The 125,846-nt window shown below is 48.4% G+C and overlaps 1 protein-coding gene across 1 annotated transcript; it reads left to right on the top strand.

Moving 5' to 3' along the window:
• Positions 1–4,313: 4,313 nt before the first annotated feature.
• Positions 4,314–76,275, top strand: GPATCH2L (G-patch domain containing 2 like; the record flags this gene model as incomplete). The annotated part of the gene is given in 4 exon segments (XM_029598389.1): positions 4,314–4,353; positions 12,554–12,639; positions 59,359–59,570; positions 75,477–76,275. Coding segments are annotated over 4 exon segments (484 nt in total), but the record flags the coding sequence as incomplete, so codon positions are not given.
• Between the last annotated feature and the right edge of the window lie 49,571 nt (positions 76,276–125,846).

The following is a 125,846-nucleotide window of genomic DNA, read 5'->3' as shown; positions in this document are numbered from 1 at the left end:
CCTCCCAGGAGACAGCCTTTCCAGAGAAGAGCATATTGACCATATGCAGCATACCGGCCGGTTCGATATCAAAACCAAACGAGGCAACAGAACCAGTCCTCCCAAAATAGAAGAGGTCGTCCTAGGCCACAGCGGCCCCAATCTCAACAACCGGCCGCCTCCAACAAGCCGGTGCAGTCTTTTTAACAACGACCACGCCACCATCAACAAAGGTATTCGCAGGAGGCATCCAGGTGCACATCCAACACTGGAAAGCCATCACCATGGATCAGTAGATACTGGACATAGTCTGCCTCGGCTACCGGATTACTTTTCCATCCCTACCTCCGCTCCCACACTTGAGGTCCAGAGGGACCAAATCCAACCTCTCTCTGTTGGAAAGGGAAGTCTTCCTCCTATTACAACAAAAGTCGATTCAACAACGTCCACCTTCACAACAGCATACAGGGTTCTACTCCCCTTACTTCCTCATACCCAAGAAGTCGGGGGATCTGCGTCCAAATCCTGGACCTCCGGGACCTCAAGAAATACATAGTCACAGACAAGTTCAAGATGATATCACTCAAAGCCATCTTACCTCTGATCCAACCCAATGCTTGGATGTGCTCTATAGACCTCAAGGATGCTTATACTCATATTCCAATGCACCCTTCCTCCTGGCAATACCTGTCTTTTCAAGTCAAACAGCCAACACTTCCAATACAAAGTACTCCCCTTTGGTCTCTCAACTGCACCTCGGGTGTTTACCAAGTGCATGGCAGTGGTGGTGGCGCATCTCAGACAGAAAGTTATCATGATATTCCCTTATCTCGACGATTGGCTGTTTGTGGCGTCAACCCCAACCACGTTACGCCAACACCTTCACAACATGATCACTTGCCTCAACCAATTGGGTCTAGTGGTCAGTTACCAAAAATCTCACCTACAGCTGTCCCAATGGCTTCAATTCATAGGAGCCTGCCTGGACACGGCCAAACACAGAGTTTTTCTGCCACAGGACAGACTGTCCACCATGCGTCAACTGTTTCGCCGTCTCCAGCTCACTCCATCTCCATCAGGTGTTAGCGGTCCTGGGACACATGGTGGCTTCAAGCCATGCAGTGTCCAATACACGTCTTCACATGAGGCAGATTCAGTGGGATCTCAAGAGGCAATGGAAACAGCATTCACAACCATAGACATTCAAAATATGCTTGACGGCGGCAATGACCCAGGAACTAGATTGGTGGTTACAGATTTCAACTCTCACCAAAGCCGCACCATTTGTCCTGCTCCCGCACAATGCGGTGCTCACAACAGATGCCTTCCGCAAGGGATGGGGAGCACATCTCAAGCAACTACAAACTCAAGGTCAATGGACCATATGAGAGCACGACCTACCAAATCAACTTCCTGGAAACTACGGGCAATAAGATACGCCCTTCGAACCTTTGTTTCTCACCTTCAGCGCCACAGAGTCATGGTATACACAGACAATCAAGTGGCCATGTTCTAAATCAACAAACAAGAATGGACGGGCTCCTGGATTCTGTGCAAAGAAGCCCTCACCATCTTCCAGTGGCCAACAGTCACTCAATTCTGTTACAGACCACTTATCTTCCCGGCATCGCCAACACTCAAGCGGACAGACTGAGTCGAGTGTTCCACCCACATGAATGGTCTCTCCATCACGAAGTGGCTGAAACCCTCTTCCACAGATGGGGGATACCCTCGATAGACCTCTTCACCACCGAATTCAACCGGAAGGTGGCTCGCTTTGCTCAGTGTGGCCCAGCCCATGCAGAGACGCTCAAGATGCTTTTTCTCCTACCCGGACAGAGCCACTAATGTATGCGTTTCCGCCGATTCCGCTTATCACTCGTACTCTACAAAAGTGCATGCAGGACGGGGCCCAACTAATCCTAGTGGCGCCCGCATGGCCACGCCAACCATGGTACACACACCTTCTGCAGTTATCAACAGATACACCGCTACAGCTATCTCAGCGGGAAGACCTCCTATCCCAGGAGCAGGGGACGCTTCTCCACCCGCTCCACTTGTCTCTGCATCTAACTGCTTGGAGGTTGAACGGGTCTTTTTTATCTGAGCAAGGATTCTCTATCACAGTCCAAGACGTAATGTTAGAATCTCGGAAACCATCTACCAGACGCAGTTATCAATTCAAATGGAAGAGGTATGCGACTTGGTGCGGATCCAAGGGCATAGACCCCCTCACCTGTGAACCGGGAAAGTTACTAGACTATCTGCACTCTTTATATGCCGCAGGTTTCGCTACTGCCTCAGTCAGAGTTCACCTAGTGCCATTGCGGCTTTCCACGACTGTATGAAGGTCAATCCATTTCACTACACCCATCCATGTCCAGATTCATTCGGGGTCTCACTCATCTACGCCCACTGGTCTCTAAGCCGCCAGTACTCTGGAATCTCAATCTGGTTCTAGAACAATTAATGTTACCACCTTTTGAGCCAATGGACTCTGCGCATATCAAATTCCTTACTTGGAAAGTAGTCTTTTTAACAGCGGTCACTTCAGCTTGATGAGTCAGTGAATTACAGGCACTAATTACACTATAGCCCGTACCTTCAATTTTACCACCATAAGGTTCTTTTACGTACTCATCCAATTTTCCTACTGAAAGTTATCTCCCAATTCCACCTCAATCAATCTATTGAACTCCCAACGTTTTGTCCAAGGCCACATCGTAACGAATGCGATGAATTGCTACACACCTTAGACTGTAAAAGAGCATTGGCTTACTATAAGCAACGAACCAACTCACAGACCAGACCTTCCCAGCTCTTCGTCTCTTTCAACCCCAATGCTCCGGGTCTTCCAGTAGCAAAATGTACAATTTCTAGTTGGATCACCCAATGTATACAATTCTGCTATGAAAAACAACAGTGTAAACTGTCTTCCCTACCCACGGCTCATCAAACACGTGTAGTGGCAACTTTCTTGGCCCATCTTCGACACGTGGTTCCACTGGACATTTGTAAAGCTGCCACGTTGGCCACTCTTCATACTTTCATTTCCCATTACTGTCTGGATCAACAGACCGCGGATGATGCCAATCTGGGAAGAATTATTCTACAAACATTGTCCACAGAGTAACAAAATCGACTGTCACTCACTTTCATCACACTTCAGGAAGATAAGAGACAATAATTTATTCATTCAGTGTGATGTAGAGCTTAGGACTCCCATGACAACATGGCTAATTCAGCCCTGCTATCGACGGGAAAAAGCAAGTTTGCTTACCGTAAACGGTGTTTCCGTAGATAGGATGAATTAGCCATGCTGACCCACCCACCTCCCTGAACAGTCGATTCCCGCCTTACGACCACGCTTGCTTAATCACAGACTGAGGAGAGTCTATTCCAGCGCGGGAACCCACGTGCAGGCTCAGAGCAAAGCTCTGACATCACTTTGAAGCTCCGCCTCCCGGGCCTGATTGACAGTTCCCATGATAGCATGGCTAATTCATACTGCTATCTACGGAACCCCATTTACAGTTAAGCAACTTGCTTTTATCTCATTCTGAGAGGCCCTTTTGGGGATGACATCACACAGTCTGAATGATTTTTATGACCTCATACAGTGGTGGTGATCTCATTCTGAGTGCCTGTGGATGACATCACACAGTTCTGAAGATTTTTTATGACCTCATGCAGTGGTGGTGATGGATGACATGACCTTTCTTCAGGCTATCGCTTTTTTAGTTCAAACTGTGCAGATGTTTAATGTCTGCTCTCTCTTTTTCTCCCCTTTCTCGTTTTCTTCTTTCCTTGGCTTTCTCTTTGTTCTGTCGTTCCTCTCTTCTCTTTATGTATTTCATTGATTTCTCTTCTTTTCATTTTTGTTTCCCATTTTTCCCTTCTCTGTCTCTCATTTTTTTAATCCTTGTTAACCTCGTCCACCTGTCCCTCACTCCTTCTCACCTCCAACCATGTTTTGGCTCCATGTTCCCTTCATCTGCTCTGTTTCTCTCCTCTCTGCCTGCTGGACCCTCACTCCCCACTGCCTTGTCCCTCATTATCTTTTGTCCTCTTTTCCTTCCATTTCCACTTTCTCCTCTGCTTTCCCTCATCTGCCCTATTTATTTCTCCTCTGTCCCTGACTCTCTGCTCTTCTGTTTCCTGTTCCTCCCATCTTTCCTGTCTTCTCTCCCTCCCCTCTCATTTCTGACTCTCTCTGCTCTTCTGTTTCCTGTTCCTCCCATCTTTCCTCCTTTTCCGTGTCCTGTTCTTCCCATTTCTCCCTGTTCTCTGTACCTCTCTGTACCTCTCTTCCCTTCCGTTTTTCTTCTCTCTAGTTTCTGGTTGCCATCGGCAGGGAGACGAGACTGGAGCCAGGTAAGTTGGCTTGTTCTCTCTCTGGTCTTTCCTCATGCAGAGATGTAGATTGCTGCTCCCCCTCACTGTGACTTCTCTCTCAGCCTGCCCCCTCCAATTACATTCAGAAACCTCTCTTGGCCTGACACTCTCGACATCTGTTGCCAGAGTAATGCACAAAGTAGGAACCGTACAGAAGACAAGTAAAGACGGTTCCCGGGCTCTGGTGCCGCTTTTAATAGAAAGATGTGCTGCACCTACACCTATTGCAAGCAAGGCAGCAGGAGAGTCAGGCCCCCCGCTCTCCCAGTGTTCCCAGGACCTCCTCCGTACACGAGATGTTTCAGTCCCCACATGCAGGGAGCTGTGAGCGTTCTTCTGTTCACTTTCAGAAACCCCACTCCTACCCCTGGAAAAGCCTTTGAAACTTACCCTCATAGCTGTGAACATTCTGGTTTTGCAAAACATTTTGAGCAGCTCTGGAGTGCCCCTTTTTTAATGCCTGAAAATCGCCAGTAAACACAGGAGGCCGTGTTATGCACACAGTGCCGCATGTTATACGGAAAGGCTTTGCTCAGCTCCCTGTACTGTGTCTGAGGTTGATTATTAGTATTAGGCTGTTTATTATGTATGTTCGCCTGTTACCCGCTAAGTTCAGTGGATTAGCGGGACATTTTGTAAAATAAATAAAATGCACCTGAGATGTACTCCAATGTGAGAAAAGGAGAGAAATAACCAGGCCGCTCCCAAGCCCTGGCGCCCTTGCTCAGCTTTCATTTCTGGCCCGCTGGCAGGTTCCCACAGATCTTCCTGCTGCTCTCGCCGCTGTCTCTCTTCTTTCCCCCTGGATTAGGCAGACTTTTTTTTTTTTACTGCTCCTCCTTTTGTGGGAAGTCTTGGATTTTCTCACTGAGCTTTGGGAAAGTAGCATCTGTGATCTCTTTGTATTTTGCACAGCACAGGAAGAAATGCACTGCTATTTCTATTTCTCCAGTGTTGCACTGCATACAGGGTCTGGATTCTTGAGGTTTCCAGTTCAGTTTCTAATGTGTGATCCGTTATTCTGTACGGGTGAGGGTATGCTGTGTTCTGCCTGTGTGACCATAGTGTGGTATTCTGTTAGCTTGTAGCTTCTGAGTCTTTTCTCTGTAGCAGTTAAAACTGCTTCTGTTTTCCCTCACAGGAGGTGCATTGAGGCTCTAGGGCATGATGTAATATTGTGTTGCTTTTTAATAGGTAGCATTGTTTCTGTTTGTGTTCTCAGAGTTAGTGCCGATCTGACACTGTTAGTTCCCTGTACGTACCCAGATCAGTCCAGACACCTGGGTTGTGACTCCGCACCAGCAGGTGGAGACAGAATAAAACTTGTCGGCTCCCTACATATAGTAAGGTGCCACCCACAGCCCCTCAGTCTTTCTCTGTCTCCAGCAGTTGGGGCAGGTCCACCCACAGTCTCTGGGATCCCTGGGGTTCGATTAGCTAGTCAGGGAATAGATAGAAAAAAAAAAAGAAAAACATAGGAAGATACAGAGGATTCTCTTTATTATAAAAAAAAAAACAAAAAACAAAGAAAGAAGAAGAAATTTGCCTGAAGCTCCGGTTGGAGGTGCCTCCCGGGGGGTTGCAGATCCTAAGGGGGTCATCCTCCCCTGGTAGAGGCCGCTGCTGGGGTCGAGGACCCGGCCCCTCTGGCAGCAGCGTTAGGGGGTGACACCGGGGAGCCCGGAGGCCTTCAGGACCGTGGACAGCGGATAAAGTAAAAAAAAAAAAAAAAAAAAAGGACGTTTATTTATTTTTCTGCGCCGGCTCTCTCTCTCTCTCCTCCCGCGCGACGGTGTGTTCAGGGGCGTTTTTCTTGTGTTTTCTCTGGTAGTTTAGTGCCGGCCGAGATGCCCGTGGGGTCTGCCTGCCGCGCGTGCGGCTCTGCGCGCACGCGAGTATCGCGGGACGGGATGTGCTCTGCCTGCCTCGCCGGAGGCGAGGGACCGTCCGGGGGCGATCGGGGGGGTTGGACCCGGGCGTCCCGTTCGCCGCCGCGCGTTACTTCAGCTCAGGAGGGAGGGCCGGATCCGTTCCCGCTTAGCGCGGGAACGGCGGCCATTTTGTCGACGGTCCACGAGGCGACTAGGAGGGCCTTGGATCATGGCGCCCTGCCTCCTCCTCTCTCTCCCTAGCTTCGGGCCTCGGCGGAGGCGCCTCAGGGTATCCCCGATTCGGCTGATTGGGGTTCGGAGGGGGGGCACTCTGACTCGGAAGAGTCTTTTTCGGAGGATTTTAGTTTTTTGTTAAAGAAACTAGCGAAGTATCAAAAGGAGCGGCGCAGGCACGGGAAGGTGCCAGGAGTGGCAGAGGGACGTTCTCGCTCCCGTAAGAGGCCGGCCCGCCCTAGGGACATATCGGTGCCCCCGAAGGACAAGCGTCCGGCGCGAGGAGCGCCCCAGGACGCGGATTCGGAGTTCACTTCCTCGGAGGAGGAGCGTTCAGTCTCGGGGGCGCCTGGAGGGCCCGAGGGGCCCGATGATCAAGGTCCAGCGCAGCCGGGCGCGGGCAAGGGCGCGCTGACGGGGGATGGGGACGACCCCAAGGTCGTCCGCCTCTTAAGAGGGAGGAGCTTTCCCCTCTCATTCCGGCGATCCTCGATGAAATTGGAGTGGAGGCCCCACCGGTGGAAACCCGCCAAGGGCCTAGGATGGATCCGGTGCTTCTGGGGCTCGCGGGCCCTACGGTGGCGTTCCCGTTCCATTTTTCTGCGTCCGACATTCTTTTCCGAGAATGGGACACCCCGGAGCTGGGCCTCAAGGTAAGTAAGGCCATGGATAAGCTGTATCCTCTGCCGGAGGATGCGTTGGAGCTCTTGCGGCTTCTCTGCGCGTGGATGCCGCCGTGTCGGCGGTCACCAAAAGGTCGACCATTCCTGTCACAGGCGCTACGGCGCTGCGGGATGTACAGGATCGGAAGCTGGAGGTGCAGCTCAAGAAAGTTTTCGAGGTGTCAGGGAGCCAGGGCAGCTATTTGCAGCAATTTTGCGTTGCGGGCTGGGCTCCGCTGGGCCCAGACCTTGCAAGCGAATGCGGGTCTCTCAGAAGGGGAGGCTGCTCAGGCGGACCTTCTGGAGGCGGTAATCGCTTACAGCGCTGATGCCATGCACGATTTGCTACGCACCTCGGCCCGGGCCATGGTGTCGGCGGTTTCAGCGCACCGTCTTCTCTGGCTCCGAAACTGGGCGGCGGACGGTACGTCTAAGGCTCATCTAGGCGCCTTGCCTTTTAAGGGAAAGTTGCTGTTTGGAAAGCAGCTGGATGATATCATGCAGTTCCTGAGTGAGAACAAGGCTTTTAAGCTACCGGAGGACAGGCCACGTCCTAGACCCAATTTCTCTGCACGGAACCGTTTTCGAAACCGTCGCCAGAGGCCGCAGAGGTCAGCTGGGGCAGGTCAATCCTTCAGAGGAGGCGCTGCCAGAGCTTTGACCTGGCCTCAGTCCTTTCGGGGGAAGAGATTCAACAGGTCAGGGGGATCCTCGGCGGGAGCCGGGACCAAGTCGGCCCAATGAGACGCAATTGGTTCGTTTCTCGGCGAGGGCTCAGGAGGCCGTGCCACTGGTGGGAGCGCGCCTCGAGCTTTTTACGAGGAATGGACCAAAATCACTTCGGACCAGTGGTGTTAGACGTGATAAGACACGGTTACGCGTTAGAATTTGCACGTCTCCCCTGGGACAAGTTTCTCGTCTCCCCCTGCAAGGCCGTAGCCAAAAAGGCCGCCGTACGGGCAACCCTCCAGCGTCTGGAGGCGCTGGGCGCCATCACTACCGTTCCGACGACGCAACGGGGCATGGGAAGGGTACTCCATTTATTTCGTGGTTCCAAAGGACGGAGCGTATCGTCCGATCCTCGATCTAAAGGGAGTAAACCGGTGCCTTCGTGTTCCCCGGTTCAAGATGGAAACAATTCGCTCGGTAGTGGCGGCAGTTCGCCCGGGCGAGTTCCTAGCGTCCCTGGATCTGACGGAGGCGTATCTCCATATAGGGATCCAGCCAGCCTATCATCAGTACCTGCGTTTTTGCATCCTGGGCAAGCATTTCCAGTTCAGGGCTCTTCCCTTCGGTCTAGCCACGGCTCCACGCACCTTCACCAAGGTTATGGTGGTGGTGGCTGCTCAGCTCCGACGGGAAGGGCTCTTCGTTCACCCTTACCTGGACGATTGGCTCATTCGGGCAAAATCCGAGATGGAGTGTCGACAAGCGGTGGCCAGGGTTCTGCAGCTCCTGCGGTCGCTTGGTTGGGTGGTCAATCTAGCCAAGAGTCACCTTCAGCCCACCCAGACGTTGGAATATCTGGGGGCCTTGTTCGACACCAAGGAGGCCACGGTATCCCTGACTCAGGACAGGGTCCTCAAGCTCCAGGGACAGGTGAGGCGTTTGCTAGCCCTACGATGCCCTTTGGTCCGCGATTACCTGATGGTCTTGGGTTCCATGGCGTCGACACTCGCCTTGGTGCCTTGGGCTTTTGCTCATCTGCGACCGTTACAATCAGCGTTACTTTCCCGCTGGAGGCCGGTCTCGGAGGAGTTCCTGCGCCCGTTGCCCCTCACGGACCGCGCCAGGGCCAGCCTGCAGTGGTGGCTCTGCCCCAACCATCTGACGTGCGGCGTTTCTCTGATCCTGCCCAACTGGACGGTGGTCACGACGGATGCCAGTCTCTCGGGTTGGGGAGCGGTCTGTGGGGGGGCGCTCGGTGCAGGGTCTGTGGTCAGCCCAGCAATCGCAGTGGTCCATCAATCGGTTGGAGACCAAGGCGGTGGCGCTGGCGTTGCAAGCTTTTCTGCCGTGGATACGGGGCCAGGCGGTACGAGTCCTGTCGGACAACGCCACCACGGTAGCCTATATCAACCGTCAAGGCGGGACAAGGAGTCAGCAAGTGGCGGAGGAAGTGGCTCAGTTGATGTGCTGGGCGGAACGGCACCTCAGCAGCATTGCGGCGTCACACATCGCCGGCGTCGACAACGTACAAGCGGACTTCCTCAGCCGGCACCGGCTGGATCCAGGGGAGTGGGAGCTCCCGGAGGTAGCATATCGTCTCATCTGTGCCAGGTGGGGTCAGCCACGTCTGGATCTGATGGCCACCGCGCAAAACGCAAAGGCTCCGAGGTTCTTCAGCCGTTTGAGGGAGCGGGGTGCGGAAGGGGTTGATGCACTCGTGCTTCCTTGACCCACGGACGTGCTGCTCTACGTGTTTCCCCCGTGGCCTCTGATAGGCAAGGTGCTCCGACGGATCGAGCTACATCCGGCGGCGGTGATATTGGTGGCGCCGGAGTGGCCACGACGTCCGTGGTTCGCGGATCTACTGCGGCTGGCGGTGGAATCTCCGCTCCGTTTGCGGGGCGACGCAACCATTCTGCGGCAAGGTCCCGTTTGTTTGGAGGACGCGGATCACTTCTGTCTCGCGGCTTGGCTTTTGAGAGGGCGCGCCTGAGATCCAAGGGGTACTCCGAGGCAGTGATCACCACGTTGTTGAGGGCTAGAAAACAGTCCACGTCTTTGACCTACATGAGGGTCTGGACGGTCTTTGAGGACTGGTGTAGTGCACACGAGGTGAACCCCATTCGGCCGGAGGTGCCGGAGATTCTCTCTTTCCTTCAAGAGGGACTCTCGAAGGGACTGTCCTGGAGTACCCTGAAGGTTCAAGTGGCGGCCCTTGGCTGCCTTCGTGGAGAAGGTCCGGGGAGTGTCCTTGGCGGGCCATCCAGATGTGACGCGGTTTCTGCGGGGGGCAAAGCATCTCCGTCCGCCGGTCCGGAATCCATGTCCCTCCTGGAACTTAAACTGCGTGCTTTCGGCTCTTTGTGGGTCGCCTTTTGAACCGGTCAAGCGTGCGACGTTGAAGGATTTAACATTGAAAACAGTGTTCTTGGTCGCTATTACGTCTGCGCGTCGGGTCTCGGAGTTACAAGCTCTTTCTTGTAGAGAACCGTTTTTGCGTTTTACAGAGACAGGTGTGTCTCTGCGGACTGTCCCCTCCTTTTTACCCAAGGTGGTGTCGTCCTTTCACTTAAATCAGTCAGTTGATCTTCCGGGGTTTTTGGCCATGGATCCTCAGGCCAGGGGATCGAGGGAACTGAGGAAACTTGATGTCCGTAGGATTCTACTTCGTTATCTGGAAGTTACGAATCCTTTCCGGGTTTCCGATCACTTGTTTGTCCTCTGGTCGGGGGCTCGTAGAGGATCGGCGGCTTCACGGGCCACGATTGCGCGTTGGCTCAAGGAGGCGATTGGTTCGGCGTATCTTTTGCAGGGCAAGTTGGCACCCAGGGAGCTTCGTGCCCATTCGACGCGGGCGCAGGCCACGTCTTGGGCCGAGGTTTCTAGTGTGTCCACACAGGAGATCTGCAGGGCGGCAACGTGGAAATCGTTGCACACTTTCACGAGACATTACAGGCTGGATGTCCAGGCGGCTGAGGCTCAGGGTTTTGGGGCGAGTGTTCTCCGAGCGGGACTCTCTGCTTCCCACCCTGGGTAAATTGGCTCTGGTACATCCCAGGTGTCCTGGACTGATCCGGGTACGTACAGGGAAAGGAAAATTAGTTCTTACCTGATAATTTTCGTTCCTGTAGTACCAAGGATCAGTCCAGGCTCCCGCCCGTCTGTGTCTTGTAGTTTAGGTCTGAAGAAAGAGTGAGAGTCTGCTTGGTTGCTTATTTGGCCATTGTAGTTTGCAGTTTGCACGTTGTGTTCATGGTTCTGAAGGTTTTCGGCTCCAGCTCAAGGGGCTGTTGTGAATTGGCCTCATGTTTGGGGTTTTTTTCTAGTTAGCTAGTTTTTGGCTTTATCTGGCTTTGACATTACGTGCGACTGAGGGGCTGTGGGTGGCACCTTACTATATGTAGGGAGCCGACAAGTTTTACTCTGTCTCCACCTGCTGGTGCGGAGTCACAACCCAGGTGTCTGGACTGATCCGTGGTACTACAGGAACGAAAATTATCAGGTAAGAACTAATTTTCCTTTTTCTGCATAGGTGCTGTGTGTTTTTTCCCAAGATTTTTGTGTTGTGTCACAGAGCACCTGAGTGGTGGAGGGAGTTTGTGTCACTGTTATTGAGAGGACACTTGCATTTTAAATATTTTTTTTCTGTATAATGAATAGTAAGGGTAAGCATCCTAGATCTGTTCTGCATTCATGATTGGGGGAGTTTCTGTGGATGTGGGGTGCAGGCTTTCTGCTGGACTTCTCTCCAGTTCTCTATACTTTGGGGTCCCAGACCTTGCTCCCATATAAGGCAATTGGTTGAATGATGTTATCAAAGAATTTAAATTGTTTTACTGGCGGTTGAAACTGGCCAGGGGATGCTTAATTGCACAGAAGACCCTTCCAGCTGTTTCTTGTAGAATATTTTGCAGTAAATTTAAAATTCGAGATGTACGGTGGCCTCACAGTGCAGCTCCCACAAACAGCGTCAGACCAGCATGTATGTATAATCTAGGATTATTTAGGTAAAATCTGGAGCGTTTTTGGCTCCCCTGTTCCTCTTTCTTTGGCTTTTCTCTGTGTTTGGCCCTCTCTTCACATGAACCCTGATGGTTCTCATCTGGCACCTGTTTTCTGCTCCCCTGAGCTGGGGCTGGGATTTTGGATTAGGGGCTCTTAGAGTGGTTTGTAGGCCCGGTTCCTGAAGGCAGATGCAGATAAGTATTGGCAGTGCTTGGTCAGGGTTGCAGGAGGTGAGAGTTCTGGAGGGAAGAGGGAATATTTATGTCCCACAGGCAGAGTCCTATAATGCAATGTGTAGGTTCCCTGTACGTACCCTGATCAGTCCAGACCGTGGGTTGAGCCTCCTGCCCAGCAGATGGAGACAGACCCAAACTGAAAGGATATCCTGTATCAGGAATCGGACCTATTTGTTTCCTATTGCAGATTAGGCTGGAGTGATACCTTTTTGATGGAGCACTCGATCAGTGGTGAGGTTGGGTGGGGGTTATTTCTTTGTACTTCTTTTGGTTTTAGCTGTATTATAATTGTTTAGTTGTAACCCTCCCTGGGTGACTTTCAGTAGTATCTGAGAAATATCAAAGTTACAAACAAAAAATAAATCCCAGTGATTGTCAAAATGTGGGTGAGGTAATGAAGGAAAAATCTGATGGAAATTGATGGAAGTGTAGGAAAGATATATCCCATTTGTTTCAATCTGCCTTTATCAGAGTAACTTTTTTCTTTTTTTCTTAAATACAGTTTAACCCTTTATCACCGCTGTACTCGCTGGATGTTCTTGCGGATTCTTCACATCGAAGGTGTTTTCCAGCACACTGCACAGCCAGGTAACCCACCTGTCTCCCCACACTGCACAATCCAATAATCCTCCTACACTCCACACTGCACAATCCAATAATCCTCCTACACTCACACTGCACAGCCAGATAACCCACCTGTCTCCCCTCACTGCACAATCCAATAATCCTCCTACACTCCACACTGCACAGCCAGGTAACCCACCTGTCTCCCCACACTGCACAATCCAATAATCCTCCTACACTCCACACTGCACAGCCAGGTAACCCACCTGTCTCCCCACACTGCACAATCCAATAATCCTCCTACACTCCACACTGCACAGCCAGGTAACCCACCTGTCTCCCCACACTGCACAATCCAATAATCCTCCTACACTCCACACTGCACAGCCAGGTAACCCACCTGTCCCCCTCATTCCTTATCCAATAACCCTCCTACACTCCACACTGCACAGCCAGGTAACCCACCTGTCTCCCCACACTGCACAATCCAATAACCCTCCTACACTCCACACTGCACAATCCAATAATCCTCCTACACTCCACACTGCACAGCCAGGTAAACCCACCTGTCTCCCCACACTGCACAATCCAATAATCCTCCTACACTCCACACTGCACAGCCAGGTAACCCACCTGTCTCCCCACACTGCACAATCCAATAACCCTCCTACACTCCACACTGCACAATCCAATAATCCTCCTACACTCCACACTGCACAGCCAGGTAACCCACCTGTCTCCCCACACTGCACAATCCAATAATCCTCCTACACTCCACACTGCACAGCCAGGTAACCCACCTGTCTCCCCACTCTGCACAATCCAATAATCCTCCTACACTCCACACTGCACAGCCAGGTAACCCACCTGTCTCCCCACACTGCACAATCCAATAACCCTCCTGCACTCCACACTGCACAGCCAGGTAACCCACCTGTCCCCCTCATTCCTTATCCAATAACCCTCCTGCACTCCACACTGCACAGCCAGGTAACCCACCTGTCCCCCTCATTCCTTATCCAATAACCCTCCTGCACTCCACACTGCACAGCCAGGTAACCCACCTGTCCCCCTCATTTGTAATCCAATAACCCTCCTGCACTCCACACTGCACAGCCAGGTAACCCACCTGTCCCCCCTCATTCCTTATCCAATAACCCTCCTGCACTCCACACTGCACAGCCAGGTAACCCACCTGTCCCCCTCATTCCTTATCCAATAACCCTCCTGCACTCCACACTGCACAGCCAGGTAACCCACCTGTCCCCCTCATTCCTTATCCAATAACCCTCCTGCACTCCACACTGCACAGCCAGGTAACCCACCTGTCCCCCTCATTCCTTATCCAATAACCCTTCTGCACTCCACACTGCACAGCCAGGTAACCCACCTGTCCCCCTCATTCCTTATCCAATAACCCTCCTGCACTCCACACTGCACAGCCAGGTAACCCACCTGTCCCCTCATTCCTTATCCAATAACCCTCCTGCACTCCACAGTGCACCGCCAGGTAACCCACCTGTCCCCTCATTTGTAATCCAATAACCCTCCTGCACTCCACACTGCACAGCCAGGTAACCCACCTGTCCCCCTCATTTGTAATCCAATAACACTCCTGCACTCCACACTGCACAGCCAGGTAACCCACCTGTCCCCTCATTTCTAATCCAATAACCCTCCTGCACTCCACACTGCACAGCCAGGTAACCCACCTGTCTCCCCACACTGCACAATCCAACACTGCACAGCCAGGTAACCCACCTGTTTCCACACACCACACAATCAGGTAACAACAAAGGAGCCCCTTTAAGTCCATTACTGATTTTCGTTTCTACCACCTGCTCTGGAAAGGTGTTCTCTAAGTCATGTTCCCCGTAAGATTGATGGATAATGCTCCTATTACAGTCTCTGTCCCATGTTACAACTCAGGGAAGAGCGTGGGAGACCCTTTCAGTTCAGGCTGCTACTTGTGTCTTTAGCTCCATGAGAAGGGTGACAGACCTCCTTATTCCAGGCTCCATGAGGAAGGTGGGGAGACCCTCAGGATCTGTCCTGTGTTGCTGCCTCTGTAAGGGTGGTGGGAGAGACCCTCTTGTTCCAGGCTGTGCCTCCTTGTGCTGGTTCCTGAGGCATGTAGGAGACCCTCTTATTCCAGTCCTCATTCTGTGTTGCTGGTTCTGTGAGGAGCGTGGGAGACTCTTATTCCAGGCACCGTCCCATTTTCTGGTTCTCCGAAAAGGGTTAATCCCCCATTATGCTAGGCTTTGTCAGGTGTCGCTGGCTTCTGAGGAGTCTGGGAGACCCTCTTATTCCAGGCTCTGTGCTGTGTTGTTGGCTCTGTGAGGCGGGTCAGTGATCCTCTTAGTCCAGGCGTATAAGGATGGCGGGAGACCCTCTTATTCCAGGCTCTGTGAGGAAAGTGGGAGACCCTTTCATTCCAGGCTTATAAGGATGGCAGGAGACCCTCTCATTCCAGGCTGTGTGAGGAAAGCGGGAGACTCTCTCATTCCAGGCTCTGTGAGGAAAGTGGGAGACCCTTTCATTCCAGGCTTATAAGGATGGCAGGAGACCCTCTCATTCCAGGCTGTGTGAGGAAAGCGGGAGACTCTCTCATTCCAGGCTTTGGGAGGAAGGTGGGAGACACACTCATTCCAGGCTTACAAGGATGGCAGGAGACCCTCTCATTCCAGGCTGTGTGAGGAAAGCGGGAGACCCTCTCATTCCAGGCTGTGGGAGGAAGGTGGGAGACACTCATTCCAAGCTTATAAGGATGGCAGGAGACCCTTTCATTCCAGGCTGTGTGAGGAAAGCGGGAGACCCTCTCATTCCAGGCTGTGGGAGGAAGGTGGGAGACACTCATTCCAAGCTTATAAGGATTTATTTATTTATTTATTTATTTTAAGTTTTTCTATACCGGCATTCGCGATGGGTATCGCATCATGTCGGTTTACAATTATCAAGTGAAAAGGTAACAAGAGGTCATAAATAACAATAAATAACATAAATTAAAAAGGTAGTAGTAATAGTAACAATATACAAGTGAAAGTTAAGGGTTGCAGTTACAATAAAACAAGGTAGTAATATAACTAGGAGTAGAGAAAAGAAGCAGGGGTATTTAACTAGATACATATGATACATATATGTATCATATCGTATCTTTGAGTTCTAAAAATTAATCTTATTTATATTTTCTTCCGCAACTGGACTACAATTTCTAAGTTCAAAATTCATTTTATCTTATTATTTATATTTGGCATGGTTAATATGTCACTATATCCAAGTTAAATATTTAAATTATATAGTTTATATTACATAATTTTATTAATTACCAGTAAAACTATTCTATATTATTTATTATCATTATGTTAAATTGTCATCCAGTTATAATGTTCTATATGTACCACTGTTCTATGTAAAGCCCCCTTATCTATGTTGGGCAGTTTATCGTTATATGTAAACCGGAGTGATTTATAGTCTCTATAAGAACCTCGGTATATAAAAATTAAAAATAAATAAATAAATAAATATATGCCTATCAATGCATTTGAGGTAATAACGAATTGCCCTAATGCTGTGGAGTTAGTGATTAGTCAAAGACTGATTAAGGTTCATTCCCTGTACGTACCTGGATCAGTCCAGACAGTGGGTTATGTCCCCAATCCAGCAGATGGAGTCAGCACAAGCTTTGAGGGGGCGTATCCATATATACTACTACCCCCTCTGCAGGAGTTCAGTATCTTCTGACTCCAGCAGATGCGAGTAGGGGAATCAGGCTTCCCCTCCTTTTCCTTCACTTTCTTGCTTGATTATGGCTTGTTGTTGTCTTTTTTCTGTGGATCAAGTTTGTATCAAGTTTGTATTAAGTTTAAAAAAAAAAAAAAAAAAAAAAAAAAGGCAGAGTTCTTTCAACTCCTGGGGAGTGGCTTATCTTCCTTGTCTCTTCTCTGCGGCCTTGCTGTTTATTTCTCGTTGCAGCCAGGGGTAAGTTTGTTTTTCCTTTGTAGTTTTTTCCTTTACAGCTCAGCCCCCGGTGCCCGCGAAAGCCGGTGGAGCCGGCCTCTTCGCTCTTTACTCCCTCAAGCCGCGGCCATTTTACAGCTCCTCATGGGCTGCTGAGCCATTTAGGGAAAGATGTCTGGGGCGGGTCGTGTGGCCAGGAAGGCCCCCCCCGCGGCACCCTCCTCTATTTTCAGACAGCGGGCAGTGCGGGCCGACCGGGCCCCCCCGCAGCGGCGCCTTTGTGCGCGTGGCCCCCCCCCCCCCCCCCCCCCCCCCCCCGTGGCTTTTTCTTTTCTCCTGCAGCGATCCCGATGCCGCGGCCGTCCCGCTGTGCGGCCTGCGGAGACCCGGGGTCCCGGATTTCCCGGGAGGGCATCTGTGCACGATGCCTTCCCGGGGGGGAAGGTACCTCACAGTCCCTGACTGATTTCTCTTTTTTGCCCGGGCGGTGCGGGCCGGCCACTCCGCCATTTTTGGCGGGAACGGCGGCCATTTTACATTCTGAGCGCCCTGAGGCGCAGGCCACGAGGGGGAACGGATCCCTGGAGGACTCTACCAGCGGGGGTGTTCCCCCGATTTTGGTGCAGGAACCAAGCACCCAGAGCCAGGGAGCAGGAACCACGCCGCCCCCGAAGCGCACCCGAGCAGGCCGGGGTTCTCTCCGGAGTTTATCCTGCTCATGCATACCGCTTATCTGCAGGGGCTGGAAGCACCTGTGGGACCCCCCCCCCCCTCCTAAGATCCCTCGGATGTCGCCCTCGACGCCGGCCCCCCCCCCGACCCTCCGGGAGTGGGGGGCCTCCCGCCTTCCTACCCGGGTCCGATCCACGCCCGCGGCAGTGGGGGCGGTGCCAGACCCAGCGGGACATGGACTTGACCTCCCGGACGGGGGACAAGGGGACGGCACACAGGAGGGGGATGATCCGCATACCCTACGCCTCTTCCAGAGGGAAGAGCTGGACGACCTCATCCCGCAGATCATCCAAGAATTAGATTTGGATCCGCCACCAGACCCGCCTGCCCCAGTAGCTCCCGCTGTCATCACTTCTTCAAGGAAGGGAGATCCTGTCCTGGCGGCACTCCGGCCGAGGGCTCGGGCTTTTCCCATTCATGACTCGTTTTTACAACTTCTCACCAGGGAATGGGACACCCCGGAGGCCTCCCTGAAGAGCAGCCGGGCTATGGAAAAGCTGTACCCGCTCCCCGAAGATTTTCTGGACCTCATCAAGGTCCCAAAGGTGGACTCCGCAGTGTCGGCGGTCACGAAGAGGACGACTATCCCAGTGACGGGAGGTGCGGCGTTGCGGGACACACAGGATCGTAAGTTGGAAGTTTTCCTTAAGCGGGTTTTCGAGGTCTCCGCTCTGGGTATGCGGGCGGTGATGTGCAGTTCGCTTGCCCAGCGGGCTAGTCTCCTTTGGGTGCAACAACTCCTCACGTCTCAGAACCTGCCGTCCGATGAGGCTGCCCAGGCAGATCGGCTAGAAGCCGCAGTGGCGTATGGGGCGGACGCCTCGTACGACCTTTTTCGGGTCCTCACAAGATCCATGGTTTCGGTAGTGGCAGCACGACGACTACTGTGGCTACGCAATTGGGCGTCTGATACGTCCTCTAAGTCCAGTCTGGGCTCTCTTCCCTTCAGGGGCAAGTTCCTCTTCGGGGAGGATTTGGACCAGATCATCAAGTCCCTGGGGGAGAACGCTGTTCATCGGCTGCCGGAGGATAGGTTTCGACCATCCAGAGCGTTTTCTTCTTCTCGGACCAGAGCCAGAGCGCAACGGCGCTACAGGGGCTACAGACAGACGGGCTCCCGGCCATCCGCCCCCAGGTCTCAGCCCTGGTTGCGCGCCTTCCGCGGGCATCGGCCCGCACGCACTACTCCCGGAACCGGGAACCCCTATACCAAGTCTTCACAATGATGCCAGTCTCGCCCACTCCCCTGTCCCCAGGATTGGGGACCGACTAACGTATTTCTAAGCGGAGTGGGCACGGATCACCTCGGACCAGTGGGTCCTGGATACCATAAAACACGGCTACGCATTGGAATTTGTCCGCCCCCCGCAGGGAAGGTTCATCTTTTCCCCCTGTGGCTCGGACCTCAAGAGAGGAGCGGTGCAGCTGACTCTGGACAGACTCCGGGAGATAGGCGCTACTGCGCCCGTGCCCTTCGGAGAGGTGGGCTCGGGCCACTATTCCATCTATTTCGTCGTACCAAAGAAGGACGGTTCCTTCCGGCCTATCCTAGTCCTCAAGGAAGTCAACAAATCCCTTCGAGTCGTTCGGTTCCGCATGGAAACGCTCCGGTCAGTGATTGCGGCGGTGCATCGGGGGGAGTTCCTCGCCTCCCTGGACTTAACGGAGGCCTACCTGCACATTCCCATCCGCCCGGACCACCACAGTTTCCTTCGTTTCAAAATTCTGGACCAGCATTTTCAGTTCACGGCTCTCGCGTTTGGATTGGCGCCGGCGCTGCACACCTTCACCAAGATCATGGTAGTTGTGGCGGCAGCTCTCCGGAAGGAGGGCATCCTGGTTCATCCTTATCTGGACGATTGGCTCCTCCGGGCGAAGTCATTCGATCATGGACCCTCAGCGGTGACTCGAGTAGTATGGTTTCTACATTCCCTGGGATGGGTAGTGAACTTCTCCAAGAGCTCCCTCATGCCCTCGCAACGCTTGGGGTTTTTTTGGGGGCAACTTTCGACACCCTACTGGGCAAAGTTTTTCTGCGCCAGGACAAAGCTCAATCCTTGCGGGATCACACACGACGGTTCTCTGCGTTACCAGAGCCCACCTCCTGGGACTACCTGCAACTCCTGGGAGTGATGGGGTCCACCATCGACCTTGTACCTTGGGCTTTCGCGCACCTCAGGACCTTACAGTGGGCGCTCTTCTCCCGTTGGAAACCAGTATTGCAGGACTATCAGATGATTCTCCCGCTCCCACAGAATGCCAGGGACAGTCTGGGCTGGTGGTTGGATCCGCCGAACCTGGCCCGTGGCATGTCCCTCGATCTGCCAAATTGGGTGGTGGTGACCACCTATGCCAGTCTAGCAGGCTGGGGTGCAGTCTGCGATCGAAGCGCCACGCAGGGGACGTGGTCCACGGTGGAGGCGAAGTGGTCAATCAACCGTCTGGAAACCAGAGCGGTCCGGCTAGCTCTGCGACATTTCCTCCCGCTTCTTCGGAACCGAGAAGTCAGAATCCTATCGGACAACGCTACCACCGTGGTCTACATCAACCGACAAGGAGGCACGCGCAGCCCGCAGGTCGCGCTCGAGGCGGCGCTGCTGATGCAATGGGCGGAGCGTCATCTCGTCCGGCTAGCGGCCTCGCACGTCGCCGGTGTGGACAACGTCCAGGCGGACTTCCTCAGTCGTCAACTGCTGGACCCGGAGAGTGGTCTCTCTCCGACAAAGCAATGCAACTTCTCGTCCATCGGTGGGGGGCCCCCCACTTGGATCTGATGGCGTCCGCTCTCAACTCCAAGGCTCCACGCTTCTTCAGTCGCCGGAGAGAGCGCGGAGGGAGTGGATGCCCTGGTCCTCCCGTGGCCGCCATATCTTTCTTTTCCACCATGGCCCCTGGTGGGCAGGATGCTCCGCAGAATAGAAAGCCATCAGGGGACCGTGGTTTTCGTCACCCCAGAATGGCCCAGGCGACCCTGGTTTGCGGACCTGCTACAGCTGGTGATCGACAGGCCAATCAGGCTGGGGCACCTCCCCCAGCTCCTACATCAGGGCCCGGTATTTTTCGAGCAGGCAGAATTCTTCTGTCTTGCAGCCTGGCTTTTGAGAGGCGCCGCCTCCGGCGTCGGGGCTACCTGGAGGCGGTAGTATCCACGCTATTGCGGGCACGAAAGACATCTGCCTATGTTCGAGTCTGGAAGGTGTTCGAGCTATGGTGTACCACCCAGGCCACGAGACCCGCTAAGGCTTCTGTTCCTCAGATCCTTCAGTTTCTACAGGCGGGGGTGGAAAAAGGGCTCACCTATAATTCACTACGGGTTCAGGTGGCCGCCCTTGGTTCGCTGTTGAGCGATGGGGGCTCTCTTCTACAGCATCCTGACATTGCTCGTTTTCTCAAGGGTGTCAAGCATATGCGTCCTTCGTTACGGGACCCTTGTCCCTCCTGGAGTCTTAACCTTGTGCTTTGCTCCCTGTCGGGACCACCGTTCGAGCCGCTGCGCAGCGCAACGATAAAGGATCTCACTCTCAAGACTGTATTTCTTGTGACCATCTGTTCCGCTCGACGCATCTCGGAGATGCAGGCTCTGTTGTGTAGAGAGCCCTATCTCCGTTTCTCCGACTCTGGAGTTTCGCTTCGCACCGTTCCCTCCTTCCTTCCGAAGGTGGTTTCTGCATTCCATGTGAACCAGACGGTGGAGTTGCTGTCCTTCTCTTCCTCAGAGCCGAAGTCTCTCCGTCTCTTGAATGTCAAGCGCACTCTGCGCCTCTATCTGGAGGCTACAAATGAGTTCCGAACCTCTGACCATCTCTTTGTACTCTGGGCCGGTCCTAAGAAGGGGTCTCAGGCCTCGAAGACTACCATTGCCAGATGGCTGAAGGCCGGCATTGCTGCTTCTTACATTGGGGCGGGTCGGACTCCCCCACCCGGAATCGTAGCGCATTCTACACGTTCTCAGGCGGCTTCCTGGGCGGAGGTTCGCTCGGTATCCTCGCAGGAAATTTGTAGGGCAGCCACCTGGAAATCGTTACACACGTTCTCGAGGCACTATCGTCTGCACCTCGCCTCTTCGGTCTCTGGACACTTTGGCGAGCAGGTTCTCCGAGCAGGCCTTGCAGGACCCCACCCGATTTAGGGAAGCTTGGGTACATCCCACTGTCTGGACTGATCCAGGTACGTACAGGGAAAAGAAAATTATTATTTACCTGCTAATTTTCGTTCCTGTAGTACCATGGATCAGTCCAGACGCCCACCGCGTTTGGGTTCTTGATCCTGCTCAGCTCTGCGCTGCTTCTTGCTCGCAGTGTTCTGTGTCTTCACAGTTGTTTCTTTTCGCTGTTTTTCACAGCTCCCTACAAGTTGGTAGGATGTTTGCAGTTACTTGTTGCGGTTACAATTGTTTTCATTATCTGTTTCCACAAACTTGATCCTTCGGGGGTTTCTACTCGGGCTTTGATATACTCGATACTGAACTCCTGCAGAGGGGGTAGTAGTATATATGGATACGCCCCCTCAAAGCTTGTGCTGACTCCATCTGCTGGATTGGGGACATAACCCACTGTCTGGACTGATCCATGGTACTACAGGAACGAAAATTAGCAGGTAAATAATAATTTTCTTGTTTAAGTCAGGAAATGCTTTCATAAAAAGCCATGTTTTGAGTCTTTTCCTGAAAGTGGGGAGGCAGGGTTCCTGTCGCAAATCTGGTGGGATGGAGTTCCACAGTGATGGTCCTGCGGTGGAGAAAGCCCTGTCTCTGGCTGTTATGTGTCGCATGGTTTTGGAATGTGGAATTTGTAAGGATTCTTTGTAGGACTCTCTGATTGGTCTATTGGAAGTTAATTTTTTGAGAGGAATTTGAAGGTTGAGCTGAGAGTGTTGATGTATGGTTTTGTAAATAATGGTTATGGACTTATAAATAATTCTGTAGTGAATTGGCAGCCAATGTAAGTCTTTGAGAATTGGTGATATGTGATCTCTTCTCCGGGTGTTTGTTAATATTCTTGCAGCCGTATTTTGAGCCATCTGAAGGGGTTTAGTGTGAGAAGAGGGAAGACCTAATAGTAGAGAGTTGCAGTAATCTAGTTTAGCGAATATTATTGATTGAAGAATTGATCTGTAGTCTTGAAAGTGAAACAGTGGTCTTATTCTTTTTAAGACTTGGAGTTTATAGAAACAGTCCTTAGTAGTTTGATTTATGAATGATTTAAGGTTTAGCTTATTATCAAAGATAGCTCCTAGGTTTCTTACTTGTGGGGTTTGTAAATTCGGTGGTGGATTTGTGTCTGTATTACTGTTTTCGGTGGAAATTAGGAGGAGTTCGCTTTTTGAAGAGTTTAGTATTAGATTTAGGTTGGAGAGGAGTCCGTCAATTTTTTGAAGACAAGAATCCCAGAATTCAAGAGTTTTAGTATAGGATTCTTTGATGGGGATGACTATCTGGACGTCATCTGCATATAGATAGTGTTTAAGGTTTAACTTGTTTAGAAGTTGGCAGAGAGGAAGCAGGTAGATATTAAAGAGCGTTGGTGAGAGGGAGGAGCCCTGTGGAACTCCTGAAGAGGAAGCGTAGTGCTGAGATTCTTTGTTGTGTAGTTTAACTTTGTATTTTCTGTTCCCTAAGTACGATTTGAACCACGATAGAGCTGTTCCTGTTATTCCAATATTTGCTAATTGAATTAGTAAGATGGAGTGGTTAACCATATCAAAGGCAGCTGAGAGGTCCAGGAGGATTAGCAAGTAAGCTTGACCTTTGTCCAGGCCCATGATAAGGTAGTCAGTCAGGGAGATTAGTAGTGATTCTGTACTTAAAGATTTCCTGAAACCATATTGGGTCGGGAACAGAATTTTATGTTCTTCGAGGTAGTCTGATAGTCTGGAGTTAACCAATTTTTCCATTACCTTGGCTATGAACGGGAGATTTGATATAGGACGGAAATTGGTGGGATCATTGGGGTTTAAGTTAGGTTTTTTTAAGAGCGGTTTGATGGATGCAATTTTCAGGTCGTCAGGATAGATTCCTTGTGCTAGTGAACAGTTAATGATGTCTGTCAGAGCGGTAGAGATGGTGTCTGGTATTAGCAGGAGAAGTCTGGATGGGATGTAGTCTGATGGGTGTGATGAGGGTTTCATTTTCTTCAATGCAGAGAGTATCTCTGATGTAGAGAGTAGTTCGAAGGATTGTAGAGAAGTGTCTTTGTTGTGATGGAAGTATAGGTTTGATGGATCTGAAGTATTGGGTCTCAGCTGTGTTATCAGGTTGGAGATTTTGTTGCTAAAGTAGAGGGCCAGTTCCTCAGCTTTTTCTTGTGCTAGGTTTGCCGGGATGTTAGGAGTAATGGTTTGTGTTAAGTTAGATACATAGGCAAATAGGGCTTTGGAATCGAAAATAATGTGGTGGATCTTCTGTGCAAAGAAGTCCCTTTTAGTTTTTAATGTGGCGTTTTTGTATTGGTGTAGAGCGAGTTTGTAAGCGGAGAGGGAGGTCGGTGTTGGTGATTTCCGCCATTTGCTTTCCTTCTGTCGGAGGGAGTGTTTGTGTTTTTGAAGTTCTTCGTTAAACCAAGGTTGTTTTTTGGAAGTGTTCTGTTTGAGTTTTTTTGTTGCCAGTGGACAGAGTTTGTTTGCTGCTGTTTCTGTTATCTTGTTCCAAGAGTGAAGGGCTGAGTTGGCTGAGGTGATGTCTATGAGTGGGAGTTCTGGGACCAGATGATTGTGTAATTCCTCTGATGTGCAGGATTTCCTGTATATAAATTCTGGAAGTGGGACACATTTTTTGCTTGTTTGTTCCAACGAAAAGGCTGAAGATATTAAAGTATGGTCTGACCAGGGGACTGGTTGGCATGTGGGTGGCGTTGAGTGAGATATGTTTGAGTTGACAAATATAAGGTCCAGGGTGTGGCCAGCTCTATGGGTAGGTTTGTTTATAATTTGTTTGAAGCCTAAAGCTGACATGGCGGTTAGGAAAGCTTCGCAATTGGTAGAGCGAATGGGGTCGTCGACGTGTAAGTTAAAATCACTTTAACTGGCAGGATGGCAGTTTAACTGGCAGTTTAACTGGCAGGATGGCAGATTAAGGATGGCAGGAGACCCTTTCATTCCAGGCTGTGGGAGGAAAGCGGGAGACCCTCTCATTCCAGGCTGTGGGAGGAAGGTGGGAGACACTCTCATTCCAGGCTTACAAGGATGGCGGGAGACCCTCTCATTCCAGGCTGTGGGAGGAAGGTGGGAGACTCTCTCAAGCTTACAAGGATGGCGGGAGACCCTCTCATTCCAGGCTTACAAGGATGGTTGGAGATCTTCTCATTTCAGGCTCTGTGCTGTGGTCTTGGCTCTGAGAGGAGGGTGGGAGACCCTCTCATTCTAGGCTGTGTGAGGAAAGCGGGAGACCCTCTCATTCTAGGCTACGGCAGGAAGGTGGGAGACCCTCTCATTCTAGGCTGTGGAAGGAAGGTGGGAGACCCTCTCATTCCAGGCTTATAAGGATGGCAGGAGACCCTCTCATTCCAGGCTGTGGGAGGAAAGCGGGAGAGTCTCTCATTCCAGGCTGTGGGAGGAAGGTGGGAGACCCTCTCATTCTAGGCTGTGGGAGGAAGGTGGGAGACCCTCTCATTCTAGGCTGTGGGAGGAAGGCGGGAGACACTCTCATTCCAGGCTTACAAGGATGGCAGGAGACCCTTTCATTCCAGGCTTACAAGGATGGCAGGAGACCCTTTCATTCCAGGCTGTGTAAGGATGGCAGGAGACCCTCTCATTCCAGGCTGTGTGAGGAAAGCGGGAGACCCTCTCATTCCAGGCTTACAAGGATGCCGGGAGACCTTCTCATTTCAGGCTCTGTGCTGTGGTCTTGGCTCTGAGAGGAGGGTGGGAGACCCTCTTCTTCCAGGCTGTGTGAGGAGGGTGGGAGACCCTCTCCTTCCAGGCTGTGGGAGGAGGGTGGGAGACCCTCTCATTCCAGGTTGTGTGAGGAGGGCGGGAGACCCTCTCATTCCAGGCTGTGTGAGGAAAGGCGGGAGACCCTCTCATTCCAGGCTGTTTGAGGAGGGTGGGAGACCCTCTCATTCCAGGCTGTGTGAGGATGGCGGGAGACCCCCTCATTCCAGGCTCTGTGCTGTGGTCTTGGCTCTGAGAGGAGGGTGGGAGACCCTCTCATTCCAGGCTTTGTGAGGAAGGTGGGAGACCCTCTCATTCCAGGCTGTTTGAGGATGGCGGGAAATCCTCTCATTCCAGGCTCTGTGCTGTAGTCGTGGCTGTGAGAGGAGAGTGGGAGACCCTCTCATTCCAGACTGTGAGAGGAAGGCGGGAGACCCTCTCATTTCAGGCACTGTGCTGTGGTCGTGGCTGTGAGAGGAGAGTGGGAGACCCTCTCATTCCAGGCTGTGGGAGGAAAGCGGGAGAGTCTCTCATTCCAGGCTTACAAGGATGGCAGGAGACTCTCTCATTCCAGGTTTATAAGGATGGCAGGAGACCCTCTCATTCCAGGCTGTGGGAGGAAGGTGGGAGACCCTCTCATTCCAAGCTTACAGGAAGGCGGGAGACCCTCTCATTCCAGGCTTACAAGGATGGCGGGTGACCTCATTTCAGGCTCTGTGCTGTGGTCTTGCCTCTGAGAGGAGGGTGGGAGACCCTCTCATTCCAGGCTGTGTGCGGAGGGTGGGAGGCCCTCATTCCAGGCTGTGTGAGGAAAGTGGGAGACCCCGTCATTCCAGGCTGTGGGAGACCCTCTTATTCCAGGCTGTGGGAGGAAGGTGGGAGACCCTCTCATTCCAGGCTTATAAGGATGGCAGGAGACCCTCTCATTCCAGGCTGTGGGACGAAAGCGGGAGAGTCTCTCATTCCAGGCTCTGTGCTGTGGTCTTGGCTGTGAGAGGAGAGTGGGAGACCCTCTCATTCCAGGCTGTGGGAGGAAAGCGGGAGAGTCTCTCATTCCAGGCTGTGGGAGACCCTCTCATTCCAGGCTGTGTGAGGATGGAAGGAGACCCTCTCATTACAGGCTCTGTGCTGTGGTCTTGGCTCTGAGAGGAGAGTGGGAGACCCTCTCATTCCAGCATGTGTGAGGAAGGCGGGAGCCCCTCTCATTCCAGGCTCTGTGCTGTGGTCTTGGCTCTGAGAGGAGGGTGGGAGACCCTCTCATTCCAGGCTGTGTGAGGAAAGCGGGAGAACCCCTCATTCCAGCCTGTGGGAGGAAGGTGGGAGAACCCCTCATTCCAGGCTGTGGGAGGAAGGTGGGAGACCCTCTCATTCCAGGCTTATAAGGATGGCAGGAGACCCCCTCATTCCAGGCTGTGGGGAGGAAGGCGGGAGACCCTCTCATTCCAGGTTTATAAGGATGGCAGGAGACCCTCTCATTCCAGGCTGTGGGAGGAAGGTGGGAGACCCTCTCATTCCAGGCTTACAAGGATGGCAGGAGACCCTCTCATTCCAGGTTTATAAGGATGGCAGGAGACCCTCTCATTCCAGGCTGTGTGAGGAAAGCGGGAGACCCTCTCATTCCAGGCTGTGTGAGGAAGGTGGGAGACCCTCTCATTCCAGGCTTACAAGGATGGCAGGAGACCCTCTCATTCCAGGCTTACAAGGATGGCAGGAGACCCTCTCATTCCAGGTTTATAAGGATGGCAGGAGACCCTCTCATTCCAGGCTGTGTGAGGAAAGCGGGAGACCCTCTCATTCCAGGCTGTGTGAGGAAGGCGGGAGACCCTCTCATTCCGGGCTCCATGCTGTGGTCTTGGCTCTGAGCGGAGGGTGGGAGACCCTCTCATTCCAGGCTGTGTGAGCAGCGTGGGAGACCCTCTCATTCCAGGCTGTGGGAGGAAAGCGGGAGAGTCTCTCATTCCAGGCTGTGTGAGGATGGAAGGAGACCCTCTCATTACAGGCTCTGTGCTGTGGTCTTGGCTCTGAGAGGAGGGTGGTAGACCCTCTCATTCCAGGCTGTGTGAGGAAGGCGGGAGACCCTCTCATTACAGGCTCTGTGCTGTGGTCTTGGCTCTGAGAGGAGAGTGGGAGACCCTCTCATGCCAGCATATGTGAGGAAGGCGGGAGACCCTCTCATTTCAGGCTCTGTGCTGTGGTCTTGGCTGTGAGAGGAGAGTGGGAGACCCTCTCATTCCAGGCTGTGGGAGGAAAGCGGGAAAGTCTCTCATTCCAGGCTGTGGGAGGAAGGTGGGAGACACTCTCATTCCAGGCTTACAAGGATGGCAGGAGACCCTCTCATTCCAGGTTTATAAGGATGGCAGGAGACCCTCTCATTCCACGCTGTATGAGGAAAGCGGGAGACTCTCATTCCAGGCTATGGGAGGAAGGTGGGAGACCCTCTCATTCCAGGCTTACAAGGATGGCGGGAGACCTTCTCATTTCAGGCTGTGTGAGGAGGGTGGGAGACCCTCTCATTCCAGACTGTGTGAGGAAAGCGGGAGAACCCCTCATTCCAGGCTGTGGGAGGAAGGTGGGAGACCCTCTCATTCCAGGCTTATAAGGATGGCAGGAGACCCCCTCATTCCAGGCTGTGGGAGGAAGGTGGGAGACCCTCTCATTCCAGGCTTATAAGGATGGCAGGAGACCCCCTCATTCCAGGCTGTGGGAGGAAGGTGGGAGACCCTCTCATTCCAGGTTTATAAGGATGGCAGGAGACCCTCTCATTCCAGGTTTATAAGGATGGCAGGAGACCCTCTCATTCCAGGCTGTGTGAGGAAAGCGGGAGACCCTCTCATTCCAGGCTGTGGGAGGAAGGTGGGAGACACTCTCATTCCAGGCTTACAAGGATGGCAGGAGACCCTCTCATTCCAGGCTGTGTGAGGAAAGCGGGAGACCCTCTCATTCCAGGCTGTGTGAGGAAGGTGGGAGACCCTCTCATTCCAAGCTTACAAGGATGGAGGGAGACCCTCTCATTCCAGGCTCTGTGCTGTGGTCTTGGCTCTGAGAGGAGTGTGGGAGACCCTCTCATTCCAGGCTTACAAGGTTGGCGGGAGACCCTCTCATTCCAGGCTGAGTGAGGAAGGTGGGAGACCCTCTCATTCCAAGCTCTGAGAGGAGGGTGGTTGACCCTCTCATTCCAGGCTGTGTGAGAAAGGCAGGAGACCTTCTTCTTCCAGGCTGTGTGAGGAGGGTGGGAGACCCTCTCATTCCAGGCTCTGTGGTGTGGTCTTGGCTCTGAGAGGAGGGTGGGAGACCCTCTCATTCCAGTCTCTGTGAGGATGGCGGGAGACCCTCTCATTCCAGGCTCTGTGAGGAGCGCGGGAGACCCTCTCATTCCAGGCTCTGTGCTGTGGTCTTGGCTCTGAGAGGAGGGTGGGAGACCCTCTCATTCCAGTCTCTGTGAGGATGGCGGGAGACCCTCTCATTCCAGGCTCTGTGAGGAGGGCGGGAGACCCTCTCATTCCAGGCTGTGTGAGGAGCGTGGGAGACCCTCTCATTCCAGGCTCTGTGCTGTGGTCTTGGCTCTGAGAGGATGGCGGGAGACACTTCCTTTTCTGGGCACTTGCATAGGGTTTTGTAGCCTGTTAGGAGCTTTGCTTTTAGTTAAGGGAAGAGTCTTTGTTCTTGGAAATGTCTGTCTCTGTAAAGTTGTTTTATTTTGGGATGAGAAGGCTGATGATTGTTTTATCACTGCCCTTCTGGGATCTCCGCTGTATTAATTTCCTCTCCTGCCTCCTGGCTGTTTATCCTGGAATTTTAATGGCCTGCTTGTCACTGTTGGTGGTGGAGAGACGGAGGTGCCCTGGGAGAAGACAGGCCTTTATTCTTTGCTGTAATTATTTTCCTTTAAGGGCATAATCAGTTGCTAATAATGCCGTTTCTGCCTGTACTGTCTTCTCCCAGGTTTTGCGAGCTGCTCGTGTGTGCCTGTCTGTCTGTCTCTCTCTCCGTGTGTGTACTGATGCCACCAAATCTCAGAGCAAAAGCCAGGAAGTGTTTTATAGACTTACCTTTACGAATGTTTCAAGTTAAGCAAAGATTAATGAATTAACTCATCCTCATACCATAAAGACATGGAGATTTGTACAATCAGAGACCCTTACGGTTTAGTACAAATTTTGCTGCAGTATCCAGATCCCAGCCACAAAGGTCTCTCATTCAGTAGTGTGGTGGCAAAGGGTCCTATGTCTATACGTGACATCGCTCTCCGGAGGTTCCCGTTGAGGTCAGCGTCCATGATTTGGGTAATGATGCTGGGTTAACAGAACAAGTGCTGGCTTTATGAAACAACCTCTTGCACAAGAGCCATGAGCACTACCTTCAGCCTCCGGCGTCAGGTCTCCCGCAGAATTATTCTCGTGCAAACTGCGAGCCAGATCCTCACTGTTCTACCTGAACATGCAGAGAGGAACCGACTTCCAGCTCCTGGACCACCATCATACGCCAAGCTGGGTTTATTTAGCAGCCACAAACATTTGCTTCTTAAATCTAGCAGGCTGTACAGTAAAGTACGGGCTCTCTCCGAACGTATAGAATAGTTCCAGCAGTAAAATCCCGACTCTCCCCGGGCCTGGTTCTACCATATGCAAGGCCACTAGCAGTTCCAGTCAGATGAAACAGTAACCGTGATACCCTGCTCTTAACCTGAGCTCAACACACGCACGGCTGTGAAGCACATTTAATGGGACATCTATTAGCCCTAGGCCTACTGTCCTACGCATTCTGGGCTAGGCAAACCAACAGATGATTACAGTGGAGTGTATTGTTCCAGTCCTTGCCTTGTATACAAGCAGGATAAGCAGTTTAGAGCCGATGGTGTAGGGCTCGTGCCTGGAATTCCCAGAGCTCTTCTAAGTGCTCTCTCTCCAGGGCCTTCAGGTGAGCCTCAGGCCGGAGCTGCAGCTTGATGTGCCACGATGAATTGCTCTCTCAGATTTTGTATGAACTTTGAAGTAATGTGTACTACTTCTCTTAAGATACTTCCACATCTGTCGTCATCTTGATGACTAATTCAATCCTCTCCAACTCAGATTGTGCTTCCACAGGTTGGTTAACCCTGCAGTAACCAAGATGAATAATTGGAACAGCCACTAATTACAGTTCTTACTTAATCACAGTAAAATCCATGCAGGATTTCTCAAATAAAGTTTCCAGATCCAAGGTTGCCTAACTGTGACTAAATTCGGAAGGAAACTATCTTGCAGACTTGTGTTTCAGGTTAAATCACAATTCAAGCCCAAACACTTCCCTCAGAGCAAACCCAGAAAAAGGTTCGTTCTCCACTTGCAGTGTTTTTCCCGAAAAAGTACCCCGTTCTACCAGTATAGGAGTGGAGGAGTAGAGGAGCAGGCTGCGAAGCACTGCTGCTCCTTGTGACCTTGGGCAGGTCACTTCAGGTAAAACTTAGCCCTGGATGCACTAAAGCCGCAGTGGTTCATCACAGGGGTGTTGCTGCGATAGTGGGGGCTCCCTTGCCTAAAATACATCGCAGCTCAGTGGTGCATTCTTTTGTCTTGCAGTCAAATCCCACGGGGCAAAAATATGCACATAGCGGCCCCAATGCGATGGCGATGGCGACCCCAATCTCAAGAAACCGACGAAAAAAAAAAAAATCCCAGCAAAGAGGAGAGGTTGAGTGTTAGGGACTCCGGCCTCCGGCCTCACCTTTACTTTTTTCCAAGAAGTGGTTTTATTTTATCATGACTGGCCACCTTAGTCGGCTGCGATAAAATATTTGCATATGATTGCCTATGCATGCCTTCTTTGCATGCATTTGCATTATTCATGCTTGCAAATTGCATGCAAAGTAGGCCATTTGTATTAGGGGAGAGACCCTAGGTGGGGAAAATGCAAAATATTGCCCTGATATGAGGCACATTAGAGCACTGCTGCTGCTTGGTGCATTTCCCAGTTAGATTGGAAGCCCTCTGGGGACAGGAAAATACCCACACTATGTCTATTCCGGTTTTAAGGGAGGTGCTCCGGTGAACATCTCCTCCCTTAGCCTCAACAATTCTCTGGCTCCCAGTCTCCCACTCGGTGACCTTTTCTCAGAGCTAAGGGGAAAGCAGAGTTGCTTACCTGTAACAGGTGACGTCATCGGGTGGAGCCCTGTCCAGAACTTTGATCTCTAGGATTCTAGAAATTTCCAACATGCCCTACTGAAGTTATCTCCCTGCCCCCTAGGCAGAGTCCCTCAAGTCATGAAATAGCTCACACATGGAGAAACTAACTCCCAAGGTAGGCGGGAGGGTTTCCTGAGGGCTACCATCCTGCTGTCCTTGGAGAACAGCTGTTACAGGTAAGCAACGCTGCTTTCTCCCAGGACAAGCAGGACGGCAGTCCTCACACATGGGTGAATCCCAAGTTATAGGCTGTCCGAGTAGGATAAAGCGGAAATCGACAGAGACCCTGGAGCTTGAAGCTATCGATGGACCTGGGGCGCCTTCAGGCAGAGGCTCTGCAGCTCCAACATGTCTCATCGATGCCCAAAGGAACCCATCGACCGTTCCCCTTGGCTCACCGATGTGAAGGAAACAAAACAGCACCGATGCCTTGGAAAGTACAATTTTTATTTTAAGGAATCCAGGTTGCAAGTAACAATGCCCGACTCCGGCTGCGTCAGGGGCTGTAAAGATAATTTAATATATAATAAATAAGTTAAGAAAATATAAAACATTACAAATAAAATAATTAAAAAAAATAAAGGTTATTAGTACTTCATAAATATCAATTGTTGTTATTGATTGTATAAAAAGCTTTTAGGAAAATATATAGAGACACAAAAATACCACAACAGAGGGAAAAGGAGGAGCATATCAAATATAAACAACAAGGACAGAGAAAACCCATTGAATTAATGATACTAAAAAGTCAAATAAAATGTATAAATATTACCTTTTCTATCCGGGTTATGCAAATGTCTTAAACCTTCACAATTGCACAGGGATGTCAGTGTCTGCTAAAAATAGGACAGACGTACAGATTGAATACTTAATTTATAATTCATAATTCCTCTTTAATAAGCAAGAGGATTATACATTTTCATATACACAGATAAAACAATATTTTTATTGATATAGGGAATGCTTTTTTTGATATAGGAAATGATTTTATGATCAAAGAAAAAATTCTTCAAAGTATGTATGTTTATATGTTTATGAGACGAAACAAGTAATTCCTGTATGCACCAATAATTTTGGTAGCAATGTGTATTAGATTTTATTATAATTATTAACTGCTATCAAATTTAATTTTAAGGTAACATCCATAAATTAAAACATTATAATAAATAAAATCATCTTGTAACCCTTTTTAATATATTCCCTTTGTTTTTTTTTTTTAAATTTTAAATTTACATTAAACATTTTCAATGTCTATTGGTATTTAATTGCACACCTAATAGATTTTATAAAGAAATAATATCAAGTAATTATATTCACCAATACAAGGTCTTAGGGGGTCATTTTCTACAGCTTTCGCACACAAAAAGTCCCTTTTCACGTGCGATAGCTAGATCGGGGCAGACGCGGTGAAGACATCGCTAATGGCGAAAAGCTAAGGCCCCTTATCGCCGCCAGTAACGCGCCCAATAGCTCCAGCTTTCACGGTGGCGCTGTCGGTTTGCGAAAGCCGGCAGCGATAACACCGCGGTGGTGCGATCACTGCCGGATTTCGCAGGCCCGCGCCCCTGATACCGTGCGATTTTAGAAAATGCAGGCCTCAGTGTACTCTTTAAACCTTATAGTCAATATGCCATTATGTACTTAAAATTGAAAAAATGCAATCTACAAAATCAATTCTTCTTTTTCAGAAAATTTAAAAATTATATGCGCGAAATTTTGAGTCAAATACACTGAACCATTTATTTTCAAACATATATTTAAATGTAAAGTCGCTCTCCTTCAAATCGCTGCAAGTTATAACTAATTCGAAAGTGTTAAATCCGCTATAAAAAATAACTAACCAATATCTTTTAATAACCTCACATAAGTTTGTTCGATGCTATCAACATATTACTTCAAAAATAGGCTTAAACAATTATTGAATTGAATAACCTTGTTCTAACTGAAACATAACTTTCCTTTTTTTTTATCGTTCTTTAATATTGCAAATATTGGATATTGGAGAACTCTGGCACCACACAAGTTCATTGCAAAATTAATAAAAGACCTATACGGGTTCTTAGGAGTAACAATAATATCTCAATACTCTGGCAGGCGTAACTTGCGCGCGCCAGCCAGCTGCCGGCGCATGATCCCCCTGGCACAGCCGCTGTGCCGGAGGCCTCGCTCCCGCTCCTGGACCGGCGCCCTGCCCCGCCCTGCCCCTTTTTCAAAGCACTGGGACATATGCGCCTGCCGGGGCTTGCGCACGTCACCGGACCTATGCAAAATAGACTCGGTGCGCGTAACCCCCCTGGGCTATTAAAATCTGCCCTAAATATATTATAAAATCAATAATATATCATCTTATTAAAATGAAAAAAGATTTTTAAGATTTTTCTAAAAGCCGGGGGGTTACAAAAAAATGTTTTTGGGTTATTCCTTTTTCGTCACATAAATATTAAAAATTACATTATCAAAAAATCATAAAAATACTGTAAAATCAATGTCCTGATGAAGTCCTACTGGAGCCATTGTGTTAAGTCTAAAAATGAATTTTTGCTCTGTTCTCAATAATATATTATCAAGGTTACCTCCTCTCCAAGTCAGTTTCGGTTTGTACAGCGCACAGAATGTCTAATCTTCAAACCTCTGATTCGCAAGCCCTGAGCGTTCCACCGTTGGTTTGCCCTCGATTCTTCTATTGATGGCACTTCTATGGTCTGCCAGCCTCTTGTGCAGTGCTCGCATTGTTTTCCCACTATACCTTTTATTACATAGGCATTTGGCAGCATAAATTACACTTTCACAATTTGTAAAATTACTCAATTTAAACAGAACACTGTGGCTTACAGCGCCACTTACAACAGAGCAAAACCGAGTCTGTCTTCATGTTTACATTGCACACCGAGCGCGATGCCCAGGTGCTCTAATATCTCGGCATCGCTTCTGCGGGAGCGCTGATGGAGCCAAAAAAATCTTTTACATTTCCTTCTCGTTTATTAGCAATAATAAGTCTGCTATTCTCCAAACATTTTACATTTTTAAGAATGTCCCAATGTTTATCCATGACCTTAATAATCTTATGTGACCCATGATTATAGTTTAAGGGGCAGACAGTTGCATCTGAATGCACTTTCTTTTTTAATGGTAGTAAATCTTTTCTATCTTGTCTCAAAGCCAATATTTATAGAATTTATTGGATCATGTTTTTGGAAGAATCTCTTTCCTTAAATACTTCATCCTTAGTACATAGCCGCCGTAGCTTTAAAAACTGGGGGCCGGATTTTCGAAAGGTTACGTGCGCCGGGACGCGTGGAAGTCTCGGGGCTTGCAAAAAGGGGCGGGGCCAGAGGCCTCCAACACAGCGGCCATTTGCTGCTATGCCGGGGATTGCGCTTCGGCAGTCGGCTGGCGCGCGCAACTTAATTCAGCCCCAGGGCTGAAGTAAGTTTTGAAATAAAAGAAAAACAAAGAAAAAGGTAAGGGGGGGGAGGGTGGGGGAGGTAGGGGAAGGGAAGGTGGGGTGGGCGGGTAGGGAACAGGGGAAGGCAGTGCGGCTCGGTGCGGGCTTGGCGCGCGCAAGGGTGCACCCCCTTACGCGCGCTGACCCTCGATTTTATAACGCGCGCATGTTATAAATCAGGCGTATGTGCGTGCCGGGTAGCACGCGCACACGTACGCCCTCGCGTACATCTGAAAATCTACCCCTGTGAATACGATAAATTGTTTTTCATAGACGAATATTCTAAAAACTTGTTAGTATCAGTTGGCTTTCTCTAACTATCCATACTACATTTATTATTGCCCAGTGTTATTAGCACGTCCAAGAATGGAATTTCTTTTTCTGAAAAGGACGTACTAAACTTCAAATTAGTATCTAATGTATTTAGCCAATCTAAAAAGTTGTTCATTTTTGTCTCCCTTCCATAGCATGAATATGTTCTCAATATACCTAGGGAAACCGTATAAGGTACACATGTTGGGTGATGTTTTACCACCCCCTCAACACTAGTGTAAACTATACATAGACCATGTGAGAGGTTACAGATCTTTATTATCAAAACTTTTCACCAAATCACATAAAACGTGTGTCATAAAACTCACTCATTCACACATTCACACCATTAAAATTGAACACGACAGTGAAGTTACAATCTCAAACAGATTTTTCAAAATACAACAGAGCATGTGTGTGTACACGTCCTGTGGCTTACAGCGCCACTTACAACAGAGCACGTGTGTGTATACATCCTGTGGCTTACAGCGCCACTTACAACAGAGCACGTGTGCGTACGCGTCCTGTGGCTTACAGCGCCACTTACAACAGAGCACGTGTGCGAACGCGTCCTGTGGCTTACAGCGCCACTTACAACAGAGCACGTGTGTGTGTACACGTCCTGTGGCTTACAGCGCCACTTACAACAGAGCACGTGTGTGTATACGTCCTGTGGCTTATAGCGCCACTTACAACGCTGTAAATGTTTCAGAACAATAGCATGATTATTTCACTGCACTCTCCTCTTTAACCATAACTCCCATACTATTGTATTAATCTTACATCATCAATATGCGGGTGCATCTGTTGTTTGAAGCTCATTAAGTTTTTTATTGTCTTCATTTTATCTTCTTCACTGTGAGCCTCTTCCTTCATAGAAACTAGAGACAGTGCTTCACCTTTAACCTCGGTATAACCCCTACAAGAGACCCTTGTTTGTCTGTTACCAGCTTCGTCAGGGGGATATTTACCATCTGGGAAAACAACCCATAAATTCTCACCTTAAACGTGAACCATATACCGTAAATATAAAGACTCACTATCCTTACAACTTTCTTACACTTACCAAACTTATATTCGAATTAATTACTTTAAACGGACCCTCCGCATTGTCCCAAAGAAACATAGAAATGATGGCAGAAGAAGACCAAATGGTCCATCAGTCTGCCCAGCAAGCTTTCACACTTATTTTTTGTTTTCATACTTTTCTGTTACTCTTGTCCCTTTAAATAACTTATTTGGTTCTATTTCCCTTCCACCCCCACCATAGTAGGTTAATCAATCTCTAATCTTTTCCAATGTTATGTATGTACTTCCAAATGGCACGGACAGAATCTCAATGAGTACTTAGCTTTCTCTCAGCCTTGTTTCACATGTGGATCCTGCAATAGCATATCCCAAGCAGAACCTGTAACGATAACTCATGACTTTACCAACCATAGCTATATATTATACTCTAATACACTCTCATCGTTGCACAATTACTTTCCCAATCCTACCAGACCCCAAGATGACAAAACTTACTTCTGTTTAATCCGTAAATCTCTTTCCAACTTCAATTCCTTGATGCTTCAGTGCCCGATGGATGGGCTGACAAAACCGCACTTCTCCACAAGTTGTTAGTATTTAAACTTACTCCCTTAACACACTTATAAATGATTTCTAATGCGGCCACCGCCCAAAAACCACGAGCAGCATCCTGGCTAACGCCTCAAGGCGCCCAAGACGTGCCACTGCACGTCGTACGTCAGACCATCTCCATACTATGTACATGTATGCCCAAAGCGTGCCACCGCATGTCAAACATCAATTCGCATCTATATTTATTTATTTATTTATTTAACACTTTTTCTATACCGACCTTCATGGTAGGAACCATATCAGGTCGGTTTACATCGAAAAGGGGAAACTATAACAGAAACCATAGTTACAACGGAAGGACAAAGTTACATTCAACAGGGGTAGTAAACTTGGAAGCAAAGACTGCTAGAAAGAAAGGTCTAAAGGAACATAGTGATTAGGATAATAACAACAGTTAAAGCGACGGAGTAGGGTCTTATTCCGAACATGAGGTTAGTATGGAGATCCATAGTTCAAAAAGGGTATTCGGTCGTCTAATGTGTGACTGAGAGATCTGAGAAGGCCTGGTGGAAAAGCCGGGTCTTGAGTTTTTTTCTAAATCTTATTAGGCAGGGTTCCAGTCTAAGGTCATATGGGATGTTGTTCCAGATAGCTGGGCCTGCTGTTGAAAAGGATCGATCTTGCATCAAACACACCCCATACATTGATACCTCCACTACTGCATGATTTTAATAGTGTGAATGTGTGAATGAGTGAGTTTGATGACACACTTTTTATGTGATTTGGTGAAAAGTTTTGATAATAAAGATTTGTCACCTCTCATATGGTCTATGTATAGTCAATATACCTAGGCCATATTATAATATTTTTAAATTTTCTATCTTGTTGCATTTTTTCTTCAAATTTGGCAACATATATAAATTCACTATGGAGGGAGCCATTGCGTATCCCATAGCTACTCTTTTTAATTGAATAAAAAAATCATTTTCAAATCTAAAGAAATTCTTTGTAAGGGCAATTTTTGCCAATTCCAAGATAAGCCAAGTTGGGATACGTTTGTATTGGTCACGTGTTTGCAAAATATCTTCAATAATGGCAAGTGCTTCAGGTTGTGGTATATTGGTATATAAAGATTCAATGTCTAAACAGACAAGTATGATGATATTCTCTTGTAAACTGGATTATTTAAAATAAAAATGTTACTTTCCAAGGCATCAGTCCTGTTTTGTTTCCTTCACATCTGTGGCTACGCTTGACCGATTTCCGATTTGTTTCTTTGGACCTTGACTCACCTATACATCCAAGGGCACCGTTTCTGTGAGCTTGATGGCGTCCCTCGCCAGCGGATATGGCTAACAATAGTCTCAACAGCAGCCCTAGCGCTCATTAGCACCAATGGTGCACAAAGCCAGGCAGGGCCTCTGATACTTCCAGATCCCAGCAGCTCAGGACCCTGGAGATAATCGGCATCCATGGTGCCCGATAACCATAGGCCAGTAATGAGACAGCACAATGCCCCTTGGTGCCCTATCTGGACACTGCAAAGGAGCCTCGAGGGCAAGGACCTCTGTGCCTGGATACCTCCAGGGTTAAGAACATAAGAACATGCCATACTGGGTTAGACCAAGGGTCCATCAAGCCCAGAATCCAGTTTCCAACAGAGACCAAACCAGGCCACAAGAACCTGGCAAGTACCCAAAAACTAAGTCTATTCCATGTTACCGTTGCTAGTAATAGCAGAGGCCATTTTCTAAGTCAACTTAATTTATAGCAGGTAATGGACTTCTCCTCCAAGAGCTTATCCAATCCTTTTCTAAACACAGCTATACTAACTGCACTAACCACATCCTCTGGCAACAAATTCCAGAGTTTAATAGTGTGTTGAGTGAAGAAGAACTTTCTCTGATTAGTTTTAAATGTGCCACATGCTAACTTCATGGGTTCCTTGAATAGATGGCAACCCCGGCGCTCAACATACTGGGTCAGACCAAAGGTCCATCAAGCCCAGCATCCTTTTTCCATCAGTGGCCAATCCAGGCTACAAGTACCTGGCAAGTCCCAAAATACTAAGTAGATCCCATGCTACTGATGCCAGTTATAGAAGTGGCTATTCTGTAAGACAACTTAATTAATAGCAGTTAATGGACTTCCCCAAGAACTTATCCAAACCTTTTTTAAACCCAGCTACACTAACTGCACTAACCACATCCACTGGCAACAAATTCCAGAGCTTAATTTTGCATTGAGTGAAAAATAATTTTCTCCAATTAGTTTTAAATGTGCTACTTGCTCACTTCACGGAGTGCCCCCTAGTCCTTCTATTATCTGAAAGATTAAATAACCAATTCACATTTACCCATTCTAGACCTCTCATGATTTTAAATACTCTATCATATCCCCCTTCAGCCATCTCTTCCCCAAGCTGACCCAGCCCTAACCTCTTTAGCTTTTTCCCATAGGGGAGCTGTTCCATCCCCTTTATCATTTTGGTCGCCCTTCTCTTTACCTTCTCTATCGCAACTATATCTTTTTTGAGATGCAGCAAGTTCACTGAAATCCCTGTCACCCGAGGGCTTCAGTGGCACTCGAGGGCTCTCAGGAGCCCTGGTGGTTGATGGCCTCAAGGGCTACCAGGGTGCTCAATGGTGATCCCAGTGCCTTGTCAAAGATGCTTGACGGTCGTTGAGAGTGACAATGAATGGCATCGCTGCCCAACATATCTGATTGCCTCCATGAAGGCTACACACCTTGATGGCATAAAGGGCAGCCATGGCATCGCGGCCATGCACCTTGACATCAAGGGTGGCCACACATCGAGGGGGATCATGGCTCTCAATGGCAGTCCTGGTCCCCGACGCTAGAGGTTGGTGTTGCTACTCTGCCACATTGATGCCGAAGGCCTACGGTATAGAAGGTCCAGCCAGTGAACTCAAAGCATGCATGGTGCTTGCTGACACATGTGGCTCTTACGGCATTGAGGGTGACCTGGCAACTTGACGGCATTGAGTGTGACCAAGGTGCTCAATGGCAGTCCTGGTCCTTGACGCGGTCCTGACATCGACGTGTCAGAGCATCAGTACAGTGGCCACAGATGTGTACAGGCAACTGATACTGGGCATAGCACTGAAGGTGCAGCAGCAAGCTGCTTGCTCAGGCTCCTGTTCACCCTCTCTCACGAGACTGAGGGGAGGCTACATCTTCTAGGGCTCTTGCCCGTGGAGATTAGTTCCTTTGAATGTAGGGAGGATGAGCTCTCCCCGCCTCAGGAACAATGTGGTCCTCGATCTCTGCACTGTCCGAACCTCCATTGATGCCGATCGATCAGTGAAACGACATGAAACTCTTGCCCGGTTAGAACTCAGGCGAGTCCCCAGGCTCAGCGACCTACACGGATCACCCACGGACTGCATTCTGTCAGTCCTGCCAGCACCTGACAAAGGTACAAAAACAGACAGAGGAAGGAGAGGACACAGATACTAAACTGCAGGTTCAGTATATTTAAGAAGGGACAGTATTAGACTCTGCCAGGCTGCACAACAGCTAAGGCCTGCCATACTGCTGGCAGGCAGAGGAAAAACAAGAAAGAGAAAATAAATAAAAGTAACATAAGGTAAAGGAAAGAAAACAGCTGCAGCTCTAGAAAAAAATCACTTGCAAAAACTGTGATGAGAGAGCAAAGCTGAACCCCATGACCACAAGGCTCTACAGAAAAAAAGAGAGACTGAAGGACCCTGCCTAGGGAGCAGGGTGATGTCAGCAGCTGCACATGCTCAGTAGGGCATGTTTGAAAGTTCTAGAATCTTTGAGATCAAAGTTCCAGGCCGGGCTCCATCCGATGATGTCTCCCATCATCTTGCTTGTCCTTGGAGAAAAACAGTTCTCTCTCTTTCTCAGTACTGCAAGGCCGCTAGGCCCTTGAAGTTTTCTACCTCCGCTTGGGAAGGAGCATTTCATAATTTGATTTCCATGCTTTCCTGCTCCTCTAGCAGCTCCACTTCAGGCTTCTGCTCTGTGACTGACTCTCCTACCTCTGTCCAAGGCCAGCTCTCTGCCAACTTCAGGTGCTCAGACAAATTAAAGGCACCTGGTGGCTGAACCCTCCTGCCCGCCCCCCCCCCCCCCCAGCCTGCCTCTCCCCAGTCAAGTGATCAGTCTCTACCTCCCTAGTCCTCATGAGAACTGAAGTTTCTAATTGAGGCCATTATGACCTAAGTTTATTCTTCAAAAGAGATTTTCTGCTTTTTCCTTCGCTTTCTAGAAAAGATCTGTGATGAGAACACTGGCTCCTCCTCACAGTAGTCTCCAGCGGTGTCTCCTTTGGGTGTCCCTCTAAAAGTAGCAGAGCCTCTCTTCTAAACATAAGGTAGTATGAACAGTCGTCCTTAGTATTATTCACGGTACAGTTGTAAGCATGCACCAACTGACTTGTTGGCTACACTATTGCTTGTGCCTAGCATCCAGAGTTCCCAACATATTCAACAATGTCCTACTGAATTTGTCAGGCTGAGGGTCTCTTTGTGTATGGTAAGGAGCAGTGTGAGAAAATCGCGGCTCTGGTCAGAGTGGATTCGACTTGGGATAAGTTTATGCACAAAATATTGGCTCCACAGCATTTTGGCAGCTGTTGTAGCCCTCTGACCCTTTGTTGGAAAACTTGGGCATATCTGTTAAATTGATCAGTTATCACCAGCATGTTAAGAAAGTCAATGCCCACCAGGCCCATTGGACCTTAGGGACGCAGCTCTCATGGGTAGTGGTTTTCCTCATAATATACGTCCCTCAAAGCTTGATGTATAGTTTGACCTCCCTTTCTGTAAAGAAATATTTCATTAGATTACTCCTGAGTCTCCCACTTTCATTCTCGTCCCATGAGCCTTGCTCCAGAGTCTCCTGTTGAAAGAGACTTGCCTACTGTGCGTTGATACCTCTGAGGTCTTTAATTGTCTCTGTCTTCTCCGCTATCTCGCCTTTCCTCTAGGGTATACATATTTAGATATTTAAGGCTCCTCCCCATCTGTTATACAGGGAAGACCACTGACCAATTTAGTAGCCTCCCTCTGGACCAACTCCATCCTGTTTATATCCCTTTGAAGGTGCAGCCTCCAGGTCCTCCTGTAATGTATCACAATCCACTTGTGATTTAACTACTCTGAATAATTTTGTATCATCCGCAAATTTGATAACCTCACTCGTCGTATTCCTTTCCAGATCATTTATAAATATATTGAAAAGCACTGGTCCAAGTACAGATCCCTGAGGCACTCCACTGTTTACCATTTTCCACTGAGAAAATTGACCATTTAATCCTACTCTCTGTTTCTTGTCTTTTAGCCAGTTTGTAATCCATGAAAGGACATTGCCTCCTATCCCATGACTTTTTAAGTTTCTTAGTAGCCTCTCATGAGAGACTTTGTCAAACGCCTTCTGAAAATCCAAATACACTACATCTACCGCTTCACCTTTATCCACATGTTTATTAACGCCTTCAAAAAATTGAAGCAGATTTGTTAGGCAAGACTTCCCTTGGGTAAATCCATGTTGACTGTTTTCCATTAAACCATGTCTTTCTATATGCTCTACGATTTTGATCTTGAGAATAGTTTCCACTATTTTTCCCGGCACTGAAGTCAGGCTCACTGGTCTATAGTTACCCGGATCGCCCCTGGTGCCTTTTTTAAATATTGGGGTTACACTGGCCACCCTCCAGTCTTCAGGTACAATGGATGATTTTAATGATAGGTTACAAATTTTAACTAATAGACCAGAAATTTCATTTTTGAGTTCCTTCAGTACCCTAGGATGCATACCATCCGGTCCAGGTGATTTGCCACTCTTTAGTTTGTCAATCTGGCCTACTACATGTCCCATGTTCACAGTGATTTTGTTCAGTTCATCTGACTTATCACCCCTGAAAACCATCTCTGGAACTGGTATCTCCCCAACATCCTCATTTGTAAACACAGAAGCAAAGAATTCATTTAGTCTTTCTGCAATGGCCTTATCTTCCCTAAGAGCCCCTTTAAACCCTTGGTCATCTAATGGTCCAACCGACTCCCTCACAGGTTTCTTGCTTTGGATATATTTTAAAAAGTTTTTATTATGAGATTTTGCCTCTATGGCCAACTTCATTTCAAATTCTCTCTTCGCCTGTCTTATCAATGTTTTACACTTAACTTGACAGTGCTTATGTTTTATCCTATTTTCTTCAGATGGATCCTTATTCCAGTTTTTGAAGGATGTTTTTTTGGCTAAAATAGCCTCTTTCACCTCACCTTTTAACCATGACGGTAATCGTTTTGCCTTCCTTCCACCTTTCTTAATGCGTGGAATACATATGGCCTACACCTCTAGGATTGTATTTTTAAACAATGTCCATGCCTGGTGAACACTTTTAACCTTTGTAGCTGCTCCTTTCAGTTTTTTTCCAACTATTTTCCTCATTTTATCAAAGTTTCCCTTTTGAAAGTTTAGTGTTAGAGCTGCAGATTTACTGTTACTGTTTGAGTGCTGGCAGTTAGTGTTTGAGTGTGGGGGAGTATATTGGAAACTCGCTTAAACTACCTTAAGGAGCCAGCCACAGAGATCTAGCTGGGTCTTCCTTAAGGATCAGCCCCTCAAGGGATTCTGGACCCAGGGAAAACCCCTTAAACCTAGCATAAGTTGTCATGGCCCAGAAGGGTTAGAGAGGCCCCAGGAATCAGGCAGGGACCAGGAGTATGTTAAGACTTGTTATGTATGATATGCGGTATTTTTAAGATCCCTGAACTTCAAGGTGAGCTGCCTAATTTGTTTGTTTTGCTTTGCACTGAGCTTTGTTAGCATCTCTAAAGGAACAGCCAGAATCTGCCTCCTTTTTCCTCTGGCTGTTTCCAAGCTGCTACTGCTCAGGTTACTGATTACTGATGGGTTTCTGAGGGCCAAGCTCACACCTAAAGCACTTTACAATAGGCCTAATACCATATAGGTTTCAAGTGTCTTGCTTTTCTGCGGGGTTTTCTGTTTGGCAACACAATAGTGCATATAAATATTGTACCCAGTATCTGTTGTAAGTGATGATTTTATCTCTGAAGACTGTACTTTTACATGTTATCGCTGTTGTTATGAATGCATCATTTTTAATTGTGTGTGGGGTGGGCTAAGGGGTTTGGGGGGATGCTTGCAAGTCTATAAGATTCATCCCTTGCCCTGGCCTGGAGAGAATGCTTCACCCACAGACACACACAGACACACACCACCCAGGGAAGGGTGGGAGGCAGGTGGCAGAGTTTCACCAGCTTCCTATCACTAGCACTTTATCTGCTCCTTCTCTGGGAACCCTGACCCCCCCTACTCCCCCCTTCCCCAGCATTTCAAATCAACAAAAGGGCTAGAGTCCAAGGGGGGGGGGGGGCATCATTTTCTGTGCCTCAAGCAGCAGATTGCCTTGAGCCGCTCCATTTCCCCAAAGCTGAGAGAAACTCCCAGACTTCCCAGAAAAGAATGAGCAGGAAAAACTCTGCATAATCCTGGGAGATGGAGGAGAAACAGAAACTGGGGCAGGAAATGAAACCTGAGCAGGGACACCACGGCGCAGTACCAGAACCTGGGAATTGGCCTTGTTCTTATGTTAATACTTGGAAATTGTAGTTTTTATCTTTAACCATCATTGCAAGGTGCCTGCCCCTACCTTGTAACTAATTTTTAAAGAGAGAGGATCTGGGTGCTGTCCCTTTAAGCAGCATGTACAGGCTGCCTGTACATCTTGTGGGGAGGTGAAGGGGTACAGCTGTCCTAGGAATGGCTCTTTTAACTCCCTGAACCAGACCCTCTTCAGGCCCTTGGAGCTCATTCTCAAAGAGAAACAACCTCAATAGGACAATTTTCAAAGCCTTACTGAGAGTAAATTGCAATCCTCTGCTCAGCAAAATGTGCATGTGGGCTTCCAGACCGAGCATCCTGTTAGCCAGGCTCTAAAGAGATGTGCCTGGAGCCATGTTTAGGAAAGGGAGGAAAACATATAGATCTGTAGTTTTGAAATGTGTGTGTGGCACTTTATCCCCACTCGGACCACCTGCACAAAATGTTTGCAGGCACCTCTGTCACACTAACTTTGTGCCTGCTAATTCAGGAACGTTTAGCACTCACCCTGTGCCTGCTAATTCAGGAACATTTAGCACTCACCCTGTGCCTGCTAATTCAGGAACGTTTAGCACTCACCCTGTGCCTGCTAATTCAGGAACATTTAGCACTCACCCTGTGCCTGCTAATTCAGGAACTTTTAGCACTCACCCTGTGCCTGCTAATTCAGGAACTTTTAGCACTCACCCTGTGCCTGCTAATTCAGGAACTTTTAGAACACTTACTCTGTGCTGCTAATTCAGGAACATTTAGCACTCACTCTGTGGTTGCTAATTCTGGAACATTTAGCACTCACCCTGTGCCTGCTAATTCAGGAACTTTTAGCACTCACCCTGTGCCTGCTAATTCAGGAACTTTTAGAACACTTACTCTGTGCTGCTAATTCAGGAACGTTTAGCACTCACCCTGTGCCTGCTAATTCAGGAACTTTTAGAACACTTACTCTGTGCTGCTAATTCAGGAACGTTTAGCACTCACCCTGTGCCTGCTAATTCAGGAACTTTTAGCATTCACCCTGTGCCTGCTAATTCAGGAACTTTTAGCACTCACGCTGTGCCTGCTAATTCAGGAACTTTTAGAACACTTACTCTGTGCTGCTAATTCAGGAACGTTTAGCACTCACCCTGTGCCTGCTAATTCAGGAACTTTTAGAACACTTACTCTGTGCTGCTAATTCAGGAACGTTTAGCACTCACCCTGTGCCTGCTAATTCAGGAACTTTTAGCATTCACCCTGTGCCTGCTAATTCAGGAACTTTTAGCACTCACCCTGTGCCTGCTAATTCAGGAACTTTTAGAACACTTACTCTGTGCTGCTAATTCAGGAACGTTTAGCACTCACTGTGTGGTTGCTAATTCTGGCACCTTCAGCACACTCACTCTGCGGCTGCTACTTCAAGCATTTTTTAGCATGCTCACTCTGGTTGCTAATTCAAGCACTTTTAGCACTCAGTCTGTGGCTGCTACTTCAGGCATTTTTAGCATGCTCACTCTGCACCTGTTAATTCAAGAACTTTTGGCACACACTCTGTAGCTGCTAATTCAGGCAGTTTTTAATACACTCACTGCTGGTGCTAATTCAGGCACGTTTTAGTACTCTCACTCTGCTGGTGCTAATTCAGGCACGTTTTAGTACTCTCACTCTGCTGGTGCTCATTCAGGTACATTTTAGTACACACACTCTGCTGGTGCTAATTCAGGCACGTTTTAGTACTCTCACTCTGCTGGTGTTAATTCAGGCACGTTTTAGTACTCTCACTCTGCTGGTGTTAATTCAGGCACGTTTTAGCACACACACTCTGCTGGTGCTAATTCAGGCACATTTTAGTACACTCACTCTGCTGGTGCTAATTCAGGCACATTTTAGTACACACACTCTGCTGGTGTTAATTCAGCTGCTTTTAGCATACTCACTCTGCTGGTGCTAATTCAGATACATGTAGCATACTCACTCAGTGCTAATTCAGGTGCTTTTAGCATGCTCATTCTGCTGGTGCTAATTCGGGCTCATTTTAGCACACTGCTGGTGCTAATTCAGGCACCTTTTAGTACACACACTGCTGGTGCTAATTCAGGTGCTTTTAGCATGCTCATTCTGCTGGTGCTGATTTGGGTACATTTTAGCACACACACTCAGCTGGTGCTAATTCAGGCACATTTTAGTACACTCATTCTGCTGGTGCTAATTCAGGTGCTTTTAGCATGCTCATTCTGCTGGTGCTGATTTGGGTACATTTTAGCACACACACTCAGCTGGTGCTAATTCAGGCACATTTTAGTACACTCAATCTGCTGGTGCTAATTTGAACATAAGAACATAAGAACATGCCATGCTGGGACAGACCAAGGGTCCATCAAGCCCAACATCCTGTTTCCAACAGAAGCCAAAAACCAGGCCACAAAAACCTGGCAATTACCCAAACACTAAGAAGATCCCATGCTACTGATGCAATTAATAGCAGTGGCTATTCCCTAAATATAATTCATTAATAGCCATTAATGGACTTCTCCTCCAAGAACTTATCCAAACCTTTTTTGAACCCAGCTACACTAACTGCACTAACCACATCCTCTGGCAACAAATTCCAGAGCTTTATTGTGCGTTGAGTGAAAAAGAATTTTCTCCGATTAGTCTTAAATGTGTTACTTGCTAACTTCATGGAATGCCCCCTAGTCCTTCTATTATCCGAAAGAGTAAATAACCGAGTCACATCTACTCGTTCAAGACCTCTCATGATCTTAAACACCTCTATCATATCCCCCCTCAGCTGTCTCTTCTCCAAGCTGAACAGCCCTAACCTCTTCAGCCTTTCCTCATAGGGGAGCTGTTCCATCCCCCTTATCATTTTGGTTGCCCTTCTCTGAACCTTCTCCATCGCAACTATATCTTTTTTGAGATGCGGCGACCAGAATTGTACACAGTATTCAAGGTGCGGTCTCACCATGGAGCGATACAGAGGCATTATGACATTTTCCATTTTATTCACCATTCCCTTCCTAATAATTCCTAACATTCTATTTGATTTTTTGACTTCAGCAGCACACTGCACCGACGATTTTAAAGTATTGTCCACTATGATGCCTAGATCTTTTTCCTGGGTGGTAGCTCCTAATATGGAACCTAACATCGTGTAACTACAGCAAGGGTTATTTTTCCCTATATGCAACACCCTGCACTTGTCCACATTAAATTTCATCTGCCATTTGGATGCCCAATCTTCCAGTCTTGCAAGGTCCTCCTGTAATGTATCACAGTCTGCCTGTGATTTAACCACTCTGAATAATTTGTATCATCCGCAAATTTGATAACCTCACTCGTTGTATTCCTTTCCAGATCATTTATATATATATTGAAAAGCACCGGTCCCAATACAGATCCCTGAGGTACTCCACTGTTTACCCTTTTCCACTGAGAATATTGACCATTTAATCCTACTCTCTGTTTCCTGTCTTTTAACCAGTTTGTAATCCACGAAAGGACATCGCCTCCTATCCCATGACTTTTTAGTTTTCGTAGAAGCCTCTCATGAGGGACTTTGTCAAACGCCTTCTGAAAATTTATTTATTTATTTATTTTATTTATTTAATTTTATATACCGGCAACCGTTTGCACATCGTGCCGGTTCACAAGTAACTTACAACAGAAAGTATATAGGCATAGCCTTTACAGAGAACGGTGTATAACGTAAAACGCAGTAACAGAACAAATAACTAAGTAACTGGGGAGGGATGAGGGGGGGGGGGTCGATACAAAGGGGGGGCAGGGGGAGGGTGCAAACAGATACATGGGGATAAAATGTGAATAGGGATTCGAGGAAGAAATATGTACAATGGTTATATACAGAAGTTGTACACTGGATATGTATACAGATGTTGTACACTGGTTATATACAGGAGATGTAGGAAACTTTAGAGGGGGAGGGGGTTGGGTGTAGGTTCTGAAAGGGGGGTGTTGGAGAGGAATGATGGTTGGGCTAGCGTGTTAGTTGGTGAAGATGATGAAGAATGGGGGTATGCTTGGAGGAAAAGCCAGGTTTTGAGTTTCTTCTTGAAAGTAGGTGTGGAGGTTTCGGTACGTAGATTGAGGCATAGAGTTCCAGAGGGAGGGGCCTGCAAGGGAAAGGGCTCTATTGGTGGTGGAAATGAGTCTAGTGGATTTTATGGAGGGAGGGATAAGGGTTCCACGGAGGGAAGCACGGGTGGGTCTTATGGAGGTATGAGGGAGGAAGGGTGGGTTTAGCCAGTTAGCCAAATATACTACATCTACCGGTTCACCTTTATCCACATGTTTATTAACCCCTTCAAAAAAATGAAGCAGATTTGTTAGGCAAGACTTCCCTTGGGTAAATCCATGTTGACTGTGTCCCATTAAATCATGTCTTTCTATATGCTCTACAACTTTGATCTTGAGAATAGTTTCCACTATTTTTCCCGGCACTGAAGTCAGGCTCACTGGTCTATAATTACCCGGATCGCCCCTGGAGCCTTTTTTAAATATTGGGGTTACATTGGCCACCCTCCAGTCTTCAGGTACAATGGATGATTTTAATGATAGGTTACAAATTTTAACTAATAGATCAGAAATTTCATTTTTTAGTTCCTTCAGAACCCTAGGATGCATACCATCCGGTCCAGGTGATTTGCTACTCTTTAGTTTGTCAATCTGGCCTACTACATCTTCCAGGTTCACAGTGATCCCGTTCAGTTCGTCTGAGTCATCACCCCTGAAAACCATCTCCGGAACTGGTATCTCCCCAACATCCTCATTAGTAAACACGGAGGCAAAGAATTCATTTAGTCTTTCTGCAATGGCCTTATCTTCCCTAAGAGCCCCTTTAACCCCTCTGTCATCTAATGGTAAACTGACTCCCTCACAGGTTTCTTGCTTTGTATATATTCAAAAAAGTTTTTATTATGAGTTTTTGCCTCTATGGCCAACTTCATTTCAAATTCTCTCTTCGCCTGTCTTTTAAATGTTTTACACTTAGCTTGACAATGCTTATGTTTTATCCTATTTTCTTCAGATGGATCTTTCTTCCAATTTTTGAAGGATGTTTTTTTGGCTAAAATAGCCTCTTTCACCTCACCTTTTAACCATGACGGTAATCGTTTTGCCTTCCTTCCACCTTTCTTAATGCGCGGAATACATATGGACTGTGCCTCTAGGATTGTATTTTTAAACACATTTTAGCACACTCTGCTGGTGCTAATTCAGGCACATTTTAGTACACATTCAGCTGGTGATAATTCAGCTGCTTTTAGCATGCTCACTGCTGGTGCTAATTCGGGCACATTTTAGTATACTCACTCTGCTGGTGCTAATTCAGATACATTTAGCATACTCACTCAGTGCTAATTCAGGTGCTTTTACCACATTCACTCTGCTGGTGCTAATTTAGGGACTTTATAGTATTGTCACTCTGCTGGTGCTAATTCAGGCACATTTTAGTACACACACTGCTGGTGCTAATTCAGGTACATTTTAGTACACACTGCTGGTGCTAATTCAGGTTCTTTTTAGTACACACACTCTGCTGGTGCTAATTCAGGCACATTTTAGTACACTCTGTGGCTGCTAATTTTCAAATGAAGACAATGCAGAGACTTTTTGTTTGAGAACTGGCGGTAGTGTTTGTGGGATAAAAGTGCCGGAGTACGGAGAAAACAATGCAAAATTGCCTCCAGGAGAACTAATCTCAGTGGTATTTACTCAGGTAGTTTGCATTTTATACCAATGTGTAGGGTCTGAGTCATTCATCCTGTAACAGGTTTAGTTTGGAAGTTGTAAATTTGCGGTTGTGAGTTGTAAATTATTAACCAATGTACACCACTGTTGTGGCTGCATTTCCACTAAAAGTTTGTGTTTTCTGAGATATATTGATCAGGGCTTTATGTCTGCCACGTGTTAGTCCCTGTTGCATTGACTGTTAATGTTGAACAGGGAATTTATCATAACTAATTCTCTTCTTTTCTTTAGATTGTAGCAAATGAGCTTTGTTTATGGTTTGCATTGAAGATTGTAAAGTCTGCCTTTTGATTGATCCAGGTAGAAGCTGAAAGCTGATTGCAAGCAGGCTGCTTTCTTCCAGCTTCTCCTTCTTCGGGGCACTGATTACAAGCACTGTCTGGCTCCTGGAAAGCTCCCTATGAATGTCATAGATGGCTGGGTTTGAAGGGCACTCAGTGACAAACTCTCAGCAGTGATGAGGAGCCCTGCACTTTCCGTGATGCATGCACCTTTTGCCATAGGGGAAGAGTGATGTTCCTTGCGGTATACAAAGGCCATGGATACTTCTGTATCCACAGACTTTGCAGCTCAGAGTTTTAAAGGGGAACCTCAGTAGGGGGTGGAGGAATCTCTCTTTGAAAGTAAACTTTCAGGTCCATCCACAGACCTGCAAACTAACCGCCCAGCTGAAAACTGCCCCCTGGATGCATCACTTTGTAGCACATGTAAAGGATGGTCCTGTCCAGAAAGCTTCCTGCATCTGAAGCGAGTCCAGAATCTCCTCTCCTTCTGCAGGTCACACCTAGCAGATTAAAATCTCCCTCCAGCAACCCATCTCTCTGCAACTCTGCTGCCTGTGCTGGAGGTCTGTGATTACAGGTGTAAATGGAAGAGCCATTTCCTCTTTTCAAGAAAACTCCCAGTGCCTCTCCCGTCCCTATGCCTCCTGCATAATATCTGCATTAATATTGTTATACAACACTGTTCAGCTGGCTCCTTGGCTTATCCAGAATACAGTTCAGCTTGGCTTAAGCAGGCCTGAGCTATTGCTTCTGGGAAGTATTGCACAATCAGGAAGCCGTCATCCTGGCATGAAGTCACATGGAGACTGAATCTCCCTTCTGCTGCCATTCTGAAATTTCAGAAGAATGCAGTTACATACTGATATGAGTTACAGGCCCTTTTCAGTTTAAACAATGGCTGATCTGTAAAAGTAAGAAGGAAGCATCATCGCGGGACCATCTTCCATTCATTCATCCACACCCAGCAACCTCCCTTCTCATTCTGCCAAGTCGCCTTTCATTCACACCCATGCACAGCTCCTTTGTAATACACTCGGTATCTTAGAGAAATTAGCCTTTACTGTATGAACATCGGCCCATCTCAAGGTCACTATCCAAGAGCAGCTGCGTTCTTCTGAGACCCTGCATGACACCTGAGCCAGTGAGAGAAGTGTGACGTGCTCCAGGGCATCCAGAACCAGAACTTGTCACTGGCGTCTCTCCCTTTTCTGCCACCTCTACCCTTCCTGAAGAGACTGTAGCCTGCTATGGGACTCATTGACCCGTGTGCTGGTCACAGCTACAATATCTGTGCCACCAGGGCTTGCAAATCTTGAATTTTAGTACTCTGACTAAGAGCATTTATGCTCAAAGCCTTTCAGATACTGTTCCTTCCCCCGTCTTCCCATTGTATATCCTCTTACCTGCTCCCCTTATTCTTCCTGCCGTGCACAGATAGCTTTGTGAGATTCTTACCTGTATGTGTTTCTCTGCTGACCTTGTTTGTTAGAGGTGACAGCCCAATTCAGAAAGCTTCTATCACCCCCCCCCCCCCTCATATCCTTAAAGAGGATTTAGTGCCATCAGTGAAGTTGCCATGAGCAGGAGGACAAGGCTGGTCACAGAAGAGAGAGTCCTGCAGGATCACCTGCACACAGAGCTTCCCACATGCAAGATTACAGGATAGAGCCTCTGCCCCACACGCAGCCTGTCGCATGCAGGTTTAAGAGGCTTGGGCTGCCAGCGACCTCCTCCTTGACCTTCCACAGCCACACACACTGCTGGTCAGGGGCAGATTCCAGGTAAAGATCAGCCCGGGGATTTTCCCCAAAACCAGCCCAGAAAATACCCCGTGGTCTGCCGATGCGGCTCTGTCGCAGCCTCGCTCGGCAGACCACGTGACCAGAGCGACCGGCCCACCAGGGGATGCCCGATCCCCCGATAGGCCAATCTGCCCCTGCTGCTGGTGCTTCTCAATGTCGTTTGTGTAGAAGATGCAGGAGCATCCTTAGGTCTCTACGATGCAACCTTGGGACCTGGTGAGGTAGAACTCCTTGTATTAGCCTAGTGACATTCCTAGTGATAACACACTTGTTTCTTCTCCAGCGACCTGGAGGAATTTCTTCACATTTTATCAACACTTCCTGTTCATACCCAGATTGGTCCAGACTCCTGGGGCTTGCTCCCTGCTAGCAGAGACAGAGGAAAAAGTTTCACTGACACGGCCATATAACCTAGTGTGCCACTTGCTGTCCCGCAGTATTTCTCTGGCTCCAGCAGATGGTAGAGGTATAAAACCTGCAGTCTGGAGTAAAAATAGAGAAAAGACTTTTCTTTGCAATGCAGCATTCCTCCCAGGGGTTGTTATGTCCTGGTGGGGTCATCCTCCCTGGTTTGAGATGGACGAGCAGGAGGTTGGTAACCCTTGAAAGAGGCTCAGTCCTAGTCTCTGTGGAGGTTGTACAGCCCGTGGTCCAGTTCCCTCACCCTACACGAGGGACCCTTGGATTTCCTGGGCAGCTCTGCATCTTCATGGACCTGGCTGGTTTAAGGAAAGTACCCTTATTGTTCTTTTGGGCCACTGAAGTTTAAACAAAAAAGATTATGGCTCGGGAGAGTGCAGGTATCGGCACGTAATAGAGGATGCGGTGGGCCTGATTGCCATCAGGGTCATTTTTATGAATTGCAGAGCCTGTCACCTCTTTTTGCCTGGGGATCCCGGGGCAGCAGAGGTAGTCAGCACGCCTTGTGGCTTCTAGTGCCACATGGCTGCAATGGTGCATGGCAAGAACTGCCGACCTGTGGAGAGTCATGTGTCCTGTGGAGAGTCATGTGTGTTCCTATCTAAGGCAGGCTTGGGCATGGGTTGCTTCTCCTGGTGGAAAGCACCTCGGATGAGCAGAACTCCAGCACTAAAGTTAGGCGTGCACCGAGTGTGTTGGAAACTGCTGTTGAGGCCTTTCCTGTCAGCGTGGGAAAAACAGCCATCTTAGCTTCAGTGGCAGCGGCATCAGGAGCTGCTGGGGGATTCCCCACCTCCATTGTCTCCTGCAGTTTCTGGACCTGATGAGGGGCAGGGAGCCTCTGACAGTGAGTTGGGATCTGTGAATGAGGATTCAGACGGGTCACCCGCCTTTTTGGCAGATTTTGTGCTCCTAATGCACAAGGCATATCGGGCAAAGAAGGCAGTGTGGGAGATTAACTCCCAGCCTCAGGAGTGGTCTACAAATAAGTCGCGACCAGTGAAGAGACCCATGCTTTCGAAGAGAAAGGGGTCTACAAGGATTGAAAGGAGTCTTGGGCTGTCAGCTTGACCAAGTAGCCCCAGAAGGGATACAGACAAATTGGAGGATTCTGATATTTCTGTGGATGATTCTCCAGGAGCAGGATCTGCTCTGGAGGCGTCAAAAACCTGAGGGCGGACCAGAGGAGGTGCTGGTGGCTGAAGGGGATAACTCCAAGCTGGTGCGGCTTTTTCACAAGGAGGAACTGTGGCCTGTGATTCTGCATGTCCTAAAGGAGCTAGGTATTAAGGTTATGCAGGAATAGTCTGACTAGGAAGGGGTGGACCCTGTTATGGATGGATTGAATGGGACACCCCTGAGCCCGGCCTGAAGGTTGATAGAGCAGTGGATAAGCTTTACCCATTGCCGGAAGAGATGCTTGAGATTTTGGCACTTCCGAAGGTAGATGCTTCTGTTTCGTCAGTAATCAAGAAGACCACCATTCTGGGCAGGGTCCGCTGCATTAAAAATGTGCAGGATCGTAAGTTGGAGGTACACCTCAAGAAGATTTTTGAGGTCTCAGCGTTGGGCATATGGGCTGCTGTTTGCAGTAGTTTTATGCAGGGAGCATGCTTTCGGTTGGGTCCAGCACTTACAGGCAAAGGAGTCTACATCAGCAGCTGCAACAAAACAGGCTGAGCGTCTGGAGGCAGCGGTAGCATATGTGGTAGATACCTTGTATGACCTAATCAGGACAATCTCCAGGATTATGTTGTCTGTGGTGTTGGCCAGGTGACTACTTTGGTTGAGAAATTGGTTGTCTGATGTGTGGTCCAAGTCTCAGCTAGGAGCTTTGCCGTTCAAGGGCAGGCTCTTGTTTGGGGATAACTTGAAGCAGCTGGTGAAACATGTAGGAGAGTCCAAAGGACATAAACTGCCGGAAGACTAGCCAAAAGGGGGCAAGAGTTCCTTTCCCAGTCATTTGCGATTTCGGGATAATAAGTGATTTCAGAAGAATAGGAAGGGCTCTTTGGAGCTTCAGAGACAAGGTTTGGGCAGAGCCAGTCCTTTCGGGGTGGGTGGAAGCCATCCCAAGACAACCTTGGTCAAGATACTGGGGTCCAAATCCTCAAAATGAGGTGAAATCAGTCCACTCTTCTTTCTGGCCTTCAGGAGTCTATTAGTTCTCTTTTAAGAGGAGTGGACCAGAATTACAACATACAAGTGGATCCTAAGTGTGATAAGAGACGGCTACGAGTTAGAATTTGCTCGACCAATATGAGAAACCTACATTATCTCCCCTTGTGCTCCCCACGCCAAGTAGGTGGCAGTTTGGGGGACAGTGGACCGTTTGCAGAGTCTAAGGGCTATAGTACCGGTTCCTTGAGAGGAACAGAGTACAGGAAGATATTCCGTTTATTTCGTGGTACCAGAAAAGGAGGGAATGTTCTGGCCGACTTTAGATTTGAAAAAGGTAAATGCAGCACTCAAAGTTCCCCAGTTCCGTATGGAGACTCTGTGGTCAGTCATACTGGCAGTATGGAAGGGAGAGTTCCTGGCATCCCTAGATTTGACAGAGGCATTTCTGCATATAGCAATCAGGCCAAAGCACCAGCGGTTCCTGCAGTTCATGATCCTGGGGGAACACTTTCAATTTTGTGCCCTTCTTTTCGGATTGGCGATGGTGCCATGTACGTTTACCAATGTGATGGTAGTAGTGGCGGCAGTGCTCAAGAAGAAAGGAGTGTTAGTGCATCCGGATCTCGATGACTGGCTTTTCGTGCAAAGTTGGTGGACCTCTATCGTCCGTCAGTGCTGCAGGTTTTGGTCCAGCTAAGGTCTCTGTGCTGGATAGTGAATCTAACCCTGGAATACCTAGGGGCTTGTTTTGACACCCAGGTGGGGAAGGTATTTCTCAGAGAGGAGAGGATGCTAATGTTGTTGGGTCAAGTTTGTTGCCTGTTGGGACATTCGATGCCCGGAGTCTGGGACTATTTACAGGTCCTGGGTTCTATGGCATCGATGTTAGAGCTGGTCCTAAGGGTGTTTGCTCATATGCTGCCTCTTCAGAGAGTACTTCTCTCCCATTGGAATCTGTTGTCAGAGCAGTTTCATCTTCTGCTTCCTCTCAAAGGGGAGTCCAGGTACAGTCTTTCATGGTGGCTTATTCAGGCCAGTCTAACTCGTGAGGTGGGGTTAGAGGTCCCGAACTGGGTGATAGTGACCACCGATGCCAGTCTTTCCGGATGGGGAGCAGTGTGTTAAGGTCATTCGGCTCAGGACCAATGGTCAAAAGAAGAGGCTTCATGGTCTATCAATCAGTTAGAGATGAGAGCAGTGTATTTTCCATTGCTTGCCTTTCTGCTGCAATTATGCGATTGTCCGGTGCGTTTTCTAATGGACAATGCAACAACGGTGGCTACATCAACTGACAGGAAGGAACCAAGAGCTGAGCAGTACCTCAGGAGGTCCAGGTGTTGGTTTGCTAGGCGGAACAGCGCTGGTCATGCCTGGCGGTGTATCACATCACAACTGGGGTGGACAATATTCAGGCGTATTTTCTCAATCAGCAATAGCTGGACCCTGGAGAGTGGGAGCTGTCAGAGGCGGCGATGCGCCTCATTCAGATCAGATGGGGAATTTCCCTACATGGACTTGATGGCGTGACAGAACATCAAGGTGCCTCGTTTTTACAGTCGCAGGTGAGAACAAGGGGTGGAAGGGATCGATGCCTTGGGGCTACCCTGGCCTTGGGGAATTCTTTATGTGTTTCCTCCATTGCCACAAGTGGGCAAGGTGGTACGGCAGATAGAAAAATATCCAGGCAAGGTGATTTTGGTGGCTCTAGAGTGGCCATGTAGACCATGGTTCACAGACCTGGTCAATATGTCGGAAGATGGGCTGTTAAGATTCGGGGCTGCTTCTTCGCTTTGATCCAATATTTTCAGATCAGGCGACTCACTACTGTCTCGTGGCTTGGGTTTTGAGAGGAAATGTCTGAGATGGAAGGGTTATTTTGAGGATGTTATCACCACCTTGCTGCAGGCCTGAAGACTATCCACTTCCTTGGCCTAAGTGAGGATTTGAAGGGTTTTCGAGTTCTGGTGTACCGATCAGGCAGTGCAGCCTACTCATGTTTTGGTTTTACACATTTTGACTTTCCTATAGAGAGGGTTGGTGAAAGGACTAGCTTTTAACTCCCTTCGCGTGCAGTTGGCGACTTTGGGCTGTCTTTAGGGTAAAGTGCAGGGAGTGGCCCTGGCCGCGCATCCAGATGTGGTTCCCTTTTTTGGGGGGGCAATACATTTGCATCTGCTGGTGCACAAAATGTGTCCGTTTTGGAATTTTAATTTGGTTCTCAGGGGGGATGTGTGCAGCTCCATTTGAACCGCTGAAGATGGTGACTATAAAGGATTTAACCCTTAAGGTAGTTTTCCTGGTGCAATTTGTTCAGCCATTAGGATTTCAAAACTTCAGGCGTTGACGTGTAGAGATACTTTTCTACAGATTTCGGAGTCTGGGGCCTTATTGCATATGGTTGTTTCTGCATTCCATCTTAGTCAGTCAGTGGAACTTCCAGCCTTTCCGAATTTGAATTCATCTGAGCTTCACGCAAAGGAAATTTGGGTGTTGGACATACAGAGTGTGCTGCTGAGGTATTTTAAGATTACTAATGGTATCCAGATGTCAGATCTCCTCTTTCTGCTTTGGAGTGGCTCAAAGAAGGTGTCCAAGGTTACAATTGTGCTTTGGCTGAAAGAAGCTATAAGGTCGGCCAGTGCCAGATGGGCTTAGGGCTCACTCCACAAGCTCATAGGTGACCTCCTGGGCCAAATGTCAGCAGGTGTCTCTGCAGGAGATTTATTGGATAGCTAGTTAGAAGTAGTTGCACACTTTCACCAGGCATTATCAGTTGGACATCTGGGCTCCGGATTCCATGGGCTTTGGTGAGAGTGCTCTGTGAGCGGGACTATCAAGATCCCACCCTGTTTAGGGGAGCTTGGATACATTCCAGAAGTCTGGACTGATCTGGGGTATGAACAGGAAAGGAAAATTGGTTCTTACCTACTAATTTCCATTCCTGAAATACCACGGATCAGACCAGAGCCCCAACCGATTAAGAAGTCTACTCGTGTTGGCAGTATATAAATGAAGCAGAGTTGTTGAAGGATTTGATGGTGTTCTCCCTTGTTTTGGGAAAAGGATTTCCCATTTTTGAGGCTTCACCTCACTTCTGCTTGTTGAGGGGGTTTTGGGGTCATAGTTTAATGTTTGGTTATTATTATTTTGGCTTGGGTACAAGTCAATACTAAGGGACTGCAGGTGGCACACTGGGTTATGTACAGTGTCAGTGAAACATTTTTCTCTGTCTCCATCTGCTGGTAGGGAGGCAAAACCCAGGAGTCTGGACTGATCTGTGGTATTCCTGTAACGAACATTAGTAGGTAAGAATCAATTTTCCTATATGACCTCAGGGACATATTTAATGGTTTGAAGGAAAGAAGTTGAGTGTATTGAGAGGGAGCTATAATAAGATATACCATATTGGGTCAGACAAAGGTCCATTGATCAAAACATCCTGTCTGTGAAGGTGACTAGTTCAGGTCAGAAGTACCCAGCAGATGCCAAAAAGATCTATTTCTTGTTGCTTACTCCCAAGAGTAAGCGCTGGCTTTCCCAAGTCTACCTGACCAGTAATGTGTTAATGGAAGTTTTCTCCAGGAACTTGTCCAGATCTCTTTTAAACCCACCATGCCAGTCACCTTGACCATGTCCTCTGGCAACAGATTCCACCACTTGTTAGTGCGCTGAGTGATAAAGCACTTTCTACGATCTGTTATAAATTTGCAGGTAGTGTCTTGTTTCGTATTATTTGAAAGGGTAAATAACCCTCCTTTATTCATGGTTTTATAAACTTCTCTCATGTCCGCTCTCGGCTGTCTCTTTTCCAAGCTGAAGAGCCCTAATCTGTTTAGCCTGTCATCCTAAGGAGAGCCGTTTTATTCCCTTTATTATTTTTGTTGCCTTTCTCTGTATTTTGTCTAATTCCTCTGTCTTTTGGGGATGGAACGAGCAGAATTGCACACAGTACTCAAGGAACAGGCACACCATGGCTCGCTACAGAGGCAATATGATACTCTCTGGTTTATTCTTTATTCCTTTACAAAGAATTCCTGAGCAAAGAATTGTGATTGCCGTGCTAGCCCACTTGGATATGTGGAATGGAGTTATCATCTACAACTTGTTTCTTCACTCTTAATTCCAAATAAATTGCTAATAGTCTTTGCTTTTTTGACCAGCACTGCACACTGATCCTGAGTGGTGACTCCTAATATGGAACCCAGCATCGTATACCTGTAGCTGGGATTATTTATCCATACGTCCATTACTTAGCACTTGTTGACTTTAAATTTCATCTGCCGTTTAGAAGCCCAGTCTCTTAGGGAATGTCTCCAAATGGACACTTAGGCCAGGGTATGCTGGCAATGATCTCACGCTCTTAGATTTACTGGGGGCACATGGGCTGCAACTGAGAGAATAGTGGAAGAGGCTGATCCGCTGAGTGTTGTCCTTGTTGGGAATCCCATGTAAAATTGCACATTTAATGGCTATGTTGCCTCTCCAGAGCTGGTGAGTCTGATTGGCTCTAATTCCCTTCATGGTGTCAGGAAGGAAAAGATCTGACAGAGCTAGTTTCTTACTCTGGCTCAGGAGAGAAATATGAGAATGAATATCTTTTACCTATCAGGATGGTATACAAAATATTCAGAATTACCTACACTTACACTGTGAATGTCTTTATTAGTTTAACATTTTTCCCTTCTCTTTTGCAGGCAAGTAAACGTGCATCTAGCACTCCCCTGCTCAAGGGATATCAAGAGGAAACGCAAGCCTGCAGCCTCCGGCACAGCTGGCTCCTCGCTGGTCGGCCCGGTCTCCTGCACAGCCAGTTCCTCAATGACCAGTCCAGCCTCTGCCATAACCAACTCCTCACAGGCCAGTTCGGTCTCTGCCAGCCCAGCCTCCAACACAGCCAGCTTTTCAGGTAATGGAAATCCATTCTAAGTCCTGCTCTGAACTGTCGCTGGGGTGATTCTTGGAGCGCATGGTCCTGGCAAGGAATTCCCACTACTATACCCACTCTTATTGTCTTTTTTTTCTTTAATACTGGAACTCACTTTAGGTACTTCCTGCTTCTGTATAGTAAAATAGAAATGCAACAGTGTCAACAGATAACCAACTAGTCTGTCTTCTACCTTGTTCTCACAACCCCTGCTTGAAGGGGTTGTCTCTCAACTCCCTCAAGGTCCAAGTTGCAGCACTGGCCTGTTTCAGGTCCGAAGTAGACGGTATCAGACTATCATCTCATCCTGATGTGTCTCGTTTCCTGAAAGGAGTTAAACATCTCCGACCACCACTAAAATGGCCAGTGCCTTTATGGAACCTCAACCTAATACTAGACTTCCAACAAGCGGCCTGTCGCTACGTCTCTTGACCTTAAAGACAGCTTTTTTGATCGCAATATGCTCAGCTCAGTGCATCTCCGAACTTCAAGCACTATCCTGTCGGGAACTGTTCCTCAGGTTCAACCCGGGCACCATACAGCTGCGTATGGTACCATCCTTCCTACCGAAAGTGGTTTCCCAGTTCCATATGAACCAGACCATATCCTTACCATCACCAGATGAGCACAAGGATTCTGAAGACTCACGCCTCCTTCGCCACCTGAATGTCGGCAGAATCCTAGTCCGATACCTGAAAAGATCGGAACCATTGCGCAAAACTGATCACCTGTTCATTCTTCACAGTGGGAAGAAACAAGGGGAAGTGGCATCGCAGGCGACCATAGCCTACTGGATCAAAGAAGTAATTAATGCGGCCTACGTCGAGGCAGGAAAACCATTACCTCTAGGTCATGGCGCATTCTACAAGGGCCCAGGCAGTCTCCTGGGCTGAAACCAAGCTGCTTTCATCAGCCGAGATCTGTCGGGCGGCGACATGGTCCTCCCTACACACCTTCTTCAGGTTTTACTGTCTGGATGTTCAGGCCAGGGAGGATACAGCCTTCGCAAGGGCAGCACTAAGTGGGTCACGGGCAGCCTCCCACCTGGTAGGGAGTAGCTTTTGTACATCCCATTGGTCCTGAGTCCATCTGTCTACACTAAGGAAAACGAAATGATCAGGTAAGTAATTGGAGTTTTGCGCTTCAGATGCATGAATTTTAAGTGTTACTTTGCAGTGAAGCCTGGAGCACGGTTTCTAAACTCTTGATCATTCTCTCTCTCTTTTTTTTTTTTTTCTACAAGCCATCGTTCAGTTTTTTCCAAAGCTGCCAGTGTATCTGTTCTGAATATTTGTCTTGTAAGTTATTCTGATCCTGTTTGCCAGACGTACATTACAGAAGCTTGACCGTGTGTAGAATATTGCTCATTTTCCAAGTCTTTGGATCTCCACCATCCCAACCCCCATCAGCGTGCCCCCTCCCCCCTCAAGCCCTACGAGGACCTTCCTAGCTCACAGTCTTCGCCGCTCTTTGCCACTTGCCTTGCATCTGGAAGAAGACCTTGCTAAATGTAGAAAATTGCATGTTCTTTGCCTTTTCATTGAGCAGGGATTGTATTATTGATTTTCTGCACTTATCAGTATTTGCTTTGGTTTTGTTATGGGTCATGATTTGTTTTTTAATCATTTTATTCTGCGTTTTCAGTGATTTTAGCTCCCCTGTGTGTACAGTCTTAGATTGGCAAGTTGTATTTATTTATGATTGATTTATTCTGTATTTTTAATTATGTACTTTTGACTTCATCTTCTATTATTTTTCTTTTAATTATCTTATTGACACTCTGTTTTAAAGCATTTTTATTGTACATCGCTTTGATTGTCAAAATTAAGAAAGTGAATAAACTAAATTAAACTCCAACTTACCCCGTGAGTCCTAACACCCCTTGCCGAGGTCTCCTTGGTCTTGCTGGACAATACTTGGCCACCACCTGCTGGGTCTGGTGGGTCAGCAGATTTATTCCGCCTTTCAGCCCTGTTTCTATGACGGCCTTCTCTCTCTGACCCAGTTATGTACAGAGTCCATTAAAAATGCCAGTTAGGATATTCCAGGCGTTGTCTTCTTTCACGTTAATTCTTACGGTGCCGCACTTAATTCAGCACGTAGACCCTCTTCCATTTCTCAAACAGCTACGCAGCTGACCAAAACTAGTAAGGCAAGAGTGAGAAGTAAAACGCTCTGCTCTGCACCTGCTCATTGGTGTTTGGGATTTAAGCATGAGCTCTCCTTGCAGGTTACGCCTGGTGAAGCCGTGCCATTGCTGTTATGGTTGTACAGCTTATCCCAGGGTAGCAGCTACCACATGCAGTCTTCATCCAGGGCGCTGAAGTAGGCCCAGGGTGTTTTCCACATTGTCCGTTTAACATCTTGAGCAGAGTAGTCGACCAAGAGCAATGAAAGAGGCTGTGGAGAGACTCATATTAAAAACGAAAGAGTGTGAGCCTAAGATTAGAGCAAAACCTTTCCCTTCTTAGTAAAGTGATAGAAAAAACTGTTTATCAGCAGCTTCCGGAGAATGAGGAGGCTGCAGGTTTTTAATCCTTGAACTGGGCCTGGTACTGTCGCCTTTCCTCGGTGATATGCAGATGCAGGCTGATAAGCTGAAAGATTCTCTTGATACTTTTAGATGTGTCCGGCACATTTGATATCGTCGACCTTGGCAACAGTCTGAGGTGTCTGTGACATAGGGCGGGCTGAGGTGGTTTGGCATCGGTTTAACGCTTTCCTTTCCCATAGAACTGGGGGTGTTCTGAGGAACGGTTTGTGGTCCACCCCTTGGAATTTGGGTTACCACAAGGGTCAGTGTTATTGCTATTACTTTTTAACATCTATATGGTTCTTGTGATTGGGGGTGATCCAGTGAGCAGGCAGTAAGTAGCTATTTCCAGCCTTAGGGCTAGATTCATCAAAATACTGCATGCAATAAGAAGAGGGGCGTGTTTTATGGGTACTGGGCTATTTATTGCAATGTGCGTTATAACATCACACAATTACTGCATTTCCTACCTGCAACCACTGGGGGGAAGGAGAGAGAGGGAGGGAGAGCCTGTCTGTAAGACCCTTGTAGTAGTTAGCTATTTATACTACTATAGGAGGCCCACCTAGTAACTCAAGGTGAGGTTTAGGTAGTAGTGTAGGGGTTAGGGGCCACTTTGACATTCAAAGTGAGACCTACGAACAGAACAGTGCTCTCTTGTGAAGATTTGATGTCTCATCGTTGTGTGTTTCCTCACTCTGGAGGACGTCAAATCTTCACAAGAGAGCACTGTTCTCTTCGTACGTCTCACTCTGCATGTCAACGTGGCCCCTAACCCCTACACTACCACCTAAACCTCACCTCGACTTGCAAGGTGGACCTCCTATACCAGCATAAAAGCTGCTTACTGTGGTGCCCCCGGTATGAAATAGGAACAATTTCATATGGACGCACACCTGGGTGTGCAAATGCCACCTCTGCCGCATAAGTGGGGGAATTTTCGTAGGCATGCACGTCAATGCAATTACCAGTTTCCCCAGTTCAATCCCATTTCACCCAGGTAAAGGATAAGACTTCCTAGCCTTGTTGGACCCGACCCTGCTGACTAGCCTCGTTTTTTTATGTTTTACGCGCCATCCGTAGCAGTAGTAAAGTTACGCGGTAGGGGACCCCCGGCTCGCGCTTCTCTGCGTAAGTATTTACGTGCTGGTTTCATGCCCCACCACGCTCCTTTTTCGTAAAAAAAAATGTTGCATGCGTACGCGGGTACCTTTTAAAATCCATTCAGCGCCCCCTGGCCTGACTTCTCCCGTACCTCCCAGCTTTGGCGTGCGCCAGGCTTTTAAAATTCCTCCCTTGATGTATGCTGTTTGGTTAGAATAGGAGAACTCAAACTCTTCCCAGAAGCGCCAGGCAGAAGGCTGCACCTAGGCTCTCGTCTCCCATGTGGTCAGGGCCTCATTTATGTGCTTAAGACAACTTCGTCACGTGCATTCTTTTCTGGATAAGAAAGATTAGTTCATGGTTGTCCATGCATTATTTTAATTTCCTCTTAAGACTGAATCCCTGCAATTTGGCTAAAGCATTTGCAGTTGATGCAAAATACAATTGCACATCGCATTTTCCTTCTTTCTTTCGATAGAATTATTTATATCCCACTCTTTCTTTAAGTCAAAGTGGGTAGCAAGATTCACTCATAAAATGACATCTAATGCAGCACTTTACACAAAGACGGATGTGTGTCCGAGCCGGTAAAACAGCAGCATCAGCTCAACCAGCTGCTGATCACAAGGCACGTCCTTCAGATGTCGTTTTAAACAGCAAGGTCTTTAGCTCTTTTTTAAAGGTCCGTGTGTACGTTGTCATTCGCAGATGTTCTGGTAGAGTGATCCAAAATAAAGGAGCCGTGGCAGAGAACATGCTCTGCATTGTGCAGCCCCTGGAGAGGAGTTATTGCTCAAGAGTTTCTGAATTAATATAGCAGTTTTGTATCTTATCTGTCAATAAATCAGCAGCCACTCTTATTTATTTATTTAAAAATGTATAGTCTGCCTATCTACAATTCTAGGCGGGTTACAACTAAAACCTCGGTAATAAAAACAGTTAATCATTGAATTAAATAATAACATATAGTATACAAATTTGCAGATGATACAAAATTGTTCAGAGAAGTTAAATCACAAGTACATTGTGATAAATTGCAGGAAGACCTTGTGAGACTGGAAAATTGGGCATCCAAATGGCAGATGAAATTTAATGTGGATAAGTGCAAGGTGATGCATATAGGGAAAAATAACCCATGCTATAATTACACAATGTTGGGTTCCATATTAGGTGCTACAACCCAAGAAAGAGATCTAGGCTTCATAGTGTATAACACATTGAAATCGTCGGCTCAGTGTGCTGCAGCAGTCAAAAAAGCAAACAGAATGTTGGGAATTATTAGAAAGGGAATGGTGAATAAAACGGAAAATGTCATAATGCCTCTGTATCGCTCCATGGTGAGACCACACCTTGAATACTGTGTACAATTTTGGTCGCCACATCTCAAAAAAGATATAATTACGATGGAGAAGGTACAGAGAAGGGCGACCAAAATGATAAGGGGAATGGAACAGCTCCCCTATGAGGAAAGACTAAAGAGGTTAGGACTTTTCAGCTTGGAGAAGAGACGGCTGAGGGGGGATATGATAGAGGTGTTTAAAATCATGAGAGGTCTAGAACGGGTAGATGTGAATCGGTTATTTACTCTTTCGGATAATAGAAAGAGTAGGGGGCACTCCATGAAGTTAGCATGGGGCACATTTAAAACTAATCGGAGAAAGTTCTTTTTTACTCAATGCACAATTAAACTCTGGAATTTGTTGCCAGAGGATGTGGTTAGTGCCGTTAGTATAGCATTATGTAGTAACGAGTTACATATTTGTATGATTTGATTGTGTTGGGGATGGAGGGATATGGATATCATTTTTTGTACTGGTTTGTTGTATCAGTGTTTTGTATCATTTGTATTATTAATTTAGGATTGTGTGAGGGATGGAGGGACACGGATATGATTTATTGTATTGATTTATTATATCTGTTGTACGATTTGTATTATTAATTTAGGATTTTGTGTTGGGGATGGAGGGATACAGGTGTGATTTATTGTATTGATTTGTTGTATCATTGCTCTTGTATCATTTGTATTATTAATTTAGGATTGTGTTGGGGATGGAGGGACATGGATATGATTTATTGTATTGATTTATTATATCATCTAGTGATTAGAGCAGTGGCTATGAACCAGGAGACCAGGGGTCGAGTCCTGCTGTCGCTCCTTGTGACCTTGGGCAAGTCACTTTACCCTCCATTGCCTCAGGGACAAAACTTAGATTGTGAGGCCTCTGGGGATAGGGAAATACCCACAGTACCTGAATGTAAACCGATGTGATATCTCAGATCTAATGTCGGTATATAAAAATAATAAATGATAGGTTGCTGTATGATTTGTATTATTAATTTAGGATTTTGTGTTAGGGATGGAGGTGTGATTTATTTTATAGATCTGTTGAATAATTGTTCTTGTATCATTTGTATTATTAATTAAGGATTGTGTTGGGCATGGAGGGATATGGATGTGATTTATAGTATTAATTTGTTGGGTCATTGTCTGTTGTATGATTTGTATTATTAATTTAGGTTTGTGTTGGGGATGGAGGGACACAGGTATGATTTATTTTATTGATGTGTTGAATCGTTTGTTCTTGTATGATTTATATTATTTAGGATTGTGTTGGGTATAGAGAGACGCAGGTATGATTGTACTGTTTGTGATCTGAGGTTGGGGGCAGATAGGTTTTATTTTTATTGTTATGTTATAGAATATTGGTTTTATTGATGGGCTTGGGTTGTAATCCACTTTTGGGTTTTGCAATTAAAACTAGGCAGTCTAGCGTAAGAAATAAATAAATAGTTATGGTTTAATCATGACAGTCCAGTGCAGCTCTGCCATTGCTATTAGGGTTTAACCAAGTTTTTCTGCAAGGATATTGGGGTACCCCAGCTCCAAGTTGTGGGGTACCCCACGTGTCACTATAGTGATGTAGCAGAACTAGAAAAGGTAAAGTGAAGGGTGACCAGAATGATAAAGGGAATGGAATAGCTCCCCATTAGCAAAGCCTGGAGAAGATACAGCTGAGAGAAGATATGATAGAGATTTATGAAATAATGAGTGGGGTGGAGCGAGTAAAGAATGGTTATTTACACTTTCAAATAGTACTAGGGAACACTGTATGAAGATAATAGGTAGCACATGTAAAACAAATAGAGAAAGTACTTTTTCACCCAGTGCACAATTAAACTGTGGAATTTGTTGCCAGAGGATGTGGTGGAAGCTGTTAGTGTAGCTGGGTTTTAAAACGGTTTACATAAGCTCCTGGAGGAAAAGTCCATAAACCACTAGTATCTAGTCCATAAACCATGTAGTCTTAAGAAAGCCACTGCTTATCTCAGTTATGAGCAAAAAGAATTTGGATCTCTCCTTTGGCATCTTGTCAGCTACGTCTGACCTGGATTGGCCACTGTTGGAGACCTTTGGTCTGACCCAGTGTGTCAGGTCTTAGGTTTCTTACCTTCCCCGGTGTGTCCTGCACTGACCACATCTCTCTGAGTTCCTCGCACGGTGAACAACTTTCTGCCCTGCTGTCAGTAGTGTTTAGCAGTGAATTCTAAGGGGGGCGCGGGCACTGCAGCTTCCTGATTTACCGGTTTTGTCACCTCATCAAAGAAGGCAATCAAGTTGCCTGACAGGATCTTCCCTTCGTGAAATCATGTCCGCACTGCTGAAGTTAGACTGACGGGTCGATAGTCACCTGACTCCTCCAAATAACAATACGAGGTCATTATTCAAAGCACATTCAGCGCTCTTTAGCTGGATAAGCTAAGTAACGGCTGCTGAATACGCACCCACATTCATTGGCCGCCACTTAGCCGTACAAAGTCGGCGTGTAATGGGTGAATCAGGGCTTGCCTGGTTAATTGCCGATATTCAGACTTAGCCGCATAAGTTAGACGTACCTCAGAGCAGATCTAACCCAGCTATGTGCTCACTCATACGCCGTGCCGTTTAACTTCTAACCGGCCAGCTATGAATATCGACCTCTCACGCGCCTTCAGTCCTTCCAACCTCTCCCCTCTTCAAGAGTTGCGATGGCCATGGCCAACGCCTTCCCGGGCTCTTCCAGTGTGCTGAGTGTACACCATCTGCCCCCACTCTCGTGCGTGTAAGTGCTTCCTCCCTGGGATCGTTTCCCAGACATTTCTGTCCTGCCCTAACTCCCTCGCCTTCCCCTTCGGTTAAGCTTTGTGCCTCTGCTGCTCCCATCCGCATTAACCCCACTTTCTCCTCTAATCTTTGTTTTTTCTTACCGTCCTAATGTATCTGAGTAAAGTTTGATCTCCTCCTTCTACTGTCAAGTCCATTGCCTGCTCTCTCCCTTGCTCTGAGATGATTGTGTTAGTTTTGAATAGGACTTTTATTTGCTTCTTATCTAATGAAAAGAAACTTTTCCTCCCATCAATTAATAGTCTCTCATCGCTCCTCTCCCCTGCACACATGGCTTTCATCAGGGAGCCATCACTCCCAGCCTCTCTCCTTACCACTTGCCAGCAGGAGCCATCAAGCATGGCCTCTCTCCTTACGCTTTCTGTGCAGACCCTCTGTCCTCTGTCTTTCCCACCTGGCTCTCATCAGGGGATCTTTAACTCTCTTTCTTTTATCGTTCCGTCACCTTTTCAGTCCAATGTAATACCGGCGCGCATTAAACGGGCATTCGTGATCACTTAACACACACCGAGCCACTGCTTCCGGGCGCACAATTTAATATTTGCATGGGCAGCCGCGGTAAAAAGGAGGCGCTGGGGAAATTGTGCGTCCCTAGCATCTCCTCGGCATTGGGCACCCGGGAGAGGTGGCTGTCAGCGGGTTATTGACGGTAATTGAGCGTCCCTTTTCCTAACTTGACTGGCAGCATTGCTTTATTTTTTTTTATTTCTTTTATTCGGTTCTTCCAGATATCGCCACAATATTAAGTTGGAGGAGCTACAGAAAAGCAGTATTTTCTACTTTTCTGTAAACCTTTGGGGCTTCTCAAGAATTAATGCCAGGCAGGCGTTCATTTTTTAGAGTAAAAACGTGCGTCAGGTGCACATTTTCTTTTCTGCGTCGGGGGATAATAGCTAATGGTCTCATCAGCATGAATTTCCACGTGATGAGCGCCCTTAGCTTTGCGCTGGTTTGGGCTGTGCTTGTCCTCTTGTTGCACGAGGTGTTTTGGATGTCTGACTAAAATGTGCGTCCAAGCACCTGTAAAGCTGGACGCTCGGCCGCGTGCATAATACTGCATCGGCCTGAGCGTGTGGTGACGGTGCCGCCGTTTCATTTGCTGCTCGTCAGGGAGGAGCAGAGCTCACGATGGTAGAAAAAGACCCTCTGGGGCCTGTGCAGCCTGTGCTTATCCTGGCAGTTTCCTCACTCCTTCCTATCCAGCCCTTAGGGAGTGGGTATGCCCGCACCTCTCCTCACCAGTCGTCAGTTTGGCGTTATGGGGAGATGCACACATTTAACCTCGCAGAAGGGAATGGAGGAAGAACACTGTGTCTCGCATGCCTGCTCCTGTGCCGTTCTCGCATTGCTTTAGCTGTTTCACCATCAGGGCCGCGGTCGCCTGTGAGATGGGAAGGGGGAGACGCGCTGCAGTAACGGCTGCCGGACCAGGGGATGGTGCCCCCGGGAGGTGAAGGACGTGCCCTGAGCTGGGGGCCATCACTCACCAGGACAAGCAGGCTCTCTCCGCCTAGCAGGGGCCATGTCCAGCGGCAGCAGCTCTCTGCTGGAGATGAGTAATGATGGGAGATACCTGCAGCTGCACAGCAGTATTAATACACATCAGGGGCCAGCTCCTGGCACTAAATCACCCGCTGGCATCCATCTGTTATCAGCAGCGTGAGGGGCAGGCAGCAGATAAGGCTCTTTCCAGTAGAAGTGGCTGCGGCCTGAACTGAACACGCTCTCCTGGCAGATTGATGAATTTAGCTTCTTTCTTAAACATGCGGCAACTAATCTTTTATGTATGCGTACCACTCCCCACTCTGTCTTTCTCTGCCCCCACTTCCTCCCCCAGCTGCAGAAAGTTTAGAGATGATCATGAATTGATGGGACACAGACATAGGAAAATAACAGTGTGCAGGCTCTGTATCCCTGCTCCCATCCCCTGATCCCTCCAGTCCTAGAGGTGACAGGCTCTGTACCCCTACTCACATCCCCTGATCCCTCCAGTCCTAGAGGTGACAGGCTCTGTATCCCTGCACCCATCCCCTGATCCCTCCAGTCCTAGAGGTGACAGGCTCTGTATCTCTTCTCCCATCCCCTGATCCCTCCAGTCCTAGAGGTGACAGGCTCTGTATCCCTGCTCCCATCCCCTGCTCCCTCCAGTCCTAGAGGTGACAGGCTCTGTATCCCTGCTCCCATCCCCTGCTCCCTCCAGTCCTAGAGGTGACAGGCTCTGTATCCCTGCTCCCATCCCCTGCTCCCTCCAGTCCTAGAGGTGACAGGCTCTGTATCCCTGCTCCCATCCCCTGATCCCTCCTGTCCTAGAGGTGACAGGTTCTGTATCCCTGCTCCCATCCCCTGCTCCCTCCAGTCCTACAGATGACAGGCTCGGTATCCCTGCTCCCATCCCCTGATCCCTCCAGTCCTAGAGGTGACAGGCTCTGTATCACTGCTCCCATCCCCTGATCCCTCCAGTCCTAGAGGTGACAGGCTCTGTATCACTGCTCCCATCCCCTGATTCCTCCAGTCCTAGAGGTGACAGGCTCTGTATCCCTGCTCCCATCCCCTGATCCCTCCAGTCCTAGAGGTGACAGGCTCTGTATCCTGCTCCCATCCCCTGATCCCTCCAGTCCTAGAGGTGACAGGCTCTGTATCCCTGCTCCCATCCCCTGATCCCTCCACTCCTAGAGGTGACAGGCTCTGTATCCCTGCACCCGTCCCCTGAGCCCTCCAGTCCTAGAGGTGACAGGCTCTGTATCCCTGCACCCATCCCCTGATCCCTCCAGTCCTAGAGGTGACAGGCTCTGTATCCCTGCACCCATCCCCTGATCCCTCCAGTCCTAGAGGTGATAGGCTCTGTATCCCTGCTCCCATCCCCTGATCCCTCCAGTCCTAGAGGTGACAGGCTCTGTATCCCTGCTCCCATCCCCTGCTCCCTCCAGTCCTAGAGGTGACAGGCTCTGTATCCCTGCCCCCATCCCCTGATCCCTCCAGTCCTAGAGGTGACAGGCTCTGTATCCCTGCTCCCATCCCCTGATCCCTCCAGTCCTAGAGGTGACAGGCTCTGTATCCCTGCACCCATCCCCTGATCCCTCCAGTCCTAGAGGTGATAGGCTCTGTATCCCTGCTCCCATCCCCTGATCCCTCCAGTCCTAGAGGTGACAGGCTCTGTATCCCTGCTCCCATCCCCTGATCCCTCCAGTCCTTGAGGTGACAGGCTCTGTATCCCTGCACCCATCCCCTGATCCCTCCAGTCCTAGAGGTGACAGGCTCTGTATCCCTGCTCCCATCCCCTGCTCCCTCCAGTCCTAGAGGTGACAGGCTCTGTATCCCTGCGCCCATCCCCTGATCCCTCCAGTCCTAGAGGTGACAGGCTCTGTATCACTGCTCCCATCCCCTGATCCCTCCAGTCCTAGAGGTGACAGGCTCTGTATCCCTGCTCCCATCCCCTGATTCCTCCAGTCCTAGAGGTGACAGGCTCTGTATCCCTGCACCCATCCCCTGATCCCTCCAGTCCTAGAGGTGACAGGCTCTGTATCCCTGCACCCATCCCCTGATCCCTCCAGTCCTAGAGGTGATAGGCTCTGTATCCCTGCCCCCATCCCCTGATCCCTCCAGTCCTAGAGGTGACAGGCTCTGTATCCCTGCCCCCATCCCCTGATCCCTCCAGTCCTAGAGGTGACAGGCTCTGTATCCCTGCTCCCATCCCCTGATCCCTCCAGTCCTAGAGGTGACAGGCTCTGTATCCCTGCACCCATCCCCTGATCCCTCCAGTCCTAGAGGTGATAGGCTCTGTATCCCTGCTCCCATCCCCTGATCCCTTCAGTCCTAGAGGTGACAGGCTCTGTATCCCTGCTCCCATCCCCTGATCCCTCCAGTCCTTGAGGTGACAGGCTCTGTATCCCTGCACCCATCCCCTGATCCCTCCAGTCCTAGAGGTGACAGGCTCTGTATCCCTGCGCCCATCCCCTGCTCCCTCCAGTCCTAGAGGTGACAGGCTCTGTATCCCTGCGCCCATCCCCCTGCTCCCTCCAGTCCTAGAGGTGACAGGCTCTGTATCCCTGCGCCCATCCCCTGATCCCTCCAGCCCTAGAGGTGACAGGCTCTGTATCCCTGCTCCCATCCCCTGATCCCTCCAGCCCTAGAGGTGACAGGCTCTGTATCCCTGCTCCCATCCCCTGATCCCTCCAGTCCTAGAGGTGACAGGCTCTGTATCCCTGCCCCCATCCCCTGATCCCTCCAGTCCTAGAGGTGACAGGCTCTGTATCCCTGCTCCCATCCCCGATCCCTCCAGTCCTAGAGGTGACAGGCTCTGTATCCCTGCTCCCATCCCCTGATCCCTCCAGTCCTAGAGCTGACAGGCTCTGTATCCCTGCTCCCATCCCCTGATCCCTCCAGTCCTAGAGGTGACAGGCTCTGTATCCCTGCTCCCATCCCCTGCTCCCTCCAGTCCTAGAGGTGACAGGCTCTGATCCCTGCTCCCATGTCCTGATCCCTCCAGTCCTAGAGGTGACGGGCTCTGTATCCCTGCCCCATCCCCTGAGCCCTCCAGTCCTAGAGGTGACGGGCTTTGTATCCCTGCCCCATCCCCTGATCCCTCCAGTCCTAGAGGTGACAGGCTCTGTATCCCTGCTCCCATGTCCTGATCCCTCCAGTCCTAGAGGTGACAGGCTCCATATCCCTGCTCCCATCCCCCGATCCCTCCAGCCCTAGAGGTGACAGGCTCTGTATCCCTGCACCCATCCCCTGATCCCTCCAGTCCTAGAGGTGACAGGCTCTGTATCCCTGCCCCCATCCCCTGATCCCTCCAGTCCTAGAGGTGACAGGCTCTGTATCCCTGCTCCCATCCCCTGATTCCTCCAGTCCTAGAGGTGACGGGCTCTGCATCCCTGCTCCCATCCCCTGCTCCCTCCAGTCCTAGAGGTGACAGGCTCTGTATCCCTGCTCCCATCCCCTGATCCCTCCTGTCCTAGAGGTGGCAGGCTCTGTATCACTACACCCAACCCCTGATCCCTCCAGTCCTAGAGGTGACAGGCTCTGTATCCCTGCTCCCATCCCCTGATCCCTCCAGTCCTAGAGGTGACAGGCTCTGTATCCCTGAGCCCTCCAGTCCTAGAGGTGACAGGCTCTGTATCCCTGCTCCCATCCCCTGATCCCTCCAGTCCTAGAGGTGACAGCTCTGTATCCCTGCTCCCATCCCCTGATCCCTCCAGTCCTAGAGGTGACAGGTTCTGTATCCCTGCTCCCATTCCCTGATCCCTCCAGCCCTAGAGGTGACAGGCTCTGTATCCCTGCACCCATCCCCTGATCCCTCCAGTCCTAGAGGTGACAGGCTCTGTATCCCTGCTCCCATCCCCTGATCCCTCCAGTCCTAGAGGTGACAGGCTCTGTATCCCTGTGCCCAACCCCTGATACCTCCAGTCCTAGAGATGACAGGCTCTGTATCCCTGCGCCCATCCCCTGATCCCTCCAGTCCTAGAGGTGACAGGCTCTGTATCCCTGTACCCCTCCCCTAAGCCCTCCAGTCCTAGAGGTGACAGGCTCTGTATCCCTGCTCCCATCCCCTGATCCCTCCAGTCCTAGAGGTGACAGGCTCTGTATCCCTGCTCCCATTCCCTGATCCCTCCAGCCCTAGAGGTGACAGGCTCTGTATCCCTGCACCCATCCCCTGATCCCTCCAGTCCTAGAGGTGACAGGCTCTGTATCCCTGCCCCCATCCCCTGATCCCTCCAGTCCTAGAGGTGACAGGCTCTGTATCCCTGTGCCCAACCCCTGATACCTCCAGTCCTAGAGGTGACAGGCTCTGTATCCCTGCTCCCATCCCCTGATCCTTCCAGTCCTAGAGGTGACAGGCTCTGTATCCCTGTGCCCATCCCCTGATACCTCCAGTCCTAGAGGTGACAGGCTCTGTATCCCTGCCCCCATCCCCTGATCCCTCCAGTCCTAGAGGTGACAGGCTCTGTATCCCTGCTCCCATCCCCTGATCCCTCCAGTCCTAGAGGTGACAGGCTCTGTATCCCTGCACCCATCCCCTGATCCCTCCAGTCCTAGAGGTGATAGGCTCTGTATCCCTGCTCCCATCCCCTGATCCCTCCAGTCCTAGAGGTGACAGGCTCTGTATCCCTGCGCCCATCCCCTGATCCCTCCAGTCCTTGAGGTGACAGGCTCTGTATCCCTGCACCCATCCCCTGATCCCTCCAGTCCTAGAGGTGACAGGCTCTGTATCCCTGCTCCCATCCCCTGCTCCCTCCAGTCCTAGAGGTGACAGGCTCTGTATCCCTGCGCCCATCCCCTGATCCCTCCAGTCCTAGAGGTGACAGGCTCTGTATCACTGCTCCCATCCCCTGATCCCTCCAGTCCTAGAGGTGACAGGCTCTGTATCCCTGTGCCCATCCCCTGATTCCTCCAGTCCTAGAGGTGACAGGCTCTGTATCCCTGCGCCCATCCCCTGATCCCTCCAGTCCTAGAGGTGACAGGCTCTGTATCCCTGCTCCCATCCCCTGCTCCCTCCAGTCCTAGAGGTGACAGGCTCTGTATCCCTGCGCCCATCCCCTGATCCCTCCAGTCCTAGAGGTGACAGGCTCTGTATCCCTGCGCCCATCCCCTGATCCCTCCAGTCCTAGAGGTGACAGGCTCTGTATCCCTGCCCCATCCCCTGATCCCTCCAGTCCTAGAGGTGACAGGCTCTGTATCCCTGCCCCCATCCCCTGATCCCTCCAGTCCTAGAGGTGACAGGCTCTGTATCCCTGCCCCCATCCCCTGATCCCTCCAGTCCTAGAGGTGACAGGCTCTGTATCCCTGCCCCCATCCCCTGATCCCTCCAGTCCTAGAGGTGATAGGCTCTGTATCCCTGCTCCCATCCCCTGATCCCTTCAGTCCTAGAGGTGACAGGCTCTGTATCCCTGCTCCCATCCCCTGATCCCTCCAGTCCTTGAGGTGACAGGCTCTGTATCCCTGCACCCATCCCCTGATCCCTCCAGTCCTAGAGGTGACAGGCTCTGTATCCCTGCTCCCATCCCCTGCTCCCTCCAGTCCTAGAGGTGACAGGCTCTGATCCCTGCTCCCATGTCCTGATCCCTCCAGTCCTAGAGGTGACAGGCTCTGTATCCCTGCGCCCATCCCCTGATCCCTCCAGCCCTAGAGGTGACAGGCTCTGTATCCCTGCCCCATCCCCTGATCCCTCCAGTCCTAGAGGTGACAGGCTCTGTATCCCTGCTCCCATGTCCTGATCCCTCCAGTCCTAGAGGTGACAGGCTCCATATCCCTGCCCCCATCCCCTGATCCCTCCAGTCCTAGAGGTGACAGGCTCTGTATCCCTGCCCCCATCCCCTGATCCCTCCAGTCCTAGAGGTGACAGGCTCTGTATCCCTGCTCCCATCCCCGATCCCTCCAGTCCTAGAGGTGACAGGCTCTGTATCCCTGCTCCCATCCCCTGATCCCTCCAGTCCTAGAGGTGACAGGCTCTGTATCCCTGCTCCCATCCCCTGATCCCTCCAGTCCTAGAGGTGACAGGCTCTGTATCCCTGCTCCCATCCCCTGCTCCCTCCAGTCCTAGAGGTGACAGGCTCTGATCCCTGCTCCCATGTCCTGATCCCTCCAGTCCTAGAGGTGACAGGCTCTGTATCCCTGCCCCATCCCCTGAGCCCTCCAGTCCTAGAGGTGACGGGCTTTGTATCCCTGCCCCATCCCCTGATCCCTCCAGTCCTAGAGGTGACAGGCTCTGTATCCCTGCTCCCATGTCCTGATCCCTCCAGTCCTAGAGGTGACAGGCTCCATATCCCTGCTCCCATCCCCCGATCCCTCCAGTCCTAGAGGTGACAGGCTCTGTATCCCTGCTCCCATCCCCTCATCCCTCCAGTCCTAGAGGTGACAGGCTCTGTATCCCTGCTCCCGTCCCCTGATCCCTCCAGTCCTAGAGGTGACAGGCTCAGTATCCCTGCTCCCGTCCCCTGAGCCCTGCAGTTGTTGTGGTGACGCATTTTGGATATCTGTTCCCTTCGCGCAAGCCTTTCAGGCCTAGGGGTGATGGTTTCTGTAAATGAATGCCAATTTCCTATCCCTCATGTTCATATTCTTACACTTCCTCCTTTTTTTTTTCTTCCAGGACCATTATGTGTTCACAAGGATGATAGGATCCAGACTAAGCCTGCTGATGACCTTTGCCCTGATGGCCCTGACCATTACATGACTGGCTGCGGCCTCCCTTGCAACCCAGAAAGCAGTTTGCAGGGTCCTGGCTCCTTTTTGTAAGTCATTTCAGGAGAAAGGACCCCCTCAGAATGAGCGGGCTGCATCCTAGCGCACCCTGCGAACAATCTCCTTACATCTGGACAGTTGTATATCATCATCGGTGTGTGAGGACAGCTTTATCCGACGCACAGTATTACTGCAAGATACAGCGTTAAATGCCAAACCCACCACGTCTTCCATACTGCCGACCATGCCACCACTCGCCTCATTTCTCAAGCAGCCGAGTCAGCCTGGCTCCTGTTCTGCCACAGCCTCATCTCTTTTTAAGGCTAATGCTTGCTGTGCACTTTTTAATGGAGTTGGAGGGAAGTGAGGAGATGAAAAGACGTTGGAGCAGACTTGTGTGAAAGCGCGGCCTTTTAAAGTGCACTGGAAGTCCCCCGAGGAGCCTGCAGCAGGATCGTCTGCTGGGTGGGTCCCTGTCGCAGTCGGGCAGGCCTGCGAGTTTCCTGCCGGCAGATGATGGGCAGGTTGTACTCCTCCTCCAGCTGTGTTCTAAGTTTTCAAGTCTCTCGCTCATTGCTGAATCAGACACTTTCATCACTTTGCACGTGACCTTTTATTCTTGCATGAAGGTTGATGAAGTGGCAAACGTACCACGGGCATAAAAAGAAAAAAAAAAAGCAAACATGTATTGCACTAAAGTATTAAAAGTGCAGCTGTATTAAAACTTCCTGTGTTGGTGCATTTGTTTCCTGTACAGAACAGGGGCTGCAGGAAGGATGGCTGGGCTGATGGGCTTTGCAAGGATGGTTTGTATACTGCTGCAGGGATGGGGAATAAGCACATGAGGGCTCCTTTCAGTCACTTCAGAGCAGGTTACATTTAGGTGCAGGAAGTATTACCCTCTCTCCAGAGGCCTCACAACCTAAGGGTAATTTTCAGGAGGAGCTGCGCATTTCAAAGTAGCAGATAGTGTAGCAAGTTTCAGAAGCCCACTTACGCATGTAAAACCCACTTTCCCTGTACGTACCCGGAGCAGTCCAGACCATGGGTAAAGCCCCCGTTCCAGCAGGTGGAGACAGACCAGAGTTCTGAGGCTGCCCATATAAGGACGGAACCCACCCCGGAACCCTCAGTGTTTGTCTGTCTCCAGCAGGTGGAGACAGACCAGAGTTCTGAGGCTGCCCATATAAGGACGGAACCCACCCCGGAACCCTCAGTGTTTGTCTGTCTCCAGCAGGTGGAGACAGACCAGAGTTCTGAGGCTGCCCATATAAGGACGGAACCCACCCCGGAACCCTCAGTGTTTGTCTGTCTCCAGCAGGTGGAGACAGACCAGAGTTCTGAGGCTGCCCATATAAGGACGGAACCCACCCAGGAACCCTCAGTGTTTGTCTGTCTCCAGCAGGTGGAGACAGACCAGAGTTCTGAGGCTGCCCATATAAGGACAGAACCCACCCAGGAACCCTCAGTGTTTGTCTGTCTCCAGCAGGTGGAGTCAGACCAGAGTTCTGAGGCTGCCCATATAAGGACGGAACCCACCCAGGAACCCTCAGTGTTTGTCTGTCTCCAGCAGGTGGAGACAGACCAGAGTTCTGAGGCTGCCCATATAAGGACGGAACCCACCCTGGAACCCTCAGTGTTTGTCTGTCTCCAGCAGGTGGAGACAGACCAGAGTTCTGAGGCTGCCCATATAAGGACAGAACCCTCCCAGGAACCCTCAGGGTTTGTCTGTCTCTAGCAGGTGGAGACAGACCAGAGTTCTGAGGCTGCCCATATAAGGACGGAACCCACCCAGGAACCCTCAGTGTTTCTGTCTCCAGCAGGTGGAGACAGACCAGAGTTCTGAGGCTGCCCATATAAGGACAGAACCCTCCCAGGAACCCTCAGGGTTTGTCTGTCTCCAGCAGGTGGAGACAGACCAGAGTTCTGAGGCTGCCCATATAAGGACAGAACCCACCCAGGAACCCTCAGTGTTTCTGTCTCCAGCAGGTGGAGACAGACCAGAGTTCTGAGGCTGCCCATATAAGGACAGAACCCACCCAGGAACCCTCAGTGTTTCTGTCTCCAGCAGGTGGAGACAGACCAGAGTTCTGAGGCTGCCCATATAAGGACAGAACCCACCCTGGAACCCTCAGTGTTTGTCTGTCTCCAGCAGGTGGAGACAGACCAGAGTTCTGAGGCTGCCCATATAAGGACAGAACCCACCCAGGAACCCTCAGTGTTTCTGTCTCCAGCAGGTGGAGACAGACCAGAGTTCTGAGGCTGCCCATATAAGGACAGAACCCACCCTGGAACCCTCAGTGTTTGTCTGTCTCCAGCAGGTGGAGACAGACCAGAGTTCTGAGGCTGCCCATATAAGGACGGAACCCACCCCGGAACCCTCAGTGTTTGTCTGTCTCCAGCAGGTGGAGACAGACCAGAGTTCTGAGGCTGCCCATATAAGGACAGAACCCACCCAGGAACCCTCAGTGTTTGTCTGTCTCCAGCAGGTGGAGACAGACCAGAGTTCTGAGGCTGCCCATATAAGGACAGAACCCACCCAGGAACCCTCAGGGTTTGTCTGTCTCCAGCAGGTGGAGACAGACCAGAGTTCTGAGGCTGCCCATATAAGGACAGAACCCACCCTGGAACCCTCAGTGTTTCTGTCTCCAGCAGGTGGAGACAGACCAGAGTTCTGAGGCTGCCCATATAAGGACAGAACCCACCCTGGAACCCTCAGTGTTTGTCTGTCTCCAGCAGGTGGAGACAGACCAGAGTTCTGAGGCTGCCCATATAAGGACAGAACCCACCCAGGAACCCTCAGTGTTTCTGTCTCCAGCAGGTGGAGACAGACCAGAGTTCTGAGGCTGCCCATATAAGGACAGAACCCACCCTGGAACCCTCAGTGTTTGTCTGTCTCCAGCAGGTGGAGACAGACCAGAGTTCTGAGGCTGCCCATATAAGGACGGAACCCACCCCGGAACCCTCAGTGTTTGTCTGTCTCCAGCAGGTGGAGACAGACCAGAGTTCTGAGGCTGCCCATATAAGGACAGAACCCACCCAGGAACCCTCAGTGTTTCTGTCTCCAGCAGGTGGAGACAGACCAGAGTTCTGAGGCTGCCCATATAAGGACAGAACCCACCCTGGAACCCTCAGTGTTTCTGTCTCCAGCAGGTGGAGACAGACCAGAGTTCTGAGGCTGCCCATATAAGGACAGAACCCACCCAGGAACCCTCAGTGTTTCTGTCTCCAGCAGGTGGAGACAGACCAGAGTTCTGAGGCTGCCCATATAAGGACAGAACCCACCCTGGAACCCTCAGTGTTTCTGTCTCCAGCAGGTGGAGACAGACCAGAGTTCTGAGGCTGCCCATATAAGGACAGAACCCACCCTGGAACCCTCAGTGTTTGTCTGTCTCCAGCAGGTGGAGACAGACCAGAGTTCTGAGGCTGCCCATATAAGGACAGAACCCACCCTGGAACCCTCAGTATTTGTCTGTCTCCAGCAGGTGGAGGCAGACCAGAGTTCTGAGGCTGCCCATATAAGGACAGAACCCACCCAGGAACCCTCAGTGTTTGTCTGTCTCCAGCAGGTGGAACAGCTCACCCTTTGGTTCCCTGTTTAGCTTGCCCTCTGGGTTTCTTTCCTCTCCTTTCTCTGGGGCAAGCTCACGCAAGTAGTCTTTAATTTACTCCTTAATTTTTAAATATATAAAAAAAAAAAAAGAGATTTTTTTCTCTGACTGACTGTGTCAGGGCAGGCAGTTCTGTCTCTCTCGCTTTTGGGGTTCCTGGAGGGGCTGTGCCCCTTCATTTTCTGTCAGCCTAGGGAACTTCCCGGTGACCTAGTGTGGGTGATTCTGGTGGTGCCAGTCCCTCTCCCCACGTTTACTGCTGCCGAGCCCCGAGATGCACATACCTCGGTTGAGCCTTCAGGGATGACTCTCATGCCCCTGCTTCTATGAATTATTTATTTAGAAAAAAAAAAAAAAAAGAAAACTCACTTTCACAGAATATATATTTTATATACTTTAATCAAATAAATAAAAGGCAGCAGTTTATTTTGTGAGGAGGGAGCGGGGTTCAATCTCCCGCTCAGCTGTTTTTAATTACCTTAGCGGCTGTTTCCCTGCTCTATGCTGCGGCCATCTTGCTGTTTAGCCTGTGGAGAGTCGGCCTCCTGACTCTCTCGCGAAGGGGTATGTTCAAGGTGCATTTCAGGGGGTGAGGGCTCCTCTATTGATTTTAGACCTCGGGGAAGGGCTCCCCGACGAATTTCAAAGCCGTTCCCATCCCGGGAACGCGCGTCAGCGGTGGCCATTTTGGGTGTTTCAGATGAAACACTTCCTGCTTCTCTGGGGGCTGGGGATCCGATTTTCCCCCCCCGATTTGAGCCCGGTTCGCTCTCAGGGGGGGGGGGGTGGCTCAGACCCCCCCCTCACCTCTCCCGCCCCCTCCCCCCCTTCCACAAAAAAAAAAAAAAATCAGCACTGACCCATTTTTCATCGGATTTTGTGCTTTTATTACATGAGTCTTATTTAGCAAGTTTACAAAAGGAGGTAGACCCCCCTCGGTGAACCTAGAAGATGTGGTAGGCCTGATTGACAAACTGAAGAGTAGGAAATCACCTGGACTGGATGGTATACACCCCAGAGTTCTGAAGGAACTAAAAAATGAAATTTCAGACCTATTAGTAAAAATTTTTAACTTATCATTAAAATCATCCATTGTACCTGAAGACTGGAGGATAGCAAATGTAACCCCAATATTTAAAAAGGGCTCCAGGGGCGATCCGGGAAACTACAGACCAGTTAGCCTGACTTCAGTGCCAGGAAAAATAGTGGAAAGTGTTCTAAACATCAAAATCACAGAACATATAGAAAGACATGGTTTAATGGAACAACGTCAGCATGGCTTTACCCAGGGCAAGTCTTGCCTCACAAATCTGCTTCACTTTTTTGAAGGAATTAATAAACATGTGGATAAAGGTGAACAGGTAGATATAGTATACTTGGATTTTCAGAAGGCGTTTGACAAAGTTCCTCATGAGAGGCTTCTAGGAAAAGTAAAAAGTCATGGGATAGGTGGCGATGTCCTTTCATGGATTGCAAACTGGCTAAAAGACAGGAAACAGAGAGTAGGATTAAATGGGCAATTTTCTCAGTGGAAGGGAGTGGACAGTGGAGTGCCTCAGGGATCTGTATTGGGACCCTTACTTTTCAATATATTTATAAATGATCTGGAAAGAAATACGACGAGTGAGATAATCAAATTTGCAGATGACACAAAATTATTCAGAGTAGTTAAATCACAAGCAGATTGTGATAAATTGCAGGAAGACCTTGTGAGACTGGAAAATTGGGCATCCAAATGGCAGATGAAATTTAATGTGGATAAGTGCAAGGTGATGCATATAGGGAAAAATAACCCATGCTATAATTACACAATGTTGGGTTCCATATTAGGTGCTACAACCCAAGAAAGAGATCTAGGTGTCATAGTGGATAACACATTGAAATCGTCGGTACAGTGTGCTGCGGCAGTCAAAAAAGCAAACAGAATGTTGGGAATTATTAGAAAGGGAATGTTGAATAAAACGGAAAATGTCATAATGCCTCTGTATCGCTCCATGGTGAGACCGCACCTTGAATACTGTGTACAATTCTGGTCGCTGCATCTCAAAAAAGATATAATTGCGATGGAGAAGGTACAGAGAAGGGCTACCAAAATGATAAGGGGAATGGAACAACTCCCCTATGAGGAAAGACTAAAGAGGTTAGGACTTTTCAGCTTGGAGAAGAGACGACTGAGGGTGGTTATGATAGAGGTGTTTAAAATCATGAGAGGTCTAGATCGGGTAGATGTGAATCAGTTATTTACTCTTTCGGATAGTAGAAAGACTAGGAGGCACTCCATGAAGTTAGCATGGGGCACATTTAAAACTAATCGGAGAAAGTTCTTTTTTACTCAACGCACAATTAAACTCTGGAATTTGTTGCCAGAGGATGTGGTTAGTGCAGTTAGTATAGCTGTGTTTAAAAAAGGATTGGATAAGTTCTTGGAGGAGAAGTCCATTACCTGCTATTAAGTTCACTTAGAGAATAGCCACTGCCATTAGCAATGGTTACATGGAATAGACTTAGTTTTTGGGTACTTGCCAGGTTCTTATGGTCTGGATTGGCCACTGTTGGAAACAGGATGCTGGGCTTGATGGACCCTTGGTCTGACCCAGTATGGCATTTTCTTATGTTCTTATGTTCTCAGTGGTTTCCCTGCCCCCTGTGCGGTCTTCTGATATGGTTCTGGACCCGCAGGGTCTGGTTAGGGTTCGGGTGGTTCCGGGTGTTCCCCCTCCCCCAGCAGACCCCCCCCCCCCCGCCTCCCTCTGATCCGCTTGATTTAGGGGATATTGATACTACGACCCAAGCCCCCCCGCTGGAGGGCGACGACCCTCGTGTCCTGCACTTATTTCAGCGGGAAGAATTGGAGCCCTTTATTCCCTTCGTTCTCCAAGAGTTGGGAATTGATGCCCCACCAGATGACTCTGTGGCAGCTGCAATGACACCAAATGCGGACCTGGTCCTGGCGGGCCTCAGGGTGTTACCGTGTATTTTCCCATTTCACCCTATGCACCGCCTGCTTCTCCTCAGGGAATGGGAGTCCCCAGAGGCGGGCCTCCGAGTTGGTAGGGCTATGGATAAGCTATACCCGCTCCCTGAGGACTGCCTGGACATGTTAAAAATCCCTAAAGTAGATTCTTCTGTCACTGCTGTTACAAGACGTACTACCATTCCAATGGTGGGCGCTACTGCATTGCGAGATGTGCAAGACCGTAAGCTTGAATTTTATTTGAAATGCATTTTTGAGGTCTTAGCGCTCGGAGTCCGGGCGACTATTTGCAGCAGTCTCATGCAGCGGGCAAGCCTTAGGTGAATGCAACAGTTACTCAGCACCCAGGACCTCCCGTCTGTGGAGGCTGAGCGTTTAGAGGGTGCTATAGCCTATGGTGCCGATGCCCTTTATGACTTTCTTCGGGTCCAAGCTAAGGCTATGGTTTCTGTGTTTTCGGCCAGGCATCTTCTCTGGTTATGCAATTGGTCTGCTGATGCTTCTTCCAAGGCTCAGTTGGGCACTCTTCCTTTTAAGGGCAAGTTGCTTTTTGGTGAGGACCTGGAACAGCTTATTAAGTCCTTGGGTGAAAACAAAGTCCATAAGCTGCCAGAGGACCGTCCCAAACAGTCGAAGTCTTTTTTCCTGACTCGCTCTCGCTTCAGGGGGAACCGCCGTTACGCTAGCAGAGCCCGCAGCTCCTTTCCCAGGGGAGGCGTGTCCAGGTCCCAGTCTTGGTCCCATTCCTTTCGTGGCCGTCGGGGTTTCCGAGATGGCCATCAGCAACTCACTACCACTAAATCAGCTCCCCAATGAAATTCAGCCGGTCCATTCCTCTGCACGAAACTTAGGTGGGCGTCTTTCTCTATTTCTCGAGGAGTGGGCCAAAATCACTTCCGATCTCTGGGTCCTCGATGTGATAGAACACGGCTACGCATTAGAGTTTGCCAGGGACCTGCCGGATCTATATATCGTGTCCCCTTGCGGTTTTTCCAAATGACCTGCGGTCTGTCACACCCTTTTGAGACTTCAGGATTTGGCAGCGATCCTTCCGGTTCCGGTGCAAGAACAAGGCGCCGGCCAGTATTCAATTTACTTCATTGTTCCCAAAAAGGACGATTCCTTTCGCCCCATTCTGGATCTCAAAAGGGTCAATCAGGCCCTCAAGGTTCCCTATTTCAAGATGGAAACTCTACGGGCAGTAATTGTGGCGGTCTGTCTCGGCGAGTTCCTCGCTTCCCTAGATCTCATGGAGGCTTATTTTCTCATTCCCATTCGTCAGGAACATCAAAAGTTTCTTCGTTTTCAGATCCTAGGCCAGCACTTCCAGTTTCGGGCTCTCCCATTCGGTCTTGCCACCGCCCCCCCCCACTTTCACCAAGACCATGGTAATCGTTGCGGCAGCTCTCCGTCGGGAAGGGATCTTAGTCCATCCTTACCTGGACGATTGGTTGATAAGGGCCAAGTCCGCCGCTCTCCTCACGCTCGCGGTAGACAGAGTTTTAGCCCTTCTCACATTTTATTTATTTATTTATGTATTTCTTATATATCGTGAGTCAGAACACATGATTCTATCTTGTGTTCTGACTCACGGTATAGAAATATTTTAAATAAATTAAATAAATCTTTACAGTTTACAATATAGCTAAAAACAAGTAAGAAACAGAAAATACAATAAAATTGATAAAACAATAGGAGTAATTAGTTAAAAATAAACATAATACTAAAAGACTAAAATCTAAAGTAAGAATAAAATAGATAGGAACTCGATAGATAAGAAAAAATCATGTGGAATCCAGCTTTCAATGATCTTTTAACTCTCGTCTCCATAGGCTTGTTGAAAGCACCAAGTTTTCAAGTCTCTCGGCTGGATAGTCAACTACTCCAAAAGCACTCTTCGGCCCTCACAAGAGCTAGAATTCCTGGGCGCTCTTTTCAACACTCGGGTCGGGAAAGTTTTTCTTTCGGACTCGCGAACACTCAACTTGATCGATCAGTTAAACACTTTCGTCACTCTTCCACTTCCCACAGTGTGGGATTACCTGCAGGTTCTAGGGACCATGGCTTCCACGATTGATCTCGTCCCCTGGGCGTTTGCTCATATGTGTCCCTTACAGAGAGCATTGTTGTCCCGTTGGAAGCCGAAGTTGGAACAGTATCAGGAGATTCTCCCTCTCTCTGACTCTACCATCGCCAATATACAATGGTGGTTCTCCCCGGCTCACATTCTCAAGGGGGTGCCTCTTTTGACTCCCTCCTGGGGATGACAGATGCCAGCCTATCCGGATGGGGGGCTGTCTGCCAATCCCATGTCACTCTAGGTTTCTGTCTAGAAGCCCGAGCGGTTCGCCTGGCCCTCAAGTTTTTTTTCCCTCTGATTCGCCACAAAGCGGTCCGAGTGCTATCAGACAATTCCACCACGGTGGCTTACATAAATCGACAAGGGGGGGACTCAAAGTTGTCTAATGGCGCTAGAGGCCAGCAAGCTTTTTCTCTGGGCAGAGAGGCACTTGGATCACCTGGCGGCTTCCCACATAGCAGGCAAGGAGAATGTCCAAGCCGACTTCCTCAGTCGACAACATCTCGATCCCGGCGAGTGGTGGTTGTCAGACGTAGTGATGGATCTAATCGTGCGCAGGTGGGGTCCCCCTCACCTAGACCTCATGGCGACGCTAGCCAACGCCAAGGCTCCCCGGTTCTTCAGCCGGTGGAGGGAGCATTGCTCAGAGGGAGTGGATGCACTGGTTCTTCCCTGGCCCTCCGATGTTCTTCTTTACGTGTTCCCACCATGGCCGTTAGTGGGGAAGGTTCTTCGGAGAATAGAACTCCATCGTGGACCAGTCATTCTCGTGGCCCCCGAATGGCCCCGACGGCCGTGGTTCGCAGACCTAGTGAATCTCACTGCAGACGGCCCTCTTCGTCTCGGTCATCTGCCCCATTTCCTACGTCAGGGTCTCGTATTTTTCAACCAGGTGGATCGCTTTTGTCTAGCGGCATGGCTTTTGAACGGAGACGTTTGAGACGCAGAAGATATAAGGAAGAGGTCATTGCTACCCTCCGTAGGGCTCGTAAGCAGTCAACTTCACTTACCTATGTCCGGGTCTGGAAGGTTTTTGAAAACGTTTGCGAGGATTTGGGCTTTTCCGCTCGTTCCCCTTCTGTTGCGGTGATATTCTATTTCTTCAGCGAGGTTTCTCCAAGGGTCTTTCGGTGAGCTCCCTGTGTGTTCAGGTCTCGGCGCTTGGTTCCCTCCTGGGTTCCATTGAAGGTCGGCTGGTAGCCTCTCATCCGGATGTTGTTCGTTTTCTCACAGGCGCTAAGCATCTAAAGCCGCCTATTCGGTCTATTTGTCCTTCATGGAGTTTAAATTTGGTTCTTCGAGCTCTTTGTACGGCTCCGTTCGAACCTCTTCGTCGTGCCACTCTCGAAGACTTGACTCTCAAGACTGTTTTCCTGGTTGCTATCTGTTCAGCCAGGAGAGTGTCCGAACATCAAGCTCTATCTTGTAGAGACCCTTTCTTGCATTTTTCGGACTCGGGTGTCTCTCTCAAGACCGTACCTTCTTTCTTACCTAAGGTTGTTTTGTCTTTTCATATTAACCAGTCCGTTGAACTTCCCGCTTTTTCTCCAGAGGATATCGCAGCCTCTGGTGGTGGTGATCTTCGTCATCTAGATCTTAAGCGAGTCTTATTGCGTTATCTTGAGGTCACCAATGATTTTCGTGTTTCTGATCATCTTTTTGTCCTGTGGAGTGGACCCAACAGGGGGAAGCAAGCTTCTAAAGCTACGATCGCTCGCTGGTTGAAGGATGCGATTTCCTCTGCTTACATTTGCAAGGGCCGAGCAGTTCCTGAAGGCCTAAAAGCTCATTCTTTGCGTTCTCAAGCGACCTGTTGGGCGGAGTCTCAATCTGTGTCGCCGCAGGAAATTTGTAGGGCGGCTACATGGAAATCCCTTCATACTTTTGCTCGTCACAACCGCCTCGATGTTCAGGCTCCAGTCTTTGGTTCCTTTGGTCGGCAGGTTCTTCGAGCGGGACTCTCTGGGTCCCACCCTTTGTAAGGAAGCTTTGGGACATCCCACGGTCTGGACTGATCCTGGTACATACAGGGAAAGGAAAATTAGTTCTTACCTGATAATTTTCGTTCCTGTAGTACCAAGGCTCAGTCCAGACACCCGCCCGTTCTTTTCTGTCCGCTCAAATCTTTTTCCAGGTATTTTTTGATTTTTTTTTTCCTTCTTATAGGATTTCTTTGATTCCTGCATCGTCTTCCTGGATTTTGCTTATAGGCACCGGAAGCATCGTTACGATGATCAGGGGTAGTTATACAAGAGCATTTAGTTTGCACAGTTCATTCAATTGTATTGTTATTTGTTGGTTTAAATTACATTTATAGTTATCCTGTTATTTCTTGATCTTATACCTTTCTGCTTTGACAATGGTTATACTGAGGGTTCCTGGGTGGGTTCCGTCCTTATATGGGCAGCCTCAGAACTCTGGTCTGTCTCCACCTGCTGGAACGGGGGCTTTACCCACGGTCTGGACTGATCCTTGGTACTACAGGAACGAAAATTATCAGGTAAGAACTAATTTTCCTTTTAAGTGTGCAAACCCTGTGTTTGTGCCTTTTATGGGTGAAACAGTGGTGTTCTGTGCAGAAAGATTGTTTTACAAAATGACCTGCCTGATATGTGGGTAAACTTGCAAGCGTATGTGCTGCTCGTGGGTGGGGCTGGGGAGGGAGCTGCATGTCTGTGCGGAGAATTGCCTGAGAAGTCTCTGCGCACAGTTTAGCAGGCGGGATCATTTTCAGAAGCATAGACGCACCTTTCCTTTGAAACGTGGAATAAGCTCCACGCGTATCTGCCGTCTAATTGATGCAGGCTGTTTCTGTACTGCTGGAAGGCGCTCAGCTCACACTTTCCATTGCTCTGCTGTTGTCCTGCCAGATTAGGGTGCTCCCTCTCCAAGCAGAATATCTGCTGTGGTTTAACCTGTGGTTCAAGCCCTTGAATGAACCCAGCTCTCACCTGGGTTTAGTCAAATCACTTGTTCTCCTTGCATTTCGGAAACCAATTGCAAATAAGGTCATTGTCCTAATCTGACTTTCCTTATCAAGAAATTAAAAACAAAGCAAGGATGTCCCTCATTTAAGGTGAATAACTGATAAAATTGTGAGTACTAGTAATTATTTGAGAGACAGTTGAGCGCATAGACTCTTCAGGAGATCTCATGCTTCTTAGGTGGATATTATTTCTGAATCTAAGGTGGATCATTTTCAATCGTGTGCATAAATATAGCAAAAGGCAGAAGAATGCTGGGCTGCATAGAGAGAGGAATAACCAGTAAGAAAAGGGAAGTGATAATCCCCTTGTACAGGGCCTTGGTGAGGCCTCACCTGGAGTACTGTGTTCAGTTCTGGAGACCATATCTCATAAATGTGTTACGATTCTGCCCGTGGTAGGACCATGGGCAGCCTCTCACCTCTCCTTTTTCCCTTTTTTCCCCATGGCCTGGAGGCCGCCAATGCCTTTCTTGTGTGGCTGGAGCTGCTTCCGCTTAACCCTTACAACCAGGAGGTCATTGACAGCATTCTACACGGCCTGGAGGCCGCCAAACTTCTTGCTCCCGCCGCTTCCCATGCGGTCTGGAGACCGCCGACCTTCCTGAACTACCCGGTGGCAGGGAGCCATCCGGGAGTTGCCCTTCTGGCCAGGAGGCCGCCGATAGCATTCTCATGTGGCCGGAGGCTGCTGGCGTTACCTTGTCCCCTCCGTGCGGAGGGGCCTTCATCCTTGTGCTTGCTTGCGGCAGGAGCCACCTTAAGTCCATCTTCTGTGACAGTGAGCTGCCTCCAACTTCGCTAGGCCGGGGTTGCACCCTAGCCCCTCCTCTTGCTTCTCTCAGTGGCAGGGACACCGCTCTCCAAGGTCCTGCCCACTTCCTCCTTAGGTGCGGAGCCGCTCCTCTCTTCATCTTTTAAAGGGCCAGCAAGGGAGTGGTCCTTCTGCGATGCCATCGTGGGAGTCTCCTCTTCAGCCCTATAAAAAGGGTCTGTCTTCATTGCTTCGATGCCTTCGCAAGGAGCCAGTCCTCCTTAGGACTCTTCATCTTGCTTCTCGTTGGCACTCTGTTCCATGTTGGAATTCCATGTCTACGTTTTTGTCCTCGTCAAGGTCTCTTGTCGGATCCTGTGTCTTGTCCGTCCAGATCCTGAAGTCCTGATGTCCTTCCTTTGGACCTCTTCACATCCTGATCTTCTTTTATCCAGATGTCCTTTCCTTTGGCAGCCTAAGCCTCCAGAGGATTCTGGCTTTTAATCCTCCAAGCTTCAGGTTCCATACTCCGAGTTTACTCAAGCTCCACGCTGAGCCTTTTACTCTGAGTCCCTGGGATCCTGAGGTTCTTCTCCTTTTCTTGTATCCTGTCCGGGTCTTCGGAGCTTCTTGCGTTTGCCTTGCCCACATGATTGAACTCTGCATAACCTGTACTGTAGCAGCATGTTCCATGCCTTGCCTTAACTGGCTGTGGAGAGCGCGCCTCGGTGCAGACCTCGTCAGAGTCTTCGACGTGGAATCTCCAAGTAACCTGATGCGATCAGGTTCAGCAGAAGCCAGGGTTCTACATCTTCAGCCTGTGCTTGGACACTCCTCGCCTGCCTCAGCACTTCCCGGAGCTCCTCTGTGGTCGTGTCATGGCCAAAGGGTACACAATCTCCCAGAAATGGGACCGCCTCCAGCGCTCCCATAACAAAATGATAGACAGGATGGAGGCAGTCCAGAGAAGAGTGACCAAAATGGTGGGAGGTCTTCATCAAATGATGAATGATGAGAGATTGAAGTACCTAAGATTGTATACCCTAGAGGAGAGGAAGAGCAGAGGAAATATGATATAGTCCTTCAGATACTTGAAAGTTTTAATGATACACAATCAACAAACCTTCTCTATTGAAAGGAAACAGTAGAACTAGGGGTCATGAAATGAAACTCTATGAGGGACGACTCAGAACCAACGTCAGGAAATATTTCTTCATGGAGAGGGTGGTGAATGCCTGGAACGCTCTTCTGGAGGAGGTTGTGAAGATGAGAACAGTTAATGAATTCAAAAGGGCATCAAACATTGCAGATCCCTAAAGGCTTGAAGGAAAGGGATGGTGTAACATTTCTGCATAGGAGTTACCTGCATGGAGTGGCAGTTACTACCCTTACCAGAAGGCATAGGCTTAAGCTGCACAGAGCAGCCATTACTACCCTTAACAGAACACATAGGGTAACCTACATAAGAACATAAGAAAATGCCATACTGGGTCAGACCAAGGGTCCATCAAGCCCAGCATCCTGTTTCCAACAGTGGCCAATCCAGGCCATAAGAACCTGGCAAGTACCCAAAAACTAAGTCTATTCCATGTAACCATTACTACCCTTAACAAAGCGCATAGGGGAAACCTGTTATTGTTTGTAAGGTTTTGGGTGGTCCCTTGGACACTGTGGCAGATGACCACGCCCACAAGGGGACGAGTGAGGTTATCAAATTTGCAGTTGATACAAAATTATTTAGAGTAGTTAAATCACAAGCAGACTGTGATACATTGCAGGAGGACCTTGCAAGACTTGAAGAATGGGCATCCAAATGGCAGATGAAAGTTAATGTGGACAAGTGCAAGGTGTTGCATATAGGGAAAAATAATCGTTGCTGTAGTTACACGATGTTAGGTTCCATATTAGGAGCTACCACCCAGGAAAAAGATCTAGGCATCATAGTGGATAATACTTTAAAATCGTCAGCTCAGTGTGCTGCAGCAGTCAAAAAAGCAAACAGAATGTTAGGAATTATTAGGAAGGGAATGGTTAATAAAACGGAAAATGTCATAATGTCTCTATATCGCTCCATGGTGAGACCACACCTTGAATACTGTGTACAGTTCTGGTCACTGCATCTCAAAAAAGATATAGTTGCGATGGAGAAGGTACAGAGAAGGGCATCCAAAATGATAAAGGGGATGGAACAGCTCCTCTATGAGGAAAGGCTGAAGAGGTTAGGGCTGTTCAGCTTGGAGAAGAAACGGCTGAGGTGGCATATGATAGAGGTCTTTAAGATCATGAGAGATGTTGAACCAGTAGATGTGACTCAGTTATTTACACTTTCGAATAATAGAAATACTAGGGGGCATTCCATGAAGTTAGCAAGTAGCACATTTAAGACTAATCGTAGAAAATTCTTTTTTACTCAACGCACAATAAAGCTCTGGAATTTGTTGCCAGAGGATGTGGTTAGTGCAGTTATTGTAGCTGGGTTCAAAAAAGGTTTGGATAAGTTCTTGGAGGAGAAGTCCATTAATGGCTATTAATCAAGTTTACTTAGGGAATAGCTACTGCTATTAATTGCATCAGTAGCATGGGATCTTCTTAGTGTTTGGATAATTGCCAAGTTCTTGTGGCCTGGTTTGGCCTCTTTTGGAAACAGGATGCTGGGCTTGATGGACCCTTGGTCTGACCCAGCATGGCAATTTCTTATGTTCTTTTGTATCTGGGATGCGTGACATCATCACAGGGGGACGCCACTGAGGTTCGCTCCAAAGAAGGAATAAGAAGCAGGGCCGTGCGGCGCATGCGCCCTATGGCAGCTAAACAACATGGCAGGATGCAGCGCCCAAGCCGGACTGGGGACGCCGGAGAGGACGGCAGGCAGATGCCTTGGCAGCCAGACGTCCATCAACCACGGCGAGGAGTCGCCAAAGAGGTAAGGAGGGCAGAGTGGAGATGTCAGGCAGCGACAGTCCTAACAGTACCCCCCTTCAAAGGGCGGTATCCTCTGCGGGTACCAGGTTTAGGCTTCAAAGGGTGCGCGAGATGAAATTGACAGAGCATCTCTTTATCAAGGATGTTAGCCTGAGGCTCCCAAGAGTTTTCTTTGGGGCCGAAACCTTCCCAAGAAAGAAGGTATTCGAGTGTTTTGCCTCATCTTCGGACATCAAGAATCTCTTCAACCTTAAATTCTAGGTCATCTTCTGCAATGATGGCAGGTGGTTCCTGAGTCTTGGAAGAGAATTCACTGAGTATGAGAAGTTTCAAGAGTGAAACGTGAAAAGCGTTGTGGATGTTTAGTCCGGGTTGTAGCTTCACACTGTAAGTGATGTTGCCAAGATGTAGGAGGATTGGAAATGGTCCAACGTAGCGAGGAGCAAAACGAGTGGAGGGTAACTTCAGTCTGAGATGTTTGGTAGATCACCAGACTTTGTCACTGGGTTTGAAAACAGGTGCTTGAAAATGGTGAGCGTCATAAAACTTCTTAGCACGGTCACTTGCTTTAACTAGCATGTCTTTTGTCTGAGTCCACAGGTTATGGATTTCATTAGCAGTAGATTGAGCTGCTGGAGTCGTCACTGAGAGCTTCAGTGGAAATGGCGGTGTTGGAGAGCATCCATATACCACTTCAAAAGGTATTGATCCAGTTGATGTTGCTGGATGAGAATTGATGGCGAATTCAGCCCAAGGACATTTCAGCCCAGTTATTCTGACGGCAACTCACATAGGCTCGAATGAACTGTTTTAAGGTTCTATTCATCCGTTCTGTTTGGCCATTTGATTGCGAATGATAGGCTGAAGTGTAGTCTAGAGAGATGTCGAATAACTTGCCCAAGGCCCCCCAGAATCTTGCCGTGAATTGAGATCCTCGGTCTGAAACAATGTGTCTTGGTAGGCCATGAAGGCGAAAAATGTGCGATATGAAGAGCTTCGCAAGCTCCAATGCTTGAAGGTAAGCCAGGCAGCGCCACAAAATGGACCATCTTGCTGAAGCGATCAACTGTTACCCAGATGGTATTCATTTCTCCAGAAAACGGTAAATCGACTACAAAGTCAGTGGCGATGTGTGACCAGGGCTGTTCCGGAACTGGCAGTGGCTGCAGCAATCCCCACGATTGGCCAGAAGCAGGTTTGTGTTTGGCACAGTTGGTACAAGATGCCACGTAGGATAGGGTATCTTTCTTGATAGTAGGCCACCAATAGAACTTCTGGATCTTTAGCAGGGTGCAGCGTTGACCAGGATGGCCAGCCAGCTTGGAATCGTGCGCCCAAAAGAGCACTTTTTTCCTGAGGTGTTTAGGCACGATGGTCTTACCAGCGGGCACAGAATGTGTAGTCGCCAAGATTACTCTCTTTGGGTCAATTATGTGCTGAGGTTCTTCAGGCACATCCTCCAAGAGAAAGGAGCGTGACAAGGCATCAGCTCTGGTATTTCTGTCTCCAGGGCGATATTTAAGCATAAAGTCAAAACGATTGAAGAATAAGGACCAACTGGCTTGTCTGTGGTTAAGACGTTGCGCATGGCGGAGATACTCTAGATTTTTATGGTCCGTGAATACGGTTATTTGATGTTGAGCGCCTTCGAGCCAAGACTGCCATTCCTCGAATGCTAGCTTAATAGCTAAGAGCTCTTTATCTCCAATCCCATAGTTCTTCTCTGCCGGGGAGGAATGTCGTGAGGAGAAAGAGCAGGGACGTAAGGATTTGGAGTCTCCAATTTGGCTCAATACAGCCCCCACGCCGACATCCGAAGTGTCAACTTCTACGATAAATGGCTTGTTGGGGTCAGGATGCCGCAAGCATGGGTCCATGGAAAAGGCAGTCTTTAATTTCTCAAAAGTGGAAATGGCCTCCGCAGACCATTTTGAAGTGTTGGCACCCTTGCGGGTCATTGCGGTCAAGGGTACTGCTAAAGAAGAGTAGTTTTTTTATAAAGCTTCTATAATAGTTAGTAAACCCCAAAAATCGTCTCAGGGCCTTCAGTCTGGTAGGTTGGGACCAATTTTTGATACTCTCTTGCTTTTGAGGGTCCATCTGTAAACCATCTTTGGACACGATATAGCCAAGAAAAGGCACAGAGTCTTTATGAAATTAGCACTTGGATAGTTTGGCATAGAGCCGGTGTTCATGGAGTCGGCATAGTACTTGCTTGACATCCTCTAGATGAGTGGGCAGATCCTGAGAAAATATCAGGATATCATCCAGGTATACCACGACTCTCTTGTACAATAGGTCCCGCAAGATGTCGTTCATCATGTTCTGAAATATAGCGGGTGCGTTGCACAGGCCGAAGGGCATTACTAAGTACTCAAAATAGCCATCTTGAGTGTTGAAGGCTGTTTTCCATTCGTCGCCACTGCGAATGCGAACTAAGTTGTAGGCCCCCTTCAGGTCAAGTTTTGAGAATATTTTGGCCTCCTGAAGCCAGTCAAACAGCTCTGAGATTAAAGGCAGGGGGTAGCGGTCTTTAATCGTGATCTCGTTCAGACCTCGGTAATCGATACAAGGACGTAAGGTACTGTCCTTCTTCCCCACAAAGAAGAAGCCTGCGCCGCCTGAAGACTTCGATGGTCTAATAAACCCCTTCTGTAAATTCTCCTCGATGTATTCAGACATCGCCTTGTTCTCAATTGCTGAGAGAGGATAGACACGTCCTTTAGGAGGTTCAGTATTGGGTTTCAGTCTTATGGCACAATCATAGGATCTATGCGGAGGAAGAATGTCAGCAGCTTCTTTGGAAAACACATCACTAAAAGATGCGAATTGGGGCGGCAGTCCCGGCATCACTGGAGTTGTAGGCATGCAGATAACAGGAGCAATCTCCTTGAGGCACTTTCCCTGACAATCTGGGCCCCAGCGGGAGAGTTCCAAGGATGCCCAGTCAAATTGGGGTTGGTGCGACTGCAACCAGGGTAACCCCAGGACAATAGGGTGCAGGGCCTTCTCTAACACAAAGAAGGGAATTGACTTGGTATGGAGAGCTCCGGTGCGAAGATTTACCGGTACAGTTTGGCAAGTCACATCGCCCGGTAAGGGCTCCCCATGGATGGAAGATAGGAGAAGTGGAACCTTCAAAGTGATGAGGGGAATCCTCAAATGATCCACTAGGCGTCGAAGAATAAAGTTGCCTCCTGCCCCTGAATCCACTAGGGCAAGAGTTTGAAACTCAGACGGTCCGCAGATCAAGGAGACTGGGGGAGAGAGCAGAGGAGAGGGCGTAGTAAGGCCTAAGGACAGTCCTCCTGCAGGACTTAGGCCCGTCCGGTTCCTGGACGAATTGGGCATGTTGGGACATCGTGACCAGCCTGTCCACAGTACATACACAGACCATGCCTCTTCCGAAGTCTTCTCTCTTTGGAAGTCAAATGACTGCGACCAAGTTGCATCGGTTCATCTCCACTGGCAGCAGGAGTTACTGGAACCATCCGAGGTGCAGGTTTAGCACTAGTCTCCTTCTGACCTGGTTCTCTGTTAGGCCGGAGTTCTTTCACCTTATCACGAAGCTGGTGCTCGATCCTAGTAGCCAAAGCCACTAGTTCATCCAGCGAGTCAGGTGTTTCACGAGCGGCCAGCTCATCTTTCAAGCGAGTATCCAGGCCTCTGAAGAAGAGAGTTTTCAGGTATTTGGGGTCCCAGCAGAGTTCTGTAGCAAGAGTCTTAAACTCTATTGCAAAATCAGCCAGTGGTTGGTTGCCTTGCTTTAGGTCCACCAGAGCAGAACCGGCAACGGTCACTCGGGCAGGATCATCGAAAACGGATTTGAATAAGTCCAAAACTCCATCTATATCCTGCAAAATAGGATCCTTGCGTTCCCACAGTGTAGAGGCCCAAGACAAGGCCCTTCCATCAAGATAAGATAGAATGTAAGTAGTCTTGGCAAAAGCTGTGGGGAAGTGAGAAGGCTGTAATGCAAAATGCATGCAGCACTGGTTTAGAAAGCCCCTGGTTTTCTGAATCTCTCCCGAGAAACGAACTGGAGCAGCCAGCAGTACAGCAGTCTTTAAAGTTACTTCAGGTAACTGACCTTCATTACTGGAAGTAGCGCCTTGGGTCTTCTGTGCGTGCAGCTGATGAAACGCTGAAGTGAGTTTCTCTTGCTGTTCAACAATGCGCCGGGCCAGGCCTGGAATGGCCTGCAGGGCATTGAGCTGTGCCGGATCCATGGAGTTAGCAATCTGTTATTGTTTGTAAGGTTTTGGGTGGACATTTGGACACTGTGGCAGCCACCACGACCATGGGGGGAAGTCCCTTGAGGGGCCACAGGTCAGGCTCAGCTTTGGGACACACAACACAGAGTTATATCTTTTATTAGACAGAGTTGAGAAGCCACCAGAGGTGGCAGTAGTGAGCAGAGATGAAGCCCGGCTGGGCTTAGGGTTCCTCGGGATACTGGAACAGCGATTCCCTCTATGGCTGTGCTGTAGTGGAGAAAACTGAGATAGTGAGCACAGTGGAGCATACACAGAGTTCTGGTATAGAGCCTTGTTGGTAAAGTTACTCACACAGCGGTTTCTCCCGGAAGGTAACACAGAAGCTGGAATAGAGGCAGGCCCTCGAGGAGCGAGTACCTGGTTCCAGGGAACAGCTCTGAGAGAATATAGATGGTAACTCACTGATGATGTAGGCAGCGGTTTCTTCCAAGCAGAAGTGAGCTCAGGCAACGAGTCCGGGAACATGGGCCCTCGAGGAGCGAGTACCGGTTCCAGACAGCGACCTGAAAGAAAAGAGAGAGGCCCCCGAGGAGCGGGTACCCCAATAGAGTAAGTCCAATTAAGGAGAGGCAGGGTAGCTAGGTAAGGAGAGCGAATCCCATCCGTAAGGAGTCCCTTCATTCCCTGCTAACTCGATTAGCAAATAGAGTAGGCTTTTGTATCCGGGATGCGTGACAAATACTAAATAGAGTAGCTAGCAAATAGAGTAGGCTTTTGTATCCGGGATGCGTGACATCACAGGGGACGGCCCTGAGGTTCGCACCAAAGAAGGAATAAGAAGCAGGGATGCACAGCGTACGCGCCCTATGGCAGCTGAACAACATGGCGGGATGCAGCGCCCAAGCCGGACCGGGAGCGCCGGAGAGGACGGCAGGCAGACACCATGGCAGCCAGACGTCCATCAATTGCGGGAGGAGTCGCCAAAGAGGTAAGGAGGGCAGAATGGAGACGTCGGGCAGCGACAGTCGTGACAGAACCTGCACGGAGTGGCCATTACTACCCTTGACAGCAGCAGTCAAAAAAGCAAACAGAATGTTAGGAAGGGAATGGTGAATAAAACGGAAAATGTCATAATGCCTCTGTATCGCTCCGGGGTGATACCGCACCTTGAATACTGTGTACAATTCTGGTCACCGCATCTCAAAAAAGATATAATTGCGATGGAGAAGGTACAGAGAAGGGCAACCAAAATGATAAAGGGGATGGAACAGCTCCCCTATGAGGAAATGCTGAAGAGGTTAGCGCTGTTCAGCTTGGAGAAGAGATGGCTGAGGGAGGATATGATAGAGGTCTTTAAGATCATGAGAGGTCTTGAATGAGTAGATGTGAATCGGTTATTTACACTTTCGGATAATAGAAGGACTAGGGGGCACTCCATGAAGTTAGCATGTAGCACATTTAAGACTAATCGGAGAAAATTCTTTTTCACTCAACGCACAATTAAGCTCTGGAATTTGTTGCCAGAGGATATGGTTAGTGCAGTTAGTGTAGCTGGGTTCAAAAAAGGTTTGGATAAGTTCTTGGAGGAGAAGTCCATTACCTGCTATTAATCAAGTTGACTTAGGGAATGGCCCCTACTATTACTGACATCAGTAACATGGGATACACTTAGGGGTAGATTTTTAAAGTTATGTGCGGGCGTAGATTTGTTCGCGCAACTCGGCGTAAACAAATCTATGCCCAATTTTATAACATGCTCACGCTGCCGCGCGCATGTTATAAAATCCAGGGTTGGCGCACACAGGGGGTGCACAATTGTGCAACCTGCATGCGTCGAGCCGAGCAGCCTGCCTCCGTTCCCTCCTCAGAGGGAACTTTTTTTCCGCCCCCCCCCCACCTTCCCCTCCCTTCTGCAACCTAACCCACCCCCCAGCCCTAACTAAATCCCCCCCCTACCTTTGTTCAGAAAGTTACGCCTGCCCGAGTGAGGTGTAACTTGTGTGTACCGGCCGGCTGCCAGCACGCCATTCCCCGGCCCAGGGGCTGGTTTGGAGGCCTCAGCCACGCTCCCAGGCTGGCACTACGCCCATGACCCAGCCCCCAGAACTCCCCCGAATGCCACTGGCTGCCAACACGCCCCCCTGACATGCCCCGACATGCCCCCGACACTCCCCCGACACGCCACCCAAGCAAAGGCCCGGGACTTGCGCGCATTCTGGGGCTTTGCTCGCGCCAGCGGCCTATGCAACATAGGCGCGCCAGCGCGCAAGTCCCCTGTGCATGTAAATCCGGCTGGATTTACGCGCACAGGGCTTTTAAAATCCGCCCCACAGTTTTTGAGTACTTGCCAGGTTCTTGTGGCCTGGTTTGGCCTCTGTTGGAAACAGGATGCTGGGCTTGGTGGACCCTTGGTCTGACCCAGCATGACCATTTCTTATGTTCTTAATCCTGCTAAATGGGAGGCACTTCAGATCTCCAAAACCAATCTGCCCTTTAATAGTATTCCTACCCTGCTGGAATAACAATCTGTCCCAAAAATGCAGTGGTGTGACTCAGAAGTAAATGTGACCCTAAACTCTCTATGAAGGATCAAATTTCTAGTGTGGTCCAAAAATGTCTCTCTTATCTATGACTCCTGAGTCAGCGTAGATTTTATTTCACTCTTTCATCCTTACTAGACTTGGTTACTGTAATGCAACTAACAGGCCATTTTTAACAGGTAATGCAAATTTGATTCTGTCACTTCTTTAATGACAAAGCGCCACTGGCTGCCAATTAATTGCAGGGTCAAATTTAAGATTTTATGTCTAGTCTTTAAGGCTCTATCCAAGAGATATTTTTAGTGTAGAACTTCCCAAACCTGTCCTGGGAAACCCTCAGCCAGTTGGGCTTTCAAGGTATCCACCATGAATATGCATAAGATAAATTTGCATATCATGGAGACTCGGTCTGTGCAAATGTAACTCATGCATATTCATGGTGGATATCCTGAAAACCCGACTGGCTGTGGGGTTCTCAGGATAGGTTTGGGAAGCCCTGCCTTAGTGTCTCACTATCCATCTGCACTTGAATGAACCATCGCATTAATTGCCTTCATAACAAGAAGACCTGCTGCTGTACCTCATCCCATTAGAATATGAGTTAAACCCACACATTAGGGAGCCTTTCGTTTTGTGACCCCCCTCACTGGAATAATATTCCTTTGATTATCAGAAAGGAGAAAAAGTACTTTAAATTCTGTAAGGCCTTAAAGTTGTGGATAATGTGTATCAATCCTAGTTTTTGTTGCACCCGTCGGTCGCAGACGGCTGTGACCTTTGCTTCTCACCTCATTTTGCCCAGTAGCCTCGATTCTGGCTAAGATGGCCGTCTCTGCCTCTGCACGCTGACCTCCTTGGCGTTCCCGGGATGGCGAGGGCGATCCCGGTCGCCATCTTGAACCCAGAGTGACCTAGGGCATGCGTGTGTGCCTGCCTCCTTCTTGTGCACATCATGGCGGGAACCTCGGGGGCGTCCCCTCCGCATGACGTCACTGCCTACGTGTAATTAAGCTAACCGGACTTTCCTGCCTATGAGTTAGCAAGGATTCCACCTTGCTATTCCTTACTTTGAGATGCTTCGTATCGCTGTACCGGCGTTCCTGGCTGAGTGACTCTGATACCCTTTCCGCGGGAGCCTTGCTGCTCTCAGGGCTATCCGCTCCTCGGAGAGCCTCTCCTGTCTGTCTCTCCTTCTCCAGCCAAGTGAGTTCTTCTGCCCCAGACCTCCGCTGCTGCTACCACGTATCCTCTACTGAATTATGAGTACAAGACCTACTCTTTGTTACCACTACCAGATGCACACTGTCTTGTGTCAATTGCCAACACCTACCTCTGGCCTCCCCCGCGCTGCGGACCACTTCCAGAGTTACAATGCACAAACTATCAGAAGCAAGTACTTTCCAGGTTCTCCCGCTCTGCGGACCATTACCAGATTTACCCTGTCTTGTACCAGTTACTCACATCTGCCTCCGGCCTACCCCGCACTGCAGACCACTACCGGAGAATCCATCTCAGGTCTTCTAATTCCAGGACTGAGTTTACAACCCGCTCTTCGGGTTTCTCTTTGCTGTATAATAAATATTTTCTGACTCCTGTGTCCATCACTGCTGAGACCCCGCCTGTCGTGGAGAGTCCCCATAGGGCTCCTCCCTGTGGGTGGAGTCGGCTCTCTCCATGACCCAAGCGCCCACAAACCATGTTAAAACATAACAGTTTTATACAGAATCTGAATTATCCTCTTTTAGTGTTTTTTTATTTGTATTAAGTTAGTTGTATATTATTTTCCCTTACTTGTTATTTTTAAACTATATTTATTTTTTGTAAGATGTGAAGTTGATATATTTTGTATATTATTAAACATTTTTAATGTAAACCACTATGATGGTTGTATAGAATGAAATTGCGGTTAATCAAGTAACGATGCATGCGATGATTGGTGAAATACTACTCGTCAGACAATTTCTGATAAGGTTGCCCCTCAAAAAACATTCTGCTCCAGGGCATATGCAGGAGCTAATACAATTAGGAAACAAAGTGCAGAGACTTGAGAAGAAAAGACATAAATGTACTTTGGGAATTGGTAGACACTTGTATGAGCCAGCTTTCACTGATTATAAATCTACTGTGTGAAAGATCGAAAGAGATTAGGAAACCCCTGAATAAACCATTAGAGTTGTTTTCAATAGTTCAAAGCCTTATGAAAACCAAGGGAAGTGCAAGTACCTAAAACTAGCAGCCAGGATTTAGCCAAATGTTTCCAAGAGAAATGTCTGAATTTGCAGAAAGTTACCGATAATTTTTTAATGAGGCCAGAGTAGAACTATCTGGAGATATAGTTACCAGGTGGGAAAGATTTGAACCGATGACAAATAGAGGACTTGAAGATTCAGGTCCTAATTTTCAAAAGCATTTATAGGCTTAAAATTGGGTTTTACAAGTGTAAATGCACTTTATGGTTATAACTGGGCTTTTTAAAATGGCTACAATATATGTTATTGAATTGTCCATAGGATATTCATGTACGTAAGTGGGCTTTTGAAAATTGCTACGATAATATGTTACATTCACGCGTGTATCTCCTTTGACAATTACTTTCATAATATCTCAGATTAAGATATAATTTTGTAGCTTCTATCTCCATTTTGAATTATTAAGAAGCTAAATTTATTTATTTCAAGATAGATTAATTGTCTCAATTAAACTCTCTTTTGTCCATGAAGTAGTTCCGGATGAGATAAAAAAGCAAGACGAGGCTGTTTCAGCTGCCTTACCATCTGAATATTGACCCATCTCCAATTCGTCTACCTTGAGGACAATTTAGAACAGTGGGTATTGGAGCGGCTCGATGAATTCATTGTAGAAGTAAGGTTGATGTGTTCCAAAAAAACAACGGAAGAGAAGCATTACTGCTGTCTTCATTCTTTAGAGCGGAAAAATCCTGCATTCTAGTGCAGCTTGACATCGCTTCTGCCTTTGATAGTAGTTTTCATAAGACGTTGTTAATTAAACTAAAAAATCTCAGTACTGGTGGGAATGTATTACAATGGTTTGCATCATTTTTGGACACAGAATGCAGCAAGTGTCTTCTAAGGCGGATTATTCTGCTTGGTATTGAAATGATATTGACATTCCTTAAGGATCCGAACTTTCAGCAGCACTTTTTAACCTGTATATCAGCTGCTAGGTACCCTTTTAGCCTCACTAAGATTAAAGTATCAACTTTATGCAGATGAGGTACAATGTTTTATTCCCAGTAAAGAACGTGGTGTAATCCCTATTGAAACATTTAAGAACAACTTGAATTGCATACAAGAGTGGTTGTAAAATAACGGGCTAGTTTTAAACCCAGGTAAAACTGATATATTCTGGGTAAGTGATAATGTTTTACCTCCCTCTTTTCTAAGAATGCATGTTGCTTAGAAATAAATAAATACATCTCGTAACTTAGGGGGAATTTTAGATTCAAGGTTATCAATGAAGAATCAGGTTAAGAAAGAGCTGGAAGAGCCTTTCATAAACTTAGATTCATTTGTCCCCCTAATAAAAATATTACCAGACGCAGAATTTCATCTTGCTGTTCAGGCTGTTGTTTTAAAACATCTTGACTATTGTAATTCTCTATATTTAGGGATCCTTAAATATCTGCAGCCGGTTCTTCAGCCAGTCCAACGTGCGGCTGTTTGTATAATTTATGGTGTTCCTTGAGAAGTAAACTTTCAGCCTTCCATGAAAAGCCTTCATTGGCTGCCGATTATGCAGCGGGTACAATTTAAGGTATATTCTGTTATGCACGAAGCCAGCTCTGAAGAAGCTCATTGTTCAGGTGAAAAACTTCATTGGTATGTATTTACCCATCTGCTTTGTTCTTCCTTGCAAAACAACTTAGAAATTCCAGGTATCAAAGATTATTCCCTGCAGGTCACCATTGGCTGCACCAGCATTATGGAAGAATGCATATGGAAACAGATTATTTAAAATTTCAGGAGAAGGAAAAGGCAATTTTTGTTCTGCCTTTTGCTTAAATCACAGATCAATTATGTTTGGATTTTTTTAAGTTTTGATGAAATGCTTGTTTTAATACTATATGTTTTTAATGTTTTATTTGACTATTTTAGTCTTATTTTGTTTTATTATTATTATTATGTATGTTGTAATCTGTAATCCACCTTGAACTTGTAACGGAATTGCAGAATATAAGATTAGCAAATAAAAATATTTGATGTTTTTTCTCCCCAGCTTTTGGAAACACGTGATACTTTTGATCAGGTTTTGGGATAAAGTTAAATACTGTAAATGTTACAAAATATGCATTGTAACAAAATGGCATTTTCCATATTAGGAAAACCCCTTTCATTAGCGAGTCTGATTCCATTCATTTCCTGGGAGTGCAGGTGCGTCCTAATACTGACAAACGCTATCAGTTTAAGGTTATTAGTCCTATTCACCATGGGATTAGTTCACCCAGTTTGAGGCTGGACAGGAAACCCTGATGAATAAACAAACAGTATTCAAAGCTGGGCAGAGACTGCACAGGAAGCAGAATAGCAGCAATTTGTGCACCAATGAACATATAATAAGGCATTTAGAGCCAGGCAGGCTCAAGAGTCATTGAATGCATTATCAAGCTCATTACAATATGCATCAGTTTCATTATCAGCAGAGAAAATGTGGGGAGCACAATTGGGCTGCGACATCATTACAAAATAAGGACAAAGCCAAAAACGTTTGCTCAAATATCACTTGCAAGCCTGCCTTATTTGCATATTCTCTCCAACACTTATTCACCTCAGTTCCATAAAAATAAATAGAGAAAATCCAGCACACACACACACACACAATGTAGAGCTACATATTACAGTGAGGAAAATAATGTAAATGGCTTAGTAACCTACAGTTGGCAAGCAAGACCAAGTTACACATTCTTCCGTCTTTATTGACAGTCATCCTGCTCAGGAAGGGACAACATGCACAGGACCCTAGGCACACACTATGTAGTCTTCAAGCCTTGTATTGTTGTCATGGCTTCATAGTCTCCTTCCACTCATTACCACAGGGCAAAAAGGCTAGGGACACTATAGCCTGACCTGTCTTATACAAAGAATTTCTCACCAGATTACCTGGCCTGTATCCTTAGGATTCATGCCATAATAGTGGGGAAACACAATTGTTTCAAATCTCTTTCCTGCATGGTATGGATCACAGGATTTTCCATGGCAGGAAAGGAAAAATAGATTTTTTTCCTTCTTAGGTGTCATAGACTGCAGGCTACATTCAGGGAGCACCCCACAGAGCCAGGTGTCATAGACTGCAGGCTACATTCAGGGAGCACCCCCACAGAGCCAGTACAGAGCTGCAGGACAGGAGTGGCATTGGTCTTCTGCCTAACTAACCCCCTCCCCTGCAGGTTGAGCTCTTGGGTTCTGGGGGCTAGTAGGACTTGTCTTCTGTGAAACATCAGGGTATGGACTGGGAGCTGAGGACAGGTGTAGGCTGGATGAGGCAGGGCACTGTAGACAAGGCAGGGCAGGCTGGAAGCTGAGGGCAGGCACAGGCTGAGCTGGCTGCAGGTACTGGCTGGGAGCTGGATACTGGGACTGGTTGACTGAATACAGGGATTGGCTGGGGCTGGATACAGAGCACAAGCTGAAGCTGGGGCTGGGTCTGAGGCAGAAGACAAGGGCAAGGACTGGCAAATAATCAAAGGACTGAACTGCACTGGGCAGGACAAGGACAGGACTGGACTGAACTGGGAACAAGAAAACCCAACAGGGCATGAAATTAGGCAAGGTAATCCTAGTAGGCCCAGAGGCCGCAAGGTAAAGCAGAAAGCCCAGGAGGACACAGAGCATGGCAGGGAGGCCTGAGAGGCCGCATAGCAAGGCCTGAAAGCCTGAAAGGGCCCAGAGCAAGGCAAGAGACCAAGATAAGGCTGTAAGGCAAGGCTGGAGGCCCGGATGAGCCGCAAGGCAGAAGGTCTGCATAGGCCACAAGGCAAGGCAGAAGGTCTACATAGGCCACAAGGCAAGGCAGAAGGCCACAAGGATAGGCAAGACAGGAGGCCCAGAGGCAACAAGGCTAGGCAACGCAAAAGGCCTGGAGGCCACAAGGCTAGACAAGGTAGAATAGCGAGGTCAGGTCAAAGGGCCGAGGTGACTCAATGAAGAGGCACTGAAGCATTCAGTCTGGGTTAAGTAGGGCTGAGGCTTGGGTATCATTGAATCAGTGAGGAGGTAACTGGCAAGGTAGTGAGCAAGGCTTGCTGAGGACTCCTGGTGGAGGGAAGACTGCATAGCAGGCAAAACAGTGACAGCCCCCACCCCCCTTTTAATACCCTCTTCCTCCAGGGTCCATTTAACATGGTGGCTGTGGTCAGTAGGTACCAGGTTTCTTTGAATTGCAGTTGGAGTCCATATTTTCATGGAAGACAAAGGTGCTTGGCACAGAAGTACTGAACTGGTGTCTCTCTGGAGCAGTGTTCTTTGCGAGGAGTGTCTCTGGGGCCATGGTCTAGGACCAGCCTCTTTCTAAGGCATCGTTTGTAAACCAGAGCTTTGTGCCACTGAATTTATTTATTTATTTTTATTTATTTTAAAACTTTTCTATACCGTTGCTAAGTTAAATACCATCACAACGGTTTACATGTAGGCACATATTTAATGTAGGTAAAAGTGTACTATAGTACATTCTAACAGGTGCCGTCAAAGTTTCGGTTACAATATATCATTAGACATAGTCATTTAGCGAGGTAGTTCATGACCAATTGTACCAAGGTACTTACACCGGTAGTTTTATTACACATAGTATTATAGTTATGGTTTATTGTGGTGTGGAGTTCATAGGCTAATCTACTGTATAGTCCTAAGGACTGTATGTCGGTGCCTTTCTGTCTTTTCCTGAAATATTTCTCTCTATTCTCCTGTCTCTTTGTAAAATGCTTGTTTAAAAAGCCATGTTTTAGGTTTTTCTTGAATGTCTTGAGATCACTTTGTAGTCTGATCTCTGGAGGCATTGTGTTCCAGATTATGGGTCCTGCTAGTGATAGGGCTCTTTCTCTCACTTGGGTCAGTCTTGCTGTTTTAACTGATGGAATGGTTAGGAGGGCTTTATTTGCTGAGCGGAGGTTCCTGTGTGGAGTGTGTACCCGTAATGCTGGGTTCAACCAGTCTGATTTCTCATCATAAATTAGTTTGTGAATGATACATAGGGTTTTGTATTTAATTCTGTGTTCAATTGGTAGCCAATGTAACTCTGCTAGGGTTTCAGTTACATGGTCCCTCCTTCTTTTTCCAGTTAGTATTCTAGCTGCTGTGTTCTGAAGTATTTGCAGTGGTCTTAATGTTGTATTAGGTAGTCCTAGCATAAGGGCATTGCAGTAGTCTGTGCTGGAGAAGATTAGTGCCTGCAGTATTGTTCGGAAGTCATTTTGAGTTAGCAGTGGTTTAAGTTTTCTGAGTACTATGAGTTTTGCATAACCTTCCCTTACTTTTAGTGATATGTGTTGTTTCAGATTGATTTCAGGGTCTATTATTATTCCCAGGTTACGTACTTTTTCTGCTAGTTAAATTTTCTGGTTGTCTTTGAGTATTATTGATGTTTAACTGATTTAGAATTTTTTCGTTCTAAGTGAAGAAATTCTGTTTTATCAATATTAATTACAAGTTCCATTTGTGTCAGTAGTTGTTTTATAATGCTTAGGTACATGTTGGCTAGGTTTAATGTTTTCTCTAGAGTGTCCTCTATGGGTAGAATTAGTTGAATGTCGTCGGCGTAAATGTAGTGGATAATTCCTAGCCCTGCAAGTAAGTGGCATAATGGCAGCATGTATATGTTAAAAAGGGTCGCAGATAGGGCTGATCCCTGTGGAACTCCTGTTTTGAGATTAATTTTTTCTGATAATGTGTTGTTGATCTGAACTTGGAAAAACCTGTTTTTTAGATATGATCTGAACCATTTTAAAGTTAGGTCATGTAATCCGATTTCTTCCAGATTCAGATTCTCTTGGGCGCTGAAGTGCTGAATCAGGTTCAGTTAGTGCAAGAGGATACATATACGTCCTTGAATAAAATGGGCCAGCTGTAGTTGTGGGAGATGAGGTCTAAGGTTTTGTGGACACCTTGGTGACCAGACAGTTTAGAATTGTGAGCCCATTTCAAGATTTGCCATCAATGAGGTTTGGGTACAAAATTCTTTCCTGGGGTGGTTCCAACTGGTACCACAGGGGTTAGTGTGGTAATCCTAGCCGGGTCAATTAGATATTGAGGATCACTGGAGATATCAGCATGATCAAAAGATCTAGAAATGGCGATAGCTTTAAGATTTTTTCCAGTCAGCCGGTCGGTTAGACAGAAGTTAAATTTGGCAAAGAACAAGGACCATCTGGTTTGACATGGGTCAAGTATTCTGGCAGTTTGGAGGTAAACCAGATTCTTATGGTCAGTGAAGATAGAGCAGCTTTTAAACTAGAACAGAGGGGAAAGCCGACAGTCGCTTAGCAGCGCATGGTTCGGAGAGAGGTATCTTTAAAGGATACTAATGATGCATTAGAATTAGAGCATCGCGACAGTGAGGTTCCAATAATAAGAAAAGTAGTCCAAGTGCCTGTAACTAAAAACTCACCTGAGCTAAAAAATTCTAACTTATCCCTATTAAAAAGCAGAATGAAAATACAAACAAAAAGCAAACTTTGAAATGTTTGTATGCTAATGCCAGAAGTCTAAGAAGTAAGATGGGAGAATTAGAATGTATAGCAGTAAATGATGACATAGACTTAATTGGCATCTCAGAGACATGGTGGAAGGAGGATAACCAATGGGACAGTGCTATACCGGGGTACAAATTATATCACAATGACAGAGAGGAGCACTCGGGAGGAGGTGTGGTGCTTTATGTCCGGGATGGCATAGAGTCCAACAGGATAAACATCCTGCATGAGACTAAATGCACAATTGAATCTTTATGGGTAGAAATCCCATGTGTGTCGGGGAAGACTATAGTGATAGGGGTATACTACCGTCCACCTGGTCAAGATGGTGAGACGGACAGTGAAATGCTAAGAGAAATTAAGGAAGTGTGATAGAGAACATGACAGAAAGCCCCAGACTGCCTTAAAGGACCGGCTTCAGCTATCTGGACAGGATAGGGGATCCTCGGGTGGGGCGTTTCCCTGAGGTAAGGGATAAAAAGGTGAGGCCCTGAGAGAGAGAGAAGGCCCCAGGAAGAGGAAGGAAGCTGTAATTAAATGCTGTGTCTATTCTGGATGTTTTCTTTTGCCTGTCAGTCTGCTGAGGTAAGCAGCCATTTTCTTCTGTTCTGCTACATAATTTTGTAAATAAACTGGTGAAAAGCAGACCAGAGTCCAGCCTGGTCTGTTCTCCGGCCTACCCCGGTCCTAGACTACTCCAAGAGCATCACATATGGTGGCAGAAGCGGGATTACCTGTTCTAAGCGTCTGCACAGACAAGAACCCACACTAGCAGAGAAAAAAAAAATACATTTTTTGGGGGGGTGGCCTGTCTGCAATGGCAGCCACACAGGATTTTTTTTGTTTATTGGTACCGGCTAAGGAAAGAAGCTCAGCTGGAGGGAGGGTACAAAAGAAGTGAGTCAGAGCTGGAGAAGCAGGCTTTTCTTTTGTTTGGTTATTTTCCTGAAAAAATGGAGTGGTGTGTTAATAATTGTTTTATTACATTAAGATACAAAGCTGAAATTTGAACTGTTTTATCTAGAGAGTCTGAAACTGGGATGATGATCCGGATGTCATCTGTGTAAAGATAATAATTTAAACCTAGACCAGAAAGAAGGTGGCAAAGGGGGCATCATGTATACGTTGAACAGAGTTGCGGATAGTGTGGAGCCTTGTGGAACTCCGGTTTCAAGTTTAATAATGTCAGATAATGAATTTATGATGCTAACTTGGTAAGTTCTATTGTTTAAGAAAGAGGTGAACCATTGTAATGTTTTACCGCTTAAACCAATTTCTATGAGTCTCCGAATTAGAATGTTATGATTGACAGTTTTGAATGCTGCTGAAAGATCCAATAGCAATAGAAGGTATTTTTGACCATTGTCAAATCCTCTCAATACAGTATCATGTAATGACAGTAAAAGAGTTTTGGTGCTGAAATGTTTTCTAAAACCAAATTGGGTAGGAAACAGTATATCATTTTGTTCTAAACGGTCATTGAGTTGTTTTAAGACAACCTTTTCAATTAATTTTGCAATGATTGGTAAGTTGGAAATTGGTCTGTAATTACTTAGTACAGTGTTGTCCAAATTCTTCTTTTTTATTATCTGTTTAATTATTGCTTGTTTTAGAGAGTCTGGCACAATGCCTTCATTCAATGACTTGTTAATGATCATAGTGATTGTTGGAGCAATTACTTGAGCAATAGTTTTTAATGTCAAAGCTGGGATGGAGTCGGGTAGGTGTTGTGCAGGATTTAAGCTCTGTATTAGATTTGTTACTTCGCAAATTGAGGCATCTTTAAATGACGACCAGGTTACGCTTTCTTTAGTATTCATTGAAATTTCTTGTGATGGAGTTTTATCCAGCTTTGTATTTAGTATATCAATATTGTTTTTAAAAAACAAAGCTAACTCTTGACTGAGATTCATATTTGTATCATTGACTGTATGGGTAGGCTCGGAAGTTTATTTACTAAATTGAAGAGTGTTTTAGGATTCTGTGAGAATTTTTTAATTTTGGTACTATAAAAATCTTTTTTGGTTTTATTTATCAAGTTTTTGTAGAAAGCAAGGTAAGTACGATAATTAAAGTTAGATTGCATTTATTTTTTCTCCATGCTTTTTCTTTTCTTCTTAGAATCTGTTTTACTTCTTTAATATGGGAATTGTACCAGGGGTTTGATTTTTTGTTACCTTTAATAATTTTGGGCCGGATTTAAAAGCCCTGCTCGCGTAAATCCGCCCGGTGCGCCTATGTTCCATAGGCCTACCGGCGCGCGCAGAGCCCCGGGACTCGCGTAAGTCCCAGGGTTTTTCGAGGGGGGTGTGTCGGGGGCGTGTCGCGGGGCGTGTCGGATCGGCGCGGCGTTTTGGGGGCGGGACGCGGCGTTTCGGGGGCGGGCCCGGGGTGGTCCGGGGGCGTGGCTGCGCCCTCCGGAACCGCCCCCAGGTCGCGTCTCGGCGCGCTAGCGGCCCGCTGGCGCACGGGGATTTACTTCTCCCTCCGGGAGGCATAAATCCCCCGACAAAGGTAGGGGGGGAGTTCCCTCCAAGGCGCTCCGATTTCGGAGCGGCCTTGGAGGGAACGGCGGCAGGCTGCGCGGCTCGGCGCGCGCCGGCTACACGACATCGGCAGCCTTGCGCGCGCCATCCTGGATTTTAGCTGATACGCGCTGCTATGCGCGTATCTACTAAAATCAAGCGTACTTTTGTTTGCGCCTGGTGCGCCAACAAAAGTACGCGAAGGCGCACTTTCTTAAAATCTACCCCTTTAGTTTTTACTGGGGTGATATCATTCGCTATTTTGGATGTAATTGTGAACCATGACTGAGTGACATTTGTTGCATTTGTGAGATCAATCTCTGGAGGATGGAGTTCTAATCTTGGCCGAAGGTCTTCAATTTTGAATGGTGGGTGATATTCAAAGGAAATTGAATCAGTATATGTATTAACTTTATTGAATTAAATGTAATCTTGGCCTCAATCAGAAAATGGTCTGACCATGGGACAGGTGAATAATTAACAATGGATTCCCTAACTATGTTTGAGTTAACAAAAATTAAATCTAATGAATGTCCCGCTTTATGCGTTGCCTTTGTGGTGATAAGGTCATAACCCAGGGAATGGTGAATAAAATAGAAAATGTCATAATGCCTCTGTATCACTCCATGGTGAGACCGCACCTTGAATACTGTGTACAATTCTGGTCGCCGCATCTCAAAAAAGATATAATTGCGATGGAGAAGGTACAGAGAAGGGCAACAAAATGATTTATTTATTTATTTATTTTATTTAACAAATTTTCTAGACCATCGTTTAATGAAACCATCACAACGATTTACATAGTTAAGAAAATGAATACATCATTACAGTATAAAATATAAATACATAAAATGAAGGAACAATACTAGATTTTACAAATAAAATAACTAAAATACCATCAGAGAAATATTAAATAGTAAAAACAAAATAAAAGAATAAGATTAGTAACCTGACTCAGCCTGCTCCCTTATAGGCGCTATTAAATAACCAGGTTTTCAAATTTCTTTTAAAAACCTTGAAATCAAATTACATTCTAATTTCAGGTGGAAGCTCATTCCAGAGTTTTGGGCCTGCTAATGAAATGGCTCTCTCACGCACTTGTGTTAACCTCGCCAAGCTGATGGATGGCACAGACAGTAGGCCCTTATTTGTCTATCTCAAGTTTCTCTGCGGAGTATGGAGTCTTATAGTAGGATGGAACAGCTCCCCTATGAGGAAAGATTAAAGAGGTTAGGACTGTTCAGCTTGGAGAAGAGACGGCTGAGGGGGGATATGATAGAGGTCTTTAAGATCATGAGAGGTCTTGAACGAGTAGATGTGACTGGGTTATTTACACTTTCGAATAATAGAAGGACTAGGGCATTCCATAAAGTTAGCAAGTAGCACATTTAAGACTAATCGGAGAAAATTCTTTTTCACTCAACGCACAACTAAACTCTGGAATTTGTTGCCAGGGGATGTGGTTAGTGCAGTTAGTGTAGCTGTGTTTAAAAAAGGATTGGATAAGTTCTTGGAGGAGAAGTCCATTTCCTGCTGTTAATTAAGTTGTCTTAGAAAATAGCCTCTGCTATTACTAGGAACAGTGACATGGGATAGATTTAGTTTTTGAGTACTTGCCAGGTTCTTATGGCCTGGATTGGCCACTGTTGGAAACAGGATGTTGGGCTTGAGGGAGCCTTGGTCTGACCTATTATGACATGTTCTTAAGATGGTGAAAGGAAACAAGGCACCCTCCAATAGATGATGCCACTCTTCCACAGCTAGTTTAACAGCAAGCAGCTCATGATCACCAATGCTCTAGTTTCTTTCTGCTGAGGAGACTAACAATTTACCACTATGAGTAGACTGCGAGAGAATGGCACGTATGTCCTCAGAGGCAGCATCCACGTCCAAAAAAAAAGGTTGTGTGGTTACAGGTCTTTGCAACACTGTTGCAAAGACCTGTAACGATCTGCAAAGGCAGATTTCAGGAGGGCAAAGACTTGGGTTGCTTCAGATGGCTGGTCCTTCATATTAGCCCCTGTTTTAGTAAGGGTGGTGATAGGAGCAATAAGGATAGAGTAGTGGTGGAATGAACTGCCAGTAATAGTTAGCGAACCCTAGAAAGTGCTGGATTGCCTTGAGACCCACTTGTTGGGGCCAATTCATATACTGATAACTTGAAGGGGTCCATTCCAAGGCTCTGTGCAGAGATAACATAACCCAGGAATGGCTAGGGCTGTTCAGCTTGGAGAAGAGACAGCTGAGAGGGGATATGATAGAGGTCTTTAAGATCATGAGAGGTCTTGAACGAGGAGATGTGAATCGTTATTTCCTAGCATGTAGCATATGGACTCAGGACCAATGGGTATAGTGTACTACTGATAGCAGTTGGAGACGGATCAGATTTCAATCTGACGTCAGCCCTAGTACATATACCCCTGCAGGAAGTGCATCTCTCCAGTATTTTCCGTCTCCATAGCAGTTAGGGACTCTATGCATGCTAGCACAGTGTTAGAGTAAATTTTACCAAAGAAAACCAAATTAAGAAGAAATCTTACCTCTACAGACGAGCCCCGCTCTCCTGCGGTGACACCCGTTGGGTCCCTCCCCCAGATGAGATTTCCCGAGGTGATTTCCACGATCCCTCGGAGGTAAGCCTCGGTCCGGCGGCCGACCCTCGGCGGGAACCTAGCCCCCAACATCGGGTGAGGTTGAGAGGCAGCGGGTGCAACCTCGAGAGGTATTTTCCCTCTCCCCCCGCAGCCGGAGACCGCCCGGAATGAAACCGGGAAGCGCCGGGACAAGGTAAGGTAGAAATCTATTTAAAAGTCTCCGGTCTCCGAAGCTCAAGGAGATGCACAGGTCACCAGCCGGGACCAGTGCCACCAGGTTGATCTGCCCTAGCAGGGCTAGACCCCGGTCAGATCCGAGGATCCTCCCACATGGAGACCCTCCGAGGTGGTCCCCATATTGTCCGCATGGTCGCCGTCACCATTTTGGACCTGTTCACCGCCCTGTCCGCCGTCTCGATCCGTGCACACAGAGGCGAGCCATGCGCACAAATACCTTGTGCGCACAACGTCGCGTGCACAAGTACCGGGCGCACAAGCGAAGTGCATAGCCATGCGCTCACTGTGCCAGGCGCATAATTTCGATTCGTGTGCACAACAGCGCGCACATCTCTCTGCACGCGCGCACCAACCTACGCCCGCAACTTCGCACACCGGAGCGCACAACTGTATTGTATGCGCACAAGCCATGGCACCACCTGAAAATAAGCTCAAAGCTCAGGGCCTTTGCCCAGCATGCCACATTAGAGCTGCACAGCATGAGGAGGCCACAGCCCTGTGTATACAGTGCGAAGAGGCCCTAGGGGACCCAACTCATGGCCCTCCCCAGCCGGTACCGGACCCCAGCCTCTCGAGCGGTACGCTGGACCTAGCATCACACAGCGGGACCCCCCCTCAAACAGGGCTCCCCAGGGACTTGGCGCCTCCTAGTCTACACCCAGCTTCTATCTCCTGGGTGGAATTCTTCAAAGGTCTGCATACCTTCGTCCATATGCAACCAGGGCCTCCTACAATGTGGTCACAGGCCCCACCAGAGGACCTCAACATGCCAGAACCCTCTTTGCCCAGAGAAGTGATCCCACCGCCCAGAAGCCCCACCTTCGGGGACACAGACATCTCAGATGAGGAGTCAGAACCTCTGGAGGAAGGGGAACTCCCTCCAGGGACAGAACCCCATCAAACCATGAGACGCTTCTTCACCAAGGACGAGCTTCCAGACCTGGTCACACACAGCTTAAAAGAGCTTGCCATCCCGGGCACTAGTGCCTCGGAGGAACCTAAGACGAACCCACTTTTGGAGGGACTTCGTCAGAACTCCCGCCATTTCCAACTATTACAAGCCGTCCAGCAACTAATTGACCTGGAATGGGATGCCCCAGAAACCACGTTCAAAGGGGGCCGGGCTCTGGCAGCCATGTACCCTCTGGACCCAGCTGCCAAAGATCTCCTAGCATGTCCGAAAGTGGATGCCATGGTCTGCGCGGTCTCGAAGTGCACTACTATCCCGGTGGAGGGAGGAGCAGCACTCAAGGATGCTCAAGACAAGACATCTGGAATCTATCCTCAAACAGTCCTTTGACTATGTCTTTACAGATCACGGCCTGCTGTGCCGTAGTGACACGCACCTGCTTAGCACAGACCAAGAACAACACTCCTGGGGAAGCCCTGGAGCCAGCAGTATCATTCCTCGCTAACGCCGCTTCAGATCTGGTACGCACAGCAACTAGAGGAGTCTCATCCACCATGGCGCCAGAAGTCAAATCTGGCTCTGAAACTGGTCAGCCGACGCAGCCTCCAAAACGAGACTCACAAGGATGCCTTTCAAGGGAACACTCCTGTTCGGAAGCGAACTAGAGAAACTAGCCAACAAGTGGGGCGAGTCCCCAGTGCCGCAGCTATCGGAGGATAGGAATAAGAGAAACCAGCCATCCTTCTCCCGGACCTCCAGGGGCAGAGGATCACAGCGCTTCAACCCATATAGAAGCTCATATCAAGCGGCCCGCCCTGCAGGCCGGAGCCAGTCCTTTCAGAACAAACACAATAAAAGGGGAGCCAGCTCGGGCCCAGGCCCCAGCCGCACCCCACAATGAAAATCAGCTGACCCAGCCAAAGGAAGAAGCCATAGGGGACAGACTGGCCTTATTCTACCAAAGATGGGTCGAGATAACTTTGGACAAGTGGGTCCTATCCATCATTCGAGAGGGATATTACCTGGATTTCCACCAACTCCCTCCGGACAAGTTTGTGGAATCTCCCTGTCACGACCCTTCCAAGAGAATGGCAGTGGAAGCTACACTGACCAGATTACTAGCCTTAGAGGCTATAACACCAGTGCCTCCACAACAAATAAATATGGCCATTATTCCATCTATTTTATCGTTTCCAAGAAGGAATGAATGTTCAGACCTATCCTGGGCCTCAAGGCGGTCAACCATCACCTGAAGATTCCTCGCTTCCACATGGAAACCCTATGCTCGGTAATAAGGGTGATACAACCGGGAGAATTCCTTACCTCCCTGGATCTGTCGGAAGCCTACCTACACATTCCGATCCATCAAGAGCATCAGTGTTTTCTACGCTTCTCGATCTTGGACTGTCACTACCAGTTCCTGGCACTACGTTCACCAAGATCATAGTGGTGGTGGCAGCAACACTGAGGAAGGAAGGAATCCACGTGCACCCTTATCTAGACGATTGGCTGATCAGAGTGAATTCCCCAGAGGAAAGCCACCAGGCAACCAATAGAGTCAAAACTCTACTGGAGAGCCTCGGGTGGGTGGTCAACACAAACAAGAGCTGCCTGCAGCCTTCCCAATCTCCAGAATACTTGGGAGTCTGGTTCGACACCAAACAAGACAAGGTCATCCTGACACCAACAAGGAGATCAAAATTGATGACCCAGCTACGAACCCTGTTGAGTGAACTTCGCCCCATAGCATGGGATTAACTACAAGTTCTTGGCCTCATGGCATCCACACTGGAAGTAGTCCCATGGGTACAAGCTCACATGAGACCCCTATAACGTTCACTACTATCACAATGGAATCCACTGTCCCAGAACTACACCGTATGGCTTCAGCTCCCGGACAGAGTTCGGGCCCAACTACGATGGTGGCTACAAGAAGCCCACCTGAGCCAGGGAACGAGACTATCCTCCCCAACCTGGATCCTACTCACCATGGATGCCAGCCTACGAGGATGGGAAGCACACTGCCAGGAGCTAACCGCCCAAGGGCAATGGAACGAAGAAGAGTCAGGATGGAATATCAATTGCCTAGAAGCCCGGGCAGTCAGACTAGCCTGCCTAAGGTTTGGTCACAGACTCCGAGGCAAAGCAGTCAGAGTAATGTCAGACAATGCCACAACAGTGACCTACATCAACCGTCAGGGAGGAACCAGAAGCCAACAGGTGTCTCTGGAAATAGACCCCCTAATGTCATGGGCGGAAGTGAATCTTCAAGAGATCTCGGCCGTTCACATTGCCGGCAAAGACAATGTCGCAGCGCACTACCTCAGCAGAGAAAGTCTAGATCCAGGAGAATGGAAACTGTCAACCACAGCATTCCAATTGATAGTAAACCGTTGGGGAACACCAACCATGGACTTCCTGGCAAACCGGTCCAACGCCCAAGTACCCAGTTTCTTCAGCCGCAGGCGGGAACCCAGTCCCAGGGAATCGATGCCCTGGTACAGACCTGGCCACAGGAGACTCTGTTATATGCCTTCCCGCCGTGGCCCCTATTGGGCGCGATCATCCACAAGATAGAACACCACAGGGGGCCAGTACTTCTAGTGGCCCTGGACTGGCCAAGAAGACCGTGGTATGCAGACATGCGAAGGCTGCTGGTAGGGAACCCCCTGCCGCTACCTCCACGCAGAGACCTGCTCCAACAGGGACCGATCCTCTACGAGAATCCAGCTCGATTCTCTCTTACGGTCTGGCCTAAGGAGAAGAGGATACTCAGGGGCAGTAATTGACAGCCTACTCCGAGCACGCAAGTTCTCCACATCCCTAACATACATAAGGATTTGGAGAGTATTCGAATCCTGGTGCGAGGACCATGACGACATACCCCATTCAGTCAAAATTCCTGCGATTTTGAAATTCCTACAGAACGGGCCACAGAAGGGATTGTCCCTCAACTCCATCAAGGTACAGGTGACTGCCTTGTCATGCTACGGAACCAAGAGCGAGAGCGGCAGCATAGCCTCTCACCCGGATGTCTCCCACTTCCTGAAAGGAATCAAGCACATCCGACCACCCCTAAAGTGGTCAGTGCCTCTTTGGAACCTTAACCTGGTCCTAGATTTCCTAGCAGGAACCTCCTTCAGACCTCTCCGCGGCCTGTCTCTCCGACTATTAACATTGAAGACAGTCTTGCTGGCAGTCTGTTCAGCCCGTCATATATCTGAGCTACAAGCACTGTTCTGCCGAGAGCTGTTCCTCAGATTCACCCCAGGAACCATCCAGTTACGCACAGTTCCGTCGTTCCTCCCCAAAGTGGTGTCTCACTTCCATCTCAACGAAACCATCTCGCTACCATCACCAGATGAGCATAAGAATTCGGAAGAGGCTCGAAGTCTATGCCATCTCAATGTCGGCAGACTCCTAGTCCGATACCTGGAAAAGTCGGAATCCGTACGAAAGGCGGACCATCTATTCGTCCTTTACAGCAGGAAGAAGCAGGGGGAAGTGGCCTCGCGAGCAACCATAGCCTGCTGGATCAAAGAAGTCATCAAGGCGGCCTACGTGGAAGCAGGCAAGCCACCGCCTTTACAAGTCAAGGCCCATTCCACTAGAGCCCAGGCAGTGTCCTGGGCGGACACCAAGATGCTGTCACCCGCTGAGATCTGCAGGGCGGCGACATGGTCCTCCATCCACACCTTCTCCAGGTTTTACCTCCTGGATGTTCAGGCTCGGGAGGACACAGCATTTGCAAGGGCAGTACTAAGTGGGTCATGGGCAGTCTCCCACCCGGTTCGGGAGTAGCTTTTATACATCCCATTGGTCCTGAGTCCATCTGCTACATGCTAGGAAATGGAGAAATTACTTACCTGATAATCTCGTTTTCCTTAGTGTAGACAGATAGACTCAGCATCCCACCCACGGCTGCCGTTACTCATGGAATTCTCGGGGGACATCCCAGTGAGCGAGTGATTCAAGGGTAAGCCATGCTTTCCTTCCTACTGGGTGTCGACGTTTCTCGGTTGAGGGCACTGGCGGTCTCCAGCTATAGCCAATTCAACCAATTCAAATTAATCAAGATAACCAAGTTATAAAGTTAATCAAGTTATTCAAGTTATAAGTTAATAAAGTTATTCAAATTATTCAGGCATACAAAGATCCACAATGCTTTTCGAGGAGAATACTGAAGAGCTGCACTTCCTGCAGGGGTATATGTACTAGGACTGACGTCAGATTGAAATCTGATCCGTCTCCAACTGCTATCAGGAGTAGAGATGTGAATCGTGTGATTGATCGTCTTAACGATCGATTTTGGCTAAGGGGGGGAGGGAATCGGATCGTCGCGGTTTTGTTTAGTTTAAAATCGTGTAAATCGTAAATCAGGGGCGGGCGGGAAAACCGGCACACTAAAACAACCCTAAAACCCACCCCGACCCTTTAAAATAAATCCCCCACCCTCCCGAACCCCCCCCCCCCAAAGTCTTAAATTACCTGGGGTCCAGTGGGGGGGTCCCGGTGTGATCTTCCACTCTCGGGCCACGGGTGCGTTAATAGAAATGGCGCCGGCGCTACCTTTGCCCTGTGATATGACAGCAGGGCAAAGGGAGCGCCGGCGCCATTTTGGTTCCTGTCCCCCGACATCAGGAGCGTAGGAGATCACTCCCGGACCCCCGCTGGACCCCCAGGGACTTTTGGCCAGCTTGGGGGGGGCCTCCTGACCCCCACAAGACTTGCCAAAAGTCCAGCGGGGGTCCGGGAGCGACCTCCTGCACTCGAATCGTATTTGCTATTTTGTAAAACAGCGGGACCCCCCCACTGGACCCCAGGTAATTTAAGACATTTGGGGGGGTTCGGGAGGGTGGGGGATTTATTTTAAAGGGTCGGGGTGGGTTTTAGGGTTGTTTTAGTGTGCCGGTTTTCCCGCCCTCCCCCTTCCCCCGATTTACGATTTTTGACGATAAATCAGGGGAATTCCTATTGTATATCGCCTCTAACGATTTTTGACGATTTAAAATATATCGGACGATATTTTAAATCGTCAAAAAACGATTCACATCCCTAATCAGGTGTACACTATACCCATTGGTCCTGAGTCATCTGTCTACACTAAGGAAAACGAAATTATCAGGTAAGTAATTTCTCCATTTATACTTTCGAATAATAGAAGGACTAGGGGGCATTCCATGAAGTTAGCAAGTAGCACATTTAAGACTAATCAGAGAAAATTCTTTTTCACTCAACGCACAATAAAGCTCTGGAATTTGTTGCTAGAGGATGTGGTTAGTGCAGTTATTTATTTATTTATTTATGTATTTATTTATTTATTTAAAAGTATTTATATACCGCTTTATAAAAATAAATTTTGTCAAAATGGTTTACATTAGGTAAAATAAAAATTTTAAAAGAACAATCAAAGTCAAATTAAATTTAAAATATGCATAAAATTAACTAATAGCTAGAACAAGTTCTAGCTTAAAATAAATCAATTATTTACTCAAAATAAATGAAACAAAAATTGTTGCCATGGGACTTACTATTGCTGTGGGAAGGGAAGGAGGGGGAGGGGGGGGGCATGAGATGAAAAATTGATGACATAGCTAATGGGGGAGGGAGGGAGAGGAGGGGGGGTGAAAGAAGGAGAGTGGAATGAGTAGGGGTTATAAATGAGTCGATAGAGTATGATGAATGTTATGTTTGATCTTGTGTAAGTGTTTTAAATGCGAATTGAAACAAATGAGTTTTGAGTGATTTTTTGAAATGAGAAGAGTTTGAAATTGACCGGAGAGGATTTGGGAGTGAATTCCAAAGAATAGGACCGGCTACCGAGAAGGCTCTCTTTCTGGTAACATCTAGCCTGGCTTGTTTGGGTGCGGGAATATCTAGGAGGGTTTGAGTGAGTGATCTTAAATGTCGTGCAGGTTTGTAAATCCGTAATAAAGAACAGAGCCAAGTAGAAGTTGGATTGTGAATTAAGCCATGGATGGTGGAGAGAATTTTGTATTTTATCCTAAACTTTATGGGGAGCCAGTGTAATGATTGCAGGATCGGGGTGATATGGTTGTGTAGAGGAGTCCTAGTTAGTATTCGGGCTGCACTATTTTGGATCAATTGAAGGGGATATAGTGAGGAATCTGGTAGTCCTAGGTAAAGTGCATTGCAATAGTCTAGTCCAGAAAAGACTAGTGTAGCTGGGTTCAAAAAAGGATTGGATAAGTTCTTGGAGGAGAAGTCCATTACCTGCTATTAAGTTCACTTAGAGAATAGCCACTGCCATTAGCAATGGTTACATGGAATAGACTTAGTTTTTGGGTACTTGCCAGGTTCTTATGGCCTGGATTGGCCACTGTTGGAAACAGGATGCTGGGCTTGATGGACCCTTGGTCTGGCCCAGTATGGCATTCTCTTCTGTTCTTATGTAAAATACTCTGATCCATCTACAATTTTAAGCTCAGAATGCTCTCCTGCGCCCAAACCAATAATATTGCAACCTCCCCGCTAGATTCCTACCCACTATTCCCACTTCCCACCCTAGTCTTCCCCCCCCTCTTGTCCCTTCTACCCCTTCCTCTAGCCTCAGCCCCAGAGCCATTGCCCTGCACAGACAGCACTACCCCTTATAACTGTTGTTGGTTTGACCACTTACTAAGTGATTTAAAAAATGTTTGTTAGATGTTCACCCACTAAATCGTTCACCTTGTTACTATTCAGCTCTGCTTGTTGTCCTGAGTTCTTCACCCTGTTTCATGTAACTTTATGCTTTCATGCTCCTATATCGTTGGTTACCCCATGTTTGCTGTAAACCGGTACGATAAGATATTTTATCTTGAGTATCTGTATATTAAAAGATATTAAATAAATCTTTACATTTATTAAGAGAATAAGGTATAGACAGGAAATGTCTTAATATTATTTGGAAAGTATAATAATGTTGTTCTAGTGATATGTAAACCTGGAAATCCTTTTCTTTGTGATTTATTGTAAAAGTGCATAAATATAAAATAAACTAAACTATAGAATTTGCTGCCACAGAATGTAGCCTGGGCTATTAATATAGTGGAGTCCAGAGGACAGGCCCATAACCATTACTCAGCCTGGACAGCCTTAGGCATCTCTAGTGCGATCTGTCGGGCGTTTCCACCTGTCAGAGACAGGATAATGCTGGGCTTGATGGACCCTGGTTCTGACCCAGTGTGGCGGAGGGGGGAGGCAGGGAAGTCTGGTCCCTTTCATCTTGACCTCAGTGCCAATCTCTTCCACCTGATTTAGATGTGCAGAAGTTACTCAAAGGGGACAATTTTGAATAAAGGGAGTATTACCCGGGCACTTTCAGGCCATATTTTTTAATTTTTTTTTAACTTTTTTATACCAACGTTCCTGTAAAAAATACAAATCACACCGGTTTACACTGAAACTGCAAAGTCGCAAGGAGCGTTACAAAGAACAAGGGATAAAAATAACTGGGAGCAGGGAAGTAAAACTAAAACTGCAAATCTTCATGTGCACTCCAGCCGCTGCTACTGCTTCCAGTACTGTGCAGCTGCTCTGTGCATGGGAGACCAAGCGCCACAAAAGAGGTCCGTGAGGCCGAGCGGTCAGGACCAGGCTGGACTCTGGCTAAATATTTATACAAAGCTTTAGTGACGAACAACAATAAACAAAAACAACTTAGCTGGGTTGTGCAATTGTAAGTTACAGATGGTAATCTCAAGGCCTCCGTCCCTCTCTGAGGACGCCCTCATCCCTCTGGCCCTGGCATCTTATCCCAGAATCCCTTGCTGGGTCGGGCGTTAGGAAGAACCGGACCAGACTGCTGTAGCCAGTCCTCTCAGCTGTACTAGAGAGTTTCTTGTATGTTTCCTCACAAGCTGACAGACATTTGATAATGCAATGAGCACTACCTTATCCCCTGTTCCCTGTACGTACCCGGATCAGTCCAGACTGTGGGTTGAGCCTCCTTTCCAGCAGGTGGAGACAGACTAAAACTGAAAGGATATCTTACTTACTTACTTACTTACTTACTTATTTATTTATATATATGAGGACAGAGCCTATCCTGTAACCCTTCAGTATTCGTCTGTCTCCAGCAGGTGCAGCAGCTCACCCTTCGGTCTCCTGCTCTAGGCTAGTCAGCCTTTTCTTTTCTTCTCTTCATGGATCAAGCAAGTACTTATTCCTTAGGGATCTAGTGTGATCTTCTTCCTGTAAAAAAAACAAAAACAAAACTCTGACAGGGAGTTGTAGTTTTTCTTTGGTGCAGGAGACGGTCCCGTCTCCTGGCTCTTGCCGGACTCAGGGGGGCTTTGCCCCTTGTGCACTGCATAGCCTGAGTCCGTAGCCGCTTCCAGGTGTGGGGACCGAGTCTGGTGGTCCAGGTCTCGTCTCCCCCTCCTCTGGCTGCTCAGCCTGTATAAAAAATAAAAAAAAAAACCAGTTAAAAGTATTCAAAGTGCTTTTTAACTTACCTTACAGCAATAGACCCATTTTGTTTTTCATTTTGGTCTTCAGAGGGCTTGAACCGGCAGCCAGAAAGGCAGGAGTCAGCAGGATTCCCCCCTGCTTCACTCCGGGCCTGCAAGCTGCCAATCAAACATTTTTTTCTGCAGTTATTTTCTTCAGAGTGGCTCTCCTTATGCCGAGGCAGGCTGCCTGCCTCTCTTGTGGTCAGCCCTCGTCGCGTTTTTCGCGAGAGGGCCTCTGTTCTGCTTGCCTGCTGGGTGGGGAAGGTCCCTCTTCGGCAAGGCAGGCAAATTTAGTCCGGGGATTGAGTCCCCACAGCATGGCCAGGCCGTTCCCGGGTCGGCAGAGCCCGGGAACGGTGGCCATCTTGGATTTTTCAGCGGCTCCATTTTCGGAGCTGCCTGGGGCTGGGGGGGGGGCCGATTTTTTTTCTCAGTCTCCCCCCGATTTGAGCCCCGCGGGCCCCCAGGATGAGTTCCCTGACCCCCCTCGCCCCCCTCCCCACCCGGAAATTTAGGGCCCGTTTTTCAATGGAATTTGTCCTCCTCCTGCATAAATCCTATTTAGCCAGCCTGCAGGAGGAGGAGGAAGGTCCCCCCCCTTGACCCCCCCCCCAGCAAAAATTCCCCGCTTCGCACCGTTGACTGTTTTCCCGGCTGCGGAGCCCCCAGGGCCTATTCGGGTGCGGGTGGTCCCGGGGGTGACCCCCCTGCGCACCTGGTACTCCCGGATCCTGACGCCTCCCTTGATACAGAGGGTGCCCTTCCCTCCCTGTAGGGGGCCGACCCCAGGGTCCTGCAGATGTTCCCCAGGGAGGAGCTGGAACCTCTCATCCCCTTTGTCCTCGAGGAATTGGGGTTGGAGGGGCCCCCTGCAGACACCCTTACGGCCTCTTTGTCTAAAGATATGGACCCGGTCCTGGCGGGACTCAGGGCTCCAGCTACCACCTTCCCTTTTCGTCCCATGCACAAGCTGTTGCTCCTGCGGGAATGGGAGGCTCCTGAAGCGGGCCTCCGGGTGGTGCGGGCCATGATAAGCTCTGCTCCCTCCCGGAGGAGTGTTTGGAAATTTTAAAAAATCCCTCCGTGGACTCCTCCATCTCTGCGGCCACCAAACATACCACCATCCCTGTGGAGGGATCGACGGCCCTGAAAGACGCCCAGGACCGCAAGCTCGAGGCACATATGAAGGGCATTTTGGATGTCTTGGCGCTGGGGGTTCGTCCGACTTTTTGCAGCAGTCTCATGCTACGGGCAGGTCTCAGGTGGGTTCAACAGTTACTCTGCAACCAGGACCTCCTGTCGGCAGAGGCGGAACAGGCTGAGTGTCTCGAAGCCGTCGTCGCTTATGGGGCTGATGCGCTCTACGACCTCATTCACGTTCAGTCTAAGGCGATGGCCTCGGCGGTCTCCGCCAGGCGACTCCTCTGGCTGCGCAATTGGTCGGCCGATCCGTCCTCCAAGGCCCGTCTGGGCATGTTGCCTTTCAAAGGTAAATTCCTTTTTGGTGAGGACCTTGAGAAGCTTATGGATTCCTTGGGGGACAATAAGGTCCATAAGCTCCCGGAGGACCGTCCGAGGCCATCCCGCTCCTTTACACCCTCTCAGCCTCGCTTCCGGGGTCAGAGACGGTATACCCCACGCAGCCGGGGTGGCTCCTCGAGGGGTTATTCTTCTCGCTCTCAGTCTTGGTCGCAACCCTTTCGTGAGCATCGCCCCTTCCACGAGGGCCAACCCGTGCACTCCACCCCCAAGCTGGCCGCCCAATGAAGTTCACTTGGCTCATTCCTCGGTCCCCTTCCTAGGCGGCCGCCACTCCCTGTTTTTCGAGGAATGGGTCAAAATCACGTCGGACCAGTGGGTCCTCGACTTCATCAGAGACGGGTACGCCTTTGAAATTGTTCACGACCTACCGGATCTTTTTCTCTTTTCTTTTCTCTTTTCCCCATGCAGGCAGTCCAAGCAGGAAGCAGTGGAGCAAACCCTCGCCAGGCTCCTGAGTTTGGGTGCGGTGGTCCCGGCTCCGGAGAGGGAGCTTGGCGCAGGCCAGTATTCTATTTACTTCGTCATCCTCAAGAAGGACGGGTCTTTTCGTCTGATCTTAGACCTCAAAAGAGTCAACCAGGCCCTCAAGATCCCGCATTTCCGCATGGAAACCCTGCGAGCGGTTATCGCGGCAGTTCACCCCGGAGAGTTCCTCGCCTCGCTCGATCTGTCAGAGGCGTATTTCCATATTCCGATTCACCACGATTACCAGAAGTATCTTCGCTTCCATGTCCTCAATGGGGATTTCCAGTTTTGGGCACTTCCCTTCGGCCTCGCGACCACAACTCGCACCTTCACCAAGGTCGTGGTGGTGGCGGCGGCTCTCCACAGGGAATGAATTCTTGTTCACGCCTACCTGGACGACTGGCTCGTGCGGGCCAAATCGGAGGCTCTTTGTCGGCAGGTGGTGGATCGCGTGTTAGCTCTCCTCGCATCTCTCGGGTGGATAGTGAATTTCTCCAAGAGCAACCTTCAGCCCTCCCAGGAGTTAGAGTTCCTGGGAGCCCACTTCGACACCCGGGTGGGCAAGGTCTTCTTGCCGCGTGCGAGGGCTCTCAAATTGATCGATCAGATTCAGAATCTGATCTCGCTACCTCTTCTGATGACCTGGGATTACTTACAGGTCCTGGGATCCATGGCGTCCACCATCGACCTAGTCCCCTGGGCTTTTGCTCATATGCGACCATTACAGAAAGCTTTGCTTTCCCATTGGCAGCCGGTGTCGGAACAGTTTCACATAGTCCTTCCGTTCTTGGACTCTACAGTCGCCGACTTGCAGTGGTGGCTTTCCCTTCCTCATCTCCTACAGGGCATGCCTCTCCAAGCCCCACAGTAGACGATAGTAACCACGGACGCCAGTCTCTCGGGCTGGGGGGCAGTCTGTCTTTCCCAGTCCACCCAAGGGATCTGGTCGACAGCTCAGTCTCGCTGGCACATCAATTGATTGGAGACTTGGGCAGTGTTCTTGGCTCTTCAGGAGTTTCTCCCCCTCATCAGTGGCAAAGCAGTGAGGGTTCTGTCCAACAACTCCACCACCGTGGCTTATATCAATCACCAAGGGGGCACCCGCAGTCCGCTGGTGGCTCTCGAAACCACCCGTCTCTTTGCCTGGGCCGAGCAACATCTACAGTGCCTAGCGGCCTCCCACATCATGGGCAAGGAGAAAGTTCAGGCCAATTTTCTCAGTCGTCAATTGCTCGATTCGGGGGAGTGGGAACTCTCGGACGCAGCTATGGATCTGATCGTCGACAGGTGGGGTCCCCCCCACCTAGACCTCATGGCGACCTTCCGCAATGCCAAGGCAAATCGGTTCTTCAGCCGCTGGAGGGAGCACGGCTCGGAGGGCGTGGATGCTCTAGCTCTCCCTTGGCCGGCGGACGTCCTTCTGTACGTGTTCCCCCTGTGGCCCCTGGTGGGGAAAGTTCTCAGAAGAATAGAACTCCACCGGGGACCCGTGGTTCTGGTAGCACCCGAGTGGCCGAGCAGGCCGTGGTTCGCGGACCTCGTCACCCTAGCGATGGACGGACCTCTGCAGTTAGGCCATCTTCCTCGGCTTCTTCGGCATGGGCCCGTATTTTTCGACCAGGCCGATCGCTTCTGTCTAGCGGCCTGGCTTTTGAATGGCGACGCCTGAGGCGTAAGGGCTACAAGGAGGAGGTCATCTCCACCTTATTGCGGGCCCAAAAGCAGTCGACTTCGCTGGCTTACATGTGTATCTGGAAGGTTTTTGAATCTGTGTGTGCAGAGTCTGGAGTCTCAGTGCACTCCGCCCCGGTCTCGTTGGTCCTTTCTTTTCTTCAGAAAGGTTTTTCCAAGGGGCTTTCCTTTAGTTCTCTGTGCGTGCAAGTCTTGGCTCTCGGCTCTCTCCTGGGTCGGCTAGAAGGTCATCCCTTAGCGGGGCACCCAGACGTGATTCGGTTCTTGAAGAGCATCAAGCACTTACGGCCACCTTCTCGGCCAACTTGCCCGTCGTGGAGTCTTAACCTGGTCCTTCGGGCTCTCTGTACGGCTCCTTTCTAACCTTTCCATCGTGCTACGCTAAAGGATCTTACGCTCAAGTCTTTTTTTATATATGAAATGTGCGCTGTTAATATTAAAATCTTGGTAAATTTTTGCAAGCGTGTTAAACCAGTTTAATTATATCTGAAAGTCTTTATATCTGTGTTGTCATCCGTATGCTGATGCAATACTGACTTATAAACATTACATTTATAATCCACCCGACAAGGCCTTGTTTCTGACCGAGAATGGTCTTTCCTTAGAGGATATCCACTGCTTTAAAAGATAGTCAGAATTACTTATCTTAAGCTGCTGCTTTTCGGAATCCAAACATTGTGTAAAGTTGCTGACGGCGTCTTCTTAAACAGATATTAGACTACTTCAAGTCGTTCTTCCCCAACACTCTTGAATTAAATCGATATTTTTAATCCAAATAACTGAGCGGATATGCTTCTCATTGTTTCTCCTTTTTCACTGGCGTATATTTGACGCTCTCCAAACGCTCACTACCACTATAACTGTGACACAAACTCCCTCCAGTACCAGGAGCTCTGTGACAAACCCCGGGGAAAAACACTGCACATATACAGAAGAAAGCTGCCATGGTAGGGACCCTGCTCCCTCTGTGACACAACACAAACCCCTGGGGAAAAACACTGCGCATATACAGAACAAAGCTTCCGTGGCAGGAGCCCTGCTCTCTCAGTGACACAACACAAACCCCCGGGAACAA

Source organism: Rhinatrema bivittatum, chromosome 4 (assembly GCF_901001135.1).
Source record: "Rhinatrema bivittatum chromosome 4, aRhiBiv1.1, whole genome shotgun sequence".
NCBI classification, from domain to species: Eukaryota; Metazoa; Chordata; class Amphibia; order Gymnophiona; family Rhinatrematidae; genus Rhinatrema; species Rhinatrema bivittatum.
Note: the sequence above shows the minus strand (reverse complement) of the source record. Positions and strands in the feature narration are given on the sequence as shown.